This window comes from Bactrocera tryoni, chromosome 4 (assembly GCF_016617805.1).
Source record: "Bactrocera tryoni isolate S06 chromosome 4, CSIRO_BtryS06_freeze2, whole genome shotgun sequence".
In the NCBI taxonomy this organism is placed as follows: domain Eukaryota; kingdom Metazoa; phylum Arthropoda; class Insecta; order Diptera; family Tephritidae; genus Bactrocera; species Bactrocera tryoni.
This window is the reverse complement of record NC_052502.1, coordinates 74,004,199-74,141,596: the sequence shown is the minus strand read 5'-3', so window position 1 is coordinate 74,141,596 and position 137,398 is coordinate 74,004,199. Positions and strand designations below refer to the sequence as shown.

Here is a 137,398-nt window from a genome sequence, read left to right as displayed (position 1 = left end):
TGTTTTTTCAAAATTTTAATTTTAAATATTAATATTTAATTAAAAAAAAATAATTTTAATATTATTAATTAATCGTTTTTAGAAATAAATTTAAAGAAAGATTTAAGGAATTTTAATAAAAAAATTCAAAATATTGTTACTATTTTCAATTTTGAATTTTATGATAAAAAATATATTTTTTTAATTCAGATTTTAATAAACTTTTATAATTTTATTTTCAAACTTAAGGACTTAAAATTATTTTAAGTAAATACGAATTGTTTCCAAATAAAATTTACCACAAATTTGTTTAAATGGGTTGTTTGGTGCTCACAGCAATAGATCAGTCTTAAGTAAAATTTTCGAAAGATAGAATTTTGAAAATTTGTGATGTTGAAAATTTCAGCGACAACAATTTTTTTATAATTTTTTTTATTTTATTGATATAAAAATTTGAGTTTAGAAACTATTTTTTTATGTGGAAAAAAATTTTAAAATATTTTTTGCAAAAAAGTTTTTAAAATAAATTTTTACACAAATTTTTCAGAGTTCATTTATTTGAAATTTTATTTTTTGAAAGGGTTTTTGAAAACATTAGAAATAGTTCTACAGAGTATAAATAAGTTTCGAGTTTTGATATTTGAAATATTTCCAAATTTTGTATTACTATTTCCCTTGACATTAAATTTTGAATTAAATTATTATTAATTTTAACCAATTTTCGAAAAATTTTGAAATTTTGTATTTCTGTTTCCCTTCAGATTAAATTTAAAATTAAATTTAATTTTTTTTACCAATTTTCGAAAAATTAAGAAATTTTTGTACAAATTTCGAATTTTTGTGGAAATAATATTGCACATAACACTTTTGTGGATATATTTTATTTTGATATATATAATAATTATTTTTTTTGCTTTTAAATAGTGCGAATATTTTTATAACTGTGATAACTTTTCCGAAATTCAATAAAAAATAATTTTTTTACCAATTTTTCTAAAAAGTCACAATCAAATATTAAGACTAAATTAAAAATTGCGTTACATTAACAGTTAATTGTAGCAATAAAAATTAAAGCACTACTTTATCCTTAAAATATACAACAAAAGGGTATGAAAGTTCATCAAAGCACAATTGCGCACAAACACATAGAAAATGTAATTGCCACTCAGTGGAGAGATGAGAGAGTGTGAGGTGAGTATTTGCTACTATATTGTTGTACCTACTACAGTTTATTGTCACATATGTACACGCCCACTTTTCTTTACTGCCATGGCAAATAATTCGCACTTCGAATTGCGAAATTTATTGTACTTCACACATACACAAGCACATACATATATGTACATGTTCACACACAACCGCTTTTAGAGGGAGTAATGCCTTACCTTTGCTGGAGTCATATGAGTTTCTGCATTTCTCAATGAGGTGAAGGTAATATAAACTCATATGTGTGAGTGGCACCGTCGTGTGCACCCCTTGCTTGCCTGCTTACCTCCCTCCTCTCCCCGCTGTAGGGCATGCAATTGTAATTTCTCGCTGCTTACAAAGGTAATTCGCGTTAACTTATCGTGTAATGTGTAAATTTATGGCGTGAAATTTGCAGCGCACATTAACACACACACCGACACACATTTGTGAGATTGCGAGCGATACTCGTAAATTCATATGCGAGTACTTGTACTTATCCCCCGTTTGCAAATGAAAAAGTATTCGCGCAAAATTTGTCGCCTTTTGGGGCCAAACCATAATTTAACTGCTTGACTTTGGCTTCTGTCGGTTGCCTTTGCCATTGCTTGCCAGTTGCCGACTGTTTTCATGGAGTGCAGGTGCACTTGAACTGCGAGTGGCGCACGCACACACGTACATATACACATACATATGTATATATATGGCTGTAATGACAACTAGTTAATATTGTAAATTATACCAATGCGAGCATATATTTGGCTCTTTTTGGGACTTTCACATATGTATGTAGTTTTGAGCTTTTTTAATTTTTTTGACTTTGCTACGGGGGACTTAGGGTGACTCTCAAATAATTTATAAAATGTTTTATAGGCAAAGAGGTTTTATATTTTTATTTCACTAGAATTTTTTTTTTGTTGCATTAATATTTTCCAAAAAAATTTTTTGTAAAAAAAATTGTGTAAAAACAAAAAAAAATAAAATTTGTTGTAAAAAAAATTGCAAAAAGACTCTCACAGAATTTATAATTTCTTTAAAGCCGAAGAGTTTTTATTTTTTTTATTTCACTAGTAATTTTTTGGTTACAATAATATTAAAAACATTGTAAAATAGTTTTATAAACAAATTATGGTAAAATCAAATGTAAAAAATTTTTTGTTGTAAATTTTTTGAATAACTTTTCTAAAAAAATAAAAAAAATTTTCGATAAAAAATTAAAAAAAAGTTGCATAAAAAATTTCGATAAAAATAAAAAAAAAATTATTGTAAAGAATATTTCGTAAAAAAAAATTGTGAAGAAATATTGCTGGCAAAATAATTGTAACGTACAAACAAATAAATTCGAGAAAAAAATTATGTGAAAATCAATATTTTAAGCGGTACATGATTTTAACTTCTTTAAGTATAGTTTGTTTTTTTATTTTTTAACTGTTTACGATTTTAGTTTTTTTTTCAAACACAATCTTTCTTTCCATAAAGAATTTTTTTGGTTTCTGAACACTGTAAAAGTATTAAAGATCAAATTTTAAAAACACAAGCTTCTAAATATATGGCAACTCTAAAAAATAAATTTAGGTTTTTCGCCTAATGCAGGACTGCAAGCAAGTAGTTTACAGCAACAACACTTTTTTACGAAACAAATCTTTTTAATATTTTTTTATTTGCAAAACTCGAAAAAATTGTCTTAATGTTTTTTTTTAATAAAAATTAATTATAAAAAAATTGTTTTTAAACAAAAATTTAACTATTTTTCGGATTAAATATAAAAATATCCAAAATATCTAAATTTGTGGTTTCTGAACACTGTAAAAGTATTAAAGATCAAATTTTAAAAACACAAGATTCTAAATACATATGTGGCAACTCTAAAAAATAAATGTAATATTTTCGCCTTCTGCGCTACTGCAAGCAAGTATTTTATAACGAAAACACTAAAACATTTTCATAATATTTTTTTTATTCGTAAAACTAAAAAAAAATACAAAAACAATTTGAATGAAAATTATTTATAAAAAAATAGTTTTACAAAAAATATTTACCTAATCCGTATTAAATATAAATAGAAGAAAATTAATTCGCATTAAATATTATGAGATTACAAAAATGTATAAAAATATGTGGCAACTCCATTAACGTAATTTTTCATTTCCCTGATGCTGATTTTGAAAATTAATTTTGAGATTTTTATTCTGTGCACTATTTCTATATTTTGACATTTTATTTACTTAATTTTTTTTACTAAAAATTTGTATGGCAACTCGAAAATAGATATGTATTTTAAAAATATCTTCTTTATTTCTTAGTAGTTTGAGAAATGTGTCCAATATTTTTTTAGGATTAAATATTTAAATTATTACTTTTTCTATATATTATAGAAATATTTGGCAACTCTATTAATCCGTTATGATTAGGAATAATCAAAATTTTTATTATAAATATTTAAAAACTATAATAATAATAATTAAAAATAATCTTTTTTTGGTAACTATTCTAATATAATAAAAACTGTATGGCAGCTCTAATTTGAATACTAAAAGTTTTCAGAATTGTATGTAATTAAAGCTCTCATATGAATACTTGTATTTAATTTTTATTCGGCATTGTCAGTTTTTTCTCACACCCTCTGACTTCTATCAGAAAAATATGAAAAGAAATCCTTAAATATTTCGAAATTTTTTCCCAAACCTCAGACCACAAAACATACATTTTATATTTGCGTCCGAATACCTACAAAGCTGTCTTTATCGAAGCAGTGTATTGTATATATTTCCACAACTTTTCGCTTCTTCTACCTTTCCTCCGCCTTTTTTACGCTCCGCTCCGATTTCAGCCATGAATTTACGAGCAATAATGCTGCATGTTTGTTGCGAAATTTCTCAAGTGCGCTTTTCCGCTTTTATTGCCGCCAGCAGCAGCGCAATTATTTGCATAGCATACTTTTAGTTGTTCGTGCTCGTGAAAACTTACTTTAAACTGATATCATAAATGAGTTTGTTCGGAATTTGTTTCCAATTGTGATTAATGCACACAATTTATTGCTATGTGAATGAGCTGTTTAATAAGTGGTTTAATGAGTAGTTTAAAAATTGTTTTCATTGAACGGGATTGCGAAGGATTTCAAATTTAAAATTATTAGCAATACTCGATATCATTTCTTTTTTCTTCTTCTTTAATTTCCGCCACTTTTAACCAATGGTTGCCTATAGAGGTTAGTTTAGTAAGCTTAGTGTTGGTTGAACCCCTACTTTATTCAGACATTTTTCGATTTTCGCAAGTTTAAGTTCTCATCTTCAGATAACTTATGGGTTTCTGAGACAGAAAAGAGCGAATGATCACTCAGAATACCTGAAGCTCTCAAACTTATTTGAGTAATCAAACCGTCCGACTTTACTTTCCGCGAGAAAGGTGATGAGCAAGGCCGTCAAAGGTTATAGAAAGGTATTTTCTAACTCAAGTAAGCCAAGATACTAGATTCGAATATCAGTTTTCGGTGTCTTCTTTTTCTTTACTGACTTAGAATCGCTTATAGCCGAGTTAACAACAGCGCGCCAGTCTTTTCTTCTTTTCGCTGTTTGGCGCTGATTCGAGATACCAAGTGCAGCTAGGCGGTGGAGGTCTTATTCTTCCTCTACTTTGACCGGTGGGTACTGAAACGAAAGCTTTCAAAGCTGCAGTCTTCTTTTCCATCCGGACAACATTATCTAGCCATCGCAGCCGATGTCTCTTGATTCGCTGAGTTGAGAGTTGAAAAGTAAAGTCCTATCCCGACAAACAAAGACAAAACACTATATTGTCCAGGCCTCGGCGCTATTTGGTCCCGTACAGTTGTAGGATTATACTTAATTCCTATTCTTGCATCCAAGAGCCAACTGGTGCTACTTTGCACTTTTGAATAGTAAAGTCGGAAGTCCTTAACTCAAATTGACCCCATTCTTCCGAACTTCTGCTGGTTTTAAAAGCACCAGGTGGAGTGCTCAGCTGTGATGGAGTTTTTTCCTTTCATAAAATAATGTTACGGAATATATAATTTCCAAAAACTTGAATTTAGAGTCTCTCAAAACCGAAAAGCTAAAAAATTGATATGTCTAATATTGTAATCTCCACAGACCGTTGAAACTGGAATACATTGATAACCAGACAATCAGTGGAATGTAATGTCTCTATCAGAAGCTTAGTATCCTGAAATGTACGTAAAGAGAGTCTATACTTTCATTAGAGGTTTTAAAGCCTCTGTTTATTCCCACACTCGGCTAACTTTTCGCCATATTTTTCTGCAGAAAAACTGATGCTCTCCAATAATTCTTAAGAAAATCACTTATCTGCTTTGCATAGTCATAAAAACATTAAGGGCCTGGTAATTCTTATTACATGTCCTTTATTACTATAGTTTTTGACTCTAACTACTAGTGGTTTGAGAGAAAGAGGATCCTTACAACTGGCCTCTTCTCTCTTTTATCCTTTTAATACCATTGAAACAGTAACCATAACCTCTAAGTCAGCACCTCAACAGCGGCGAACTCCATCCGCCGAAAGTGTTGCCACGACGTGAAGAAGACAAAAGTAAAATTACAAAACTGAGGCTCATACTACGAACTCGCTGTGACAGCTGCACAACCCTGCAATACTTTTGCCAATTAAATGTGTGGGTTTATTATAATTAAAAGCATTGTCAGCTGTAGTTAGTAGAGGGAAACGTAATCCGACTTTAACTGCATAAGAAACTAAGAAAAGGGCGTGAAATTAAAAAGGTTAAAGAAATATAAACGCATAAGAAATGTACGCACTGACAACTTAAGTAACCAACAAGTGACAATGAAAATGTCAGCACTGCAAAATGGAGATTATCAGGGTTGTATCAGAAATTGCCGAGAGTTTAGGTGGTACGAGGGTTGCACTGGTTGTGTTTAGCATCTCAAATAATTGGCTTTAACATTTTTCTATGTAGACTTTATTACAATTTATAAAAGTAGCTATTTGACGATGCGGTCCGTCGAAGAACAGCTACGGCTAATTCTTTTACAGTTTTTAAAAAACTCTGTCAAGGTTTATTAATTCTACCTACCGAACCACGCAAACTGTTTTAAGAGTACGCGATGTGACCACCTTACGAGTCTTAGATCATCAGTTGATCATTTTGTTCCAAAAGCGATGCAAATTCGTAAGTCCTGTCCCAAAAAATTGAAGAAAGTGATAACTGTTGAGCTCATTTTAATTAAAATGGTATTTCGAATTGAAGTCAAACTCACAATGGAACGTAAGTGGACTCCAAATGCAAATATGTCTAAAAAATGTGATCAGAAGATAAGGAAGATCTCGTCCACAAAAACCATTGTTTAGTATAAGGTTTTTTTAGTATAGTAGGCGGAAGCTTCTAAAGCCGGAGTCGGAAGTTTAATCTGTTTAACCTAACCTATACCCATCACATATCTCTACCACGGGATCACTGGACTAAGTATTACTCCATGGCACAGAAGAAGACATTTAAATCCCAAAGTGCTCCATGTTCACTAAGTATTTGGGTCAGATGGAAATCCAGGTCCCCATGTTGTCTATCTATCCACTAATGTATGTTCGTAATCAGTCTGTGAGTCCACCGTCAGTTTTCTTTGAGTCCAAGTATAAGTGTGGTTCGGCTGTTCAATTTTTGTCCTCGGTAACCCATCGTACTACCAAACGAAATTGTAAAGCTTTAAGAGCTCTGGTCAGTTCGAGTCCGATATTGAGTTAGATGCCGAAGAGTATGGTTTGGAAAGGAGTGCATAAAATTATTTTGTAGTTTTCAGCCCCAATTGCTTAATTTTCCGGATCTCCCTCGTAAATTGTTACATTGAATTACTCCACATGGAAAAAGTAGTACAAATGGAAGGACAATTCTGTCTCTAAAATATCTGCTTCTCAGCACAGTTAACAATCTAACGAAATCTTCGGCTCCGTCACTAACAAGAAGAACTTTATTGCAAGACATTTTTACAAAATAAAATTTTACATTTCAAATTCCCAGTTAATTTCTTAATTCATATGCATTACGCCTTAGCTGAGACACATTCAATTAGACACACTTGTGACCGTATTAAAATGCATAACTGTAAAAATATTTAACTCAAAGGCACATATGAATAAAAGCAATGTGAGCACCACACTTTTTACGACTTATCCTATTTAAAATTCAACATTGTATCTGAATGAGATTTCCGCACCTCTTTGTCGTTATGCGTTTTGGGAAGGAAATTAATTTCCTCCACAAAGTGATGTGGAGATTGAGTATTTGGTAGCGGGAGCATAAGCTCAGCTGCCCTGTAGGAAATGTCAACACAAATGTGGTACTAAGCTTAAGGAATTAGAACGTCAATTCCTTAGGGTTCTTAAACATCGCACAAATCTTGCTGAATGCTATGGTTGTAGGAAGCTTGAAATTACGGGCTTCGGCTCTATTGAAGTACTATTCAAATGGTTTTGTTATCTCGAAGTTTGATGTGAAACAGATAAATTGATTCCGGAGCTCTCTTGTTACCTCAAATGCAAGCGTTGTAGAACTGATTATTTTAGATATTAATTATTGTCAAAACACTCTTGTCGACCAACGGCTGGACAGTCACGACAGCCGGTTCTACGCACCGGAATTTACTCGGATTTCATCCGACCAAGGGCTGTTATTTCAGCGATCTAACCCCGTTGGGATTAGTAAGTGTTAATCTGTCAACCAACGGCGGGAACAACAAGGAACTTTTGGGCTCTTTAGCGGAGACAGCGGTTGCGAATTTCTACTCAATCCAGTCGGTTGTGTAGCTTCAAACAGCAGATTTGGAACAGAACTTGTAAATTCGATTTAGTTTGAGTTAATAGGCCCGTAGAGATTGCAGATATTGTTCTGTAGTATCTTAACGATTACATTGGATAGGAATTGTAGTCTTCCTGAAGATATATCTCATAATCTTTAGAGCCTCGACATCAGCAGATACTGGATTGAACATACATTTTCAGACTAATATGATCTCCTGTCGTTCTAAGTATTTTCTTTTGCACCTCGATTCTTTTTTAAATTCCAATAGCATTCTCAGAGATTTGTAAGAACGAAAGCAGATATGCCGCCTTGCATGAATTGCTTGCGGGTTCGGTTGTCTTTCCTTCCATGCCTTTCCCTTCGGAACTTGTTAGTTTGATGAGGAATGCTGGATAGAAGTGTTGTCTTGAGGACATAAATAGGTCTGGGTTCCTTGAGCTCCTTGACTTTGACGGGTAGGCTTCTAAGAGTTTCACAGCGTTATAATGGTGACGCAGAAGATGAGCTTTATTCAACGAACAACGAATGGCACACTTCGTCGACGGGTTTTCCTTTCAGGTCACTCATGCAGACACCTACTCTTGCATAGGGGATATGCGATCACGCAAAAGACATAAACAACTTTGAATGCGAGTAAGAGCTCGACGCACCGGTACAATGTTGCGTTGAATGCGGCATTGTTGTGAAGCATAAAAGTGAATGAATGAGTGAATCGGCGCGGAGCGAAAGGCAAATAATGAAAATAAAACAATAATAAGAAAAGCGCCGACAGTATGACGTATAGAGCTGGCGGAAGGTGGAAGCTCTTATGACAGATTGCCGCAATGGCAATATATAAGAGGTGAATACGGGAGAGGAGCTCAGCAAAACTCATTACAAACCCAAAAACACCTGCGTGCGTGCGGAAACGGTGGGAAACGGAAGCTGGGGTCGGGCGAAAGCGGATGAAAAGCAACTGAAATGGCGCACAAGTGCCGGTTGACTACACACACGCTGAAAATATTATGACATGCCATTGCTATTGTTGTAGTTACATTTAAAATAGCATTTCGTCATTTCACATTTGTGACGACTGCGCGAGGTTGGTGCGAAATATGCGAGCGCGCATTAATGTCAGTGCTGAACGGCAGCGCTGGACGAGCACCGGCACGTATAAGTAGCAGTTGGGGCGCCGTTCACGGTGCCGCTGCGGGTACGTTTTATTGTACAGGTATAAATAGGAAACACTCATCATAAACACTTGCGTGCAACAGAGTCGCCATGTTGTCGTGTCGTCAACAGTCAACAGCTCCATGGCATGCGAAGCGCCAGGTAAATGAGTGTGCTGTGTGCAGTCCGTCCATTCGGATACTCATATGACTAAATGCGTGCGAGCGTAAATGTAGTAATTTGTATAAATGGCAGGCTGGCCACTTCTGGCGCTTATTTTCCCAGACACCCACACACAGACCCCAGTAAGGACCTTAATATTTGTTGTGCCGCTGCTGATTGTGCCAGCGTCACGTTTGGCCGTAAATGTCATGCAGAATTAATCTGAGAATTTCAATCAAATATAATCACAGCGGCACATGAAATAAGCTGATGCAGGGGTCTCACAATGACAATGTTGTACGAGGCAAAAGATGTATTATGTCCGAGCTTATTACAAAAGTGACCACCTGACACGAAGAAGGTAAAAGAAGCGCTAGTGAGTTGCTCTTTCTGGCTACCTTGGTTAGTTGTAATGGTCCAGCTTAATGCACTAGTTGGTGAGCTCATAGTTTTACTTTTACTCAAGAAGAAAAACCTCTATTTAGAGCAACAGGGAATGCGACGACCCTCTTATTGTCCGATTGATATATTTTTCTAGATATTTGGAACTTTAGTTCATCGGATAGCTCAAAAGCTGCTCTGAACTAAGTAGCCTATTATTCCGTTTACGAACCAAAGCTTCACCGCTGAGTAGTTAGACTTAAAAACTTATTCGGTGTCCAATTTCAAAGCAAATTATAAACATTTCTGTAAACATGCCAAAGGAAATTACTTTTTAAGACCTTCAGAGATTTATTTTGCACTGACCACTCGGAAAGAATGGAAATATTCGGACTGAAACCTTTGATATTGTTGGCAGGAACAAAACTACAAAGCCTCGATTAGATTTTGTATGCCACATACAAAAAGCTTTAAGATATGGTACTCTAGAAAACTCACTGCCACTCATACTGCTACATGCTGAAGCTTTATAATGCAGGTTTTACTGAAGATTTAGTTTTTCCGGATCTTAAGAGCCTCCGTGTCCGTTACTTAGAAAGGGAATGCCGGAACTCCAGACTTTGGATCACGCTTAATAGCAAAAAGTCGAAAGAGAAGCATGTTTCGTGCCCGTAGAAAGGTAATTTCGATACACTGGACTTCGGTTCAAGCCTAATTAAGCAGAGTCAAAAAAGAAAGCAAATTTCTGACCATTAGAACGGTCGAATTAAGGCTCGTGGATTTTTTTAAGGAGTTTTAGGGGGCATTTTTGGAAAACGCAGACCGAGAAATTAGACGAGATGAGTTTTTCAATGCTTCATTACTTGAGCTCGACATCTGGACACCTCTAAAAACGTTTAACACTGTAAAGTGAACTCGGACTTGCCAGAAATCCATTTCCTACTCCGGTGGAGATTACAAGAAATTCGGAACTATTGTCCTATGGTTCAGCTGAGTTACTGACTGCTTTATCCCTCGAGCTGGACATCTGTAACTTTCTAAATACGTTTAATACTATGGAGTTAACTCGGACTAGTCAGAAATCGATTTTTCTTCCCCCGGGGAGGCTATAAAAATTTCCGATCTCTTGTCTTATGGCTCAGCTTGGCATTCTTATCTCTTGAGCTGGACAGCTGTAACTTCCTAAATTTGTTCACTTTATGGAGTAATTTCGGACTAGCCCGAGTTCTTGTCCTATGGTTCAGTTAGCTGTGTAGTTATATATACGAAGATCTCACCAGTAGTAAAGGTTTTCTTTTTTTTAATATTGTCGGCCTTTCATGAGTTCGATGAAGTTTGGCACCGGACAGATCTGAACAGAATGAAAGTTTAAATGTAATGACTGTTCGTACTTCAAATAATTAATATTCCGTGATCTTTGCAAGATCGAGCTATTATCTTTCTGCTGTACCCCTGCTGAACCTAGTTTTGTATTTCAATTCACAATGAACCTTCGAAGCAGTTCGTCCAAAAGTAGCCTTCGCTGAATATCCTTCTAATCCTGAAGGCACGGTATAATAGGTACCCAGTCGGAAACCCCGTCACCTAACATTGTTTCCCACATATTGCAGGTTTGTCGGTAATAATTTAAATCTTTGCACATTTGCGCTATGACTGCATGATTTTCCGCACCCATTCTGACATCTTCCCTGAAATCTCTTCCACATGCCATAACGTCATCACATATGTGCTCATATAAACCATTAAACAATGCTCAGACACAGCAGGAGGACATGGAAAGGCGCACAGGACGTTGGACAAATACCGTTGACATACTGAAGAGGCAAATAAATGCCAACAGACACACACGCTCACGCTCACACTCACCTAAGAACGGTAAAGGATATTGAAGTTGCACATTGAAGTTGAAGTTGGTCGTTAGTGTTTGTAGTGCTGTGCGGCATAGTGTTGTGTAATGTTGACTTGGCTTGACGGAAGTTGGCAAAGCATACATACTATATACAAGGCTTAAGCGTACACCTGTATAACGGTACAAATCAGCGCGAAGTGCAGTGAAGTGCGCAGACACGGCAAAAGAAAGTGCTTGCACCACATGAGCTTGGCAATGAAGACACACGCATACTCTGGCTGTCGGGAATTTTATGTGTCCAACGTACGTGCTAAATGAGAAAGTCAAGAAGTGAGAAGCTATCAGCCGCTTGCAGTCAGTGGAAATCACGTTGAGACGTCACTGATGAATATACTGATGCCGTTGATGTGCCAACTGATGACGCTGATGGTGGTGGTGCTGATGATGCTGGTGGTGCTGATGATGTTGGTGGTCATGGTGTTGCTGTTAGCGTTCGCTGTAGCTGTAGTTGTTGTTGTTGCTTACGTTGCAACTGAGATTGATGTGAAATTGGATTTATGCGTAAAGCAGCACTGACAAATGCTTAACGGAACTGCCAGTTATTGTCCGAAATCGGTTACCTACCAAAGGTATTTCTGTTGATTTCGCTCTTTGTTTGTGCCTTTGAGAGGTGTCCATTGCGTGCAATTGACAATTGGCCATGTTGAGTTGTTGTCTTCATCGAGCAGATGAATGGTGCTCCACAGGGTTGCAATTGTTGTAGCACAAAACAATAAAATTTCAATACCGAAAACGATTTCCTTGCAAATAGGGATTAGTTGAAGAGGCCGTTGTGTAGCGTTGCATTGATCTAAGTAAGGATTTGCGATTTACTCGTTGTTCGTAAGTTGTGAGCCACGCATGCAACTGGGTTTCTAAGCAACCCAACAAGCTTTATTTTCATACCCTGAACAGCGGCTAAGCTTTAAGTTATATACGCGAACTAGTCCTTCAGTTTTTGAGACATCGTTTTGAAAGTTTGCATATGGCCTTTTATTACTAAGAAGCTGCACATTTATCGGATTCGCCGATATCGGACGACTATGGCATATAGCTGCCATACAAAACTGACCAATCGAACTCAAGTTCTTGTATAGAAAACTTGTTTATTTACAGCTGTGCGCCAGTGGTTCTTCCTCTTCGCTGTTTGGCGCCAATTGGAGATTCGAAGTGTGGTAAGATTATCCTCCACCTGGTCTTTCCAACCGAGTGGAGTTCTTCCTCTGCTTCCCCAGCGGGTACTGCGTCGAATACTCTCAGAGCTGGAGTGATTTCATCCATTCGGACGACATGACCTAGCCAACGTTGCCGAGGTCTCTTAATTCGCTGAACTATGTTAATGTCGTCTTCTTATATCTCGTACAGGTAATCGTTCCAACAACTACGGTATTCCCCGTTGTGAATAAGCAAAGGACCATAAATCTTCCGCGGAACCTTTCTGTCGAAAATCGTAACGTCGACTCATCAGATGTTGTTATCGCCCATGTCTCTACAGCATTCCGAGTTTTTGTAAATTTATAATGTTTTATATTGAATCACTTGATAAATATCTGAGTTTTCAATTTGTGAATTATACTTTCCTCAAACGCTTAAGAAGCACATATTTTATGTTCACTGGGAAATGAGGTATATCTGTTTTTTTTTTAGCCGAACACTTAGGAAACATTCCAAAACGTTTTTCACTTGCCGTCAGCAGGCGAAATTCTTGGCCATAAATAACATCCTCATCCTCAACCCAGAAACCCACAGCTCGGCACACCTACAACGCTTCCAGCGTCTGGGCAAAAATAAAAGACTTGTAAAACAGCAAAGTACTTGGTCGGTCTGTCGATGAAATGGACATTTCCAGCAAACCAAGTGAGATATGTGAGGCGGTTCATAAAGAGTTTGCACAGCGTCCGACTGTGTGTGTCCATTGAATGAGCTTCTGCTCCTGTACGCCAGTTTATCTGCCGTCTAAGTGAATTTAATGGCATTTAAAGTTGCATAAAGTTGCAGGTGCAACAGTGCATCAGCGTGTGAACGCAGATTTGCGCTCGTAACTTGGCAATGAGCTGTGTAGCCTAGACCTTCTGCCAGCAAGAGAGTGAGAGCGAGCGTGTAAGAATTACAGCTCACAGCAAATAAACATATCACAGCTGATGAAAAGCAGTTTTCAGTTCAAATGAAGCGTTTCAGAGTGATGATGTTCTGCAATAAAAAATACCCGCGACCGAGTGGAGAGCATGTGATTTAAAGACCTCACTTAGGACACACGAAATAATGTGCGAATTCAATTGGTTTACTGTGATATGTGGTGGGAGGACAGAGCTTTTACTGGCTTAGGTTTCTAAAATAGAGCCCTGGATTAGAAATTTACATAATAGCTGTCTCTCTCTGACTTCATAATTTTTTTCTTACCTCGAAGGGTCGAAAAACGATCGACGAAGGATGTTTCTCTAAATTTCTTATCGCTAAAATTTGTTTCGCAAGATTCAGTGTCGTTCAATCCCATTTCGTTTAGACTGGTGAGATTACGATTTTCTAGAACATATAAAAAAAGCAAATTCGTATTAATTCCACCTGCTTCTAGAGGTTCTCGAGCTCGATATACTCTTTAAAGGCGTACAGTGATGTGCAGAGAAATGTATTCCAGTTTTAGTAGGGTTTTAGGGTTAAAGAAATTGTGTACAAACACCATAATACCGGCCCTTTAGTTTAGGACTTGTCATCGGTGGTCTAATAAATAGCTAAATTTTATGAGTTGAGTCGATATTTACAATATTGTAACCTTCTCGAGCTCGATGTCTGTGTGCAATTATCCGTGACAGGTATACATTATGACTTTTATTCGTAAATTTGTATGCTCGGGGCTTTTTATCAAAGCAAGTTTGCTACTAAGAGGTCTATGAAGAAATATAAGCTAGTTAGTAGACTAGTTCTGAGTGTATCAGTCCCGGATCTGTTCTCTGTTCTGGTTCTTGGTACTCTTTTGAAGTAGTAAAAGGGCTTCGAAACAGTATCAGAAGGTGCTTGACCAGGTAAAGCTAGCACTGGTGGAGAGAATGTGGTCTTTGTTTTGTTGATCAATTGAGAATTTCTAAGTATTTGAATTCAAAATGGTACCAAGATGAGAGCGATGATTGATTGATAATGAACAAGAATTGTAAAGATGATATAACTAAGAAGTCGTTTTGAGTTGCAAAAATTAAGGCGCATTTACTACCTCGATTCTGTTGTGAACTTGTGGAACGGATCATGAACCCTCTGTGTGTATGTGTAAAGACTTGTGAGGGGTGCTTTGCGAAGGTCACTGACGAGCTTAAAATTCAAATTACTAAAAACTGTATTGCTAATGATAAAACCAGACTTTTGTCTTTTCTAGAAAAAGTTACCATTTTGACTATTGGAATATGTAGATATGTAACTCCTTCTCAGATTATTTTGAGAGTTTAGGCAGTCGCTTCCTTAAATTGTTTGGCTCAGCTGAACACATGTTCAATATTTTAAAGATTTGTCTAAAATAATATTGAGTTCGTGACAGTTGCAAAATATCAGGCATCAAAGAAAATTTTCTGTGCTCTGACACACCCTGTGCGCATACACTAAATACCCGCTACAATCACTTGCTCTTTTCTCTTCAACAAAACACCAGCAGATTCGCGCTCACACAGGTGAAGAGTATCCATTTTCACACTTGCAGTTTGTTGAGCGCAAAGTAAAGAGCAGCAGCGCGCTGTCATTCCGCTCCAACTAGCACCACTACTCAATAGTTTGGCACAGTAAACCAGCATAAAGTAGTGACATTAAGTGGCCTGACTTCACGGTAGGTTTTCAAATAATTTTCTTGCATATATGCGTATTTGTGTGTATGTGCGTATGCATAGGCCTGCAGAGCGGCTGTTGCTGATGACCTCAAAGAGCGTAAATTCCAACTGTGCGCCACTAATACACACTCAGCTGAGCATGAGAAATTCGCATGCAACAATAATATATGTATGTGTTCTTGCTTGCCACTGTCACTTGCTGTTGTTGCCACAACTCACCGACACTAATGGGCATAGCCCAACTCAGCGCTCACTTGTGTGTGCGTGTGTGTACACTTTGATTGTTTGCTGCTCACTGTTGCTTCGGCTTACATAGCCGTCGCCGAAACTCGTTGGGGAAGAGCAGTTTTTCTGCTGTCATCTATCAGTGAAGTTGTGTTGTCGTCGTCGTCGTAGTAGCCGTCGCGCGGTCCATTGTCAGTTAGTTAGTTGTTCGTTGCCTTAGCCCATGCGTTTGGGTTTGGTTTGCCGTTTTTCGGCTGTGTGTTTTTCCGTGTTACTTTTATCGGTGCGGTATTCTGTGTAAAGGAAATTTAGAAGAAAAAATAAATTTTATAAAAAATTCGCACTCGAATTGCTTGACGCGTGTTATTGTGCATTTTTAGTGTGAAATAAACGTAAGCGTGTATAAAATTAATAAAGCGGCGTGTGTGCGTAGCGGTATTCGCGAAGGAAAAACAACAAAAAATTGCAGTGCTCGCGCAACAACAGCAAAAAAGCAAAGTAAGTGCATGTGAGGGTGTCGCAAGTGTTGAATTTTATAAAGTGCATTGACGTATAGTGTGGCAACTGCTTATATACATACATACATACATGCAAAATTGCATACTCACATGTAGCATATACACATACATATATATTTATGTATACATAAGCGTGCAAATGTGGGGCTGTGACAGCTGAAGGCCTATGACAACTGCCAATACGCCAGGCTGCATACCGACATATGCGAATTGGCGTGCGAAAACAACTGCAAGCAGCGGCGTGTAATTGCATATGCTTGCACACATGCAATATACATACATATGTATGTATGTAAATATAATATATGTATGTACATATATACAGCAGCATGCGTGCATAAAAAAAGGCAAAAGTTCGTTTAACGGCGGTAAGCCTGCTCCTTTGACAGCTGTTGGCTGGTGTTGAAGCGAAAATCTGCGCTGCGCTGCTCTGTAAAATACACTAAACTCCTTAAGTTTTTAAAGACTAGCAAAAATAAATATATATATCCCCAAAATATAAATTTCAATAAATATTAACTTAAGATTTTTGTGCGAAAAATCGAATTGTGTCTTTGCGTTTGCTTTTTGCGAAACAAAACCAAAAAGCAAAAAAACGAATGTCAACGAAAAACCAACTCCCAAACTTCCTTTGACGTTTACGCCAACAAACAGCACAAAAAAAAAGAAAAAAATCACAAACAATAGCAACAGCAACAACAATAGACAAGTAATAGCAACTACTTACATATGGCCACCTGCTGGCACAGCCCAAAACATTGGCGCAGCCAGCCACCCACAAAAGAGCAAAGCAAATATAGAGAGGGAGAGAGAGAGAGCGAGTGATTTGAAGCGCCAGAGAGCGTGTGCATGTGCACAGTGCGTATATTTATGCAAAAAATAACAAAAACAAAGCGCAAGTGACTGCGGGGAAGATGGCAATTGATGCAGTTGCGTGTTAGGGTGGAGTAGTTGCAAAGAAAGTGCATTTAGAAGTAGGTTAGGGTGCGTGGCATATATTATTAATTATAAAATAGAAATAAATATGAAATAACAGATAATAAAAATATAAAAAAATATGAAAAAATATGTATACATACATACATACTTATGTATGTATAGATAATATATGTATGTATGTACATGCATAAATTTAAAAAATTAAAAATAAAGCAAAAACGTTTAATTAATTCTTTAAAAGTAACAAGAACTAGAATTTGTAACAATGAAAATTTGTTAAGAAAAAATGAATAACTTTCTTTAAATTTATCTTTACATAAATAAATCGCAAAAAACAAAAACAAAAATAAATAAATAAATAAAAAAATAATAATACATATGTAAGTAAGTAATTGAAACGGGTTTCATTTAGTTAATACTGTAATATAATAAAATCCTAACAAATTCAAAATTTTTGAAGGAGAAAAAAAATTAAGAAAATGTTTTAAAAATTAATATGCTAAAAGTCTTTGTATTACAAAAAAATCCGAGTTTGATAAAAAAAATTGTAGAAAATTTTAGAAATTTAAAATTGCGACATAAAATTCAAAAAGAAAAAAATTAAATAAAACAAAAATTAACAATAAAAAATAATATTGAATTTTATCATAAAAAATTTAAATAGATATTAAATTTAGAAAACTCTGATTACTTTTATTTAACTAAAAGCTTTTATGTTTTAATAAAAATATATTTAAAGCACCAACGCAATCTACTGTTATAAAGCTTAAAACCCATTACTATGTCTGCCAAAAGTCATTAAAAGCCTAAAACTACATAACTTTTCCAAAGAGCCTATTTTCGTTACTGCAGCTATCACACAAATATATAACGGTTAACTGAAAGCTCTCTCTAGCCACCATGCAAAGCTTTCTATAGACAGTATGATTGATCCTGAGCTCAATGTGTTTTTAACATGATTCGGCTCAACAAAAGCTTTGGTGTAATCGAAAGCTTTACAAGGCGCATTTAAATATTCAAATAGTCTTAACTAAGCTTTCGCACTAGAGCCAAAGTAAATTTTTTAGACATGTCCTCAGATCTATAATTCAAAAAATTTACCACAGGCATTATTTTCAAAATAGTGTCTTTAAAAAAAGCTTAAAAAGCGCATTTATGTGAATTATATAACGAATAAGGCAGTGTTGTGCTTTTAGATAATCTTTTAAGATCTTAATAATTTGCTATATTTTGATCAATTATTTTCTTGGAACAGTATATTCATTCTGAGGCTAAGCTTTGCTTAGTGAAAGCTTCGATATGATGACAGTTTCGGAAGCAAAAAAGCTATTTTGAGCAGCTTTCTATTGTGAAAGTGTACTAATCGAGTTTTTAGCCAAATGAAAACGCTCAAATTATTAAGGATTATGTATAGCTTATCGAAGATAGAGTAAAAATCGGTGAAAGCTTCAGATATGTATTTGGATATTTATATGTTAAAGTCTGTCGTGAAGCACAAAACTAGGCGTAAATCGCTTTCTTTGCGTATTATTTAAAAACTTTATTGTGATTCACAAAACGTTATGCATACGAATTCACATTTTACCGTTATTTGCAACGCCGTTATCAGCGCACAGAGTTCAAAGCCTCTGACTAAGTGTACAGCATGCAAGCTATCCAATCAGCTGCATATGGACCAGTACAACAACAATTTTCGATGTGTTAGTCATCTTTGTTGTTGTAACTATTTTTACGCCCAGAAGAAAGTGCATTATCTGCAATTATTATTGTTTATTTTAAATGCAAGTGAGAAACAAGTAACGAAACAATAACAACACAATCGAAAAGCAACAACAAGCAACAATTGGCGTAGTGATAAGTGAAATTCCCACGTAGCGCCAAGCGGCGGTGCATTGCACCCACTCTCGTGCGCGCTCTCTCTGTGCAAGACTCGGCATTTTGACGTTGCACGCACCAGTTCGCACGCACTCTCTGCTCGGCATCTCGCTCTCTCTATCTCTCTCGTTTTAAAAGTCACAAAGTAACTGCCACTAACAATTCGTTTTATGTTTTTCCACTTTTCCTCTATCCACCGAACTCAGCTGCTAAGCCACCTTGCACGCTCCGCGCTCTGCCCGCAAAACCGTGTTATTTGGCTGGCGTCTGCTAAACGCTGACGCTGCTGCTGTTGCATTTAAATGAGAACCACAGCGACGCCATTCAGTCTGCACGTTTTCATCGTTATCAGCCGGGATTAAGGCTTAAGGATTAAAGGTGCTTCAACTGTGACAAGGAGCATCAAACAAATGAAAGAAGCGGAGTAGCAGCAGCAACAACAGTGGAGTGCATATGTGTAGCACAGCATCACAAAGCGTCACATATTTATATTTCGTCTCAGCAAATCAGCTGTCAAGCAGCAAGAAGCCTCAATCTGCCATATTTGAGGTCACATTGGCTTCGGTCTCAAACAGCGTTACCAACCCACCTGCGTCTTTAGCGCTCAGTGTGCCCGCGAAAGCGGTACTTTTAAGTGGATAATTTACTTTGCCTCATAAGCATATGCATAAATGCATATAAATAAGCGGAAGTTGCTATAGTACGTGCTCGTGTGGTTGTGCTGTAGCCGGCGTCTGTGCATTGCTGGCAAATCTCAACGTTTCCGGTTTTGCTGCGTTGCAGTATTTATGAATACAGCCGCAAGTTGAGTCAGTGAAGGGGAGAGCTCTACCAGCGAAAATTCACAGTGAACGGTGAGTTAGACCTTTGAGTTTTCTGCATTTTCTGTGAAGTATGAAGCGCAGTCTCTGCTTAAAGTATTTGGAAGGAAAAAACTTAATAATTTTTATCAAAAAATCCGTATTTAAAAGAAAGATAAGAGTCCGCGCGTGGACCGCTAAAAATTCTCTGAGTCCGCTAGAACTATCTGATATTCGAGCTTTTACTAAGTCAAATCAAGTTAAGAAGTATGAGGGTAACACAGATATATTATATAACCGACGAGGTTCAGTAATAACTTTTGAGTAGCTTACCGCAGACTTCAAGATTTAAAACTTGATTTCTACTCGTTAAGATCTCTGACCAATCTGAACCTGCAACAATTGTGAGCGCTGATATTTTAACTCGGTCACAAAGGATTTAGGCTTTAGGCTTTAGGCAGGCTTTCAGAATTACCAGTTTTAAACTCTTACCGAGCCATTGTTGAGGTTTCTCTCTCTCTATTTACCCAAAATGGATTATAATTCTTAGACAGAAGACCTTTCTGTCCAAACCGAAATAGTCTTTAAATCCTAACCTCAGAGTCTTTAGATATCACTTTTATCTTTTTTTTTATGAAATCGGTCTAAGTCTAACTGTAGTTCCTATAAGCTAATATAATATAATAGGATCTCTAGTTCACTCTCTGTCATGTATATTGCTTGACTTTTAAGATAAGTGGTTTAGGTTGAATAAAGTAGCAAATCTATCATACTTGGCTTTAACATTACCTGTAGAGGCAGATCCCACCACAGCTGCGAATTATAAGAAGAAACTACTTTTAAGCATTCGAAAACCGATAACTCACTTACCAGAGAGATTCCGAGAAAAGTTATTGGTATAAAACCCCCTTAGTGGCACTTTGGTTTGTTTATTAGGTTAAGTTGAAAGGTCGATCCTGTACAAACCGCAAGAAGAAGCTCACATAGATAGTTTAGTACACTGGTCCTTGTGATACTTACAACTCCTTTCTATTGATAATGTAGACACTCATAAATCGACAAAGCGCTTGGAGGCTATCAAAGATTTATTAGGTCTGCTATTATCTAGAACTTGACTAAAGTAGCTCCGGAGTTCAAAGGACTGGACGAAGTGTCAAACCTCAATTTAAACTGAATTTTCATCTGGCAATCGTTCAAGGGATTGGACGAAGTCGCTCTTAAAGTTCACAAAAAAGTTGACGTCCTGTATGACGAATACTTCACCTCAATTTAAACTGAATCTCCATTTGGCAATAGTACCAATAGGTCTATATATAGCGTGATAGAATTGACAATCTTGTTGGGTAAAAATGCGGATCCGTTCCGGTTAAGTAGATCTGACTGTGCTAGATAACGATAGTGTCCTTTTTTAAGTAGCCCGTTGTAAAACTTCAACAGTCATGGTGAAGCAAAACAAAAAGTAAGCGTAAACATCTTCAGTCTATCCGAATTTTATAAGGTATATCGATTATCGATTTTTTTCGCATCGTCTACAGCCACCTTAAGGCTCATTCATATAATCTCCATTGGAAATATATTTTTGGCACACATTTGTTGTTAGCTCTTTGTTATTAGAGGACACAAAAAAAAAAACTATCTGTGAGCGTTCTCATTATTTTGCACATTTTCAGCAACATTCAGGGCATTCACTAATAAATTTCAGGCGAAGAAGAGGAAACAAAAACTGTGTCACTTGCATTACAATCTCACTGAAATGGCTCGAACAATGGCATAATAGAAACAAATGATGGCAAAATGTAGACAAGTGTGACGGTGGCGAAAGAGAAGCGAGTGCGAAAATAGAAAATGAGAAAAGCACGAAATAAAAACACTAATAAAAGCAAAATAGACGAAGGAGCAAGAAAAAAATCACGAGAATCGTTTGCTGAGTAAAAAGTCAGTACCAAATAAGTAAATACAGCCACCAGCTGCCTGTCTGCTGAGCACTGCCGGCAGCAGGCAGGCGGCGTCAGTAGTCCATTCAACGCTGTCGCCGCCATTGATTTTTCTTACGGGAATTGGCAGTGTCTATGGCAACTTCAAATGGACTTGTAGCTGCTGTTGTCACTTTATTGCTTTGCCCGTGCGGCGCGTTGTGCTCAGGTCCTCAGAGTTTGTCTAGTTGACTCCGTGTCTGTTGCAGCCTTTACCTTACCAACCATGTACCGTTGGTTGGGTTGGCACCTTGGCCTGACGGCTTTTTTGTACACTCCTTTTGCATTTACGCGTTTTGCTTTACTTTTTCACCGTTACAACTGGAATTTATGCTAATGCTGACTGGCAGCTCGTTGTTTTCTGTTGGCGTTGAGGCTTTACTTTGCCATTGACTGGTGATAGTGCGAATGTTGCCACCCTTTTTGTGTGGGCCTAACGTTGTGGTGTGTGAAATATCTGTTGGCTTTTTTTTTTAATTTTTGTTTTGTTCTTTGGCGGCTCTTTGCAGTTTTCAGCGGCAATTTAAATAATAATTTTGTTAATGTCAGAGTTGCCAACTCCACAGTTACGATCTCTTAAGGGTTTAGTGGGCGCTTGCAAGAATTAATATAATTGTGGGTTTAATCAATTGTGTTAGAAAATTTATTTAGTGAAGAAATTTAAAATTTGTTGGAAGGAAATTTTGGTGAAAACAATAATTAAATTAGAGTTACCAACTTCATAAAAAATTTTAAAGAAATATATTTTTATATTAAGTAAAGCAAATCGAGTGGAGAGAGTACAATCAAGAAAGCTTTGTTTAAAAAAAATTTTATAATATAGAGTTGCCAACTACAATTGAAAATATTAAACTTTCAATCAATGTCATTTTTTGTGATGAAATTTCAATTTCTTATCAAAAATTATTTCTATAAAATTTTAATAAAAAATTCTGATACATGGGGTTGCCAATTGTTTCAAGTGTTTTTTAATATACATATATGTAAATAAAAATTATATTTTTGATAAATATTCACTTGTTACTAAAATTATTATCTCTTTAAAATTAAAAAAAAAATCTGAGCTGGATAGGGTTGCCATATAAATAACAATTAAAATATTAAACATTTATTAAATGTAATTTTTCCTAATCAATTTCCCTTGTTTAGTAGTTTTGAAATTGCTTATCATACTTAAATTTCTTGTCAGTGTTGATTTTATAATTTTTATTAAATTTTTGGCCTAAAATTTTTTCACGCAAAATCATTCTTAAATTTTTTGAACAGAAATTTGTTGAAATGTATACATTTTCCTGCCAAACATTCTACGCCTTACTACTACTTTAAAATTGCAACAACAACTGCAATTACAATGTCTGCGCATTTTCATATCCAGCCAGAATCAACCTTGAAATCGCCCGCGGCGTCTAACAACGTTTGGCATTTCTGATATTGCTACTCGCTTTTTATTGTTGCTGCTGCAATTATTTGCATTTGGCATAACAAGACGCTGGCGCTTATCGCCACTTTTATATAAATACCCGCGTAGGGGAATTTGCCGACACTTCCGGTCGCGTCGCTTAGCCGCTTTTTGTTGCTTATTTATCGCCACACCGTTGTTGTTGTGATTTTACTTCACTTTATTTCAACCATTGCAAGACTCCTTTTGGTCTGTCTGTCCGGATTTTGCGCCGTTCTTAGAAAGTTTGCGGCGAGCGCGGCCGACGGCCTTCTTCTTTGCTGCTTTGCTTTTTCGCTTCACCACATCGAATGTCAACACCCATTTTAACTGTTTTTCATTATTGCCATTATTTGCCAAGACATCGTGCGGCGCGTTGCTCGTGCGCTCTCTCCACCTCCAGCAGACATTCAAATTCTGCTGCTTTGCCGTCTAAACTAACGGACTTTGGTAATCTCTTTAGTGCATTGGTTGGTAAATATGTATGTATGTATGTATGTAGCGTTTTTGCTTGTTTGCTCTTTGCTGCACCCACATTCCATACGTTTAGTTTGTTGGCGCTGTTATTGTTGTTGCTTTTCTTGCAGCCGTTGTTAAAATATATTGCAATTGCATGTGGCAGGCAATAAACTTGGCCGAAATGCGAAAAACCAAAATAAACACCCACTCAGCAATGCACATGCACATTCACACGCCTGCATAATGCATAAATATTTATGTTGAAATACTACAGTGGTGGCCAGAGAAATGTGGCTGTTTAACTTAACTCACTTAATAGGGTTTTAATTTTTTTTTTCTGTTTAAGCGCAAACATTTTTGCTGCACTTAGTTAATTTTTTTAACGTACCCACTTTACGTAACTTAACTTGACATAAATTAACTTAACATAATGTACCTAACATAACGTGAACTTCATGAAATTTAAATTTTGTTTCATTTAAAAGGCTGAAATTTTATTTTTAGAGCTGAATACCTTAACGTAACTTGACGTAACATAACTTAACTTAACTTAAGTTAATTTAACTTTAACTTAGCAAAATATAAATTTAGCTCTTTTGCAAATACTTAAATTTTATTTCTATAACGTGACAACTTTACCTGACATAACTTAAATTTACGTAACTTAGTTCACCGTTAATTTAATTATTGTGATCTTTGTAGAATTTAGCATCATTGAAAACACTTCGCATTACTTTTTATAACGTAACAACTTAAGTTGACTTAACTTTACTTAACTGAACTTAGTACAATTTTAATTTAACTTCATACTTAAATTTTATTTTAACAACTTAACGTAACTTAACATGCCATAACTTCAATTTACGTAACTTAGTTCAACGTAAATTATAGCGCAACAACTTAACTTGACATAACTTAACCTAACGCAAACTTGATAAAATTTACATTTTGTTTGATTGCAAATTTTATTTTTAGATTGTAACAACACCTGACATAACTTAACGTTAACTTAGTAATATTTAAATTTAGATTCATTGAAAATATTTAAATTAAATTTTCTTAACGTAACAATTTAACAAACTTAACTTAACGTATGTAAGTTAACTTAACATGACTAAGTAAATTTTAAATTGAGCTCCATTGAAAAAGCTTCATTCTTATTTTTATGTCGTAACAACTTTACTTGACATAACTTAACTTCAACTTAGAAAAATTTTAATTCAGCTGTATTGAAAATACCAAAATTTTGTTTATATAACGTAGAAAATTAATGCAGCTTAGCTTGTTTTAACTTAACGTAACTTAACTTAACTTAACGTAAACTTAGCATATTTTAAATTCACTGTATTGTGACTATTACATTGTATAATGTTACTATAACTTTTTATCAGCTTTACGTAACTTAACTTAAAGTAGTTAACATGACCTTGATATAACTAATTTCATTAAACTGAATTTAAATTTGTTTTTAACGATACTATATTTTTTAGGTAACTTAACTTACTATAACTTAACATTAACGTAACTTATCCCAATAGGTATGTATATTTTTGGGCTAACGTATGTAAACTGACTTAATTCACTACTGCTTAAAGTTGCTTTTGATTTTTCAAAGAAAAAATTTTAGTTTCAGAATTTTCAACTGTATATCCTCATTTCCTTGTCCATCACTGTAGTTGCCTGCCATTTACATACCTCCTATATATAGACCGAGGGACAGACAGCCTCATTGCAGCATAACAATTTCAAATGTTTACATGCAAAAAATTTTAAAACAAATAAACACAACTCTTTCATAGACCCCTGAAAATGTTTTGCTGCCCAGCGCCGCACTGCATTGCTCGGCTGCGGATATATTTAGTTTTTCTTGGCATACAGTTTTTGTCATGGCATAAATTTAAATTTACTCTTGACAGGATGTTGCCTCAACTATATACACACTATTCGCACACACTGTGTGCATGTGGGTACAAGTATTTATTTAAATGTAACGCTACTTTCTGTATATCTAATATAATAGTTTTGTGGACTTACAACATTGTAATACTGAACATTTCCAGTATCGTATTTTATTCCATTCGTATTTTGCATACAAATGGTGTGGCAACACAATAAATATAGACAACGTTTGCTCATGCGTTGTTGTTGTCGCCGAAGCAGTGTGCAATGGAGCTTGGAATTTATGTAAGTGGTTCCATTTGTTTAACTTTGTTAGCCAAATAAAACACGATGGAGTTTGAGAAAAATGCTGAAAATTATTTTAGTAAGTGAGTTGAGAATTTAAGGCCACTTAAAGGATTGATAGAAATGAAAACAGAGTAAGAAAAGTGAGGAACAGTAGTTCAAATATAGCTTCACTAACTCAGCTGCCGAGACATCGGGTTCATCTAGACCTGTATTTACAAAATACCGAAGCTTTCCAAAAATGTGGTGTAAATGCTCAATCGGTTCCTTATTACCCAGTTCGGGCACTGTTAAGAACCATAGGAATTTCTCTACACAACTTTAAAATCTTCAAAACGAATCTTGTTGTTGTTAACAGTATCAAGTTCTGACTTTAGGTCACGAACTGAACTGACTAACGAAATATATTCATGATATTTGCGGGCGATCGGGTTCTCTCTCCAAATATGTGGCCAAAATCTTGAAAAATACGATTATATGTACTTTTGTCGCTCTTCCAGTTCTCCCACGAAAGTCGGTTCTATATAATCTGAACTGATACAAACTAAAGCCTGTCAACCGGGTAGCATTTTACAAAAGTAAAAAAAGTCGGGTAGGATAACCGGAACCCATCATGAGGAAAGCTTACACTTTTGAACTTAAATAGTTCGAAAAACTTAAAACCGGATTAAAGTTGGACGAACCAATGAAGAATCCTACTTTTGGGGTTTCTCAAACCATAAAATTTATGAAAAAATCACAAAGAATATACTTTTTGAATATTGGTCACAAGCTTATCGATATTCAATCCTTTAACTGGATATCAATCATGAAAAAATATCCATAAAATTAGCTGTTCAGAGGTAGGTAACTTGTATGTCCATTTGTCGGACGACCAGAAGTGGTATTCGAACAGAAATACTGCCAAATGTGTAGCGAAACTCCAAGCGACAATTTTGTTAGGGACTCTGACCTTACCAACGGGTTTTGCTTTAACATATAGGGTTTTAAAAAGCTCAGCTGGAGCTCAATCATTCAAACCACGAGCTCCACATAGTAGAGTGTGTAACTACGGATAACTACGACATCAAGCGACTAAGCTTGTGTACGTCATTTCGGCTTCAGCCCCAGTACCTACTTTAAATCTTTCCCATTCTACGTAATAACAAAATATGTCACACCCTTATTTATCAGAACAGGAAATCCCTTACATTTGCATATTTTATAAAGTCGATTACCGAGCTCGTAATCAGCCATGATTGTTTGCTTAAAATAAAGTTCGGAGATCTTTTGTTACTCGCCACCACGAGTTGCCGTTATACTTATGTATGCTTCCCTTATTTGTAACCTTCTTCTGCTTCCTCTCTCCACCACCCACATATACTCCACTCTTTCCGAGCTGCTTTTCCACGTGTTCACAACATCTTTCGCCTTTAGCGTCTAAACCAAAGTTAACCAATTTACCGTTACAACCGTTATAGGCGGTCATTTAATCAATTATGCAAAAAATGATTCACAATAAAGCTGAACACCTTTAAAACGTATCAACGCCGTCACTTGATGGGGCCACACGAATACTAAGTGCCAACAATAAAAGACGTCGGTTGCCAGAGTTTGTGCTCTGAGTGCGGGAACACGCGGGCTGCTGCACTCATCATCACCTCACATATAATGTAACGGCACCGCGTCGCTCTATGCGAGACGTCAGCTTACATTTGCTACGGCAACTGTTTGTTGTTTGTGTTGTGATGTCGTAAATCGTCGCATGTCGTGTCTGTCGTATATGTGCGCCGTTATGATGTTTGTTGCTGTACTGACTTACTTTTTTCCTTTCGCTGTTTTGTGAATGAAAATTTTTCCTTGCCTAGGTCGCTTTCCTTTGAGTTGGCTGCCTTTCGCTTGCTGTTGCGGTTTTGTTGTTTTTGCTGCTGTTGTTGCAACACGTATCGGCGTCTTGCATTAATAATTAATTAAATGTACAACACAGGCGTTGCATTCACAAAGATGGAGCGTCTTTTGTTACTGCTGAGGTTCAGTTTACTGAGGGGTTCCTATGTAACTATGTGGAGCTGTGTGTGAGATGAGGGGAGTTGGTCTTGTTTTTTCTTATGCTTAGTTGTTGAACCAGTTTGGTTTGGATTGACTTTTGAATTCATGGCAGTCGGATGGTCTGGCCTAGATTTTTAAGATCCAACTATCCTTTCGTTGGACCAATTCGCTGAGGTCGACATCTAAACTGGGCTGTCTCGCATTAGATAAGTCTTGCGTCCACTCGTGTCAACACAACACTACTCGGAAGGAGCTAAAGCCAGACACCAGCACCCAATAAGGATCTTACTGTCTTATAATCCACTCTTGCTGTTAAACTGGTCATTCACTTATGTCGTTAAATCTCAAATCTATATTTTAAATATAGCTACTGAATCTGAAAGAGTCTCTTGAGATGGATTTAACTCTGAACTGACATACTTCCGAACCTAGATCTAGAAGAACTAGTCTCTTAACATTTAATGGGTTTGATTAATTGAGGGAGGCGGTAAAAAAATAAGAAGGTAGACACTACTATGAGTTGCAGATTCTCTTGAAATTAGATCGCCTAGTGAAACACGCGCTTTGAAAAATTTTGTGTATTTAAAACAAGAAAGTCCTCTCTTTAAGGAAAAGTCTACAAACTTGATAATAACTAAAATTCACTCATTCTTATCAAAACTTAATTCTAAGAAAGCTTTCAGCGTATTTGATTTATACTTATTTGCGGAACTAGAAGTGCGGCGCTGTGAGCTGAGCCTTGGTTCATATATTTTACTCTGGAGGCGGACGCCTTATTTGATTTTATGCGATTAGAGTAACCCAAGTATTACGTAGGCAACCGCGTTTTTTTAGGAGGAAAGGCTAGAGGAGATGGGTTATTTCCTTCCATGGAATTTGAGCTTAACAGTACTGGGATTTTGTAAATGATTTTTAAAAGCAACATAGAGACCTTTTGAAGTTAAGGAAAACCCAAAGTTGTTGCACTCCTTTTATGAACTGCAAAAGTGGACGCCATAATGTCAACTGCCGTTTTCCAAAACCCAGCGGCGTCAACAAGTGGAGGTTATAATGTCAACTCCTTCTTTCCAAAAATCAGCAATGTCGACAAGTGACTACTTTTCCAATCTGAAAGTTTATATCCTACAACGAAATTGTAATGAAGTGATGGAAACTAAACTGGATGTCAAGGAAAATATAAAGGGGCTTCTCGAATGTTGTCAATGAACTAAAATTGTGGGGTAGTTGCCTTGAATCCGGTGCTGTCAAAGTCTGAAACAAGTGTTCTTCTGAGGAAGCAGCGAAACTTTTATATCCAAGCGTCAAACGAGTTGTCTTAGATCTCCAGTTATCTTTGGTATATGAAAACCCGGCGTATCCGGCAACTATTGGCAGCCCTGACACCTGAGACATCGTCACTTTTGATAAAAGTCAATGCGGCAAACAACTTAGAATACCAAAGTTTGCGCAAATAACTTTTTGAAGTAGAAACAACAAATGTCGACACAAAGTAAAATAAACAAAAAGTAGAACACGCCAAAGGGAGGCGAACAAGTGTTCGTAAATGCAGTCGGGAAATAGATAAAATCATTAAAAAGTTATTTCGCTGCTGAAGTGGCGGGCGGGCGAAACAAAGCAGTGCACAGCTAGCGTGCACGAGGTCACAGAGCGGAACAGGTCAACAACAATAGCAATAACAATATTAATGCATAAGTGCATACAAACTATGAGAACCACAAAGCAATGATTGTGCAAAAACGGCAGAGCATGCGAAGTTAGAAATAACGGAAACACCACAAAGCCAAGACGCGAAGTCGTAGTTAAATCAAAGCATGCAAACTGCTACTGCCGTCGGGGTACTCGAGTGCATGCAAGGCGTTGAGGAGAGGTAAGCTCAAAGGCGCTAAACTTATTGTTATTGCTGTTGTTGTGACGGCGGCGGTCACATGTCACGTGCGGTCGATGGAAAGTGTGCAACCTCAATGACGTCAAAGTGAGGATGAGGCGGCAAACGCCAGCAAAAAGTCGCAGCAGATACTTGAGCGCAACGGCAAAGAAGCAGTGGCTGAGACAAGTAGTCGCACTCGGTGTGATGCCATAGATAGTGTGGATGTTAGTGGCAGATAAGTTGGGAGGCAGTAAGTAGCAAGCAAGATAATGGTGTAGGGTTGGAATATAGAGAAATATAGAAAAGTGTAACAGCAGTAAGTGTGCAGTAGAGAAGCTGCTCGGTTGGGGTAGAAAGCAGGAGGATGCGAGTTAGAGAAATTTAGAGAGAGGTGGCGTTGTCACCGTAGCTTTTATGGCGCAACTTGGAATATTTCGAGTAAAGATTTGTGAGGCCGATTTCTTAGCATTCCAGTAGTTATTCAGCCGTCGATACTTAAAAGTTTTGCCGTACCCTTAGCTGAACAAAACCTTTGACAGGTGATCTACTTCCTGTTCTACCAACTTGTAGTTGTAGGTGTACTATTTCTATTTTCAGGATACGCTTATGCATCGAATTTAAGCTTCCCCGCATTATATTTACATGTCTTAGCTTAGAAATTAGAGAACCGTTGTATGACAACTAAACGTGGTTTTCATCCGATCTTATGGATCACAGAATAATTAAATAACTAACTAAAAAGAAGCATTCATGTTAAGTTTCTTCTCCATAGTCTAGAAATGTGAACTGGAGGACCGACTGAGAAAACGGTTAATAGCTCTAGAAATGTGAACTGGAGGACCGACTGAGAAAACGGTTATGTGACAAGTAGGCTAGATTTTCAGCCAGCTTCACGGATTTCAGAGTCATTGAAATGCTAGAAAAAAATATTAATTTTTTAGTTCCAACTTGATAGCTTTAGAAATGTGGACTGGAGGACCGACGGCCTGCCAAAAACCATCAATAACCTTGACTAAGCAATTCCACAAGGTGTATGAAACTCTAAGGTACTAAGGCTACATTCACAGCAAGGATATACAAGTTAGAAAGAGCTTCGCTGATGTTGCCAGACTGGGAGAGTGAACTGTTGCCATGGTGGAGCTTCTGGTTCGCTCGTTTCGTTGGTTCGCTGTTGTTTGGTGGGGCACGGCGGCTTTCTTGGCTTACTGCACTCTGTTACTCGGTGTCAGCGGCGACATAACAAGTTACTGTAGCTTATTAGACGACATTTTGTTGTCACTGTGGTTGTTGTTGTTGTTGGTGCTTGTTGTAGCAGTTTTGCGATAGTTGGAGAAGTCAAGTCGTGCGCTATTTTACATACTAATAGCACGACAGCCAATTGCAAAAACAACGTAGTCAATTGCAACAACAACATTGTAGGCAATTGCAACAATAACAGCAACACTAGCAACAACAACAAGAAAACAATAGCAACAACAAAGCGAACATCTGTGTGGCATTGACGCGCTGCTGTGTGACATAGTCTGTTGTTGGCGTTGCATGTTGCATTTAGCTATTTTTCCACACTTACACATACACAGACGCATATTTACACACACATTTATATATACTCACTTGAGCTACTTGCGTCAGTTGCAGTTTTTCTAAGCTAAGTTGAGCACTCATACATATGTATGTATGCCACTATGTGTTTATTTTTTGTTGTTGTTGCTCTTAGCTATTTGTTTAGTTACACATACAGCTATGAATGGCAAACACAAAGGCGAAAAGGTGCAAAGTTCAAGCCACAAATGAACATATTATTAGCACATATTTACTGTATATACATAAATGTGTGTGTATGTATGTATGTATATGAATGCATGGGGCATGACACCTAAAAGTATAACACATAGTATTATTTTCATTATCTTTTGAATCTTTTTTGTTGCTATATTTTTGTTGTTGTTTATTGCTGTGCACGCTAATGAGCAGCATGAGTCTGTCTGTGTGTTGCTCAGTAGGGCAGTAATTAGTGTTGTCAGCGTGTGGGCGTTGATATGACAAGTGAGTGATGCTGTCATGAAGAGAGTGGCGCTTAAAGAGCCATCATGAAAGATATTTAGTGAAAATTAAAAAAAATAAATTCTAGTTAATTTTTTTAAAGATTTTTTTTTGTAATTTTTTAAATGTTTTGTACCTTCTTATTTTTTTTAATTATTCAAATTTTTTTGTTTTTTTTTTTACTTTTTGTAAATTTTAAAATTTTTTTATGTACTTTTTGGTTTCCAAGATTTTATAATAATATTTAATTTTTTAAATGTGTTTTTGTAATTTTTTAAATTTCTTAAATGTTTGTAATCTCTTAATTTTTGGTAATTTTTTTAATTATTTTGGAACTTTAAATAATTTTAAGTAGTTGAATTTTTTGCAGTATATTATTTATTAATGTTAATTTTTTAAATTTTTTTTCTTTAAACTTTTGTATTTTTTTTTAATTTTTTATTAATTAATTTTTATTTTATTTTTAATTTGCCGGACTTTTTTTCTGATATTTTCAGTTGATTGATTTTTTATGATAATTAAGTTATGAAATGTGAGTCTAAAACCGTTAAACACATTTTTTCGTTCAACTAACTCTTTATTTTGAAATTCTCCACCGGTTTATGAAATTAAGCTTATAAGTTTTAAGCCCAGTGACTCAAGTTTTATTTGAAAAATTCAAAGTCTTTTTGCTAAGGCTGTTAATAACTTTTACATTAGGAAAGTTCGGCTCCTTCTTAGACTGAAATTTCTTATCAACCAGGGGTGGGCGACTGATCTGGGTTCAGTATTATAATTGTGATGATTTCTTCTCATAATTTTTAGTATTATCCGTCAAAAATTTAACAGTTACTAGTATATTTATAATTTCTCCCACTTCTTGCATCTAAATTTATACACTCGAAAAACTCAATTTGAATGCTTTGACGAACAGCTGATAGAATTGGAAACTTTGCAGCTGTGCGTTTCTGTAGTTACTAACGGCACCTGGATATGTATGTATGTACATTCGTCCCACTAGTGGATTGTGTATATATACCTTGTTAGAACTCGTTCAGGTCTTTTGAAATGCAAATTAGTGTGCCAAAAATAGGGGAAAATATAATGGAAGCGATTTTAACATTTGTTCGTATTTCGGTAGCAAGCCTTAAATGATATTGCAGTTGTTGATCACACTTCGAAAGCATTGTTTGAAAATAAGCCGTTTACTTTGTGCTGAGGCACGTTCAGTTGTGGAAAGGGATGGAAGTAATGGTGTTGCTCATGAATAAAAAAATACTTATTTATATATTTTTGTGTGGTCAGTCAGTTCTGAATTCGAGTGGAACCGAATTTTGACAGAAAAATTGTGCGGTCGGTATATCTGATTTTGGTTCAGGAGCTCTTTTTGAATTTCTTAGACCGCAATTGACACAATAGATGCTAGATTGAATTCGAGTGAAATCGAAATAAAATGGACCGATAGCGCGTTTGGGATATCTATCGTTGGTCGAGAAGCTCTTAGTGGATTTCTTATATCTTAATTGGCATACTGATGCTAGGTTGACTGTTATTATAATAAATTTTGACGTCGAGATAATGTAGGACCATTTGTATCTAAGTGAAAATACGGAGAAAAGTAAATTGAAGTTCGAATTCGAAAGCTTATCATAAAACTCCTCAGTTATTCTCAATTCATAAAGAGCCGAGCTAAGGGAGTACATTTGACGAACTACTTAGAGCTAAAGATTCATTATTGTGACTCGGTTAATCAGTCTAGGAAGCATTTTGGCAAACAAACGGCACGGAATCTGGAACTCTTATCAAAGTCGGTGGACATTAGGGGAGGAAAAATGCAGAAGATTTTTTTTTTGGAAATATATACATATGTCTCAAGCCTAAATGCTTGCATTTTTTTTTAGACTCTTCGAGTTCAGTTGAGACTCCGAACTATTTCAAAGGCACTGATCAGTATTTTAACTATTACAAGTTGTTTTTCAGTTATGTAAACGCTTAATTGTGTCTCACGATCAGAATGTTATTATTGTTGTAGCGGCAAAAAAAACATTCCGGAAGCAATTTCGAAGAATAGTGCCTAGTTGACAGTCCTTGGCCGGACAAAATTCGGGTCCGTTCCGATTTTTTAGACCCGACTGCCAAGTTAACGGTCACGGTCAGTGTAAAAGTTTCTTGCTGTTGGCCGGAACAAGCTTTGAGTAGAGTGTCTGATGCTTTGATTTGCATTGAGTGAAAGTTGCAAAGCCGCCTAGACCCGAATACATTTCTACCCCTCTAGCAACCTAACCTACGAGTAACATTTTCTTCCCGCCGCTTGAACTACCTTTCAAATACTCTCCATATGGAAACTATATATTTCCCAATCATAACCAATAATTTTTTTTATATATCCACTAACAATAACAACACTTGAAACTCTGACGTCAGTATATCTTTTGTTTGCCACCACTTTTGTTGTAACACTTAGACGCGTGTGGCCGCTTCCCGAGTACACCCACACTTGTGTTGAGTAAAAATATTTCATTTGCGCACAAAAATAGCGCACAACAAACAACTAACAACAAGTGTCCGTATGAGTAAGTTGTGGAGAATCTGTAAATATCGATTAAACAACCGTTAATATAAACAAGACACAAAAAATAGCGGAAAGCGTCAATATGATAGAGTAAATCTATTTTTATAGCAATTTTCCAATTCTCAATAGAAATTGTCTGAGTAAATTGAAGCGTTTGCAGCAATGTGACCCTGACCTTATTCACTGACATAAAACACATGTAAATTCAGTTTTAATTGCACACATTTGAGGAATTTTAATTGGCCGCAAAAGCGGTGGTCACTTCAGGAATCATTTACGTGTACTATAAGTAATATGTGTGTATGTGTGTATTAGTGTCGAACGGGAATAACAGTAAATGAAAAATTATTGCATTGAAAATAGTTGCGTCTACTTTTATAGAAGCCTCTACGCGGGTGGTGTGATATTTCAAAGTTAAAGGTCGAGAAAAAAATTTACATAGAGGTCTTGCCTGTTTGAGTGCCGGTTTTTTCAACAACTTTGAAGCCTTTTGGGAAGTATATTTATTGAAATCGTGTTCAAAACTTTGTTCGAACCGAAACTTCTACCACCAAGCTGTAACCAGATATATGAAAACTGGAATTCCTCGCTGAGTCCAGATTTGTTCCATATTTTTAGAGAGTAGGAGCAATTTTCAATCCATTCCAATATAATATAATGCTCTTAAGTCGTTTCTGGCTTGTTGTAGTTGACGATCTCCCTTCGATTTTCGCAAGAATACGTCGGGTGCGCTGTAGCCAAATATTTGAAGACTCGAATTTCTCGTTGAGTCTAGACCTGTACCATATCTTTAGGGTGTGGGAGCAATGTGCAGCCCATTCCAAGATAATATAGTGCTTCTAAGTCATTTCTGGCTTGCTTTAGTTGACTGTCCTCCCTATGATTATCGCAAAATTACGTCATGTGGGCTTAAAATCTTTGTGAAATCTGGTTTAACTAAGTAGAGTTCTTTTAGTTAGGGTTCATTTTGGCCCCTTTGTGTTAGTCAGCGTGGTTTTCAGTTTGTTGGCTGTCTCTTTTCTACTTTTCGAGGAATTCAATGTGTACTCTAAATGGGTTATGTATGAGAGTTCTAACCGAACCTAACCTATTTAAGACATACGCAGTCTGATAAACCTCATAGCCCTTCCACTTGGGATACTTCTTCTATATTCTATATATTTTTGTCAATTTCTTGCAGTGTGAACTCTTTTAGAAGATCTGTTTCTGGCCATTTGTGTAGAACCTTCTTTTCGATTTCCAACTCTTGGTGAGTCCCAAATTTGCCAGTAAAATAGTGACTGTGTATTTCTAAGGATTGTATTGAACTCGGTCAGGAAGTTCTGGAAACTACAACACCTCGGTCTCGGGTCGGTTTCTGTAAGTGCATCGGCTACTCTAATCGTACGATGGAATAAATCATATTCGGCTGCCGCTCAAGGAGATTTAAGTGTTCAACTATCGAAGTATATGACAGTCGCGATTCCACAACTTCGCTGACTTATCGAACTTCCCTTACTATATAATTAAATTAAGACAATCAAAGAGGCATTTTACAAAAATGTCTACTTAAATGAGAATATATGTATGTAGCCTGGCAGCATTGTGACATATATTCATATGCCGTTATGCTGAAATTAATAGAGCAGTGCGTTAACTTAATGAGTCTAATTAGAATGCAGCGCATTTAAAGAGTACAAATGTACTCAAGAAAGCGAGTGGGCGGCATGAAAATAAAAGTAATCAAAAGAAAAAAGCCAGTCCAACTCAAGCTGAGACGAAGTAAGAAGTAGCATAAAAGAAAAATCCACAAACAACTATTAATTGAAACCTTTTGCTGTGTGCGGCAATGACAGCGGCTGTCAGAAATGCGGGCTGGCTGATGATGATAACGGCGGAGCTTGCATGAAAATAGGAGCCAAGCTAGAGGAGGGAGTGAGGTTTTGTATTGAAGATGACATGATTATGGATTATGTCATGAATAGCGAAATAGAGAGCGACTGACAAGCGTGAGCAACTAGATAAATAACTTGTGGGAGACGAAAGGAATAACTGAGTTGTCGATATGAAAAGTTTTATAGATGTGGTTAGGGAAACAGTGATTTTACGGGAAGACTGTGAAGTTGAGACATTTCATTAATGGTAGAGAAAAGCTTTTATAACCTAGGGTAGTGAATTCCTCATCGTTTTTTTTTTAGCTAAAAAGACCAGAGAGACTATTATAGCGAGTTTAGGGTCCGAAAGCAGCTAAAACACAATATTATGAAGACTTGAAGAACCATTTGTATCCCCAGTATGGTTATGCTCGGGAACATGGTTGTATGATTCTCTGGCAGTAGTCAAAATCATTAAGGTTGTGTCAGAATTGGTTGTTCAAAACTCATGGGTCTTTCAAAAATGGCTAAGCCTTGTAGTGACTAGGATTTATTATATTGGATTTATGTTGGCAAATAGTAGAATAAGTTCTGTGAAAAATTTAGGAAAAGTCTTGGTAGAAATGCGGCAACGATGGCATATGTAGATAGTTCCAAATATAAGCGGTCTTTACTTAAAATCCTAAGAATTGGATGACTTTTCTAAGCTTTCAACACCGCATATCAACAAAGAGATATCAAATATAAATATAGTTGATTAAATAGCTGTCTAGAAGGCAGATAAAATACAAATGGAAGTGTGCACATTTACTTTGTTGTAAATTGTAGCCCTCACTGACATACATATTTACATTTACAGAGGCCACAAGGCAGCTAGAACATATGATACGCCTCTGCTTAAGAAAATCTAAACGTCAAAGTCTCACAACATGCACACAAACATATCGTGTTATGTCCCTAAGGATTGTCAATTCCTGCGAGAGCATGCACATTCTGCTAATGTCAAGTTTAGGCGTTTACCCGCATGTCAAAAACAGCTGTTCGCTATGGCAGCTGACGAAAGAGCTTTGAAGTTGAAGTTAAATGCAGGAAGAGAGCCAAGCACAAGAGTAAATGTGTTATCAGCGAAGAGATATGCCAGTTTGGTTAGTGTGCAAGAGCAGACCTTATGCTGGTATTTCGGTATTCTAAGAGCACCAGTGCAGTAAAGAAAGAGAGTTCTAAAAGCGCTTTTTTGTATGCTGTTGGCAAAAATAAGACAAAACTGGCACTGAGCGTTTGTTGCTGAGTGTTGAATTAAAAAAAATCATATTGCAAATACAATCAGACTACTTGGTTGTGGCAGCAAAACTTTATCAAAATTATAACTTTGTATATAATTATAGAGAAGGTCGTTCACTTACATTGAGTTAGGTGCCTTTGAAACCACCCTAATGTATTAGACCTAGCAGTAGGTTGGGGTAAAAGTATATTATTGTCCATATACTACAATATCATTTAGAATGTGACTTAGAAGTTTATTGGCGACTTTGAAATTTGTGGATAATAAATCCAAAAAAATATTTGAATTAATCTTAACTAATAGTGCGATTAAAATGAAGAATCATTTTTCCAAAATCGAATGAAATTATTAGCTCTGACCATAAATGAATTATATATTTAACTAAAACTAACTTGTACAACTTTTTTCGTGACTTTAGTTGTCTAATACTCAAGGGATTTAATTACTAATTATATTAAGTAGTAGACTAAGACCATTGAATAATCATGTCCCAAAAATTCTGACTGCAAAGTGATGTCTAGTCTTCAAATAGGCCGATTTAGAGATTTTATTTCAAAACTGTTACTTTTAGCTGGCGCTTAAATAAGATTTATGTAAAGACTTTGACTGCAAACTAACGACTAAGTTTTTTTCATTGATAAAGATTAAAACTCACTAATAGTCATAGATTAAATTTGATTTGGTTTGTGACTGAGACTAATTTACAGCTTTTATGAGACTAAGTTAAAGATTTTTTTGCAAATAGTGATTTGATTAAATCTTTGATTAACCATTAACGACTAATTCAAAGATTTTCGGGAAAAGTAAGTCACCTCTATTGACTTTATATAGTAGACTAATAGTATTATGACTTTTGATTAACGATAAACGACTAATTCTAAGATTTTTGGGAAAAGTAAGTCACCTCTATTGGCTTCATATAGTAGACTTATAGTATTAAGACTTTTGATTAACGATTGGATCAGACTAATTCAAAGATTTTTGGGAAATTTAAGTCATTTATATCGTAGATGAATAGCATTATGACTTTTGATTAACGATTGGATCAGACTGATTCAAAGATTTTTGGGTAAAGTAAGTTATCTCTCTTGACATTATATAATAGATGAATAGAATTATGACTGAGACTAAATTTTTTACTTACCTGACTATGAAAACTAACTTACAATGTCGAAATCTCTAACTAATTTTGATTTTCTGACTAATTTCTACTAATTAAGTCTTTGGCAGGAACTGAGATTTAAGGACTACCTTACAGATACTAATTAAACTTCAGTTTCAGTTCTACAGTATGCACAGTATGAATCTTCGAGATACTCAAATGCATTATAATATACCTACAAGTTTCAAGTAAAAGCCAGATCAAAGCATGCCTCCGAAGCTTAATTAGTTTTTTTTTTAGGAAATCACTTCCGCTTTTAAATTTTATGACCGCCAAGCAGTAGGCATTTTAATAAATTCCCCGCAACACAGAAATAATTACCATCTGACGCCGCAAAAACCATAAATTTCTACAAAAAACTATTCAACTAATTTAAATATAATTTAGACAGCATGCATGCCGCTTACAAAACATGTTAAACAAGTTAACAATCGAACAACCAAATGGGGGTGGTTCTGACCAAACGTCGCCGACACCACTCATTCACATTTAGCTGGCAGTCGACGAACAACAGGTGTTTAAAGCATGTGAGCAGAAAAGCTCAAAACAACACAAAAAAAGAAGTAACCACTAACCACAGCAACAACAAAAGAAACAATGAAATACCAGCACTTTCGTGATAATTCGTGACTGCAGCGACTGGTCAGCAGCAAAACAGCGGCGGTGCAGCAAAAGTCAGCGTCGAAGCAACAAATAGGCATGAAATTAAATATTTATCGGGAAAGGGGTCATTGAAATGTTATTGTGTGTAGATATGTATGTGTTTTTGTAATGAGGTTTGCGTGTGTAAAATTGTTCGTTTCTGTTGCTGGCAAACTCGCATGCATTGCAATGTTCGGCGCTGCGATTTCATACGAATTACGATTTGGTAGTTAGCAAAGGGAGGCTTTTGGCGACTTAGTTCTTTTCGTAGAGTATCTTGTCTATCTTTAAGCACGAAGGTGGAAATCTTTATAGTGTTCGAGTGATTTGAGATACTGTTGCAATCTTCAAGAAATAATTTATAAAGCCGCATGGGATTTAGTTTTGAATTAATTGACTTTTTTACTTGTTTTCGTTCGTTTGCTTTTGTACTTCTCAACGGGTTTATGAAATATTTAAAAAGTTTTATGTAGGGGTACAAAACATCACTTAAGCTTTATTATAGAATTGTTATATTTATGAGCCCGATAGAATGCTTATTAGAAGATCTCAAAGCCTTCATATGATGTAACAGTAAAAGGACTGGAAGAAATCTTCTTTATTAGGTTTAATATCGATTTGTAATGCTCAGTCAGCTTCTTAATGTAAAATGCCTCTGCTTTAAACGGGTTTTAGTCTCTATGAGTAGCTTTTTTATGTCAAAAATGAAGTTGGAGCTTTGGTATTGAATAGAAGTCTCCCGATGGAATATATTAACTACTACTATAGATTTGTTGACTCTTAAGTTCCCGGAAGCAATATAATAGACACTATATTCGCATTTAAGTTAGGTTAAGTTATCTAGCAGAATAGTAAGCCACACATAGTCTTTGAAGAGTACTCATCCTTTAGGTTTCTAGCACTTGATGCGAATTTCAACAGTTTCTGTGACATCCCTAACGCTACCTCTTCCATTGTCTTAGAACGTGAGGTCCCCAAATGCTTGAAGCATAGCCATGCCAGTACTGGACAACTGCACAAGAGATGCTCCATTGTTTCACTGTTCACCCATTGCGTCGTGTGACATTTCAGGATGACAGCCGTACACCACTCTTGGTAAACTCGGTCCATAACTCGTAACCCTCGATGCCTTTATGACCTGGCTCGTAATAGAAGTGAAGCCGGTTGTTTCTGGTGACACTCTCCACAGTCGCCCTGCTTTCTAATTGATTGCAGCTTTGCTGTTTCCATAGATGTTAATTCAAGAGTTACTTGCATTAGATTCGCATTTGGTATCCCTGAATAAGCGATTGAAAACTGGTCGATATCGTCGAGTTATAGAACTTACTCAAGCAGAAAATAAGTTATGGCTAGAAGAAAATAAGATCGTTTGTAAAAAAAATTGGGCTATAATCTTCAGATTACGTTCTTTTCTCATAAACCCAACCAATTCTCAACAGGTTTATGAAAAAAATATATAAATTCATTGTAAATATGTTATATAATCTTGGAGCATAAATTTAATGTGAGTGAGTGACTGATCCAGCGGCGCACGCTTGAATGACGTTGAACCAGGTCGAAAAAGCAAAAAACCCTGACGCCTAGCATGCAAGCGCGGAGCATGGCGCAAAAACAATGCCTCGTATGACTTTCGTTATGTTGTAACGGCACATTTCGTCAGCTGGGACAGGTGGTCTACAAGCATACCTACATTTTTTGTTGTTTGGCCGAAGCGCTTTGTTATTTTGTTTTCTGATTTTTTTTTCGTGGCTTATTATTTGTGTTATTGTTTATATTAGCTGTCGGGCTGTCGGTTAGTAAGAGCGTACATAGCTGTACATATGTGGTTTTTGCTTTCTTGCCGTTGGCGTGCATTTTTCGGTAATTGAATTTGAAATTGAAGTGCGCTCGTCAGACTGCTTGACAGCGCAGAAGTGTAGGCGCGCAGGGGAAAGGCGCTGAAAATAATTTCAACTGTTGCAAAAGCAACACGAAACAAGGTATTATGACGTGCAGTTAGCGGTAGAGCAGACAAGCTGACACGTGAACAGCGTGGCGCGGACTGTGGCGGCGGAGGAGCGGCTAAATCGTAAATAGTGAGCCGTGTGGTAAATCAGATAAGTAGGTAGCCGCGTATAATTAGGTAATAGCATTGTGCTGCCTTGAGGGCGTTCTCATGGCGTTAGCGCCGCGCTGCCGTATCGATTCAACCATAATTGGCGTGTTACGAAATATAACGATTGATTGTTGTGCGGCAAGCGCTGATTTAACGCAAACAAATAATTTATTTTTCGTTGTCTAGAAAGTTCATTTAGCTAATTTGCGGCAAGTGAAGTTGATTTTTGAAACGTAAGCGCGGCAGGTCAATAATTAAAGCACAAAATTAATTGATCAAGTTAATTAGTTCATTTAATTAATAAAACTTACAAGGTCACGCATTATTAGGATGCTATAGGTGTGTCAATACAGAGCTGAAGGGTAACAGATATGAGAATAAAAATAATAAAAAGAAGAAGAACCCTTAATTACGGTCATAACAAAGTCATAATACCCTACAAAGGTGGATTTCTTATAGCATTAAAGGATATAAAAAGGTTTCTATCTTGATTTTGATGGATCAGTTTGTATGGCAGCTATATGTTATAGTGGTTCTTCTTTTTGCTACTTGACACCAATTCGAGATACCAAGTGCAACAGGTCCTTCTTCATCTGATCTCACCAACGAAGTGGAGGTCTTCTTCTGCTTTCACCGGCCGGCGGTTACTGAATCGAAAACCTCTTCCACCCGGACAACATGATCTTGCTAGCCCAGTCGCTGCCTCTTGATTCGCTGAACTTTGTCAATGTTATCGTATATCTGGCATAACTTATCGTTTCGTCGACTGCGGTACTGGCCGTTGTCAATGCACAGAGGACCAGAAATCTTCCGCAAAACTTTTCTCTCAAACACGCTTAGGGTTCTTCGAGCTCTTCCAAAAATTGGTGGTACACAGAATAGTTGGACATTTGCCTCTGACTACTTTATAAAGGAACATATTGGGATCAAGGGTTGTCCGTTAAGAATTTTGAAGCGGTCTCCAAAAAAAAATATTTTTTTTCACTTGATAATAAATGACATTTTGTAATTCTCGAATCAAAAATTTAACATATTTGATCTTTAATCAGAGCAGCATCGCTGCTTCCACCGTTATATGAGCCACATTCATATTTATTCGCCACCAATTTGCGTTAATTTTAAACCCATCGATAAATTTATGTACATTTTTCTGTACGTATGTATGTACCCCAAAATATTTACTTAATCCATTGCACAAGTCAACTTTCAGCTCTTTCTTCTCACTTTCCTATTCATTTTATCCGCGTAATTTTTCTGCACCTACAACGCGCCTTAATCACTGTCAAGCAGCGCGCCTACAAGCACAGGCAACCGAACAATCAATACGCCAGGCCTTTGTGGTTGCCAAGCGACACATACATACATACATATACACATTTGTATATACATGCGACTATGCGTAATAAAAAATGGCGTATTGACCGAGCTGCCAAGAGCGTAACACCTTCAACACAACCTTCAATCCTTCGTCGGCTGCCTCTTCAGCGCAAGCGAGTCCTTCGAGCGTTGCAACAACAATGTTTTACCTTAACCCCATTGTTTGTTGTTTGCTGAAGTATTATTACTTAACATTTGTTGTTATTGTTGCTGACGCTGTTGCATTATGCAAATTGCTGCAGCTTAAAAATGCTGGCGACACAAAATGCAGGCATCCAATAATGTAGCAACAAAAATAACAATAGCGAATGCGAGAAGAATGGCAAATCCCCAACAAATGAATGAATGAACGGCTGACTGGTTGGCTGACTAAATGTCGTGGGGGGTAGCTGATGGTTTCTCTGACCGACTGGTTCACTGGGTGTCTGACGCGCGTGTGGTGATTGCTGTTGGCCGCTTGCCGCTTTGGTTTCTTTATTTTAATGCCTGAATGAAGAGCTGCCTGTGAAGCCGCTTACAATTGTGCTGTGTCCCCGCATTTGTGTGGATTTTTGTGAATATTTTCATGCACGAGTAGGCCTCGGTACAAATGGACCGAGAATATTTTGGTCAAAATCAGCTAGGAGTTTCATTTCTTTGTTATACTTTAGCATAATTTATAATTTAACTCTCTTTATTCTTCATTCATCGCTAATCTACATCTTTCTCTATACATTCATTGCCCTATCGCTTATTACTAAGTTTTCATCAATCATGATTCATCAATCACAAATAGTTCATTAATTATTAATTTTCAGTCATCAATTACCAATTATCAGTCATCAATCATAAATCGCCAACCATGATTCATCAATCATAAATAGTTAATGAATTATTAATCTTCAATCATCAATTATCAATTATCAGTCATCAATCATAAATCGTCAATCATGATTCATCAATCATAAATAGTTCATCAATTATTAATCTTCAATCTTCAATTAGCAATTATCAGTCGTCATTCATAAATCGTCAATCATAAATAGTTCATCAATTATTAATCTTCAGTCATCAATTGCCAATTATCAGTCAACAATCATAAGTTATCAATCGTGATTCATTAATCATAAATACTTCATGAATTACTAATCTTCAATCTTCAATTAGCAATTATCAGTCATCAATCTTAAATCTTCAATCATGATTCATCAATCATAAATAGTTCATGAACTATTATTCTTAAGTCTTCAATTAGCAATTATCAGTCGTCAATCATAAATCGTCAATCATGATTCATCAATCATAAATAGTTCATCAATTATTAATCTTCAATCATGAATTGCCAATTAAAGTCATCATTCATAAACCATTCAATATCATTAATCATAAGTCATCAATCATAAATCTTTAATCGGAACATAACCATCAATCATTACCCCCATTTACCAACCATCAATCACTAATCTTCAATCATAAATTATCTATTATCAATCATCAATCTTAAATGAGCCAATCATCAATCACAAATTATCAATCATAGGTCATAATAATTAATAGATCTTTTCGGTAATCAGCTCAGTCAAAAGAAAATTTTGATATCATTGTAGACTATCTTTTAAGGCTTATATTGATAGTAAAGTTCAGAGCCCAAACTGTCTCCAATAGCTATATGAGGGCAGAATATCACGATTTCGTCATCCTCGTTGAGGGTATATCAGCCAAGGTTGTCTTTAAGTTGACACCGTTTATTGTGGACTTAGATATATTTGTTGAATCCGTATTTGAATTTAGATGTATTTATGAGGTTCAAGTTGAGGCATTTTTGGAGAGCATATGGTGTCGAATCCCTTTTGATTTATTCTGGGACAAGGTAGAACCCGTCACATCTGTAAGATGAAAGTCGAACGTGTCTAACTCGACTCTTGTAGTGAGGCTATGTCATTGCGTTGCTCCGATGTTTGTTCAACTTATGTTCTTTTGACTCAAATCTAGATTCGATTTTTTGAAACGATCTGGGTCATGCCTTTTTCAGTGAACTTTTGAAAAGTGACCACATCATTTGTGTCAGTTGTACCCCACTTGGCTTAGACATATTCATAGAACCATTGTAGCGAAAACTCTGTTGATAATGGATCATTGTTTCGACTGTTTCAGAGAGATAACGGTATAAGAATTTTATTTTAGTTCTGTGATAGACTTCGAAATTAGTTTCTTAGGAGAAACAAATCTGAACTGAGTCGAGTTAGCCCTATCCGTCTTTTCGTCTGTATATAAGCGAACTAGTCCTTCAGTTTATGAGATAGCGATCTGAAGTTTCTCATACGGCCTTTTCTCCTCAAGAAGCTGCACATTTGTCGGAACCGCGGTTATCGGACCATTGTTGCATATAGCTGCCATACAAACTGAACGATCAAAATTAAGTTTTTGCATGAAAACCTCTTTTATTTGATAAAATTTCTTTCCGAAAATTGGTTCAAATTATAGTAGAAGGCAACGCTTTAATATCCGAATAAATTGCTCAGATCGGGCTACCTACAAACTGAGCAATCAAAATCAAAATAAAGATATTTTTATACCCTTTATGCTTCAAAAAATACACCCGTGAAGGTTATTAAAGTGTCGGTGTCAGCAACACAACGTGTTTTCTTATTTCGGCTTGGATTTTCGCACTCTTAAAATTTACAGTTTCATATTCTCAGCTCTCCCACTCGTAACCATCCACACACATGAAAAGCTTTTCTCAAAGATTTTGCAAACACATAGTGAACTTTTGGCATTGCCATAAATTCTCTAAAGTATAATTTGACGCATAAGAAGAACGAAAATAAAACAAACAACAATAAAAACAACAAATAGCAAAGCATAAACAACTGCAAGTGCAAATAAAGTAAGAAATTCGAGCTGACAGCTAGCAGTAGCTGAGGAAGCTGCAGTCAGGCGGGAGGAAGTGTCTTCAAATTTCCCAAATTACTAGTGTCGTTGAGCTGGAATTTTTCGGCAATCAACTTGACATGTGTAATAAGTGTTATATGAGCGTAGGTCTATTTGCATTCATGTATGTACGTGTATGTGTGTATGTTTGTATATACATATGTACATATGCATACACTCATGCCGTTATTTATGCTTACATTTCCATCTGCGCTTAAGACATCTGCAATTTTGTAATTTACTTGAAATCTTTTTCATATATTCCTTTTGATCTCTCGTCGTTTGCGCCTAAGATGCTGCTACAAATTTCATACTCCATTGCTTTTCGGAACATTTTTGCTATGAAGAATATTTGCCAAGCTGCTTAACAATAACAACGAACAACAAGCAGCTGTTTGTGCTGCTGTGACAATAGCAACAACAACAATAACAAAAATAAACGCAGCAAAAGCACCACCTCCCAGAGCAAATGTGCATATTGTTGAGCAAATATGAGAAGTTAATGAAAGGCAAGTTGACTAAAGACACAAATAGCGGGCAGTGCTGAGCAGGCGACACACACATACTCACTTATAGGCACATATGCATGCATTTTATGTGTGTATGTGCGAGTTTTCAAAGCGCTGCTATAGTTACAGGCGTTTAAACGTATTAAAATGTGTGCTTGTGTGTGTAGATGATATGATTTCTTCAAATTTTCCCCACACTCTTTATATGGCTCTCAAATGCACCACACACACATATAAATATATACTCTCTTCACCTTCTTGATAAATTGTTAAAATAATTTAATTTATTAGTGCTGCCACGTTGCGCTAGTGTCCACTTAAGCAAATGTAATTGAGCAGCTGGCTTAAGACACACACTCGTTCACACATACATACATGGTACATGCAAAAGCATATGCACTCCTCTTATACACCAAAAAGCCCCAAAACTTACGAAAACTCTCAAACGTGCATCTTAACGACGTCCAGCTGACCATCAAGTGTCCACGTGGTTGCCACTTAAGCATATGCTTTAAGTGTACTTAATGAAAAATTCTAATTGATTTTACAACAACATATTTTCCAACTGTACAATTTTTCCAATAAACATATGTTTGGCAGTATGCTAGCAGCTAGCCAATGCCATAAGCGTTACGGCACCTCAATATGTTTATTAATGTCTCGCATAAGCACTTAAGTTTTCATCTAAGTATTCATATAAGTATGCATGTACATGCATATATAACTCTATATTCCAACTGTATTATTCGCTTGCAACACTTGCAGCATTGCCTTGCGCTTTTCGTAGTCGTTTCTTTGCCACAAAAGCTCGTCCGCCCGGAATTGCGCAATTTTCTTACTTAATGAATTATGAACTTAAGTGCATTTAAGTGAATTGCAAATCACTTTTAGCCGATTTATGTCTGCTGCATTTAATAAATATATATACTCATAGACATATACTTCAAATAGCAATAAATTTTGGGTCATGGCAAGAGGCTGAGTGTGTGTAGAGTTTGAGTAGCGTCTAAAGTTTATGAAGTGCTGAAGCTTTAAGAAGAATTCTTCAACTTAATGCGCATATTTTTTGTTTTTACCGCAGTAAGCATGTAACCGAGCAATAGCTTCCTTTCCCTTGGGTGAGTTTTTTACATGGCGGGTGCCAAACCCAGCGCACAACTCTTGGTAGGGATGGTTCGCCTTCCAACTTTAGCTCGTATTCAAACGGATGTTTTTTGGCTAGCCAGAGGATACTTGGTCTAAGACTGGAAGACGTGAGATGCTAGTTCACTCCCAAGTGAATAGCGCTCAGAGAACTTTCCTCACTTGCGTTAACTTCTACACATGACTCCATCCTCCATCATGTATCCAGAGATTCAATCAGCCGCTGTTTGAAATTCGCGTACACTTCCTTCAAGTCTGTTCATTATTGAGGATGCCTAAAGTTTATTAAGCGCTGAAGCTTTAAGAAAACTTCTTCAACTTGTTTGTAGTAAAAATATTTAGCTGGTTTTGCCAAGTCCGCAACACCATAATACACGAACTAAGAGAGTCCAAGTTCTATTTCACTAAATATTTTCAAAGCAAGTATGCTGATTGGTTCCATCCAAACAGTCAATTTTTCCGGCGTAATCATCAATCCAAAGATACAGTTCGAAATTCGAGAATACTCCTTTCAAGCCCGTTCATCTTTAAGGATAACTGTTCCTTTAATTCCTATTTCGTCTTACTACGAGGCAATAACTAGTCTATGGACTTAACGGACTTCTGAAGGGGAAATACTTAGAGTTGGACAGGTGATCAAATTGTTTTGGGAAACATGTATAGGCGGATCCAAAGCTTTCAAGCCAACTTTTTTTTGTGTCGATTCGGTATTATATATACAGATCTTGATTATCTAAGATTTCATATCTATAATCCCTATGCCTCAACTAATTTGAGGTAGCTACTGTTACAAAGTCTGAGCTTTGCCATATAACTTATTTTATGTTGGTTCGGTAATAGATTTATTAGTTCCTAGACTTTAGATTTAATGTCACAAAATCAGAATGTCGATGTCTCAGATGGCTTGGATTACCTTCTATTATGAAGCTCTTGGATGCTGCTCGTTATAACGGCTCTCAGTTGATTCAGGCTTTTTATACAAATCTATATCTTTGGTACTGTCTTATCCTCTTTTTCTTTGGTACTATTCCGTTGACGAAATTGACCTTAACTTTTATCTGCAGTTGGACCTTCTGTATCGGGTGTACAGTTTCATTTCTGTTCTACTCCCTCTTGTAGTCTCTTCCTGTGAGTTTGTAACTATTTTGAAGTAAGATATGTAGATCAGTAGTTCAAAAGTTCATAAAAGCTCTATACTAATAATGAAAAGCAAACATGCTTAAGAGCTTTGCAGGCTGTTAGTATTGGAGTACCTCAAAAGCTTCTGAAGCCGTGTAAAGCTCACAAAAATACTCACAAATACAGGTTGGTTCCTAAAAAATCTGTGAAGTTCATAAAACCAACTTATATGTAGGTTTTAAAGATCGTTTAATGTTTAAGAATATCAAAAGCTCGCGAAAACTCCCTGAAGTTCATGAAAATCACCCAAAGATACAGTTTGGTTCCTGAAAGCTCTGTAAACTCATTAAAACCACACATAGATACAGGCTTCATAGATATTTTAATACAGGCTGGTTCGTGAAAACTCTCTGAAGCTCATAAAAACCACTTCACGATGTAGGTTTCACAGATCTTTTAATGTTCAAGAACCTCAAAAGCTCACGAAAGCTCTTTGAAGCTCATTAAAGTATCCGATACAGCTTTCTTCCCGAAAGCTCTGTTATGCTCATTAAAACCATCGTAGATACAGGCTTCATAGATATTTTACTGCTTAAGAGCCTCTAGCATCTCCAAAAAGTCTAGTAAAACTTAGAAAATGCCAAAGCTCTTTAAAGCTCTTAGTACCGAGCATACAATACTTGTATCCTTATAGTTTCATACCTAATGTGACTTTAGTGCCACTTTTAAGCTTTAATTTGGTATTACCCGACACTTCGCTGCATTCATTTGCATAACATTTCGGTATATACATATGTATGCATGTATATTTGTAAATAGCGCGAGGTTAAATCAATTTAAACTTACTTCAATACGCGATTTTCTTCGTGTTGCCATTTTTAGTTTCGCACTCTTGGGTTGCTTGTCGCAAAGAGTTCGGAAGGAGAGAGAGGGGGGTACTTGGAAAGACGCGTTGCTTGCCATTTCGTATGCAAAGGCAAAGAGCATATAAATGCCATAGCGCGCGACGCTGTCACGTAAGTCACAAGCACACACACACACACTCGCTCATGCAGGCGGATATTTACATGCAAGCAGCAATGCAACATATTAATAAAATAGTAATGTGGCACGCACTTTGTGGCATGCATACACACTTTCTTGCATTTACATTTAAATTTGCACACAAACACAAACACATACATATATCATATTTAACCGTAGTTATGTGACATAAAACACTATGTAACACACTCGGCGGACCATTAAAACGCGCGCCACGACTCGCTTTGTTTAAATAATTTTCGAATATTATTAATGTTGGTGTGTTTATTGGTATTGACTATTTGCTGCGCTTGCCACACTTGTGCGGGAGTAGTGGCGTCCACCTGCAGTGCTGCGCAGCGTGCGTGGCTGCTGCAGCTTAAATTAAAATGCGCGACACATGAGCGCGCATATTTTTCAAACGCATGTGGGTGCATGCAGAAGAAGAAGCAGCAGCATAAAAAGTAGCTGAAACTTGCTCAAAGAAGTGTATGATATAGAAAGCCAGTGCTAGCAGGCAAATATGAAGTAGCAAAATGCTGTGCTACCGCAAAGCAACAAGTACATGCATGAGGAGTAAACAAGAATGCTTTTTATTCGGGATTAAAAATTTAAATCCAAACGGAGATCACGAAAGAATTTATAAATGGTTATAAAAAATTCTGAAATTCTTTTTTAAGTTTCGGGATCCCGAACATTTTCGGAACTGGATTTTAACTAGATAGAAATAAATAAAAACAATTTTGGCTGACTAAAATTTTCGGGATTTTTCGGGATTGGGTTAATGTTATGGAATGATGAATATTTCATTTTAGAATACATGAAATAAGAATTTTCGAATTTTCGTGAGTTTGGTTGAAGGTTAAAGTAAGATCTTAGCGTTTCGGGATCCAGCATATTTTCGATACTGGTTGACTGAATATGAAAAAAAACAGATTTTTTGGGGATTAAAAGAGTTTAGTTGTAGTTTTTACATTTCAGAGTACATGAAAAAAGAATTGGTAATTTTCGGGATCCCGAATATTTTCGGGACTGGTTGGCGTTGTTATTTTTTAACTAAATGAATGCATGAAAAACCATTTGGGCTGCCTAAAATATTCGGGACTTTTCGGGATTGGTAAAGCCAACGGAAATTAAAAGAATTTAGTTAAAATTATTTAATTTTATAGTAAATTCGATAGAAATTCTGAAATGACATGAGTTTAGTTGAGGTTATTTCATTACGAAATATATTAAAGTAAGAATTTTATCGTTTCGGGATACCGAAAAATTCGGAATTGGTTGGCGTTATTATTTCTTAAATAAAGAAAAGAAAGAATGAATGATAAACCATTTCGGCTGCCTAAAATTTTCGGAATTTTTTGGGATTGTCTCTACAAAATAAATTATAATAAATTAAAAATTTAATCGTTTCGGGATCCCTAAAATTTTGGTATTGGTTGGCGTTATATTTTTTTTCATTAGATGAAAAATAGAATGTGAAAGAATCACTTTGGTTTACTGAAAATTTCGGGATTTTTCGGGATTGGATATATTACGTTTAACTTTCGCAATATTAGTTAAAGAATACTTCATTTCAAAATAACTTAAATAAGAAGTTTGAAATTTCTGGTTACATGTTCTACGCAACATTTCCGCTATGGGAGCCTTTGGGCCTCAGAGCTCTTCTTTCTAGTTCAAGGTTTGTTTGGTGGAAAAGTTTCCGCACGAATTTTAATATTTTTCAAAATATGCCAACAAATGTATACATATGTATGCATACATATGTATGTATATACATATACGAACCTACACATATGTATGTATGTGTGTATAAGCCACTATTCACAATTCGCTTTTATAGTTATAGTTCTCTTGCATATCGTGCACCTGTTTCAGTCACAGTTTCACCTTTGGCTTTGCAGCAGCTAATAAAGTCTTAAATGGAATGCCTTTGACTGGCTCAGAAATATTTAATAAAAGCTTCCTCTGTTTGTGTGCGTATATGCTCCTGAAACTATTCCACGCTGAATCTTCTTCTTACCAGGCTGAATATCTGCTCATATAATAGCCAAAGTTTGGCTACAAAATCACGCAAAGGCAAATTAATGCAGTGACTTTATGCAACAGCAGCAGAAATTGTCGAAAATTAATATAAAGCTAACGGTAAATTATAAACAGAATAGTGGAAATACTATTTCGTTTATGACTCTGTGAGTGAGAAAACCAGCGGACTACAAAATAATCAAGAGAGAGAAAGAGAGTGTATGAGAGAGACAAAAGTTGACGGCAGATGTAGGTGACTACCGCCTTGGATAACTGATTCGATCCACTCCCTAACTGTTTTGAAGGACAATATATTAATATTTAATAGTCTCAGGCTCTTAGTCTAAGGCTCTTAATACAAACCATAAACACGAAAAAGTATGTAGTTCTTTTATTTTTTTTTACAGCTGACCTGGTATGTTTTAGACAGAAATAGAATACGATCTGTGTTTATTTTCTTCAGTTTTTAAATCTGTTCGTCCAAACCAACCACTGATGGTGAAAATTTCGAAGGATGTTCTCTATGGAATGTAGAATCTGAGAGGAGGCTTTGGGATCTCCAAGTTGAATCTGTTCTATTCAATTCTACTACTTTAGTTCCTTCGCGTGGGTTTGCATCTCTTTTAAAGTAAAATGGGTTGACTAATATTTCGAAAGCTTATGAAAGCTCTATATAAATATTGCAAGGCAAACTTTGTTAGGAGTTTCGTAGATCGTTACTATTTGAGTACCTCAAAAGTTTCTAAAAACTTTGTGAAGCTTATAAAAACCACGCACATATGAAGGTTGGTTGCTGAAAGCTCTGTAAAGCTTTTAAATACCAGCCATAAATACAAGTTTCGTAGATCATTTAGTGTCTGAAAACCACAAAAGCTCCTGAAAGTTCTGTGAAGCTCATAAAAACATCCATAGATACAGAGTAGTCTCTGAAAGCTCTGTAAAGCTCAGAAATCCACACATATGTAATTACAGGTTTATTTATTGTTTAGGAGCTCCGAAACTTTTGAAAGCTCTTGAGACTGAAAATTTGTTGTGATTTTCATATTTTGTGAATCGTTTGGAGCTCAATAGAGTCTAACAAGCTCGCAATATTATGAGCGTATCTTCAAACGCTTATTTTTCGTAATCTTCAACATTACCTTTAGATTGCTCGAGACGTATAACCAGACGTGAGTTAGTTATAGGCTTTTGGAACTCTTGTAATAAAAGTAGAACCATAATTTTTAGGGCTTCATATTTTGAAATCTTCTTTATATACATATGTGATCATTATAGCAACTTTACGAAAATACTTACACTTTAAGATCCCACGAACCGCATATTTAGAATTCTTGACGCGTACGTATGTCTTCCGTTCTCTGAAACAGCGTCGCCCGCATCTGCGCAGTAACAAGTCATATGTGTTGCATGCAAAATGAGCATTGTAATCGCACAAAAGTACACCACTGTTCTTCCATGCCCTCCGAAAGATTTGCATTGCAGAAGCAAGCCACTCCTTGACTCATTGCGAATTTGCGCCTATAAAAAGAATTGCACTTAATTTGCATTGCGCACTATTTTTTTCATGTTCTTACATTCGTGGACACATTGATGACGCATTTTATGTAATTTCCGTTGCCTACCTCAATGACAAGCTGAATACAGCGTCAACAGGCCTGACAATCGTATTGATTATGAAAAGGGTGTCTTCCCATTTTACATATGCGATTGTCCCGTATTTCAATAGCTGTCAGTGTTTTTTGAAATTTCCGTTAATGTGGCATGCAACGTGTACAGGAAATTATTGGCGATTGTCAATAAGATACGAGTACATTCAAAGATTCATGTCGACGTACGTTATACAGAAAGTGGGAATGTAAAATGTCAAAGTAAAAAACAGAAACTATAAAGATTTTTTATTCCATTGGATATCCCGAAAAATTAAAAATTCGGGATCCCGACATATTTCATTACTGTCGATATTATAATTTTGAGCCAACGTTTTTTCATAAAATAAAGTTTTATTAACTCTGAAGTTTTTTTTATGGTTTTTGTATTTTTCGGTGGTGGCAACTCTATCCAAAATTTTCAGAATACTTTTTGTAGTTCGAAAAAGCGTTTTTCATAAAATAAAATTTTTGTATTAATCCTGACGAATTTTATCGTTTTTAAATTTTTTAGTGTTGGCAACTCTACCCTAACATTTTCATAATACCTTTTGTAAATTAGGAAATTGTCTTTCATAAAATATTTTTTTTTGTAAATTCTTAGTTTTTGATAGTTTTTTTATTTTTGAATGATGGCAACTCTATCTTAAAATTTTAAGAATACTTTTTGTAATTCGATAAACCGTCTTTCATAAAACAAAGTTTTTTTATTAATCTCGAAAAATTTTGAGTTGGCAACTCTACTTTAAAATTTTCAGAATACTCTCTGTAAGTTGGGAAACCGTCTTTCATAAAATAAACTCCTTTGTTAATCCTCATTTTTTTTAAATTTTTTCAATTTTTTAATGATGGCAATTCTATCCTAAATTTTATCAGAATAATTTTTGTAATTTGGCAAACAGTCTGTTATTAAATAACGTTTTTGTATTAATCTTGGAATGTGTTTATGGCTTTTGAATTTTTAATGGCGGTAACTCTATCCTAAATTTTCAAATTTTTCTTGGTAATTCACTCAATGAAGTTTTTTATTAATCGTTATTGAATTTTTGAATGCTGGCAAATATGTATATCCTAAAATTTTCAGAATACGGTTTGTGAATTGGAAAATTATCTCTAATAAAAAAAGTTGTATATTAATTTTTAATTTTTTAATGGTGGAAACTCTGTTATAATTTTTTACACTGTTTTAGAGTATATTTGCTTATGACATTTACCTTGAAAAGTCTACATCGTGAATTGTATATTTTACAATTTTTCAGAATGGAGGTAACCCTACGCAAAATAAATTTTGGGTACACAACTTCATAGAGCACTTGCCGATTGCAATTTATTTTATAATTGTGATGCGGCTTTTGTGGGTTAAATTATTAATTATTTACTTTTGCTGAAGGTTGGCAACCCTATAAAAATAATTCAAATTTCAAAATTTTGTTTTTAGAAAATTTTACTTGACTTCCTTATTTGAATTACTTAAAATCTACGAAAACTTTAATAAATTTTTTAAAAAGGTGGCAACCTTATTTAATTATTTTTATGTAAAAATGTTTCAAAAAATGTTTTTTTAAAATGATTATATTTAACTTATTTGTCACCATTTTTTATACAAAAATATGTAAAAAACTTTCAAAAGTGTGGCAACTCTAAATTACATTTTTTTTATTTAAGAAAAATAGTATGTGTATTATTATTGATTTTATTTTTAGCATGTTTTAATCACATTTTTATACAACTTTCTTTTTCTCTCTCTCTCTTTACAGTTACGCTATGCTTTCCTTACGCGCGCAAAACATTTAACCAAGCGCTTACCTCTCGAATACTCAAAGGACGCACTCTGTTTTGATTATCAGCGACGCGCCCACAAATGTCTGACGAAGTGCCTTCGGGGCGCTTATCGCAAATCTTCGATTCGCTCACCAATCTACAACAACAACAAGTGCTACAAGCGCGCCGCCGCTCTGCCTCTTCATCATCGCCTTCGCCAGCGAATTCTGGCCGCGCCACGCCATCCACTGCCAGCGCTGGCCAACAGCCGTTTGCCTTTCACCATCAGCACTTCAGCAACCATGCGCATGCGTATTATATGCGCGCGCAGGATGGCAACGCGTATATGCACACCTTTCCGGCGGCGGCGGCGACGCAAGCGCACCATCACCATCACTTGCATCACATGCAATCGGCGCACTGCTATGCGCAGCAACAAAACGCACAACAGCAGCAGTTGTACTGCGGCGCGCAGCAACAGCAAATGTCATTGCCTCCCATGTATGCCTCACAGTCGTTGAACTCATCGCCTTTGCTCACGAAACGCGCCACATCCTTTAGCGGTAACATGCCCTTAACGCGTCCGCACTGTGAAAATATTGCCGCAATTCGCATCTCGGCAGCCACATCAGGCGCGAGTGGCAATGCCGTCTCGCAATCGACTCCAAATAGTCCGCGTTTGATGCCGCGACGTGTGCAGCGTCCACCGCCTATACCGGCAAAGCCAAGCGCGGCGTCGCTGCAAAGTGCTGGTGGTGGCGGTAGTGGTGCTATGGCTAAGAAGCCCGTGTCAGCCACTGGCAGCGATGCATCTGAAAAATCAGACTCGGGCACGACGCAGCCAGCTGCCGGTGCTGCAATTAATCCGGGCTTAGCCGCATTAGATACCGATGCGCCTTGGCCGCATTTCTCTACGATCACCGAGCATTTGGACGTGCATCAGGTGAACAACTACGCGCAACCAGTTCCGGAGGTAAGTTTTAAACCTAAGGAATAATTATATTTTCACTGCCTGGTATAGTTTAGCCAAGTAGACGTATATGGATTTGTAAATAAAAAAATTTTCGATGGGTGAAAAACTACACTTTAGGGTTGTTGACTTCATCACCTTCCCTAATATTGCTTTGAAAGTCAGCTATGTACTAAGGACTAAGCAAACCTTACCTCTTTCAATCTTTGGCTTTATGAGATTCCCCCTTTTTGAATGGAGACGCATCTTCAGACTATAGGTAGGTAGGAGTGCAGCCCTATCGGGCTCAATTAACACTTGATGTGCCATTTTTATGATAGACGTCTACAGAATAAAGGCTGGAGTAACGTGTTTTTCATCCATGACTTCATCAGCAACCCCCTTACTGTCTGAATACTCATCTTTAGATAATAGACAATTATATAATAAGGATTAAGAAGATCTCGCTTTTTTCCTTGATCTCAACAGCTGGAGCGGTCTCAACATTTTCTTCCGGTCTGCCAGGGAATGCAATTTATAGACTAGAGATATTCCTAGTTTTTTTACCTCGACTTTATCACCTACTTCTGGTATCTGTCTACTTTTAACTGGCGAAAGTCTTAATATTTTTCCGTCCTGTATTTAAGAGTGTTCTTTGTTTTGACAATGAAACTGCCGAACTCCACAAAAAGAGATATACTGTAAGACGCCCTTGGAAGGACTGATCGTTGTTGTTCAGGTGAATGGGTTCGAATATTTTGTGAAGATTAGGGATATAGCGGGTTTTCAAAAGCTTGAAGTACTCGACGTAAGACTGTCCTTGGCTGTAACGCCATTCCTTTTCCTTTTCTATATTTGGTACCGATAAGCTTTGGAGCTCTAGCGTTCAGCCAATATATCTTCTTTTTATATATCTTTATTTTTTTGTCTGAGAAGCTCCAGCGGCGACAAGGAAAGCCACTCCCCAGGTCTCCATTTAAAGAAATCGACTTAGTAATGACTGCTTCCAAGACAGTCTAGTCTGAGAATGTTCTCAGGTGCAATGGTACAAGTTTTCTCAACATTTGTTTATGTGACTGCACAGCTCACGAAGCAGAAAGTGTTTCGTTGCTATTCTTGTTTCTGTAGACTGAAGTTTTTGTGCGTCCTTATATGTAGATGAAAAATTGTGGAAGTTTTGAATGGTTCTTGCTGAAATCCCAGAGATCTATGTGCTTAAAAGTCGGGTCTTTGTAGTCTTTGCAGAATTCTTTTCTGAAGATTTCAACTTTATGCAATGACTTTGTGGAGGTAATACTTACATTTCGAAGCTTGACTATATTGGGCCTGACTCTAATTTAAATTTAAGATTTCTCCTTCATGTGATTTTTAAAGCTGTTTTTAGTGTATTTCATGTGTTCTTTAATTCTTCTATTCCCGCTTTTCAGATTAACTGGCAAGAACGCTGTCTGGAACTTCAACTCGAACTGCATCGCTCCAAAAATCAAGCTGGCCGCATACGTGATATGCTACGTGAAAAGGTGAGTTCGAAATTCTTATCCTCTATTTTCAAATCTCGCTCATTTGAATATTGTAAATTATGTGCCTAAAAGTAGACTAGACACATTTTTCGGCTTAACATGTCTCGGGTGAGGGCAGCTTGTATGCTGTCACGTAGAATGAAAATTAAATGCGCTTTTGGGAATAATTCAAATGTGTATATGAGCCGTGGCAAGGCTCACAGGCGACAGGACATTGAGAAATTAAGAACAAAAAAGTGTGTGTGTGGCACGAAAGATTATCCCAGTGGCGACACTCAGCCGTTGAAATTAATAGAGCGAAATGAAAAAGAATGTTTTGAGAGTTTGGAATACAGTTTGCTGTGGTTGAATTTTGGCATTCTTAGTTTGGCTTGCCTCACTTGCCGAATATTTGTGTGCCTGACTGTGAGTGAGTGCTTGTTTTTTATACTGTGCCACTCATAGGCGTTGCTTCATTTATTATTTTGGTCATTAATTTGGCATGCACGTATGTTGTGCATGTATATATGTATGTGTTTGTGTGCTGGATGGTTCATGTTCCAGCTGCCAAGGATGCTCTAGTCCTCGTCATAAGCTCATACGCACATTCAGCATCGCCTACACACTCGCGAACTCTTGTATATGCCTCTCAAAGCATATTAGCTAGCTCACTTCAGGACGTCCGAAAAAATGAAAGTTAGAAAGCGGTTGAGCCGCTGTCTCCCAAGGCTGGCGATTTATAACTTTTTTTTTTAAGTTCTTAAAATCGGTGTGTGCTATGTTGTTAAAGCTTCCAGTTCAGAAGAGTTGATGACTCCTTGATAGTTTCTATCATATAGTATTCAGATTTCCAAGTTCCTTGGTTGCTTCTATAAAAACTTATTTGTCGCCGACTGAAAAGATGGTATTTTTCAAAGAACCCAAATTTTTTGATTTGCTGAAGCTTAAGGCTACCTGACTCGATCCGGAAGTGGTCGAGGAAAATTTCGAGCTTTTGCTATTCTTTTCAGCAAAATTGTTTACAAAACATACCCAGAAAGGTTTTTTAGGTTCGTGGGTCCAGTAAAAAATCTGTTTTACTAAAAATCGGAGACTAGAGCTCCAACTAAAACTTGCAATATGGAACAGAAACAATAAGCTGAGTTGTCGAAGCTCTACGCGAACTTTGCGGATTGTGTTGCTTGATGCATATTGGTTCCGAAAGATCCTCGATCTAATCAAAGCCTTTTTTATGTGCTCCGAAGTGAGATGAAATTAGTTTTTTCGCCAATTATAATATACGCTTGGACTCGTGTCTCTTTGGCTCTTGTTTGGTCGGCAACATTTTGGTGTGGCCTTCTCTGACAAGGGCTGTGACGCTGGCTGTGCTCTAATTTTGTTCTTACACCGATTTGAATTCCACGGCTTCGAACTCTTGCTCCACCTTACTTTCTTTTTTTCTAATCAAACACTTTTTAATTGCATTTCTCAAAGCATAATTTTAGCCACAACAAGTCGTGTGACTGCATCTCACCTCACCACATCCGCAAGAACCCTTTAGTTCTCCCACATTTTTACGCACTTAGTGTCAAAAATTCGTACGTTTTGCGCATATTAATTCATTGCCAAATAATTTAACCCCAATAAAACTGTCAGCGCATCAGTGAGCGCAGCAAGCGCAACCCCCATTGTGTCCAATACTTTTTTTGCGTCACGGAGTTTACGCATTTTTCAATTGCTCAGGCATAGTTAAGCCTTTTTTAATAAGTAAATTTCATTACCAAACATGCCTCGTCAAATATTTGAAGAATGAAATAATCAATTAAGCCATCCACTCGTCATGCTTAATGAATGTTAATGAGCGAGTAAATTGTGGTTAGCTCGGATGGATTTGAGTTTTGGGACATGCTTTTTGCGTAATGTGTGTGATCATAAGTGATTTGGGAAGTTACTGAAAGTGAGTGATTAGAAAAAAGCGCTTTCCACAACTCGTGGCTTGCAATGAGATAAGTTTTGTATTCTTAAAGGGATACTGTGATCTCATAGAACATCTCAGGCCTCAGCGAGACAAGACTAGGTCGTTTTGGAATCGGAATGGTATATGAGGAAAATCCCAGCCTATTGTGATATAAGAGAAATGATATAAGAGAGTCAGTGAAGCTAGATTGTTGGCCTCTACATTTCATATTTCCTTTAAAGAAGCTATCCAAACATAACTTCTGGTATCCAATTTCCTAAATTAGGAACTTTCAGTTTATATTTACGATCTCCATCCGAAGCAAAGTACCCAAATCATTAAACTTTTCAAAGAAAACGCATCGTCTAAAAAATGTGGACAGATAACTAAACAAACAAAGCCGTTGGGAGCTCTGTCTCGAGCACTTGAAGACATATAAAGTTGTTGTAAAGACGGTAGATTCCAGTCTATTGGTATCACCATGATACTGAAGCGATTATATTAATCATTTGTTGTCCTTAATTTCATTTGAGATTAGCCGAGTTTGAGCTTATGGTTTTTTATAGATCTTATAATCAAGACAGACATCGATCTAATATTTTTTTCTGGATAACTATTATCTTGAAGTCAAACATTCATTCACATTTAGCATCGAGTGAAGTTCTGTTCTCAGGCTGGTCTCACTTTTTCATCTAAGAGTCGGCTGCTCTCTTTAGTGAAAGCAATAGAATTCCGTCTATTTCCATCAACTCCAAGCCAATGTGTTGTCTTTCAAGTATAGATGACTGCCATTACGATTGCATTAGAGTTACTGCTTCGAAGTGCAGCTTCCCTCATTGAGGTGTACATTCACTCCGAGAGAGGAACGGATATTCTGGCTTTGAACTCGCTGACTGTGCACTTAAAGCTATTCAAGTAGTGCATGATCTCATTAGCAACAGCGCCAAGTCTTCTTTCCAGTCACAGCGGAATCTCCGAAAACTGCAATGCTGATGAGGTTGCTAGGGCTCCAACTTCATCTGATTGGTAGCGGATGTTCTTTTACGCTCTAGCGTCGCAATTTTGGACCTCCCGTGAGCTCGGCATGAGAGGGTCAACAAACTCAATTTGTGGGGATGCGATAACCTTCGAGTACAGAGTGAACCGTAACAAGTCCTCCAGGTTTTGCTCTCAGCAAACTCAATCTCGTCGCATTTGTAGAGTACAGTCTCTGCACAATAGGTTCACGGGCAGTTTGGCTAATTGTTTTTTCGAACGCTTTTTTCAACAGAAAAATAGGAAGGCGAGCTGGAAAGATCATGTTAGTTTCTTTTTTGTGGACCGGCTGTTACCAGGCGGTCATGGAATTATACTATATGTAGACACTCCTTCAGCGAATCCAGCGAACCTAGCGAAGTGGCTGAGATTTATATTTACCGTCCTTATAAATTTGTGATAAACTTAAAGGTTTCCTCGGTCGTTGAGGACTTGGCGATCTAGGTTTTAGGAGTTTTTGGATATCACAAAGGAGCAACGTTCACAGCTGTCTAAGTTTGATCGATCGCTACCTTCGCGCGACGATTAAACCTACGACTTGACATAACCGATATTGAGTCTAAAATATGAAAAATTGGTTCGAAGCCACTCCTGGTTCTTATGTAACGGTATTTTACTGTAGTGGTTAGTTTTAAAAGTGGCTAAATCTATAAAGCTGAAATTCAGTACCAGCTCATCAAAAGCAAATTTTGATTTGGCAAGAATAGTTGCTGAATTAATATTACCATCAAATCCACTATCCCGTTACCCCCACTATGACAAATAAACGCTTCTAGTTTCCAATTTTCCAGCACTTAAGCATGTGTTGCCAAATTTTTATTGCCGTTAAAATTTTATTGTCAGTTTGCGATTTGCTTCGGCTTTCGTACGAACTTGGCTACCCTGTGCCTCTTACGAATTCTTCCGCTGTGGCATTTGTGCGGCATTTTATGCGCAATTTTTTCTTTAACGGTACTAAACTTGTATTTTATTACCTTACAAGAATGTTGCAATATGTTTGGCCATAATTTTGTTGCGAAATACCGTTATGCAGTTAACTGTTGGTGTGTTTTTTTGCAACAATTTTAGTTTTCAGCGGTCAGTTCGCCTAAAATGCTGCAACGAGAAAGTGGCTGAGTTCATATTTCAGTTGTTGCCGTTTTTTTTATGAAATTTATTTTGTTTTTGTAATATTGTTGGCAAGTGCATATATTTTTTGGCAAATATTTGGTGAACAAAAACTATTTGTGTGCAATATATTTTGATTAAAAAAAGATAACAAGTCAAGTGAAGGTCAACTACACGCGCGAATGTTTTTAATTTTCTTGGCTTCGCTAGCTGGTTTCATTTTCTAGCCCCAAATTTTTATTTTAGCTTTATTATTATTTATTTATCATTGCTCTCTATTTTTTTATATCACACCTTCCCTGCCAAGTACACTATCCCCTCAAATCCTGCCTTTACAGTACCAGTACCAGTTTTCCTCTCTTTGCCCTTACTCACCTTTATTTTCCTTCTCCCCCTCTTCATTTTCACCTGCTTTCCAACACTACGGATTTGTTATTAGTTGGCTGGGCATCTTGCCAATTGTCCTCTTCACATGACGTTTGACGTTTTACTGCATTTTTGCAAGCGCAAGTTTGTTGCCCAAAACAGCTTTAGTTTGCCAGCGCTTACAGTGTTGCTGTAATGCATGCGATTGTGGTTGTTGTTGCTTTCTCGTATGTATTTTCACTTTTATTATAATTGTGTTTGCATTGTTTTTGCTGTTGTGGTTGTAACATCACTATTTATTGCCACACAAATTGCTTGCAACGTGAGCATGAAATATTGGCGTGTTTTGCGGTTAAGTTGTACTGTTATTGATGCGGGCATTTTAAGGAGATTTCAGATTTTTTATGTGTTGTATTATTTGCTGTAATAATTGGCGAAATTTATGCACTTGGCTGGCATATTTATCATTGTGATTACTTTCGTGAGGATGATGAATGGTTACTTCGGCTTTTTGGACAATTGTGTATGCCTTCGGAGCTTGAAAACCTTTTTGTACTCACCGTACTTCTTATTTTAAAAATGTATTTTGATATGGTATTCCAAAATTGGAGCTCTTTGCTAGACGTATTAAAACTCTTTCTACCCGCACCTGTTCAGCTAAAGAGAATGACCATCACAGCCTTTAAACCTCATTGTACTCAGTGCAAATTACAAAAAAAATGGCAGGCAGTTAATCTAAGTCCACTTTGGTGATCTTGAGCATTTATTCCTAGATTCTGTATATCAATTAATTTATAAATCAGTTGAGAATTTCAAATATGTTGTCAATGAACGAAAAATGCGTATATGACTTAAATTTATGAACTGTTTTCCAAACACTTTCTCTTAAGTGAATTGAATTGTGATTAACACGCGTTTGTCGTGGGTCTAAAGCCAGGGTGAGCAGTTTTTAAATAGGTCTTTGGTTCTTCTACAGGTTCAGTTTATCATCTTGGATTTCTGGATCTAATTGTTTTATGGGTTTGATAGTATGGCGATTCAGGTAATGGGTTAGATTGGCGATTAGCAGGTTGGTTTTTAGAGAGAAAGTGTAGTAAAAGTAGTGATTGCAGTGGACTTCAAACGCGCTCTGTAGATCGTGAGAGGTGTTCTGAATTAGGTTTTTAGATACAGTTAAAACATGTCATTCTAAAAAGATGGGTCTAAACTGGTTCTATTTCAGTTAAGGTGAGGGTTAAGACTGATGGTCTGCAGTCTTTTGGAAGCAACAGGGTTGTAAATGGAGTGCTGTAGTGACGTACGAACACCTATCAAATCTTCCATATTTTCGGCTTATGAAATTCAGAGTTAAATGATACTCATTAATCTTTAAAATATACCATGAAACCTCCATTACCTCTTATAATCCACATTCTGCGCCTAAAACTCTACAACTACTTTAATGATACTTCGTACACCGAATTCATTGCATACTTTTAGATTGAACTATGTTAACTAGAAACTTTCCAGTTGCAAACAAATGCGCTATTTACATTCAAATTTAATTGTTTGTTGCTACTCAAAAATTCCATAAAACTTTGGCGCGCTGGCTGACTGTTATGAAAAAACCCACTTACAGTTTGCATACTTTTAAGCTGTTAACGAATTCCACTCTCAGTTTGCATACTTATAGGCCGTTAATAAATTCATTTCCATAACCAGTCTGTATGCCAGCGCAAGCGAATGAAAATAAAAATTATATTGAAAAATATAGTGTGGTAATAAATCTATGATGCGTTGCATACTTTTGGGCGCGGCTGCTATATAGTGATACATTTTTAAAAGCTACCACAATCGAGGTAAGAGTGAGGATTTTTTGAAATTTTTTTATTTTTAAAATTTCAATAAAAATAATTTATTTTGGAAAAAGTAACATGTTTTATTTGGAAAAAAGTTTTTGAAAATTTTTTAATTATAAATTTTTAATGAAAATAAATTTTTTTAATTACAAATTTTTAACGAAAATAATTTTTTTTTGGAAAAAAAATTTCAAAATTTTTATTTTTTTTTTTCTGGAAGTAAATTTTTAGAATGTGTCGTTCCGTTCGCATAGCAATTTTATCACGCATTTTTCGCGTTTCCGCTTATGCATTTCCGCTGCTGAAAAGCGAATTTATTATTTAAGGACATTTTTGTTGGCTTTCTTTTTAACTTTTGATTTATTTTTATATTTTTCTGTTATTTCTTATGCTTGCATAAAAGCTGATTGCCAAACTGTTACGGTTCGACTTGATTTGCTGCGGGTAAATCGTTAGTGTCAAAAGTAACGAATAGTTTTATCGATTGAAGATTAAAAGAAAACATATTTTTAGATTTATATTATTCAAATATTAAGAAATCGGTTTTTTTATTCAATATTTGAAACCGGTTACCGGGTAACCATTTAAGGTTGTTCTAGAAGACTAATTTCTGAAATTGAGGATATAAAAATAATAATCTAAAAATCGGTTACTTTGCTATGTGAATACTTTTTATCTGGTATAAATTAAAAAAAAACTGGTTCTGAATTTATTATTGAATAAATATTCATGTTTCAAATGAAATAATAACAACTATTTGGTAATCGTTTATATATTACCAGTTGCGGTTATTTGGTAATCGTTTCGAAATATTGTTCGTGCTTGAAAACGGCTTTCAAAAAGTTATTTTGAAGCATAAAATTTTATAAATAATGCGCCTTGTTTCTATGGAACCGATTATCAGGTACACATTTCATGTAACCATATAGTTATCAACATCACTATCTCGAAGAAATTTTAAATTTTTACTTGTGTTTTTAGTGCGTATTAATTTAACAACTAATAAAAATTAATTTTTTAAATAAAATAGGCACCATTCGGTAAAAATTGATGTATTACCACATTCGGTTAATTAATATTAGTTTTTAAGCACAAATCGTATTTTGAAAATGGCTAATAAAAAAGCGTATAAAATTATAAAAACTGTATTCAATTTTTATAAAACCGATTACCGGGTACCCATTTCATGTACTCGTATATTTTTCCACATCACTATTCCGACGAAATTTCAATTTTCCACCCGCATAAATACATATGCAAATAAATGCAGTCGCTTTCGCAAACATTCACACTATATACCAACACTCAACGCCCATGCATATGCAACAGTTGCCGGCGTATTCATATTTTCAACACACCGTACGCTTAACGGGCATATATACATAAGTAGTTACATTGTATGTAGAATATTTGCTTCGTGTTTATCATGACTTGTTCTATTTAAATAGACACAATGAATGGCGTACAAGTCATTGCGCCTCGATGTAGGCAATGCATTATATTGAGATGAGCAATAAGGTGAGGATGGTGTGGCGGGTGTAAACAAAGCGCATCTATGGGAAGTGTGTTAGTATTTGCATGGCTTTGTTGCAATGTACTCTGTTTGACTTACACACATATATTTGCCTAGATGTATGCTTCAATAGTATCAGTTTGCAGCGCACGGGCATCCTGCGAGTGACAGTTACACGGAAGGATACGCGTAAGCGATCGAATGAAGTGAAATGAAGGCAATGAGAAATCGGTGTAGGCTATGTGAAGAGGTGGCATGCAGAGGGGCTGCTCGAATAAAATGGGCGTTGAAGCACACATTTTTCCTATGAATGCAAAATCTGTAAAACATTAAAGCACACACAACCGCAGCCTTGCAACACGGATGCTGTAAATATATAGGCTTGCATAAAAATTGCCATATTTCACCTACATATGTCATTCGTGATAATAGTAGCTGCCGGCGCTGTGCTTTATCATTGCCTACATGTAGGCGTTGCACTTTATGTTAACTTCAATGCGCTACATTTCGCCTTCGAAAGTTTTTTCAACTAAAGAGTTAAAGCTTTTGAAGTACTGTGCAGGAAGTTAGTATCTCTGGTTGTGTATTGGCGGAGTTGAAGTGCATTAACCGACTTTTAGGTTAGGTGAAGTATGCATACATGACTTTTTTTAGCTTACCAAGCACTTTAAAAAGCGAATTGCTTTATGAGGCAGAAAATCTTTCGAAGAAGAGTTGTTGTGGTTAACGTAAAATATAGAAATTCAAGCCTTTTGTCAGTTTTTTTTTATATTTTTGCATACCTTTAGGCGACATTTTTCTTAGTTTTTTTCTTAATATAAATAGTTAAATGAAACAAATATTGTTTTTTAGATGCATGAAAATATTTTACAGAAATTAATTTAAATTTGGTACAGCTCAAAAAATCTCTACATACTTTCAGGAGTCCAAATGTTTAATTTCCATAAAAATGCCTTGAAATCAATTGAAATACTGTTTCTTGGACTCTTATTCAGGAATACAAATACAGTAATGAATTAAAACTAGCACAGACTAAAAAACTCTGCATACTTTTAGGATCGCATATGTATCATTTATATAAAAAAGCTTAACTACCTTAAATACAGAACTAAATTTATTTTAGTATAGAAAAATATTAATACTAATCTCCAATATTAAATATATGCATCACTGGGCAACGAGGTTTAAATTATCTGAAGCATACTTTTAGGCATCTGACTGTTCAACATCTCGAATTGCTTTGCTAAAGTGTTTTATATATGAGCGTCATTCTTAAAATCTATCATATACATGTATATTTAAAAAAATTATTGTGCATATTTATAATGTATAGTTTTAGGCGCGTTATTGCTCAGAAATTGAAATTGCTTTACTAAAAGATTTTAACTGTCACTGTTCATAAAATTACGTTTTTTGTTTAAAAAAAATCTATTTTGCATATTCATAATGACAATTTGCATATTTACAACGTATAATTTGAGGTGCATTATTGCCCAGAATTTGAAATTGCTTTACTAAAGTATCTTAGTTGTGATTGTCAATCATAATATGATATATTTTATTAAAAAAATATATAGTTTGCATTTAATGACAATCTGTAGCATACTTGCGGGTGCTAACATTTTTTTATGCATGAAATTTTTGTGCAAAAAAGCAAATATGTGTTAGATACAAAATTTTAAAATAAAAATTTACAAATTTACAAATTACTTCAGGGTTTAAGGTTTCAACACCACACAAATACATACTTTTAGGCGCAAAATAAAGTCATGATATTTGTTTTAATACATCAGGTATTTTTGCAAATATTGAGAGTTTAAAATCCTTTGCACGCTATTTTGAGATTATTTCACACAGCTTCTCCGACTTACATTTTACATACTTTCAGGCGCTTTATGTATATTAAAGTATTTCAAAACATTACGCTAGCTCCCAAACACATTTAAATAGTTTCGTTTCGCATAAACAAATGCTACATATGAAAAACGCTTTTGTTTGACTTTCTGTACACCCCCTTCATCCGCAAAACCGCAACCCCAACTCTTGCCACACATTACTTGCCCCATGGGAACTCTTTATGGCCGCACATTGCCAACCAACAACAACCACAGCAACAATTTGGCGGCGAAATTACCAACACATTCATACTTGAAGTCGCTTTAATTATTGTGGAGTGTATTTTGATGGACGCACTAAATGATCGGCAATTGCGTATACGCAGTGGCACACACATGCATATAACCAACACCAGTTGTGCATGTGTGCGAGTGTGGGGGGTTGGGCGGTGAAGGCGCAAATGTGTTTTATTATTCCCTCAGCGGCGCACAACTAATGCGTCGGACAACTGACTGACGAATGAATGCGAATTAATGAGTGAGTCGCACACCAACACATATTTCATTGAGTGTATATGTGTGTATGTAGACATATATTAACGCATATATGTTTATTTAACAGCATTAATAGTGAAAATGAGTTAATAAGTAGGCCAGCGGTAGACAAAGATATGCTTATATAATATATGCTGCCTGCTTTCGGGCGCACTAATTACGCACAAATACATTTACAGTAATGATGAATACATATGAGTAAGAAATACATATATTTTATTTATATAAGCGTAAATAATGTTATCTTAACACAACGAGCGACATCACTACATAACCGTACACACACACACACATTTATGTTTATGTAACTGTATTAGCTTGTCACTTCGCTGCTGCGTGCGCATTTAAGAAACGGCAATGAGCAAATGTTTAACATCAAAAAATAATTAACACCATACGCAATTCAAGAAAGAAGAACAAGAAAACCCAAAAAGCTTTCAGTGTATGTATGTGTGTGTACATATAAAGACTTCCGCATGAATTGTAATTACGTAAGTAAGTTGCCAACCCGCAAATATGCGGATATAAAGCAGCAGCCTTGGCAATTCGATGACAAATGTGCTTTAAGTCGGTCTTGCTGTACCCGAAAATATTAAAATTCCTGAAAGTATGCTTTAAAAATGCTTGAAGATTTTATAAATCGACGTAAGGCATTCTTAAATAGCTAATTTTTCTGAGAACTGCTTGTGTAAGCATAAATGAATGCGTATTTGCATTTTGTTGGCATAATAAACCTAAAAGTATGCAATAAATATTTACAGATGTATGTAATTGACGGTGTTTAAGCGTTCGAAAGTAATTTAACTTAAGCCTGTTTTAATTAAGCGCAATATATTTAAGTAAATATATGTAGCTCTTTAAGAACTGTTGACTTATTGAACCTGAAAGTATGCTTTATATATATGTTAAGAACTTTATTTTGACGTTCAAAAGTGACTTAATTCAGCTTAATTTAATTTAATAATAAATACTAATGCTATACTTAAATAAATATAGCATTTTGAGAACTGTTGAACCTAAAAGTATGTTTTAGATTTATGCAAATGATTTAAATAACAGTGTTCAAACGTTCGAGAATGATTTAACTTGGCTGAAATTGCTTACTTAAGTAGTAATATTCATAAAAAATTCAGTTGGAAAACTACAGGCTTATTAATTCAATTATAACGCCTGTTTGCAGGCAACAACTATTAAATTAACGTTTTAATATACAAATTTTGGTTCATTTTACTTAAATAAATACAGTTTATGTTGAATATGCATATAACTAACTTATGTGTGCATAATAAACTTTAGAAACGCCTATAAGTAGGCAACGATATTATTAATATTTAATTATGCTTGAAATTGGTAGAGTTTTAGAGTGTACTTAACTATGCCGAATTTATTTACTTAAACGTAATTAAGTACGCATTTGCGAATATTTGGTTTATAAAACCTTAAAAGTATGCTAAAATCACATATAAATTATTTCAATACTTGTTGTTTAACCTTCGAAAGTGACTTAGCTATATTAAGATTATTTATTTAACTATAAATAAGCACGTTTTGCAGAATTTGTAACTTTTTGAAGGCATATAGGCAGTTATTACGCCTGTGGGTATGCAAAAGGTTTTAATTTACGTCCGTATATTAAAATTTGTGGCTAAGTTTGCTTAAATATATCAAGTTTTTTACAAAACTAGCTCATTTCGGCGTGATAAATATTCAGAATATCTGAAAGTATGCAATGATAATATGGCTCTGTAGCAAAACTATATGGTTCTAACATCAGCAATGCTCTCAGTTGCTTTGCAGGCTTCTTACTTATTATTTCAATAAAAAGGAGGATTTCGATATGGAAATAAATAATTTTTAGTAAAAAAAATAACACTAGTGGTTATTACTGGCAAGAAAAAAGCATCTAAATGGAAAAGAACGATGCTAAAAAATTAAATATTTATTTCAAAAAATGTATACATTTTTATTTTATACGTTTTCTTACAATATTATTATTTTTCTAGTTTTACTAAAAAAAAAAACATTTTCAGAAAGGTCTTTTTTTGTTGCAAAAATTTTAAAAATTTTCTACTTTTAATGCTAAATATTTTCTTTCCTTATGAACCTTCCTGCAACCAATATAATTATCTTGCAAAATTTAATGTTTTTTCTTTTTTACAAAAAAAATTGTTTTCAAGTACCCACTCTATATGCTTCATTGCCTGTTGGCAACAGCCCACCACTCTAGCTTGTACAAAATTTCTTCAGCAGAATTAAATGCCACATTTCTCACACACAAGCTTCTACATTGCCAACGCAGACCAGCATTTTTTATAAATTTCTTTTATTTGCTGCTTTCCATTGACTAGCCGCAATTGTTGAGAAAATGTGGCAACTCACTTTCCAAATGAAAACCGCAAGCTGAAAAGTCTTGCCATTTTACAATTTAATATATAAAAATAGACAGCCGGCCGAGAGCCAGTCAATGCACTCAGACGGTGGGTGCAGACCACGGACCCACTTTTCTCAAACGAAAAATGCCAACGAAGTATTCAAGCGCCACAATAACCTCCCTCAACGAACGGAAAGTGGGAAATGTGCGCACTCTTCCTCGATTGCCTGCCTGCCAAATACATTGAGGAAGTAATTTCTGTGGAATGTCACCGCAAAATTTGTTTACTGCAAATATTTTCGTTCGCTTCATGATGTATTTGTTAAACCACTCGAAATATATTTCGACCACAAAATAACTTATTGTCATTTTGTGCTGATGAAGGAAGTTATGCTGGCTGCTTTTTGTGACTTGATTTTCTTGTGCGCCGGTGCTTTTTTGCGCTGGCATTGTTGTTTTGCATATTATCTGGGTTGGGCGCAGTATTTTTTATGCTTTATGAGATGTCCTATCTCGAAAAAGTGCCAGTCATTTGTAGTTTTAATACAGCAAATAGTTTAAGCTTTTTAGTTAGAGTGGTAAGTAAGGCGATGGTAGGTAAGCAGTGTTGCTAAAACGCAATTTATTTGAGTGAAGTTTTGTTAAAGCATACTTATGGGCGCGTTGTGAATATAGTTTGCTAAAGATAGGTCTAGTCAGGCATTTTGTAAAGAAAATACAAGAAAAATAATTAGTTAAATGTATTATAGAAAAAGCGATAAACAAAAATTAAAGCATACATTTAGGAGATTATATGACAATTTTGCACTTCAAAAATGTTTATGTTGAAAAAAAATTGTAATTATGTCTTTCAGAAAATAATTTTTAAAATATACCTCCATAAATATGTGAATACTTGCACATTTTAGCATGAAAAAAAAACTTTTTTTTAGATAACCGAAGTATATGTTTGGGCTATTTATTTCAAATTTATACAAAACCTTGTATTAACTGCTGCCACATAAGATTCTGATGACAAAAAAATGCATTTACATCTAAAACTAGAGTAGTTGTAAATTTAAAGCATACCTTTAGGCTCAGAGAATAAGAAAGATTCGTTTTTTTTAATAAAAATAAGCATTTTTACACTTGACTTAGCCAATGCAACCTGTGAGCTCTTCATTTATTAGCAAGTCTATTGAAAACAATTTTTGAAGCATACTTTTACACGCTCGAAATATAAATTATACAATTTATTAAATATTCGTTCAGCTAGAAATATAATTTTTCAATAAAAAACGGTTTTTGAAGGCTTGAGGGTCATATTTTTAAACTACTGAATGAAAATAGAGCTTTGGTAAAGCGTTTTCAAATAAAAATTATTTATGTAAAGAAATTAAATGTTTTGTATTAAATTTTTTCTTTTTAATATTGCTTAATTTTTTTAATATAGCTTCTTTTCTCAAAATTGTAATCGTTTTTAGAAAAGACTAGAAGATGTTTTCAATATAACGCCTGTGGTTGGGCTATAATTTCTAATGTAATGCGATTGCGGTTCAGTTTTGAAATTTTTTATATCATAATTGGAATGAAATTCCTGCAAAATTTTATTTTGATAGAAAGTTTGAGGGGCTTGTTTATTTAAAACCATTTTTTCATATAAAAACGCCTGTGGGTAGGCTATATTTTTTGACTTTTGAAATTTTTTATGTCGTATTTGGAATTGAAATGACTGAAGAACTTTATTTTAATAAAAAGTTAGAGGTCTTTGCTTATTTAAATTCATTCTTCGCATAAAAACGCCTGCAGGTAGGCTATAGTCTTTACATTTGTGATTAAATATAAGGATTTCTTTATTTTATGTTCTATTATTTGAATAAAAACTACTGTAGACATCTATTTTGTTAGAAAATTACCGATTTTAATTTATGAAAAAACTCTCTTTAATACAAAATCGCCTGCGGGTAGGCTACACTTTACAATTTTGCTTAAAAATGTATGCTATGAAATATTAGAGTGTTATTTTCGACCTGAGCTGCCATCGAAATTTATTTTCGACAACTGCTCATCAAAGCACCGACACCAGCCCACAATTATAAAAAGAAATCGTGCATAAAGCGTCCATTTCTTTAAAGCTACTATATATTTTACAACAATTCACATTATACTATTGCTCCTTCTCAAATACTTGTTTTGCATCTTCAGCACCATCTCTTTGACTGCTTGCCCACCCATCGTCATCAAAATTCCACGCTGACATGCCTTAAGCAAATGCCAAAATTTTTGCAACCCACACAAACGAAGAAAATTTTCACTGTGGCGTAGACAATTTTCTAGCTGCCATAAAAATATTTCGGTATACATGTGTATAACTGCAAGTGCGCGCACAAAAGTAGGCAAGGCGGAAGTGAAAGGCAATCTGCGGTTGGCACTTTCACTTGGCATACACTTGGTTATGTTTTGCATGTATGCATATATGTAAATGGTTGTAAGTGTGTAACTGTGTAAGTTTTCCATTGCACGTTATGCTGTTTGCGCCCGAATGTATGCAAACATATTTTCTGTGTCAAAATGTGCTCATAACAGTATATTGACAGCCGGTGCAAGCTTATGCCACACCCGCCACACATCTTACTTGTACTCCAACTCCTTGCTTTCTACAGCCGCTCACTACTTCTACAAGCTAACGCACTTAGCATGCTAGTTTCGTGCTTCCTTTTTCAGTACCACTCAGCCTTACTTCCTCGTTTTGCCTGTACGTGGGGTAAATAACCCTTTTCATCTTTGATAGCCTCTTTGCCTGGTTGCCACACTTCATCATTTAGTCTTTCGTTTTTTTTTTTTGTTTGAAGGTGAATCTTATAATAATGTATGAAGTATGTTTATAAAATATGTTGCCTACTTTAAGGTGCTTCAGTGTGTGGGTAGTACTGAAATTCTTGATTACAGCAGTATCCGTTGCGTGTATCTCTGCTGGATTTCTAGTTAAAATGGCTTTTCACATCCACCTCACCATACTTCATTTGACAACTTCAGTCAACTCCACTATAACATTCTTTTGGGCTAACGATGCTTGGTTTATACTATACAATTACTATTGTAGTAATGTCAAATATTCGCTTTTGTGAGGTTAGATCGTGGTCACAATAGCACAGCGGAGCGTTCATTCTTGAGACTCAGCATCGTAAGAAACCTCCTTCTTCTTACAACCGCTCCCGATCATTAACCGGATTGCCCAATACTAAATTTCTTGTCTCCATGTACTTCATATCTTGGTCTCTTTTGCACCTTCAGTCTTCTTCTGTTCTGGTAAGATATGAAAATATATATATATATGTATATAGCACGGCTTGTATTAGCGCTGTCTCTTTGTTCGGCCCAGTTTTGTACGGCTTGGGTCATAAGTCCATAGCGCTTGTCCAGCTATCTCTCTGGATTCCAATATTCATATATTTCAAAACACTTCTCTGACACATTTTCTTTTAACTACTCATTTCTCTTATCAGAAGGACCATCTTTAACCTTCTCTGCCTGGTAGCTGTTCTGGATCTTTCCCTCTCTCCACCTGCCTTGATATCTATACTGCATACTAATTAGGTGAGATCCATTCTTATATACCATATCATAAAAGCATTGACTTAAAGCCACTTCTTAAGTATTCTGGATCATAGTCTGATAAGATCTGGCAAGATCTCATTCACTATTGTCAGATTTTCTTTTGGCAACCGTATTTTTAAGTCTTTATTATAAGAATCGAGACCTTGGTTCCACGATTTTTTCTTCAGTTTTGTAACTTTGTGTGCCCTGTTCTTATTTCGGATTGTTGTGTATGTGTCTCCTATTCTTAGTTCGGATCTTTTTATATTTCACTAAATCTTAGTCTATTTATTAACCAATGGCCGCAAGCTGATCTCGTCAAAAACTTCTCCCACGTCCCTGTATAATGCTGCCGGGGAAATCATAAAGCCATTTTCTCAGCCACGAAGTCTACGTTGTCTACCATGATTCGCTTTCTTCAGCACTTTCAAAGAGCGTTACCTTCTTCAGATGATTTCTATGTTCTTTTTTATCACTCTACACATATGTTCTCCAATATGAAATGTTTGACTCTGAAGTCTTTTGGCTTTGTAAATATCCAGTAAGATCTTGATTCATCGATCAACGACGCTTCCTTATTTTATATTTCTTAGTTTAAGATGCTGTTTCCTGTATCATCTCAAAAGATCTTCTTTGCTGGACCTGGGCCTAGAAGTTCAGAACCACAGCTTTCATTTTGAGAATTCTTAAATGGAATTTATAGTCGTTCCACAAATGCTGACTTTTGGATTATTATGTCGTCAGCTCTGAATAGCTCGATGTTTATACTTGAGACAGCGCTTGATGCCTGTAAGATATTCGCGAACTGACTAATGCTAATTATTCCTTACATATTTGAAATAACAATACAAACCTCATAAACATGAGTGCATCAAAGAACTGTAAGGAATGATCGAGTCAAAAAGAGACAAAGACCTCTGAAAACAACCGCAGCCAACTTAGCTACATTTTAAGCGGATTTCATTCCTTTAATCCTGTTATGTATGGCATATGTGGAACCAAAGTTCTACGCGTGGTCAGCGTAGATATGTGTCCTTGTGCACTTAACCTATAAGTATGTAGAAGTACTCGAAGTACTCGTCTTAGTACTTGTAAGTCCATATAGTATTTGCCTTTATACATTTTCTCTCGTCTCACTTGGTGCTAATACTACAAGTAATGATAATAAGCGGATTGCATTTGCGGTGAAATTTATGAAATCTACACTTACACAAAATTCAACGCAATGTCGCATCATATGCTTGCTGTAAGGTATACATTGAAGACACTAGAAGGTATGAAAAACCAATAATCTTGGTTAGCGCTTGTTTCTCTGCTAGAATCGTTTCTAACTCAGTATTCCTTCGACCAGTCTTTAAAGATTTAATTAAAATATGTGCAGGGAGCAATATTAAAGCTAAAAATTTCTTAAACGTTGCCTACATTTGTGCGCGCACATCCTCCGAGACCTTTAAATTCACTGCCGCCTCAATTTTCTCAACGAAATTAATGGGCACCCGCTGTGTTGACACCCCTAACCTTTCTGTCCAAAAAAAAACTGAAAAAACGAAAGAAACATTAAATGAAGAAAGCAAATGAAATGAGCAATCATTTTGCTAACGTCAACGTCACAGCCTAAAAGTATGCTACAGCTGTTGTAGATTACTTCCGCTGTTAACTTGTCGCTGTGCCTTATTTGGTACACACTTACATACATAATCCGTCGTTCGTTTCGTGTCGTGTCTGCTGCTGTGTGCGAAGGACACTATAGGAATTTATTAAATTTGACGTTTGAGTTTTGATTGACGGTTGTTTGGGGATATATTCGTGCTCTATTTTCAGTTATATTTGGCTGTAACTATTAAAAGGGAAATTTTTTGCTGAGCGCGTGAGCACGACAAAGAGCAAAAAGGCGAAAGAGAGAGATTAATATATGAATATACTGGGAAATTATGGTTTTCAGTACGCAATGGCGCTTAAAAGTATGCTTAAGTTGTGGTTTTGTGCTTAAATTTTTATATTTTTATGCATATGTTTATGAAGATATTATAAAAAAGTGGCAACAAAAGAGTAAGCAAATATTGCTAAATATATATTAGCTTGAGAGCTTGGCTTCATAACGCACAAAAGTATGCTTCAAATAGACTAGGTGTCTGAAATTAGCTAGACTTATGCAAAAATTATTGAAAAAGGTTATTTAAATTTGTATTTCTATTTGTTATTGACTATATTGAAGCGCCGAAAGTTAGGCAAAACTTTCACAGCGACCAAGACTATATTTTGCAGTTTACTTTAAATTAGCTGGCAGTATGAAATTAGCTAAATTTATACATTTCGGATCAAAGATCATTTATAAAAAAAAAGAAAAAATATATATGCATATACTAGTTCTATTTACTATTTACTTCATTGAAGCGCCAAAAGGTAGACAACATTTTTATAATTCCCAAAATTATATTTGATTGGCTTATTTGTGAAATTATTAAAATTCAATCGCTGCTTTTAATACATAAAATAGTGTTATAGTGTCATTGCATAACTTAACGACCCTAAAAGTATGCAAGATTTAATGAAAAAGCTCTTACTAAAGTCTTTTCTATATTTTTCATACTAAATGGTTTCTTAATTTAGCTCTGTACAACTATTTTTCATAAAAAATAGTAATTCAGAATAACTGCATAGTTTGCGGCTGCAAATATAACATATAATAATCATCTAAAATTAAAATTTTACTTTAGTTAGGTCATTTAGCTGGATTCCATTATATTAACAAACTATATGAAATAAATTATTACCAAAATATATAAAATAAAAGAAAATTAAAATTCGCTGCATACTTTTTGGCTGCACTTAATTGCCGTCTGTAATACCCAATCTCTAATATATTACTCCTTAACCCTTTATGACCTTTGGTCTGTATTTGAACTTGAATTTTTCCATCCTTCAAGCTGCATGCAGCACATAATCTACATAACCTTTAGCTGGTCACTGCTACTTTCCTTATATCACTACTCCACGTACGCTTCACTACCGTTTCAACGCCTAAAGGCATGCAAAGAATTTTGCGGTCACAACAAAACTAGCCACAACAGCGTATTTTACAAAAGCAGTGCATAGCTACGCTCTCTCACTTTGCGCTCTCTCATTTTCACTGTCTACTTTCGTCGCTGCTTCGTAACTTCTCTGCGCAAATTTCCCCGTTTTTCTTTCGCAACATCTGTTTGAGGGTTGACGTTTTTGTCTACGAAATTCCACGCAATACAGCTCGGATTTGCTAAATCACAACCACGACTGCGTTGCTGTTGTCGCTGGTCTGACAGTTGAATTTTTGCTGTGAAAGGCGTTGCGTGTCTCAAGGCGTACTAGCGCGTTCGTGTGCACGCTCTGCGGTGGCGTAGCGTTTTTTTCGTGCGCGTTTTATTACCGATACAAAAATATCTTTGTGAAATAAGGATTATTAAAGTGTAACCAAGTGAAAAGGTAGTGAAAAAAGTGCGCAAACGAAATTATTGCCTACATTTAGGCTTGTGAAGAACACAAAATAAGAAGATTATCAACTCTATTTGTTGTTTAATATATTTTTTGTTTGGCTGCATACTTTTCAGTAGTGCTTGGCTGGTTCGTTGGTTGCGTTGTCTTTTGATATACGCTTGACAGACTTTTGTACGCAATGCCGAGCGTTTAACTGCGCCTTAATTTATGCATAGAATTTTAAAGTTAAAATAAACACACAAGCAGTGACGTTGTGGTCGTTTATGCCTTCCTGTGCTCTCGTTTCAAGTGTCTTCCGCTTTTTGCTGCTGCTTCAGCTTTTCTGTCTTCTATTTTGTTGCGCTTGAGCTAAAGCAGTAGGCATACTTTTAGGCATCTAATGGTAGTGCTGAAGTTATAAGTACTTTCTGCTAGGCATATGCTTGGCGGATTAACAAAAGCAAGCAAAGTGAGACGTTACTAAGCATTTTTGATTGCAGATGTGGCGTTGGAGGAGGGGGAGGTACTGAGTACGCCTGAAAATATGCTATGCATGTTTAATTTAATGCTAGTTTTCAGTGGGAACTGCGTGAACAGATTTATTTTAAAGACTTAAGAAGTAAAATAACTTTAGTTCTTTAGAAAAATTAGAAATTTTTATAAAATTTTTGTCGAAATTCTTTTTCCAAAAATGAAAAAATAAGTTACGACAGTATTTTTCAAATAATTTTTTCATCCTGTGTAAGAAATATTAACTGTTAACATTATTTCGTGAAAAGAAGTATTTTATATGAAATTGCCTAAAAGTATGCAACTTAAATATAATTCAAATGTAGTTTAAATTTTCACGTGTATTAAAATTTGGTAGAAATAATGAAAAATTCATAAAAAACTTAATACTTAAAATTAGAAAAAAATATTGCGCGCTCAAAAGTATGCAAATATTTTTCGCTTTCAACGATTCAGATTGCACAATAAAAAAAAATTAAGAATTCACTTAAAGAAATGTCAATTTTTAAGAATATCACAATAATGCCAGCAATTTTTTGGCATTCTTTCTGTTAAAAAGTATAAATTTTCAAAATTTTGAATTTTGAAGTGTTAAAAAATTTTTAAATGCTAATTAAAGTTGAGCAAGATAAGATATTGAAAAGCAATTTTTTTTGGATATTTTTTTTAGAATTAGGTGAAAATTATTTATTCATTGATTTTGTGGCAAAATATGTAAATTAATTAAATTTGAAAGTAGTTGTGAGAAATAACAAGAAACCTCAAAGGTTTTACATACATTTTTGTAAGAATTTCTAGTCTACAGGCCAGTATATGTAAAAATTTTAAAAAGAAGCAAATTATTTTTCTAAAATTAAAAAAAAAAATTGTTTTATAAAATTAAAATGAAAAACGTTTCCATAATATTAAAAAAAGTATATTTTTCATAAGTTACAAAAAAAAAAATATTTTTCATTAAATTAAAAAAACAAAAATTTTAAAAAATTTTAAAATTGTTTTTTTTTTTTACAATTTCAATCTTTAACAATTTAAAAAATAACTCTTACATATTTTTGAAAATATAGTCGAACGATTTCTGGTCATATTTACCGATTTTGAAAAGTTTAAATTTTTTGAAAATTGAAATAAGGTTTTTTTAAAATTATGTAAATTTTTTTAAATAATTTGTTTGTAAACATAATTTGACATTTAAAAAAAAATTTAAACTGTATTTAGTCATGTTTACCGAATTTTATAATATTTGAATTAAAATTGTTGCTGGAAGTTTTTTGAAAAATTTCAGAATTAAAAAAAAAATAGGTTTTCTCATAACAAAATTTTAAATTTTTACAAAGAGCTGTAATAAAAATAAATGATTTATTTAATTTTTTTTTAATTTACACTTGGGTTACAAAATTAAAAATAAATTAAAATTTTTAAATTTTCAATGAAATATTTTATTTTTTAAGTTTCGGAAAGCAACTTAATTTTTAAAAATGAAAAAATTAGAAAAATAAAATTTTTTCAAAAGAAATGAAAATTATAATTTTTTGAAATTAAATCAAAAATGCGATTGAAATAAAAATTTTAAATTTTCACTGAAATTTGTACAGAATTTTTATTTTAAAGATTGGAGCCATATCTATAAAACTACTTTAAATAACTCTGGCGTGACATGCAAACAAAACTTTCCCACACTCTTGTGTGTTATAATCCCAAAAGTATGCTTGCAATTATTAAGCCTGTCTGGTCGCCGTCTGCGGCAAATAAATAAATTTACTTATACAATATTTTTGTTTTCACACCAGAAACCACAATAAATTCAATTGCTGCACATAAATAACTCAATTGCAAGCAACAAAGTAGCGAAAACAACAACAACAGCAACAATAAATAGCAAACACACGCAAACTAGTCTGCATTGTTGCATACTTATAGGCGGGCAAACGTGTCAATGTCAGTGTCGCTAGTGAGGCGTAAAAGCGACGAGAAGACTTTTGTAAGCGAACAAGCGCAAGCAAGTGCAATAACAAATAAATTCGATTATAGTGGAGGACAAGCAAAACAAAAAGTGCAACAGAAAGTGGAGCAAGAGCACAAAAACTTAAAAAAAAAAACATAAAATTTCATACAAATCAGATTCAAAAGCGAAAGAGAGTGTAGAGTGTTTAAAAAGAAAGATAGAGAACGTGAAATTAATAAAAAAATATTGAATACAATTTAAAAAAAAAAATTAAGTAAATTTAGAAAAAAATTTTAAAAAATTTAAATAAATTTAGAAAAAAGTTTTAAAAAAATTTGAAAAAAAATTGAAAGAAAAATTAAAATACTAGCTTCAAAAACGAAAGCGTACTTAGGGTGTGTTAGGGAAAAAACAGAGAAAATTAAAGAAACATTTTTTTATTAAAAAATAATAGCAAAAACTGTATAAAAATATTAAAAGAAATTTTAAATAAATAAAAGATTTAAAAAATTAAAAAATTAAAAAAATATTAAAAATTTAAAAAAATTAGAAAAAATTTAGAAAAAACAGAGAAAATTAAAGGAAAAATTATTTAAAAATAATAGCATAAAAATGAATTTTAAAAATATTAAAAAAATTTTTAATTTAAAATTAAAAAAAAGATATTTGAAAAAAATTTAAATATCAGTTTCAAAAGCGAAAGCGCTCTACTCTCGCTACTCCGTCCCCGGGATAAAGAAGAGAAAATTAAAGGAAAAAAATGTTAATTAAAAAAAAATATTTAAGAAATTTTTGAAAAAATTAATTTAAAAAAATTTAAAAAAAAAATTGAAAAAGAATTAAAAAAAATGTTTGAAAAGAAATTTAAAAAAATTGACAGATTTAATAATTTAAAATTAATATTAAAAAAATATGCATCAAGCTTAAGAGCTGGTAAAAATATAATTTCTGCTTGTGCATATGTTCACACTCAAATGCCGTTAGTTTTTCTACACAGTTATGTTATAGTTTCAAGGCAGCAGCCACTTGTTTGTGGTGTACAGAATGCCCGCACCGGTTAGGCTTCACGCCGCCCACACCACTCGGCTTGCAATGCACACATACATACGTGCTTATATATTTATGTGTGTGTTTTAGTGCCACACTCGCATTGTTTGTTGTCCAACAACTGGCCCTCACTGGCCGGCGTGTAGTCTGAGTACGCTGAACCCATGTGACTCGAGTGCGGGTTGTGGTTTTGCTGACGCTGGCAAACTCGGGTCACCAACCGATCCGACGCAACCAGTTGGCTCATCCGGTGACTGTCAAATGTGACTATGCTTGTGTGTGTGTGTGCTGTTTATCCAACCATAATTCACTAGAGTTATAAAATACAGTGAGCTTTAGACAGTTCAGCTAGCGCTGTAGTTTTTATGCACACATATGCACACACTTACTCATTGTGGAAATGTCGCCGCAGTCTACTCATTATACCGTTACTGCTTGTTGGTGTACGTTAGCTGACCGCTTCAGCTCGGTCAGTTGCAATTTTTTGTGCGGTTAAAATTTCCACGTTTTCTTTGAAAGGCGCAAATGTTTTGCGAGACATAACCTCAGAAAAATAAAATATATGAAGTGAATAATAAGAAAAATAAAAAAAAATTTAACAGTATTAAAGTAAAATAATTAAATTAGTAAATGAAAAATTCATAAAAGTAACTGTTAAACAAAGGAAACCGCGTTACACACACCTGCTTAGTTAATTATCATGTTTTCATATTATTTATCCACAAAAAAAAATAATTTTCCATGTGATGTTTTTGCACTGTATTTTTTATCGCTTGCTTTGTTTTCCTCCTTGAACAAAGCCGCATAAAATTAAAATAGCGTTCGCTTCAGAACTTTTACTTGAATATCTAATTTATAGTGAAGCAATTAAAAAAATATTTAATATCTTCTTTTTTAAGGCCTAATTGTAGGCAAACAAAAATATTAATTCAAATAATGAAAGTAATCAGAAGACGGGAATTTTAATTTTACAATTTAAATTTTTGTCTGATAAATAGTGTTGCAGTAAAATTTTTTAATGATTAAATATTACTCATACATATTAAATAAAAAATATTACACTTCTGCATCTGAAAGTATGCAATTATTCCATTTAGTCACTCTAAAGTATAATATATTTCTATATATTTTGATATATTCGAGAAAATTAGTGTCACCTTTAAGCCAAGAAATATCCAAGGGAAGCTGCACGAGTCAAAGAAATATCATAGCGCCTAAAAATATGCAATAAACATCCTTTATTTGCAAAAATTTCTTAAATAAATTTTTATAAATTTTAAACCAAGTAAATATATGAATAAAATTCGCTTTAAATGGAATGAATCTCTTTGGATACAGAACAGAGCACCCCTAAAATTATGCAAAATTTTTAAATTTAATTTTTAGTTTTATACACAATAGTAAGATGAGCATAGTTTGTAGTTTTTATAATATCCGGCTCTGGAGACGTTCAATTCTTAACAGTAGCAAACGAAAAATGGCATTTCAAACAGAACTGAGAACACCTAAAAGTATGCAATATATATGTTTTTAATTTTGTTGTATGAAGCGTGGTGGTAAAAGCATGTTTTGGTATGTGCTGGACACTCTCGTTCAATTTTAACATTTCACTTCAAAATATTCGTAGTTTATCAAAAGTTTCATAATTTTAAAAACCAAAAATGTAAAATTTTATATATATTTAATACGAAATTTATGCAATCATAGTTAAAAGTTTATATCAGCCACACCAAATGGCCAAACAAAGAGCCTTTCAAACACAACAAAAGTGTGCGCCAAAAAGTATGCAATAAATTTTTATTTCGCAGGTTATTTTTCCGAAAACAAGTTTGTGCATGAAAGTAAAGCAGATAAGTTGAAAAATAATTTCAATAGTGCGAACAATGCTATACAAATTGAAATAGCAATGTCAGCCTGAAAATATGCTTCAGCTCTTTACGAAATATGAATGATGAAACTAGCATACATATGTATGTACATGTATGCTCCGATGTCACTGATTTAATAAATATGATAAACAATGCGTTAAATAAAATTGTATGTGTAAAGATGCAGCAGTAGCGCCTGCAATTATGCAATGATTTTAAAGTGAAGTTATATTTTCTCAAAAGAATCGTGTTAAGAAGTGGTTTTATAGTGCAAAAAATACAATTACCAGAAAATTTAAGTGAAAAATATAATAAAACCACCAAAAATGGATGCTAATGTAATGCTTGTTGATGCCACACCGGCGCAATTGGAGGTGCAACAGCAGCACTTACGCAAAAACAGTATGTCGCCACCAATGCCAAGTGGCTCTGGCCTACACGCCACGCTAGACATTGACACCACAACAACCAACAACCATAAGCAGCAGCTGCACAGCTTGTTGCCAACAAACACCAGCAGCGCTGCCTCCACAACCGCCAATAGTGGTCAAACGCCCAATTCGAATTGCTCTTCGGCCGGCGCTTCACCATCAAAGCTGATGCTTGGTGGCGGTGTCGGCAGCGGTGTCAATGCCGCGCTCTTTCACCACCACAACAATCAACATCTGCAGCATCAGCATCATCATCATCACCATCACAACAGCGGTCACGCGCATACATTACACACGCTGCATCAGCATCCAGCCATTGTTAATTTGAAGCAATGTGCGGCTGGTGGCGGCGGTATGACAGGCGTGTGTTGCAATTTAAGTGGCTGCAGCTTGAGCGGCAGCAGCACACCAACGCCACCGCAACAGGCGCTGCATCACACACTCTATCCGCTGCTGGTGAGCGGTGTTGGCTCGAGTGGACCCAGTTCGTTGGTCAATTCGCCGGCTATGGGCAGGCGTAAGCGTTACACGAGCACTTCATCGAATTGTTCCAGTCAATTTAATAACAATTATGCAGGACTCGACATGGAATCGCTGGAGGATATGCTGAGAAAGGTGAATATTTTTGAATTGTATGGAACTTTGCATACTTTTGCATAGGCAAATGGCTTTTTACTTAGAATTTTGGGTACAAGTAGCAGTTTCAGTGAGGAAATAAATATTCGTAGCATGTGTGTCTTGCCAAAATAAAAAAAAATAAAAATACCAAAGCACTTTGTAAGTCAAAAATATGCGTCGAACGTATTTAGATATGTACTTTAAACGTTTAAATGTTAGATTGTAGTTTTTATAAAATTTCCCTGTGGGGAAATTTATGCTAAATGAGCTTAAATTAGCTTATTATAGCATAGTTGTGCATTTCGGCTGCAGATATAAGCTTTTCTAAAATATCCTACTAGGGAAATATTTTGGGAAATTTTTAGTTTTGCTGAATTAAATGATAAAATGAAGTATTTCTGCTTCATATATAAGCTTTTACAAAATTTCTTACTAAGGTAATTTTTGGGACATTTTTCTTTTTGCTACTAAATTAATAAAATGAAGTATTTTTTGTTTTCACAAAAAGAATTTAACTGAAACGTTGTGTAAACTAGAAATTACTTGGCGTTTACAGATACATACATACATACGTACATATGTACATATATTTTCAGTTTCTTGGTCAAAATGATTTAAACAAAAATCTTCTTGGTGTTAACAATAAATTCCCTGTTTTAAGCATATTAGCTGTATTCGTACGCATACATCACTTTTTTTGCTTACTACATAGCTATACATTACTTTCTGAATAGTATTTACTTCAGAAAGTTAACTCTTTAACTTGTAAGTTACATTCCTGTGCGTCCAAACGAAAGTAATCGGCAAAAAATGCCTTAAGTTTAATAAACCAAAACTGGAATTTACAATCCGTTCAACAACAAAAAAGAAAATTGAACTGAAATATTTGTTAGAGAAAAACTCTTGGAATGCTAAAACAAACTAACCGACGATTCACTAGAACTCCCTGGTTTATGTGCGCCAAGCCAAAGCAATTTCGCTGTATTTCAACGCCACACACTCTGTCGGGGAAATCCTATCAGCCAGGCCACATGTCGGCAATCAATGCGGCCAACAAGCGAATGAAAATAAAAATATCAAACAAAATAATAAAAAAAACGAAGCTGAAGAAAGGAGTCTAGTTAGAAATCAGAACGCTGGCACAAATGGCGAGTGATGAAACCCCAAAACGCAAAAGAATTCAAAAACATAAAACACCAAACTAACGAACTAAAAAAGGGTTGCATACATCAGGGAGCCCCTTAAGGGCGAAGCGATAAGTAGTTGCTGGAGCAGTTAAAGGGGGTAAAATATGTTTCTGGCGCTAGCGGCGCATGCTATGTGCTGACTTATATACCAACCGACATTTATTTAAATTTCTAGCCCACCACACACACATACATACGCGTCCCTGAGTGTGTGTGCGCGCATATCTTTAGCACTAAGTAAGCGTCTACGCTTCAATTAGGTTCAAGTTTGTGCGATAGCGCTTAGGAAAAACTGAAAAATAGCACAAAAGAAATGTGGTTAAGAAACAAAAGCTTGGAAAAAATTCAGAAAAATGCAAAAAGTAGCAGAGCAGAAGAGTGCCTTGGACTGCTAAGTAGCTGTGCTGCCGCAAAAGGATCGCCCATAAACGCCTGCAGCCGCAGCTAACTAGGGTAATGTGTTACTGCTGTGCCCCAAACCAAAAGTTGCGCCGTCGTCAGCACAACGGTATATAATCAGCTGTGTTGTGATGTGCGTTTGTGTAAGGGAAATTTTTCTTTTCCAATTGTTTTGACTTTTCGGCGTAAATTGCACACAATTGTGGTATTATTAGCAAAGTAGTTGTTTTTCTTTTTTTTTTTTTGTAACATTGCCGGATACAAATTTGTTAAAAAAAACACAACAATAACAAAAAAGTATCGGAAAACTACACAAAATAAATTGTGTCACTTTTTGCGACATTTTCCATTTGCCTAGCGAGGAATTGTTATGAAAATTTTGTTTGGCGCACAAAAGTAGGCAATGTAAATTTGCTCCACGTTTTTTTTCAAATACTCGCACAATGCAAAAAACGCTTTGTATTATCTTTTTTTTTGCACAGCATTTACACAAATTTCTATTTCTTTGCATCGGCCACAGCCTCCAAGTCAGCCACCTCCTCCCCTGACACACAAATAGCTTCGAGGTCATTTAAAGTTTTTGACACTTTTGCGGCATTGCGTTGCGTCGCAGCAGCGTTTTTTCTCAATATCCCCAAAAACTTTTCACTTCCGCTTGCGTGTGCCGTTGTTGGTCAGCTTAAAATTTATTGTACTTTAACTAATAACTTGTGGGATTTAGCTGAGGTCCTTAAAAAAATGTTGCGCCTATATAGTTTCACAGCGTTTGGCTTTGCCGAAAATAGGCCCACACCACCTTTTTACTCATAACTTTTGATATTTTGGTTTTTGTTCCCGCTTTGTAAACACCTCCATTCACATTTTCTTGCTAGAACTTTTTTCGTGTATTTTGCAAATTTCTTCTTTTTTTTATATTTGCCGTCAAATTAAATTTGTACGCATTTATTTCAAAATTTAATAGCGACAAAAGTTTTGTGTGAAGTGTTACAACAGGCTGAAACGTGGCGAAAACTATGTGAAGTGCCCTAAAGTAGGCAAAACTGTTGTGTGCGCAGAAAACTTGACGCTGACTTCTTAAGTCATATTATAAACTTTTCCAAATAAGGGAAATTATAATTATTGAATTACAAATACGTTGTAAGGTTCTGTAAGTGAAGAAGGGACATGAAAGAGAAACAAAAAACCTTTTTTACTCAAAAGCAAGTTTTATTAGTCTTTTTTTTGTAAAAAATAATTATATACGCAAAATTTCCCTTTAGGGATATTTTTATAGAGGTAACTTTGTTAAATAAAAACTAATTTCGTTACATTCTAGTTACAATATATTTTTCCCACAATAAAATAAATTTCCCTTTTTGGGAAATTTTTGTAGAAGCTAGTTTCTCAAATAAAAATTAAATTTAAGGTAATTAAAATTGTTTTTCGTAAACAAATAAATTTCCTTTTGGGAAATTTTTATAGAATTTACTTTCTTAAATATAAAGTTATCTTTTTATATTCTTAGCAAAAAATAAGCTAATTACATAATTTCCCTTTGAAAAAAGTTTCAAAATTAGCTTAAATTTCGATTTTTTACATCAAGTGCAAATTTCTAGTATTTTTGAAGTAAAAATAACTTAATTTTAAACATGGTGAAGCAATTTGAACATAACTTTTTAGAAAATACTTGTTATGGGTTAATGTGGTTCTTGCTTTACATTAAAAGTTTGCGTAATGTAAAGCCGAGTAACATATTTGCAAAAATTTAACATAAAGTTTCCTAAAATGCATTCGCGAAAGGGATATTTTTAGGTAAAGGAAACTAAGTTTTAATCGGGCTTGAAAATTGCATAAACGAACAAATATGTTGTTTAGATTCGATCGATATATGTATGTATGTATGTAAATCATGTAATATTTTAAATTTCTCCAAAAAATTAAAAAGTAAAATAAATATTATGAGTTCTTAGCCTGCATTCTCCATACAAAATTTCCCATTAGAAAATAAAGTCTTAAATATGGTATTCTTATTTTCCGAACTGCATTCTCCAATCATTAAACGCTGCCGGAAACAGCCCAAAATCACTAAATTTGACTATCTATCAAATTCCTCAAATTTAAAAATTTCCCTCATTGGACATTTCTTAGCTGTAGAAATTATTTTCAAGGTATACTCTTTATTCCTTATATTTGTATCTTCAAAACATTTTAAAGAAAAATAAAATTTCCCAAATGGTAATTTTTTTAAAGTCCTATTTCTGCTATTTTTTCTAATTTTAATTTCTCAAGATAAATTAAGTCGGTTTTCTTAGTTTCTGAACTGCATTCTCCAATCACAGCATAAACCACTAAAATTGATTGTCCTATATAATGCCCAAAAATTAAAAATTTCCCTTATGGGAAATTTCTTTTACTTAGAAGAAATTATTTTTGGGATACACTGCCTATTCTTTTTGGTTGTTTCTTCAAAAAAATTTAAGGAAATATAGAATATCCCAAAAAGTAATTTTCGTTAGAGACTAATTTTTGATTTTTTGCAACTTTAACTTTGTTGTTCATGCAGTAGAATATTTCCTATATTTTGCACTAACCCATGTGCTACTTCCCTTACATATGTCAAGCACATTCCAACCGGTTTGCCATCTGCCAAACGCGTTTCAGAGTCGTTAAAATCCTATACGCGGCTTGCATGTCATTACCACATTAATACTCGCCACTCGTCGGGTGGAATACGTTATGCGATACACATTACTGCGCGAATGGTTACGAAATTTGCCTGAGGAGCACATCAAATACTGACGACCGCAGTTGGCGCCAGGCTGTCTGGAAAAAAAATGCACAAAGTAGTATACAGCAGTTCACGAGTTGAACGAAAACCAGGACAATAATGGTTTGCGCCTAAAACGCGGCTAATATGGGCGAAACCTCGCAGTTGTGGGCTATATTCGCAAGAGTGCGCATATTCGCATTTTATTAGCATTAATGAAGCTTCCAAAAAGCACACATAATGGCATATTTATTGCGACGACATTATGCCTTGCATACTTTTGTGCGTGCACCTCAATTTCGCTGCATTGTTTTGCGCAATGCATCTGCGGTCTTGCTGTCAGTGCCTTGTTTTTGGAACAATGCCGTGTGACAAACTTCTACCCGGTAGCGCTATTATTGCAATTTGTTGCATATTTTTGGGAGTTTAGCCATATTTGTAATGGGTTTGGTTTTTTTCTGCAGAATAACTCGTGTAAAATTTGTAGTTACAATGACTGGCAAAATATTGTCTGAGTTTTTCTAAGGCATCGTTTTAGGTGCAATATCCCTTTTGCCACAAATGAACAAAATTTTACTTAAAACCAATATGTTACCGCACATTTCAGTATACAACGCTCTTCAAAATATTTTATGTAAGCCTGAGTGACTGGCTAATGTTTATATAACTGCTAATCTTTGACCTTTTCGCTGCCGTGCCACCGTATTGCCTACTTTCAAGCGCGAAATTACCTTACCTTCACCTGAACCCTCCACAAAACCAAGCATTCGCGCTTTGCCTCTTTTCAGCTCAGTGAATATCAAATAAAAGTTTCCTTTGCCATTTGTAGGCAATTCCCAACGGGCAGCGAAAGTCGGTTGAGGAAGGGCTGAGTACGCTAAACGCCTAAAAGTAGCTTTCGTACGCTTTAAACAGCACTTCGTGGCGCCGTTAGATAACCTTGAAAACAGCTTACGCCTTACAGCAACACATACTATGCATATGACATGCGTCCCTTAAACCCCTACTCTCACCAGGTGTTGTTGTGTGCGAATAGGGCTCGTAATGTCGGGCGTTACAACAACAAATAAATATATTATTCTTCTTTTAGAAAAGTTAGCTTTCTCTTTCTGTGTCTCGCTTTTCTCATATATTTCTGTTGTGCTGCTGTTGCTGCGTATAATCATTTGAAATAAATCACCGCGGGAATGAAAAGTTCTAAATGACATGCCACATGCTGAGCGCTTTGACCCTGCTGGGGGTGCTGATGGTCCCGTAGGTAGCGGCGATGCGGGGCACCTTCTTCACTGTTCGAAATTTAAATTTGAATGCTTGACTTCCAGCACTTTCAAGTCCTTTCTTTTTCTTTATGCGATATTTATATAGGCGCTTGAAAGTATGCTTTAAATCACTGTAAACTTGAGTTAGTATTAGTTATGGGTTTAAAAATAATTTTAAAACTTCATGCACAGAGGTATTTAAATAAATTTAGTTATCAGTCTTAAAAAAAAATATCCTTAAAAAATATCCCCCAAAGGAAATTTTAATTTTTCTTAGTTGAGAGTTTTTAGACGGGACTCTCTTACAAATTTTTAATATTAAGATACTGTAAAACTATCTTCTTTTTAACCAATAGTAAGGTGCTAATTGAAAATCACGTTCTGAGTGACAATTTTTAAAATTATATCTTTTGCACTCTAATTTGATACCTATCGCTAATTATTCCTTATAAAAGTAAAATTTTCTCTGGCAAAATAAAATATCCCTTCAGAGAAATTTGCGAAAACACAGCTGAAAATGCCACAGCTATTATGTAATCATTACATAAAGTGTTTAAATTTAGTTGAAACAGCTAAGAGATTTTTATGGTTAAACTAAATGCAATGGGCTGAGTTAAAATTATATTTATAGTACGCCTTTTGCATTGTGCGTCTTCTATTTCCAATTCTATCTTATAAAAGTAAAATATCCCCTGACAAAATAAAAATTTCCCTTGAGGGAAATTTGCAAAAAAAATAGCTGAAATAGCCACAGCTATTAAGGAATCATTACATACTTCATTAATCTTTAAAAAGAGTTAAAATCAAAAATACCCTGTGCAGGGACGATTATTTAAAGCTGAAATATTTACTGAGAGAAAGTTCTTTTAGACCATTAAGCTACGATTGTAATTAATCATACGTACAATCATGCCGCAATCCAAAACATGGAACGGTTGTGCGCCTTAAAGTATACAGCAATAAATAAAGTTGTATAAATAAAACGAGTAAAAGAAAAAAATAGCCACTTTTTAACACTTACAAAACCTACTTTCTGTGAGGCAGGTAATAAATCTTGTGCGCGTGCTGTATTGTGCACACAAATGTACATACGCATGCAATCGCAATAATATAAAATAAAAAGTCTCAAAGTTAAAAAAAATAAAGCAAAACCACAAAAAAAAAAAAATAATAAAGGTGCCGAAACGTGTATATTCGCGAATTTAGCTTGGAACTGAAAAGCTCGATGTCTGCACGCCTTTCGCCACTTGCTCTTTAGCTTTCAAATTTTTCTCAGCCTAAATATATGCTGTGGGAAAATTTACATTTAGAAGCAGCGTTGCTTGCATTGGGCAGCATTGCGGTTTAGAATTCCCTCTACGATGATTTTTCAAAAGTTTTTAGTGAAATAATATTTTTGTACCATCTAGCAGGTGTTTCGTAGACGCTTAGCATGCTTTCTAGCGCAACGTGGAGAAATAAAAGCCATGTGGTGAAATTCGACTTTGCCTAGAAAGTCGCTGAAATCCACAAATTTATGCAACTGTTACTTTCTCTAGCTTCATTGTATATTTTTTCTGTATTTTTAGAGGCCACACACCTGTCTGCCAGTATTGGCGTAGACTGCTTGTCGTCAGGCCACAAATCCCTACAACTTACTAACCATGTGGTCCGTCGTGGCGGCAGCCAACGTAGTCGTTTGAAATTAAATACACTTTTTAGTAGTATTCAGCGTATTCCCCCATGTCTTTTCAATGTAAAGTACTTATTTTTATGGTGCAATAAATTTTTTGCTTTGCATACTTTCGCGCTGCACAGCTAACTTGTGTGTAAAGTGAGTGTTGATAGCAATTGAAATGGCTAGTTAGAGCAAAAAAATGTGTGAACACATACCTATAAGTATATATGATGAATAACTATTTGAGTTACGTAAGCCGTGCATACTTTTAGGCACCGAAGTTTTGGAAATATTTTAAAATTAAATATTTTTGTGCGAAATTTTATATCGATGTGTTTTTGGGTGTATTTTACAATATTCTAACCAAAAAATTTACCACAGCAGTGGCATAGCTGTGTTTAAGGTAATATAGTGCCTAATGGTATGCTGAAGAATACTAGCATAATATATATTTAACACATTCCAACATGTTTGCCTTCGAAAAATCATTTGGCACATACCTCTCTGTTTTAAACCAGGTTTATTAACTTTTGTGCCTAAAAGTATGCAGTTTTATTTCAAAATAATACAGCGCCTATGCAATTATTAAGCACAGTTATTTATTTTGTGTGAGCTAATTATTATTAGTATGCATTAAATACCGGCACATAATCGAAAAAGCGCTGCTATTATTTTTATTATTATGCGCCTGAAATTATGCACGTATAATCATAAAATAAATAACCACAACACATGGCATACATACCTGAATGCCGCGCATGTGATAAATCTCATAAAATGTATGCGGATGAATTTGCGGAAATTAACAATATGAAAATTGCATTGCCTATTTTTAGGCGCACAAATGCCAAACAGCTGCATTCATTGTGTATACGTAGTAACTAGCTCATAAATTTTATTACCGTTGCTGGTTTTACGACCGCCACGGCTGACCAACTATACCACGATTAATTTGCTGCCTAAAAGTATGCTACATAATTGCACATATGCCTGTATTTGTGTATATTTGTCAGTATTTTGTATGTACTGCAAACATATGTGTCGCTGTACGCAAACATTTACGTCAATATGTGTGTGAATATTCCACTTCGTGTGTGTGCCACGCCCCCAACCATTAAATTTTTCTATGGCGTATTCATTGAATGCCCAAAGTGCTCGTTGGTTTGACCATATAAAATGTCAATTGTCTTTTACGACAACAACAAAACTACAACAACATTCAATGTACATACTACACGCCACATCATTACAACAACAACAAAATCGAGTAGTTAGCGTTTGTATTATGGCAGTAAACATGCATGCATAGACATGTATGTATGTATGAATGGTGGTTTTGGTATTTTAGTTTGATTAGTTGTTGTTGTTGCCCAATAACGGTCATTATTTAAGTCATGCGACACTTGTCAGCCTGCCTGCCAGCTAGCTTTCCATCTTCACCCATGCCGCTTGTGTTCACTCATGTTGTGGCATACATAGTACATTTAGGCGTGGGCTGTAGTCTTTGAATTTATGCCCACTCCTCTTCATTGTCCACACATATTAATATGTAGGCTCACAATTGATTGTTTGCTCGCAAAGTTATGCTACAGCATAGTTAACTCTTACAATGCTGTGACTATACATACATACTTGGCATTCATGTGTATGTGTAAGAGACATAATGTTTGTTAAATTTGGCGAAAATAATTATCACAGTCTTTTATTAGTCCTAAAAATGACTAGTTTCATCAAGTTGTGGTGTATTTATGGGTTATTTAAGAAACAAAAACATACTTTTAGGTGCTAACATTTTATATGTGGTGTCTAGGGTGCTAAATATATTAATTAAGAACCGATTTCATCTACTTTTTGAAAGCTTTTTAATAAAATATATATAGTGCCTAAAACTGTGCTATTCGAATAGAATTACAGTAAACTTTGCGTTGTATTAACCTCAATCCATGTATTTTTGTCTAACTATATATATGTAAATATATTCGTTGGATTTTAATAAACAAGTGTACAAATTTTTTCTGCGCTCCAAAAAGTATGCAACATTTTTTGAATCTGTCATTTATTTGCTCTTAAGTGGCTTACAACAAGTGTTTTTTGTGGCCAAAGCAATTACTAAAAACATCATTACTGAATTTTTGTTTTCATAAAATTTTAAAATCCTAAAACTATGCTTTTCAAACTAAAAGATAGTAAACGTTGAATTTTAGAAACGTGCACTCCACTTCTTTTCGTATCTACATATACTTTTCGCGTTAGGAAAGAACAGAAATATTTTACTTCACTCCGAAATGTATACTACATATATCTTTTAAAATAGTTGCGCATCTGTAACTCATATCCTCTTCAGTTGTCGGATGTTTGAAAACTCCAAAAGCACCCAATAATGGCGTAAAACGTATAACGGTGTTGTTGTTGCGGCAAAAAATATTCTTGAAGTAATTTCGAAGAATGCTGCCGAATTGACTTTCCATGGTCGGATGAAAATCCCAGTTCGTTCCGATTACTTAGACTCGTCTGTCGTGGGAACGGAGTATAAAGATATTAACGGTAAACTCCCAAAAAATAGAAAGTTTTCTTAATAAGTCTTAAGTCATTATTAATCATGTTTACCATATAATATAAGATTCCAATTTTTCCCAATAGTGCCAAAAGGTATGCAATATATTTTGAAATTAAATATTTCGCTATATTTATGTTAAGCACCCATCCTTTGTTGACGTACACTTACAAAAACTTCATTAATTTGTTTTAGTTTTCTGAAAATGCAGCTAAAAGTATGCAATGTTTTTTATGCGCTTGTCAATGTATGTGTTTTAGTAAGCAAATGCTGTGGCTAACCTGTACAGATTTTCTGCATCAACATTAAATTCTATTATTATTTCCCTTTTTCTATTACATGCCTTTCGCCACAATTATGCCACATTTTGTCATGGCAAATATTGAAAAACTCTCTTTATTACTATTTGCATTCTAATGCCACCACAATTTCCGCTTAGCATGCAATTTCCGGCACTTTGAAAATGCTGTCCTGCCATCGTACCGCATGCGTGCCATTTATTTGCAAAAACTTCACTATTCGCTCAAAAGTATGCAACGAATTATTTTTTCTGCATTTATTTTATGCATACATACTTCCACATACTTTGCGTGCGCATATTTGCTAGCACTTTTCGACCTGCTTTTGTTTGCCTGCCTGTTGGCGCCCATTGTTAGGCAACACTTTACCCACACCACATCACAGCATTGTGTACAGAATTTTCAACAAAAATTTTCTAAACAAAATTCAAAATTGAATCAGAAATTCATAAATACTTTTCGGCTGCACTCAGCGACTGCCTTCATGCCTAGCTGTGTATATATTAAACTGCGTATGCTTTTGCGCCTGAATGTATGCAAATTTAATGCGATTTTAATTTGGCTGCGAGCATTACCGAAGTCCCTGCGCTTTGCCTGCACACGCCACAGCACAATCCTTCATTTATCCATTCATTCACGCTCATTCATTGTGCGCAAATGGACCAAAGATGGTGCTGATTTGTGTATGAGCGTCTAACGGTACTTTGGTTGAGTCCTTTATGAACTCGAAACATATGAATTCATTATGCAAATGCAAAGTGGCAGCAGATAATATAGCATATACATATAGTCGTATGTAAATTGCTCGGGGCAAATTTTTCACTTAAAAGGCGGAAGACGGTTCAAGTGATTTGTTGGTGGGAAAGTGTGTAGAAAGTGTGTAAAGGAAGACTGTAAAGGGTAGAAAAGGTTGAAAATGCTAAAATGATATGGTTTAGGGGGTAACTGTCAAGTTTTAACCTAAAAATATTAACTGCACAAAGATTTTGATTTTCATGAAATTCATTTCTTTCTCTTCTCTTTTGCAGGTGAGTGACGATCTTATTCTTATCAAAGTTTATATTTAAAAAAGTAGCAAAACTTCAGGTATGTACGTGTACAAAAAAGTATTTTAATATTAAAGTCAATGTGCTTCAATGCTTGACGGTCTTGGAGAACATAGGAATTACCAAGGCTGATTTGAACCCTACTAAGATGGTTTTCAGATCAAGTCGATAAAGAATATTTGTTGTGAAGTTGAGCCGGAAGATTTTCTGCAGATAAAGTCTTTAAAATTCGAAAACCCTTTTTCGGAACTTGCTTAGTATGGACGCTTAATGAGTGATCAGAGACGCTTTTGGCTGAAAGAAAATTACTTTATCCCTTTTCGAGGTCAGTTATGCCCTTTGTTTACCTTTAGTGTGGGCAACAACCCGAGTTTATTAACTTTTCGTGAGGTCAATGACTCTTTGTTTATCTTTAGTGAGGACAACAATCCGAGATAAATGAACTTTGTGGATGTGAACCACTCATTGTTTACTTTTATACGAGGTAAATAACCTGAGGACAGTAACTGACGCCAACAACCACAACCCTTTGATTGCTTCTAACGATGTCAACTTTTCGAGATCAATTACTTTGAAAAAGTCAAAAACCTTTTCTTCAAATTGACCCAGTCCAACAAGCTAATATCAATGATCTTTGGTGATCTTTTGCTTTTGTCAACTCGGCTCGATGACCCGAAGGTTTATCTTTAGTCAAGTAAACAACTTCCGATGAACTAACTTTGGTGAGGTCAACCACCCTTTCAACCATTTAGCGAAGACAAAAACCGCTTCTTTACCTTTAAATCTCAAGAAAACCTTTGTTTACCTTTAACGAGATCTACAACCCGAAACTGATGACTTTAAGCGAAGTCAACAACCTTTGTGGTATAGTTTCTAACCTTTTTTAAAAGTACCTTATTTTTGGAAATATTTTTGCTCTGACTTCCGTTGAAATTATGATTTAAAACTTTGTATTTCCTTAAGAAACTGCAGAAAAGTTTAAAGTGTACTCGCTGCAAAGTTTCCTGTTCCACCTACCAAATATACACCGTCCATACCGCATATGACATTGTTCAAATAACTTCTCATGCCTCTGCTTTTCAGCGGTACACCCACAGTCACCTTCGTGGTTGCGCCGCAAGAGCAAACAGTTTCTTTTAAATAACTTTGGCGTAAATCTAATCAACTCCTTTGCCGCTCTGTGTAATCTTCTGCCTGACTACTTTCAATACGTTCAGCGCCTTAGTACACGTATTCGATCGAGTCTCTTTGCTCGCATCCCTTTTGGCCAATATTTTTTTCTGTGGCTTTTACCAAATTAAGTAGCATTCACACACATCAGCGCCTCAGAGATTGCAATGCGTACTTCCATACTCACAGAGAAGCGCGCTTAAAAGTACATTTTACTAAGAAACCACGAAAAAGTCAACAAGCCGGCAGATATTATACTGAGCTCCTTTTGTGGTATGTTCGCTTTTTTGGCAACAAATTGTCGTGGAAGAGAAAAAAATGAAATAAAACAGTGCTCTCCTAACAAGTCTGGTGGTGAAGGCATAGTCGGACTATATGAGCTGGACCGTATAGGAATTGTGTGAGTTGAAGGAGACATTGAAGGATGTAGGACCAAAAACTAAATAGTTAACAAGCGCTCAGAGCTCATTGTTACCAAAGGAAGGGGTAGTGCTGAGATCCAAAAGGGCGGTCTACATTCTTAGGTTACCTAAAGGCATCAATGCAGACAATGCGTAGCTAATTTGGACGGAACCGATGAAACAGACTTTAAAGAGTGTCCATTCTTAAGATACACGGGCCTAAGTAGCCAGAAAGGGCAAACATTTTTAAAGACCAAGAATTGTCGACCCGATACCATTCCTCAAAACTACTTCAGGAATGCTTTCTACGACTGCAACAACCATAACTTCCAAGAGCGTGGCGTAGAACGCTATCCTACCTAAAGGAAAAGGCATACTATACAATAAAATAAGACTGACTGACTTAGCTCGAGCTGAACCGGTGGTAAGAAGAAGCTAGTGATGAAAGCCTTATTGCAAGTGAAGTATTTGTTGAGTTATACAAGGAGAGGAACGACATTTTTAATAAAGTACTCCGTACAATTTTGAAGATTAGACCAAGTCTAACCAAACTGGACCATCAATAGGCGTAAAAACGGAGAACGGATGTATAATAAAATAAGGTTGACTCAGCTTAAGCTGTACGGATTTTTCAGCAAAATCTGTTACCGGAAGCCTGAATGAAAGTGAAGTTTTTGCAGAGCTTGATAAGGAGAGGAAAGCAGTTTTTACCTAGGTAGGTCGAAGTGTTTCAAAAACTAAACAAAATCACGACAAGACCCTGGAACGCAAGTCCTAAACTAAGAATAAAACAGGAGAGTTATTGTCCACATCAGCTGGAACTTGGATACGAGTACTGAATCCCTTTGGTTTGGCCCGATTCAAGGGCTCTGAGTAGAGTTCGATGTCTATAGTGATACTTGAAACAAGAAAGATACGAAAGTAGATATTTAGTTGAAAGGAATTCCAAATCAGTTGGTTAAAATACGAGGGATTTTATAATAATCCACCAGACTTCTGCAGGCCTTTGGTCCTGCCGCTCTGAGAAAATTAAGACTGAACTTGAAATCGAAGGAGATTTGAAAAAGAGCTTGTTGACGAAGTTGGTATCAAGACCAAATGTTTAGGATCTGTATAGAAAATATCAGAGTTTACTGGGATATTTGGAGCTGAAATACAACTTTAGATTGATTTTCGAACTGAGCCGTTTGAAGTTACTTGACTTAGTTCAGTTTATTCTAAAAGCTACTGCAACCTCGAGCACTGAAAATAATGATTCGAGTACAAAGAAGAGGTCGATGGCAGACATTGGGGACAAAGAGACGCATAGAAAGCTAATTGGCGACACTTAAGACCTTAAGCTGAGTTGTGAGGCTATGAAGATTCCAGAGAAAGCCTCTGGCGAATGATAGAAGCGACTTGGTGGATTCCCTTCAATAGCTTTTCTCCCCAAATTTCCTTCTGGGGTCAGTCTAACAAATTTGTTGGCAACATTACAGCCACATGTCCTGCCGTTGGCTGCAACACACGCCTGTATGCAGTCCGCTTGCAAGCAAACGACTCTGTAGCGAATGTGGAATGAAAGAAATGCCAACGGTTGTTACATACTGTTTGTTTCTCCACATATTAAACCAGTTTCTCATTTTTGTTTTAGATTTTTTTTTGTTAATTTTTTGGCTCTATTTTTCGACTGCCAACAGTCAGTCAACCGCAATGTGAACGTGTTTTTCGAGGACGTGTGTGCACACATACACACCCAACCTAGGCACATACAAAAGCTTGTGCCGTTTGCTAGCGCTTTATATGGGTCGGTGTGTGTCGGTGCCTTCATTGCATGAAAATTGCACGAGTTTTGCGCGCTGTTTGGTGAGCAAACAGCAATTTTTGGTGGCGTTTTTCGCATTTAGACGATGGCAGTCGCTATGCTGCCGCTTTCATAGCACACTTTTAGGCAATAAGCTTGCAGTCGCTCGCGCATTGCTCACATGCGCCTAATACTAAGCCACTGTGCGCTTTTTCTTTCATTTTCTTCCGCTTTCTTCGCCCACCTTCCACGTCTTTCACACGCTGCTAGCGATTTTCACTTCATTGCCGCAGTTCATTTCGCTTCAATAGTTTGCTCTGGCGTGTGTTTACTTTGTGTTTGTGTCAACCCTCGCTCACTGCCTAATTGTATGCAATATAAAACGTGCGCCTGCATGCGTCAGTGCCGGCATTTCTTGTTTACCCAGAGACCTAAAGAGCACTAGTGCAGGTATGTGTAGTGTTCAGTTGAGACGCGGGTGTTATAAGTGGCATTGTAGATGAAAATTGTGTTTACATTTTGTTCTATTAATTGTTAAAAAGCTGTGGCTGTAGGCGGTGTATGCCGTTTGGAGTGCGGAAGTGCCTTTGAATTATTTATCAGCACGCTTTACGGCTGAGGGTTTTCTTGCTGTGAGCGACTTAGAAACAAATATATGCCGAATTTGAAGATATTTTAATTGTTGTTAATAATTTAGAAATATTTTGCATAATAAGAATTACATTTAAGTATATTAAGGTATACTCTTAGGCGCTCTACACATTTTTCTTAATAAATGTCGACATTTCTTTATACTTTTCTAAGGTAATATGCAGATTTTTAACACTCTCTAGTAATAGTACAGTATCAGGTTAAATAAATAAGATATTTGCATACTTTAGGGCATGAGGTTTCTTTTGACAACAGTTTTAATTGTTGCTATAAAATAACGTACATCTTTCGTTACGAAATTGTTATATAAGCATATTTCAGCTGTTGTTTTAAAATTTTTTAAATAGTTTGCATATAGAAATGATATTTAAATGTACTAAAGTTTACTTTTAGGCTCATTGAAATTTTTTTAATATAACAAATAGCCATATTTTTATATTTTAATCATAAAAAATATGAAACTATTAAATGTTTCTGGAACAGTGCCATTATCATGTAAGCTAATTAAATGCTTGCATACTTTTGGGCATGAGGAAAGTCTTAACAGTTGTTCAATAATTTTCAAATACTACAACTTCTATATTTACAAACTATATATACATTTTTTAGAAAAAGAAACAAGCGAAACGTTTTCTTATATGTGTGTAGTATATATTTAGGCGCAAATATACGTCTAAACTTAATTTTTGTATTATGCCTAGTATTATTTTGTATTTTTTGAATTTACTCATCGTATGTATTGTAAGGAAAACGATATTATAAATTTATTTCCAAAATTACTCTATGCGGTTAATGAAGTCTGCTTATAGGCGCTATGTATATAATTTGTTTTTATGTTAAACTTTATATCTCAAAAGCACTTTATGACGCTTTAAGACACATTTTTCTCAAACATAATTTCTATTCTGAATTATTCTTCTGCTTCTGGGTTTTTGGTATACTTTTGAGCGCAGATTAACTAAAAATTATATAATTACCGACTATTTTAGGAGAAAACAAATTTAATTTCAACTTTTTGCGGAACTCTTAAACCAAAAACATATTTCTTTTTTATTTTTTTTTCAATATTCAACACTGTTTAAGAATAAATGTATACTTTTAGGCTACAAATAGTATATCTACTAATTATGCTTCATTTCTCCAAACAAAATTGGTTCTTTACTATAACCTAACCTTTTAACTTTCAGTTCAAGTAAATTCGTTAATTGTCAGAAGTATAGTCTGCTTTTAGGCCAACATTTTAACACATATGTGCATTTGTATTCAATATTTGATTTATTGTGTTTTGCAATACATTCTTAAAAAAAAATATTTTGCTACTAAGTTGACTAAATAGTTAATTCTATTAGAGGTTTGTTTTAAAGATGTATGGTTTTAGGAGCAAGCTATTTTTAAAACTCATTTTAGTACATTCCTATGGCTTTGAAGTTAGGTTTAATTTTTAACTATGGGATAAAACTCAGTATTTTTCATTAAGTTATAAAATGTTAGCTAAAATATTAGGTGCTGCATACCTTAAGGCGCATTATAAAAAAAATTTTCAACAAAAACTCATATGTCCCTTCCCTGCTTAAGCATGCTTTGAACCGAAATCACATATCAGCTTGCCGCTATGTCTTTAAAACCTGCATTTAATTTACATTTAAAACCTTTATACCAACCTCCGCCCCACCGCATGCACTGCTTCTTCGCATAAAACCCACACAATTATTTCTTTGTACACATTTGCACATGCCCAAATTGCAAATTTGTCTGCGGCACACGAGTCGTTTGCTTATTAACCGAGTCCTTTGTGTGCTTCCGCACGCCTTTCAGCGCATGCAGTCCCTTTGCAAATTGTCACTACTCCACCCTCCCACCGCTACGTAAGCGCTTGCCTCGATTTCTTTCAGCAACTTTTTTCGCTGACATTCTCCCAATGGTCGTATAATTCTTTTCCGCAATTTTCCTTCGACACTGTTTGCTTTCGACACCGTTTTTTGGGCGCTCCTTTGTTGCCGCCACGCAGGCTAGTTGCCTGTAAAGACCGCCGAATTCAGAAGTCAGCGCTTGAAAAGCATTTTTGACTCTCCTTCACCGCAACCTTTCAACCTTCAGCCTTTGTCTGCCACCTTTTACTTTTTAAGTACATACTTTTTTAACCATGCATTATACAAAGAATGGAAGCGCGCAATGAAAATGCCAGCATTTCCGGTCGCCGTGCTTTCCTCGCTTTACATTTCCTATAATTACATGTATGTATGTAAAAGTACGTACACTTTTTTAATGCACTGTCAATATGCGTTTAATAAGTTATGAACGGTAAAGGGAATGCTTCGCGAGAGAAAGGATAAGGAAAGTAACAGTCAGGAAATGAAATAATTTTTGTGTCTCTGTAATCAACTTGGAGGCCTTAAGGAGAGGAATGATTCGTCAGTTTGTAGTTTTTCTTATCGATACTACTCGTTCGTAAGGCGAATGAGAAATACTCCTCACATCCTTATTTGGGGCTGCCTCTTTGAAGTTAAAGAGGTTGTTATTCGACCTCGAATGGACTCGTTCTTTAAGGCAATGGTTGCCAAAGTTAAAGAACCAATTAGTACGCAGTCTACTGATGAGACCAGTAGCTTTATTTAGACCCTTAATTATGTCTCTACCTAAATAACTGATTGAGCGAATTTCCTTAGGACGATAGCTCTGTTTTCGTTCAGTCAAAACGATTAGCACCCAAACTACTATTGAGACCAGTAGCTTTATTAGGTTAAATATGCTGCTACCTCATAAACTGTTTGACTCTCTATTATCTGATTGATCACTTTGTTTTCATCCAGTTAAATAGATAGTTGGAAATAAAATGCGGCTTCTACCTTGACCTGCCTATTCGAATAGAAAATATTGAACTCAAAGGAGTTTCAGACACCTTATGTATCATAAAGAACAGTTTGGGCCAAAGGCTGTACCCATGTCAAAATAGTACTTCCTGAGCCCACACTATCCAGTGCAAAATGCCACAAGTAGCCGAAAATTGAATCTCGGAAAGTTGATTACGCCTTTAAGCCTAGTGATGTTGTAACCACCTTTTGACAATCTCACCTGTCGCATGCCTTTGAGTTGTTGCTAATACCTTTTCGTATTCACTCTCTCCTTTATGAGAAGCAGCTCCTTTATACTATGGGAATCAACCGCAATGCAGGATTCCAGTCCTAGCATCCTTCAAGCAGCTACAGAGGAGGCAATCTCATCAGCATAGACTGACTAGCTGCGATGTGATCTCGTAAGCTGAGATCACTTTAAGTGCCGCTTGATGATTGCTGAGTAAAGCAATACTTTCATTGCGAGAGTTGCATTGACTTATCACATAGTTTTCTGCTTGGGAAACGCTTGGTAAGCGATCGGTAAATAAAATTTGGTACACATTTCTGCGATGCCTACACCAATGCCTTTCGCAGTTTTTATGCTTTTCGAGTCAGTGTACCTCTAAATGGTGCTTTCCTCAGTAATAGGGCCCACATGGATAAACTACGTTCCGTTTTACTACTGAAGATTTAAAATTCATTATGAAGTTTACACTTTTGGTAATGCCATACTGTTCTTTGGAATTAGAACCAGTTGTGTTTCGTCACTTTAGACCTTCATTTGTTGAGATAAGGTAATCTTCTTTCAGTTATATCCTTCTGCTGGCATTTGAAGCAGTGGTTTAGATGATGACTAAGTGTGATCGGGATGAGTTTAAGCATGACTACCAATGCTGCTGTCAGTCACGTACGCATTGAACCCCACATGCAGATGCAGGCAAGTTTCAATAGTTGAATTTCTACCGCAATATGCGAAGCTTTCGAAGCCCAAACAACTGCTGCTTTTGTGAAAATCGATCTCTCGATCATGGTGTACATCCAAGTGATAGTCTTTGACTTGAAGCCTTAGGGTTTCGTTCAGTTACTCAATGGATTCCTTATGAGGTTTGGAGTTTAAGTACTCTTAGCTCTTATTTACTGAAGAATCTTCGAAGGTCACCTCAGTGCTCAGTGCCAAGCCGTATCCAACCTTAATTCTAAATCTTTCGCCGTTAACTTCAACACTTCATATTCATAGAAACTTAGTCAGTCTGGTGATATTATTATACCTTCAGAGCATATGCATTTGTTCCTCGCAGAGACTCTTGAATTTGGGTGCTCAGAAGCTCAGTTTATAACTGAAATGTAATAATTTCTCTTTTCATTGCATTTGAAGAGAGTAACAAAACATGTCGGTGTGGAATGAAATTAGTGATGGAATCTTAACTCACGATCGATGCCATCAGAAAACTAGAGAATACCAAGAAGTTCATAGTAGCCTAGACAGGTCCACTTTTGGTCATACCAATGACTAGGTTCGGTACAGAAAAAGTCTATATATCTAGAATGCCTTAGGCTATACACGAACTCAGTAATGTGATTTTTTCTGTTCATTAGCTGTTTCCTCAAAGCTTTTTTTGGTTCAATAAAAATCTTTCATATTATATTTTCGTTAATTCAGAATGTAAAACTACAATAAGGTCTACTTCCTTTACGTAAAATGCCTAAAAGCATGCCACTTTGAGCTGTCACCACTCTAAACACTATGCAATATTTGCTTTCAGAAAAACTACTATTCGCAAATAAGGCGCATCCGCAGCATCTACGCAGAATATGCGCACCGAAAATGCGCATATTGCAACATGCGCCTAAATGTATGCAATATGCAAGTACACAAGTGTCACTGCGGCCATTGCCATGCTGGCTGCTAACACCGCGTGGTCAGCTACATTAATGATTGTAGTATTAAAAATTGCTGCGCCAGAGAGACCACAACAAACTAGCAGCTGACCACCCGGCCAATCGGTCGACCAACCAACCGACTGACCGACCAGCAGCTGCTATTCATATGTGGCTAAGTTGTGCGGTGTATGCTTTTAGGCGTCGGCATTGTATGCATAAGCGCAGGCATTTCGTTTTTGGCAAATACCCGCATTGAATTTGGCGGTGCAGTAGAGAACAGGAGAAGCGAAAGTATGGCATTTGTGGTTAAAAATATGCAATGCATATGCAATTGGTTGTCTGAATTCCTAATGTTGGCGTATGTGCACGAAAGTATGCAACATTTTGTGGTAGTCTTTGTGTGTTCCATATTGCGATTTGGTTAGATTTGCTTTTAGTTGTTGTTGAGAGTTTAATTGCTTGTGCTTCTTCTGTGTATTATTTGGGATTATTTTTTCGCCTAAAAGTGTGCAATTTTTAATAATACTCAATTTTACAAAAGGCCTGCTAAAGGCCCAGCTGCGTCATCAGACACCGATTCATTAGGAAAATTATTTAAATTTCATTTCTATAGTTCCTGTGAAAAAGCTTAGAAAGGTTTGGATTTTTGATCTTCTAACTTAGGCTGAACTTTCGACAGTTTCCACTGCCATCCTTTGAGTATAAGATTTATAAGAGACCCTAGAAAGGATTGTCTGACAGCCTTTTTTTTAGATTTCTACCAGCGAATTATCCGAATTTCCCCTTTCTAAGACTTTACTAATTTAACTTACAAAACTCCTCGATGAAGATCTGAACCTTTGTCGTCTACAAGTACGAATCAGGTTAGATCTTGACTAGAGATACCTCCTGAAGGTACCGTTCTTCAAAGTACATACCTAGAAAGCCCAGATTTGTACCCATTTAAGAAGCGATGGATGCATTTTTTCACTTCTTCTCCACATTGTTGAGTCCCGAGGTTCCCCTTTCTCAGTTTTTTTCTTTTGAGATCTAGAACCTTACTGTTTTAGCAGTTTGGATTATATTATAGCTTGATGGAAGCTACCATAAAGTAGATTATCGATGGCCAAAGCATATCACTATTTTTTATATGGAGGCACAGGTAGACATTTTCTCAAGATGCATTTGCTTTTGCACCTTAAATTATGCAAAACATTCCTTTGAGAAAAGAACATCAATTAACCTGGCAAAAATTCTCTTTAAAAACATCGGTAAACTTAAAAAAGAATTTTGCCTTTAAAAACCACCAATAAACCTTAAAAAAACTTAAACTTTCCAACTTTGTCGTCTTCAAAATAAATCACTTACGCCACAAATTGCGTTTACATAAAAATATGTCTTTTTACTAAGCTCCACCCCCTCACACCTGGCGTCATGCCGTGGCGAGCTTAAGGCACACACATTTCGGTCATTCGGTTGCCAAAGATGGCGTGAAAACTTTCCCGACTCAGCTCGTCAAGCAGCCAAGCATTCAGCTAAATCATTTTCGCCTAAAAGTATGCTATGCACAACAACATTTCAAAAACTTTTGTCAACACGTTTGAATAATTAAAATGCTCCCCTGTTGACTGTTGCAGTTGACAAGCAAACGATGACAAACCGGCAGAAAGCATAGGGCGGCGGAAGCGTAGCGGCAGAGAGAGCGTAGGTTGTGAGAGGGCGGTCCGGGTGTGGCGTTAGTCAAAAAGCGCAAATAAGGCACAACAATGTTCGGTAGTTCGTCTGTGCGCGCTGAACTCATCAGCCATTCTCAATTGCTATTATAATTTTCCGCTTTTGTGCTGTGTGTTTGTTTGAGTGCCTGTGAGTGACACCCGTGCGGCACTTTGGTGATTGTGATGGGATTTTGACTACTCGCGTGCTATTGCTCGCCTTTAACTAGCGGTACTTAGACGTCTATGACACACCTGAGCACTCATCTGTCGCTCGTGCGCTCACCTTCCTCACCATTGTCGGATTAAGCCACTTATCTGCTATAGTATACTTTTTGGGGCGCATTTGAGTTACGACTATTTCAAAAATTCATCAACTTTTGCTTGCATAATATTTCAATTGAATGTGCTGGAGGTGCTGTGTGCGCTTGTTTGAAAGTGTCGTAAAATTACAGCATACTTTTCGGCACTTTCTATGCGTTCTTATCTGCGCTGCAACTGTGCGCTGGGGAATAGGCATACATTTAGGTGCCATTTTTGGAACGCTTAAGCTGAGCGTGTTTTAAGTGAATTAGTGGAAGAGAATTTTATTGCAGCGAGCGTTCTGAGGGCAAACTTTATTTAAGCGGTGAAATTTGCTGGTTATCTAAAGGTTGTTGCCTTAAGCTCACCTCACCTCATCTACTTCCAAACAGCTTATGCAGCTGGCAGCTGGTAAGATATTCAAACTTATTGCATGAATCTAGGTCGCACAGTGTCCAGCCAGGACTCCTACACAGTGTCCAGCCAGGACTCCTACAACCACTGAAAGGTGGACTTTGTTGAGAGCGAAGAGTTCCCTGAATCTCCTACGACGTACTCTTGGCAGTAAGGATTTTGCGACTGTACAGCTGCTGGTCGACCAGCGCTTGTGGATTTAGTTCGAAGTCAAACAGTCCAGAAAACCTCAAGAAGCCAAAAGAGCTTCATCCCATTCCGCAGTTATTGAGACAATAGTGTCCCTCCTAGTAAGCTAAATTTTTTCGTGAGTGTAATTTTTTCCAGCATCTTCCACCAAACAAAAATTTCATAGAACATTGTTGGTTTAACTATGATTTCATACAGCCAAAAAAATACTTTTGAAGAAAGTCCATCTTTTTCCAATGGCTTCCCTGCAGCAGTACAGGGCAACCGATACCTTCCTTCCTCTTTCCTGTTGGGTTTCTACAAGATTTGTCTGTCTGCGAAGAGCCCTAGGTATTTAACTCTGTCAGCAGGCCGAAGACGTGTTCCTCCCTTTAACGGTAAAAGCGCCTCCGGTATTTTGCTATTTTGCTATTCTAGAGAGTAAAACCAGTTCGGTTTTGCCAGGATTTATGGAGAGCCCGTCCTCAGCATCCAAGATGCTTACAATACTAAGGTACCCCCGAGGTAGCTCGTGCACAGTCAGAAATGTTTTTTCAAGAATAAAAGCTAAATCGTCCTCAGAGACAATAACCCGACAGCTGACTTCCTCCAAGTTTTCTAAAAGATCATTGGCTACTGTGATGGAGAGAAGTGACAAGAGACCAACTAGCTGAATGCTGCCTCGATAACAAGGAAGGTGTCTACTGTAAACTCCTGGAATGCTGTGCCCTTGAAAGTCAATTTCTGAAAATTATTTATCATTTTCATTTTCTATCGCGCCTTTAACTCACAAAACTACCGGTCTACACCCAAATATGTAGCATACATTTCGACGTTTCTGTTGTCAAACTTGCCTGTGTGTCTTTAATTTTAATCCAATTAAACTTAATTAACTTATGCTGTGCACACAAGCAGTAAATAACACCAGCAAGCAAACTTTAACTCCGGCCAAACAATAACCAAAATAAAAGGCTGCGCATAAAACTATGCTACATTTTATGTATTCATCCTTTTTGTTCGGGATTAACGTGCGAAGTTTGTACGTAACGTGCGGCCACCGCAGAACGTAATCATTAGCACTTAAGGCTAAATAGTAACATGAAGCCGCTATGCCGGTACAGTAACACCAACAACAACAAAAAGCGACTGTGAGCCAAGAAAGTTTCCAAAACAAAATAACAAAAAAGTGAAATAGTAAAAGTTGCATTGTTGCCGCGAGTTTGAAGTTTACCTACAAGCGACTGCTGTTATTATTCATACGCCTACGTGGACGACAGCATACGTGCACACACACAAAGGCATATTTTAAGGCGCACAAACATTAACTCACAGCGAAAGCTGCCGTTTGGCGCAAACTGAAACAAACAAAGTCATTTGGCGGCCAACGCTTGCACACAGACCAACCTTTCGCCAGCGCTATGTCTGCTTGGCGTTGGTTGGACCTTCCTGCACCCGGCAGTCTCGTCTGATGCTGCTTGCGCAAACTTTCCTGCCTCGTTGTTGTGCAGCTTGCGTTGTGGGCCGATTATACTTTCACTCTGCGGCTGCAGATAAACACGTAAAACTGCTTTATATAAATTTCTGCAGCATATTTTCAGGCACACACGCCTTTCCCTTAGGTAGGGGTGAAAACAATTTCGAGTTGCGCCAAGTCGAGCCGTACGCATAAATCTTTGTTACGCCATAAATACGGCATCGTTGCGCGGCGACTTTGGCTTTGCCGCTTGTTGTATTAAATCACAGCCGTATTTTAGGCGCACAGCTGGTAATTTTTGCCACTTTGTCCTTGAGGCTACCGCAACACCGGGCGGCTGGTGTTGAAACCTTAGTTTTTCCTGCCGACTTTGTTATTGTGCGACTGAAATTATTAGCCCTTTGCTGGGATTTAAAACGAAGAGCCTCGGCAAGTAGACTATCTTTGAAAAGTAGTATGAATTACAGAGTAATTAAAGGTTTCACAAAGAAAGCGAGTGAAACGCAACAGCCGCTAGATTTATGGCTGCGCATGTGTGAGCTGTTGGTGGATGAAGCAAAAAGGTTCAGAACGCGCCGTGGGCTGAGTTGATTGAAGTCAGTTTATTGTGTCTCCTGACTTAGAAATCAGGTTTTTACAAAGTTGATGTCAAAACTCGCTTGGGACAGAGCTGAAGACGTCTAGCGCTGGACTTTATGAATTTTAAGGTAGCTCAGGAAACAACCAAAAAACACCTAGTTCGTTAGTTTCTGTGGACGGTTTACGGGAATAGCGGAGTGGTTGTGGGATTTCGTGTAGATTATATCATTTCGAAGTTCATATTGAGCCAACATGTTGCCTTTCTTGCTTGATCTGTCTTTGATATAATAAGATTCCCCGAATTCGTTTCCGGAGTTTCTCGTGAGAACTTTTATAATCCGATCCGATGGAACAACCGTCTTTCCAACATTATTTATGAAATTTCGACCAAGTAAATATTTTCTACCTTCACTTGGAAGTTATAAATTTCGTTAGTGGAGGTTTAAGTATAACAACTGGCAAAAACAGGGACACCTTAGTAACCCTATCGAATCCTGCAGAATGGACACCGGACTGATGAAACCATTACCTGTTTTCTTCTGGAGACAGAACTGATGGAACCTCTTTGACTTTAGCTATCCTGGACTGATGGAGCAATAACCTTTCTGACTTCAGTAATCCTACCGAATCCAATAGACTTTAGACTGGACTCTGACTTTAACTACCCTACCGAATCCTGAGAACTGTAGATTGGATTGATGGAACCATTAGATTTTTGACTTCAGCTATCATACTGAATCCTTTAGAAGAATGCCATGATCGGACCAATACCTTCTGGACTACAGCTATTCAATTGAATCGTGTGGACTGGAGACAGGACTGATGGAACCATTACCTTTTTGACTTCAAATACCCCGGACTGATGGAAGAATTAATCTTCTGACTGCGTAATCCTACCAAATTCAGTGGACTTGAGACTGGAGTGATAAAACCGTTCCATTTCTGGTTTAACTATCCTGCCGAACTCTGAGAACTGAGGATTGGACCCTTAAATTTTTGACTTCAGCTATTTTACTGATTTGAGGCTGGACAGATATGTAGAACCTTTACACTTTTGACTTCAGCTATCCTACCGTATCCTGGGTACTGCGGTGATGCAAACATTAACTTTTTGATTTGAGTTCAAACTCCAAATCCATGAAATCCTGTTGATTTGACACCTGACTGCAGGAAGGATTACCTTTCTGACTTCAACTATCGTACCGAATCCTGTGTACCGTAGACTGGAAGCAGTATCTTTTTAACAAAAAGTCAGTCTCTGACTTTCTTGGTTTTGTGCTATATTTCTCAAAGTCCGCTCCTTTTTCTATTAAATCAGGATTCAAAACAGTTACTGGCGAAGGCATGATATTCCAGTGAGCAGTGCTTTCTTCACAAGGTTCTTTTTAGTACAATAAATTCTCCTCTTTTCTTCCCGTGTGAGTCACAGCGTGTATTTAAATCACTGTAAATTCGCTTGCGAAATCAATAAATCGCCTCATCCCAAACTGCTAATTATGCCAAATAAACACCAAATACTTCGGCGTTATGTGACATTCCAAAACCGCCAAAACGCGTCCGACCCAAATTGATTGTGTGATAATTGTTCAGTGCAAATATTGGGCAAAGAATTATAGATAAATTTTAGCGGTGTGCGCCCAAAATGAATTTCCAAATGAAAATGTGGCATATTTTTAGGCGCACCGACCCACGGAACGCCTTGCTCGTTAGCGACAACGCAGACCAAATGCTACAAAAATATACGCCTCCACTAATTGGCCACCGCTGGTGCGAGCGGAGTGCGGATATTGCAGCGATTGTGTAACGGTACGTTTTCGTGCGCCTAAAATGCGACTATGCTATTATGAATTTCGTGTACGTAAACGCCCACATTTGCAACAGCAGTTTAAGTGAATGTTAATGTCGCGTGGGCAGCCACTGCATATAATTTTGTATTTGTTTTTGTCAGTGGCTGCCGGTATCCGCCCTGCCGCCATGCCAACTAGGCAAAAGCAAAGCCAACCGGGTTCGGCTAATTAATGTTATCACTTCGCATGCATCATTTGGCAATTGTTATCGATAAATTTTATTACCGCACAGCACACAACAACAACAATGCCGTAAATAAGCCAACAACAAACTAATAATAACAACAACAAAGCAATAACATTAATAGATTGTCGCTCGCCGTCCGCTCTGGCTCTCACACTTTTTCCACGCCATCTTCTGTGGCTTAGTCTGCTTTTAGGCGCGCACCACTACTGCTATGCTCGAGCATTGGATTTTACTATTATTTAATTTACGAGACAAATGTTAATAACGGTTAAACGCACAACGGCACGTTCAAGGTGGACACGACCAACGACACACACACACGCGCACAAACAGACACATGCGAGTTATATCGGAAGCGGAGTGTGGTCGTTGTATAGATAAATGATTTGTGAAATCACGTGTATATAACAGGATGTCCGTAGGCGAACAATCGTATAGTTAGCCGCAGACGATCAAGGAGCCGCTTGACATTTCGCTTGTGTAGAAATAAATCAGGCTCACCGGTATTGACAGGTGCGGATAGATAGTTCAGCGAGGCCTGATTGTGATGGGGAGGTTAAAAATTACGCAGTGAAGGTTAGACAACGTTGCATTAAATGCCTAGAAGTAGACTAGCATACATATCGATTGTTGAAGAGCTGTTTTTGTGCCGCATAAAAATTAAAGATACTGAAACGAACCGGTTACGCTCTTAATGCCTGAAGGATCTGTATGTCTATTTGAAAATGTTCTCCGGAAATTTATCCTCATCTCATTTCGGTAATCTACTCTTGTTTCGTTGAGTTTTGAGGTCCTTCTGGACTGGCAACTGGGGTGCTCTTACTTTCTCTTTGTCTTGCTGATGGTGCTTGGTGTGAGTTTCTATCTTCTCCAGTTTTATCGAGTTTCTGGAGTGATGGTGGGTGTAGGGGATCCAAATATCCTACTTATTATTTCTACGGGCATGTTACCTCGTCTTGGCTATCTTTATTTTGATGTTCTTTCTGATGGGGTTGGTCGCAGCTAACCTACTTGGCATAGGTCGTCCACTATACACCAGCTGTGACCCCGGTAGTAGATTGAGCTCATCCTTAACCTAACTTAACTCGACGTAACTTAACGTAACATAAAGAAATTTGACTTAACTTAACGTAACCTTACTTAACATAACATAACTTAAAATACCTTAACTTAACATACCTTAACTTAATATACCTTATCTTAAGGTAGTTGAACGTAACGTAACTTAACTTATCTTAAAAAAACTCAACATAGCAAAAATTGATTTGAGATTTTTAGTTTATTTTCACAACATACTTTCAACTTGGCTTCAAACTAAAGTCATTAAGACATTATTCCCTTTGCTCGTTCGGTTTTAACAAACATTAAACTTTTTCGAAGAAGAAGAAACTTCTTCAGCTTAACTCAATTTTATTTAACCTGACATAATTGAACGTAAGTTTACTTAATTTAACTTATCTTGACTTAACGCAACTTTTCTTGACTTAACGTAACTTAATCTAGCCTAACTTAACTTGGCGTAACTTAACTTAATTCACCATAACTTGAAATAAAAGTAACATTAATTAAATTCAATTTCAGTTAACTTTTTTTAACTTAACTTAACGTAACTTAACTTAATTTATTTTTATTTCAATTATCTTTTAGTGTGTGTGTAAATATTTTTTTATATAACTTACTTTACTTAACTTAGCTTAACTTAACTTAACGTGCAATAACTTAAAATAAAGTAACTTAACTTAATTTAATTTAATTTCAGTTAAGTTTACTTAGTTTAACTTAACGTAACTTAACATACATCTACTTAACTTAATTTTGTGTAATTTAGTTTCGGTTAAATTAAGTTAACTTATCTTCAGTTGTTTTACTTGTGTGTACTTTTGCTGCATAATTCTTAATTTCTTTAAATTTCTTGTTGTGACTTACCGAACATATTTTAGTTTTCACTTAAATTTACCTAACTTAACTTAAATTCATACCGCTGAACAAAGTTATAAAATATAGTACAGTTAACTTCTAGTAAGATAAATAAATTTTACATTTTTTTGTTTTGTTACTACACGTTTATGCTACTTCCGGCGCACAACTACAACAGCGCACTCGCTTAGACTAGCCGAAATTATGGCGAGTATGCAAAAGAGCATTGCTGATTCGCCCATAATCGCGTCAGCAGCTGTACCACGCTGACATTAACATTACTTAAACATAGGGGAATATGAAATGATGAGCGCAAAGCAGCAGCAGCATGCACCTACACATATGTACATGTGCGCACTCACCTATGTATATATACATATGTATGCATACATATTAGGGTATACGTTAATTTGCAGAATTCCGCTGAAGTTTAACAATTGTCGAACGTAAAAAAGCTCGTTATTTGGAATTTAAGTGATTTATACCATAAATTCTGTGTTGCTCATACGACATGGTGTACCATGTGAATACAGTACATTTGAGGCATAACTTTAACTGCGTATAACCTTTTAACGAGTGGTTTTATGAAAGAAATTATCAACACCTTTTCTGTAGATTTGGTATCAAAATATTATTTCTTTAAAATTGTAGATTCATTTGTTTCGGAGATAAAAAATTTATTGCAAAGAATCAAAAAAATCATATGTAAACTGTAAGGGAAAAGTAAAATCATATGGTTGGAACTGAAAGTAAAACGTTTGCTTACATAGGATGCTGAAAAACTGAAACTTCAGTGGATCTACTTTAAAAATAACGCTCACCCTAATGTATTTGGGGGTACACACTGAACTATGACATTGTGGCTGCTTGTTATGAAGCTGAAGCCATGTGTTGATTGCAGTTGTCAAGTGTCTAGTATGCGTGCGTGTGTGTGTGAAGGTAGTCTATAGCTGATAACAATAATGACAATGAATGCAAAAACAACAACTACTTGCAACAAAAACAATTTAGTGCAAGTGCAGCAACAGCTGCGCACCTCAAGCGCTTTGCGTGGCGCCAGCGGCGTCAGTCTGCCAGTTGATTGTTTCAGCTGACATTTTTTTGTTGTTGTTAATTCTCCATACCATTTTCATAACAACAACAAAGCATATAAACATATATATTTGCAAAAAAATGTTCGCCAATGCTTTAAGTGCTCGCAATTTACAACTATAAAAATTGTCTTTGCATATGCACAGGGGCGTGCGTTCTGTATATGGCTGCTAAGGTGCAGCAGTTGCCGAGCGTTATGTTGTTGGTGATGACATTTAACAAAACAACAACTATTACCATCTGAACTCCACTATAAAAAGCAGCAACAACACAAATCACTTCAGTTAGCTCGTTCGCCATATAAAAAGTCGGCGAGCTCATTGTCATTATTTCAAGCGCAAAGTTCAACCATTCAGCCGTCATTGTTGTTGCCAGCGCAAACATTTTGCCAAGGGCATGCTGGTAAACAGTTGCCAGACACACATATTATGCTTGTATGTGTTGTGTAGCTAAAGCTGCGTAAACGCTTGCTTGCGCGCTCCTAAGTGTATGCTTTAAATGAGCTCGTGCAAACATTTATGCTTTGCCCAAGGCGTGTTTAAAGTTTATAGAGATGTTTGTGCAGATATTTAAGTAAAATAAGGTTCATGAAGCAATGCATACAATCATGCTTTTGAGAGCTGATGGCGATTTCGGGGCGGCTTTCATTATAAAATTAAATCAAATAAATAAACTATGTTTATATATACTATATAAAAATATATATTACAGTTTTTTTAGAATATAGAAACAAATATTTTCACTCTTAATTTTTATTCACACTTTTTAGGTATGTATATAATCTGATATGGCAACCTCTTACGTAAAAAATTATTTTTTAATAGATGCTTAAATAAATAATTTTAATTACTTTCATTTTTTTATACCCTTTTCCATATTTCATAACATTCGAATGCTTAGAAAATGTGGCAACCCTTAAAATAAAAATTTTATACTTCACCACTTTCCACACCAATTTTCCAATGTTTTATTTCTGTTTATTCTAACATTTAAAAAATTTTTGCACATGAAAAATTTGTGGCAACCCTAATCGAAAAATTTTATCTGGCAACCATATATCATATTTTGTTAAAAGTGCTACAACAGTAATATATACTTATTTTATATACCAAATTTATTTAGATAATATATTTCATTACGCATACTTTTCTGTGACAAATTATCTGGCAACCCTTATTTTAAATATGCACTAAGAAAAACTTTACCCTTACAAATAACTCTTAAAAAATATTTTTTGTTCACATTTATTTAGCGTTTTACAGAAAATGTTAAGATTTGTTATTAAACCAAAAATATATGGCAACTCTTTTTTTATGTGTTTTTTAAAAACATATAAGTCCCTTTCAAATAAATATTTTTTGTTCGTATTTATTTTACGGTTTACAACAAATATTAAGATTTTTTTATTAAAACAAAAATATATGGCAACTCTTCTTTTGTGTATTTTTCAAAAGCATATATTTAACTTTCTTGACAGTTATATTCTTTAGTTTTGCAGTTGTTATTCTATTACATATTCACACTGAACGTCAAGAGTTTTAAATAAATCAAAACTATACGGCAACTCTCCTTTTAAATTTTTTTTAAACTTATGTGTAATTAATTTGCTGGGCATTAATAATTTGTGAGCTCTGTAGGTGTTATGTTATTACATATTTTCAATAAAGGTTAAAATTTTTTATGAAACCAAAAGTATATGGCAACCTTTTTTTAAGTTTTTTTCTAAAAAAAATATTTAACCTTTTTATATTATTATTATAGTTTTTGAGTTCTGCTGTTAATAATATATTATATATGAGAGTATCGTAAACTAGTCACCTTAAGCTTACTAATATTTGCATTGACTGCCCTGTAGGAAAAAATATATTAAATAATGTCAAATGATAATTGTAGATTTTTATTTTTTTTACCAATTTTTTCCACAATGTTTTTGTAAATTTACATACATAAATAATTATGTATATGAGACTAAAATCTTCTTTAAAAATAAAAATATGTGGCAACTCTATTTTGATAAAATTTTTGTTTTAAAGGCATGGAAATACAACACATAATATTTTATATTTGTGATTCAACCATAAATTTTAATTTGACGTTATTTAAAGTATATAATTTTATTGAAAAATATGGCAGCTCTATTTTCAAAAATTTAAAAAATTTCACAATACACTTTTGGTGGTTCTGAATATGCACATACTAGGCAAGTCCACAAAATATAGTCATAAGTCTTAACCAATCTAAGGACATATCCAAAAATGCAAAAGTTACATGGCAACTCTACCAAAAATTTACATTTTCAGTAATTTAGAATTTAATATTTTATAGCAAGTCTGTTCTAAAACACATAACTTGCATTTAGTAGAGCCCAAAGTTATATATTTAGGTGGCAACTCTATATAATTAAATAGTATAGCAGAGCAGCGTGAAGTTTCCGACTTGTATAAGGTTCAACTTATATCAAATTAGCTAAATATTTTTTACATTTTTTGAATTTTTTAATAATTTGTTTTTATATATTTTTTAATTTTCCTTTAAAATTTTTTGTTTTTTGTATTTTTTTTTTAATATGGCCACTCTTCTAATATTGTAAATATGTTTAGTAAACAAAAAATCTCACGTTTCTTGTTGAGGGGAGTTCGTGGGTCTACTATAATTGCTTCCATTTCCTATTGGGTAGTTTTCATCTTGCTGGACATACACATAACTTAATACCTACAAGTATGTATATATATAATAATGTGTAGGTATTAAGATCCGTAATTACACCAACAAACGCCTTCAGCTCACTTGTAGTCTTTCAAACGCCCGCATCTGCCGCAAACACAAAGTCAAATGCCTTGCACCAACACGCTTACCTCCTTACTCCCACACCTCACCGCTCAAATTCCATTGTGTTGTAGTCCGGTGTCCTTTGGTCTTCACTTCAGCAACAAATTTAGTACTATCTGTCCATTCGTAATTTATCGATAATTGTGTATTTATTGTTGTTAATTGCATTGACATATGGAAATGAATACTTATGAAAGCAATTATAGCTTGTGTATGCCTGTGCGAGTGTGTGTGTAACTGTAAATTGTTATATGTGCTTGCGTGCGTGTGTGTTTATACACATATACATATGAGCTGAACTGGCGACTTTTGTCTACAAACAGCGCGCACATGTAAACAAATTATCTGTGGCATTGGCCTTAAGCGCCTCAATGTAGGCACCGGCCATTTTCCTCAACTACATTGAGGCGAGTTTTAATGAGTGCCGGCTGGAGCAGGCGCGAGTTTACTTTTGTTGGTAATTATTGAAAAATAAGAGTTAATTTGTCAGTAAATACGTTTTTTTTTGGTAAGACACTATTTAAATCTGAATGCGGGTTTAAAGAAAATTAAAAAAATTGAAAATTGAAATTTACATGTTTTAAAATAAAGAAAAAGGTTTAAAAAAGTTAATAATTAGTTTTTTTTTGTAGTTTTCGCTAAATTTTTAAAATAAATTTTGAGATATTATTTTTGAAAAAATTTTTAAAAGCGAGAAAAATTAAAAAAAAAATTCGAAAATTTTTTTTAGAAAAGTTGGTCTAAAATACAATAATAACGTGTAAAAAATATGTGAATAAGTATTTATTTTTTTTTGTACAATTTTTAGTTTTTGTATTTTTTTAATAAACTTTTTTGGAAAAATAACAAAAAAAATATTAAAACGATTTTACAAAATTCTGAAATAATTTTTCAAATATTCAGTCTTTTTATACAATTTTTAAAAACAAATTTAAAACAAATTTTTTTAAATAAATTTGAAATAAACATTTTAAAAAAAGTTAAAGAAAATTTCAAAATATCTTATTAAACCAATTCCAAAACGATTCTCCAAAAGACTAATAATAATCTTTAAAATATTAAGTTTTTCTATACAAATTTTACTAAAGTTTTCTAAATAAATTTTGAATAAACAGTGTTGAAAAAAATTTAAAAAGTAAAAAAAAAAATTAAAAAAAAATTTAAACGATCTGTTTTATATTATGTGTAATATAATATTTTTTTTTTAAGAAATTTACATATTTTAAAATTTTTCAGAAAAAATTGTTTGATACTATTCTTGCTTACATTTTTTACAACAGGAAACATTTTTGAAGAAATTTAAAAGGAAAAAATGTTAGTTTAAAATTATAAAATATAAGGGTTTCGATGCCCAAAAGTATGCTAAAACGTAAAAGGCTTAGGCCTTCTTTAGTATATGAAAAATTTCTTAATTTGAAGAACATTTCGATTTTATTTTCTTATTATTTTCGGGAAATATGTTTTTGTATATATTACTTTATTCCAAAATGTAGGAAGGTTTTTAGTTTTTCAACTTAAAATTATTTAAAAAATTCGTTTTATTTTAAGATTTTTGAAAAATTTTAATTCAAAAATATTTGAACACTTTAAACTGGTTTTATTTCAAAAATATTTTAAAACTTCAAAAAAAAAATTTTAAAAATTTAAAATTTTGAAATATTCAAAAGTATTTGAAAATTATTGTATTTAACATATTTGTACATAAATTTTAGTATTTTAGGACAAAGTTAAGTTTTTTCATATGACGCCTAAAAGCAGGCTATATTTAATTTCTAAAACTATTCATGCTTGAGTAAAATGTAATACTTTCGTTTATTAAATATATTTTTGTGTTTAAAATTTAGGAAAATAATATTTTCAAAAATATTTGAAGATTTAATTTTTTCAATTTGAAAAATTTTTTAATTTTTATACATCTGAAAATATTTGAAAAATTATACGTTAAATATAAATATTTTAGAGTATTTCAAATCCAAAAATCTAATATTTTAAGGCATATTTCAGCTTTTGATATTGAGCCACAAAGTAGGCTATATTTTGATGTGCTTTCGGCACTCGCTAGCTATTCAAATTGGAAACAAGTAGTATTTTCGTGCTTAATATCAGAGCAAAATTAACTAATCTGCGCACTTATTTAAATTCTATAAAAAAAATACTAAAAATCTTAAATATCACCGAGTTGAAAAATTTTGCCATTTTTATTTATTTTTTATATACCCAAATGCTTAGTTGCTAAGCTCACAGCTTCAACTACTTATGTACACATATTTTGCAGTACATTCGCGTTGACATCCAACACCATTAAGCTCATTGACACGACTACACACTGCCTTGCCTCGCGACACCTTCTTCGCATACTTTGCGCCATTTCCACTTTTTCCAGTCACATTTCGCACGCTTGTCATATGTGTTTGAATTTTTATTTGACAATCACAAAGTGTGACATCGTTTTATTATCGTGTGTTGTATCGTGGACACACATGCGCCTTACACACCAATACATATATGATTGTGTATGTAAGAGTAGCATAGATACCGGCGCGGCAACTAAACACACTCATATTTGACAACATTTGTTGTAATGTGCGTTTGCTTGTGGAAAAACGTTTTAAACACGCACAAATTCACTGGCAGCCATAAGCTAAGTTTTTATGTAAATGTTCCTGTACAACAACAGCACACTTCAAAGCAGCGCTGCGCAAAAAAATATCACGCGTTCGGAAGCGCCTGTCAACGCTTATCTTTATGCGTTTCCGCTTTACTCTACAAGTCATTGACACTGCCAACACCAGCACTAACAGCAAATGTATTGCATACTTTTAGGTGGCGCGCAGGTGTCAAAAGTGCTGAAAAAAGGCAGAGATGACTCGAAAGGGAAATGTGCGCTGAAGACGCGGCGAGCAGCAGAAATAAAAGTAAAAATAAACTATGCGACGAAAAATATGCTTTCTCTTCACACCTCCCATATGGCATGCTTTTTGGCGTGTTCCATACGAACTGCGTTTAAGTTGTATATGTAAGCACATTATCTTATAAGCCCTATACGTAACGCTGGAGGGAATTCGCAAATTGCTGTAAATCGCTAGTGTGCTTTTAGGCGCTGCGGCGTTGCAAAATACAATATACAATACAGACGAATGAAATGTTGAATGCAAATAAAATACAGAGTATACATTGAAGACCTTAGTACTGCGAAGTCAAAGGAGCAATAATGCGCACAAGAGCAAATTTGGCGCAAATTAGGAATCCTTTCTAAAAAACTTTAAATGTGCATACTTTTAGGCAATGCTTACTATTAGCTTGCGCTTTTAGCACATAATTAAGGCTTTAGTTGAATGAGTCTACCTTATTAAATAAATATTTATATAAACAGACTCATAAATGTGGTATGTGTAAAGATAATCTTCATCGCAGTCTGCTTATAGGCGTCAATGAATTTTATCCGCATTCAGAGCCAATTCAGAGCCAACAATCATGCTGTTTTGCAAATTACAAATCTCTGGCAGTATGAAAAAAATAGAAAAAATTTAATTTCATATAATTCAAGGAACGCTTGCCCCTAAATGTATACTATGTTTTTTTTATTTGACATAATCAACTTGTTTCTTTCAATATTATATTTTTTCTCGGTATACCCGATGAAGAATTTATATTATTTTGTATTGTGAAATCCAAAGTGATGGTCGAAATTATTTTAGTTTATTTTTATGAATTCTTTAAATTAAAATTAGGTTTGAAATTTTATCATTATTTATTTTCATTGCCACTTTTTGCTACGTAAAACTTTCGATACTAAGCTTAACAAGAACTAACCACCTAAACAAGCTAATAACGTAGCATATGCGCCTGCAAGTATACTATCTTTTCCATTTGAATATGCATGAGACAACATTTTATAGGCAGTCTCTGAAGTGAACTACACGACATATAAATTTAGTTTGGAGGAGTTTTCGCTGCATTTACATATAAGAAAATTGTTGTAAAAAAATAAAACAAAATGTAAAAAGAAATTTTAAAGAAATTATTTTTTTTTTAGAAAATTAGAAACTCTTTTAGAAAATTTTAAAAAATTTTAGAAAAAAATAACTTTAAAATAACTGAAATTTTTTTTTTTAATTTGAAACAAATTACATTAATCAAATTTTAAAATAAATGAAATGGTTTTTAAATTAATTAATAAAAAATTTTTTTTCGGATATTTAAATTAAGCAGGTTGTTCTTAGCAATTACTAGTGATAATTATAATATTTGGCCTTAATTTGAAGAAATGGGTGTAATTAAAAAAATCAAATTTAAAAAGAAGTTTAAAAAATATTATTGAAAAAAAAATGGTTTTCAAATTAGATATGCAATATTATCCACTCAGTCAGCCTCACTTCGTCATTTTAATTAAATAAAGACTATTTTCCCACATAACGCCTAAAAGTATGCACCCTTCATATACCTCCCTCTCCCTGCTCAAGTCAAGCTTTAAAGATTACATTCACTGTCATTCAAAAAGTCAAAAATAATATTTAACGCTAACAACCTGTCAATTGGGGCAACTAGTGCGTCTGTGTGCGCCTGCAAGTAGGCTTTGTTTGCTTGTTTGTTGTGGTTAAACAGCACGTATGCATTAATTAATATGCAGCAGCAAGACACGGCTGCACATACAAACACATGCAAACAAATAAGCAATTATTAATAACATTACAATGGTAAACAAATAAACGCACGTTGAGCAAACAAAGCGCCTGAATGTATGCAACACTGTTTGTTTCTATGAATTTCCAATAGATGCGCATGCTAATCGCTATTGATTGACTTGCTGTCATTACGTAAATGCCATTTGTTAGCGTGCAAGCTAAGCTACATAACGGTAGATTTAACAAAGCTTATTTAGAGGATTTGAAATCTTTAAAAGCTTAATTGCTGTATTATTTTGATTGTTGCTGAAAGTGAATTGAATATATCAACGTGATTACCAGTAAATCGTCCATAAATGCCAGTAAATAGTGCTTTAAATTCGTATAGAAGAAATAGTAGATATGTATATTCCTCATATTTGCTGCATACTTTTAGGTAGATGATGCTTTAGAAACTCTTTCAGCAACCTTTTGCTGTATAATAAGGCCACTGTCAATTGCATTTCACTTACTTAATTTCATTGTGACAAGTGACGAAGACATATTGATTGCTGCAGTAATGCACTAAGTGCTTTTTCCAATACGCCAAAAAGTATGCAAAGGCAATAGAAGTCAACAAGTAATGCTGTAGTTAGGGGCATGCCGGCGTTGAAGTCTGAATTTATAGCGCGACCATTACTTTCATTTGCCAATTTATAAAATTCATTAAAGTTTGAATTTATGAAAAAGCAAAAAACTAAATTTTAATAAAAACAATTCGGACTTTGGCTATCTAATATTAATAGTTTCGATTAGATATACAAATATGAATACAAAAATTTCACAATGAATATTTCAAGAAAGAGATATCTAAATATTTGTAGTATACTTTCAGGCTGGTATCCGAAATAATTATATAACTTCTAATCTCAAGTTGGAAACACCCCTGTTTTACCTCCAAATTGAACAAATTATTGGCATTTATAGATTTTCATAAATTCGTTGCTTTCATATTCGATTTTTTGCTATTCATGCCAACTAAAATTTAAAAGCATATTCAAAATTTTAATAAAAAAGCAAATATTCAATCTTGTTATCCCGCAAAACTTCTTTTTCCCCTACACTTTTAGTCCAATTAATACACGCTCGTTTGCAACAATTCGCTAAAACTTTTCTTAACTCGACTTTTATAAATGAATTTGCTCTAAGATGCGCCAGCAAGTATGCAATGTGAGAGTGTAAAGCTGCAAGAATTGTAAAGTGCAATGAAGTGCAGTGTTGTAAAGTTCTGATTACTTTGTTTTATTTGAGAACGTTGTAAATCATACTGAGAAGTAAAGGGTTTGTTTATAAATTGTTGCGAAAGTAAATTTGATTAAATATTTTTGAAAGATTTATTGAATGGTTAAAATGTGGGAAAGGAGTAAAATTTATAAAGGATTAAATATGATTACATTTTGGCATTATCATTACATTTTGATTACCATAAATTTAGCTTATACTGATATAAAAACTAGTAGCATTATCCTTACCAATAACAATTCCAATACCAATACCAATATCAATACCAACGCCCATGTAAATACCAATACGAATAACAATACCAATATCAATTCCAATACTAATATTAATACCAGTACCAGTACAATTCCATACCAATACCAGTACCACTACAAAAATCAATACCAATTCCTATACTAATACCTAAAGCAATACCAATACCAATACCCATACCAATATCTATAACAAAACCAATACCAATACCAGTATCAATACCAACACCAACACTAATACCAATATCAATACTAATACCAATATCAATACAAATACGAGTACCAATACCATTACCATTACCAATACCTATACCAATACGAATACCATTCCCATTACCAATACCTATACCAATACCAATACCAATACCAATACAAATGCCAATACCAATACCATTACCATTACCAATACCTATACCAATATCAATACTAATGCCAATATCAATACAAATACGAGTACCAATACCAATACCAATATCAATACCAACGCCCATGTAAATACCAATACGAATAACAATACCAATATCAATTCCAATACTAATATTAATACCAGTACCAGTACAATACCATACCAATACCAGTACCACTACAAAAATCAATACCAATTCCTATACTAATACCTAAAGCAATACCAATACCATTCCCATTACCAATACCTATACCAATACCAATACCAATACAAATGCCAATACCAATACCATTACCATTACCAATACCTATACCAATATCAATACTAATGCCAATATCAATACAAATACGAGTACCAATACCATTACCATTCATTCATTACCATTACAGTTACTAATATAATTCCCACTAATTTTACAGTAATCACTAATTATATTACCACTGCAGTTATCTCATCATTTATCTTAAGGATTGCGAACAATATTATCATTACCATTAAAATTAGCCTTACAAGTACCAATATAATTCTTCTTACTTTTCACTAATCTTTTAAATTATTTAAGCATTCTAAACATATCCTATTCTCGGAAACCATTACAAATAACATTATCATTACAAATCACACTACAATTACCATTATGTTTAGCATTACTTAATCATCTGTCTGAATTATTACGAATAACATCATTACCATAGCAATTATAATTACCAATATAATTCCCATTACTTTACAATAATCTAAAAACATGCCATGTCCTATTCCTTTGCGCTGTTTATTGAGCCAAATATGAATTGACAATTAAAGAAATTGCTATAAAACTTTGCTCTGGACTTCTTGCTAGTTGACTTCTATATTCCCACACCTATTAGCAAAATATTACTACAACCACACTGCTCACACAGTGTCCGCGCCCGCTTTACCACTACACCCCACAACTAGTGATGAGCTCTTCAAGTTTGCTGTTCAATACTCAGCAAACAACACTCGACTTGACTAACTCGCTGGCTCATCATGCTGAAAAGAAGCAGGACATTGCATGTCCGCTACAGGAATCGAAAGTTTTAAAGTGTCTAAGCACACGCTGGGCGAAAAGTTCCAGCACACAGGGCATCGAAAACACAGCATGAACTCGAAAACTTTTCAAGATGTCCAACAAGACACCAGCACTTCGGCGCACTTCAGTGCGCAGATAATACTTCGATGTGTGCGTGAGCGCATAGATAGAGAGGGAAGAGAGGGCGCGGATTCAGTGTAGAGCATGTGAGGCAGGACGTTAGTTACACCGCAGGACACTTGCAGGAAATTTCCTGCGGATCGCATGCTTAACTAGTGGGTGGGCAAGTCAATAAACTTTTCAGAATATATGAAGGAGACTTGGGAAGTATGCGAATGTCCTGCCGCGCGAATTTTACTTCCTCGTATTTTCGATTTTATATTTCGTCCATTCTTCGCTGCCAACTTTGGTCTGCTTCTTATTGTCTTCAAGTGAAGCGGAATAAGTGAGTGTGTGAGTGGTGTGGCCGAACGCGCAAAAGTTGCGGCAAATAAGTGAAGTACGCGCTGGCTGCTGGTGGCGGCGTTTGCGGCGAGTTTTCAGTAATGAAATTGAAATCAATAACTTACTTCGATTGCCTGGTTAGCTGGCGGGGGTAAATGATGGCATTGTCATGTTTAACTTAAAGCGCTTTAAAATTTGAACTGAGCAAGTTCTTGAAGTTTGCAAGAAAAGCTTCTCGGTTTCAAGGAATGAATATCAGCTCAATTTCCATAGTAGTCTTTTAGCTCAGTACCTTAGCATATGTGTTTATAAGTGTACCGGTGTCTTGGGAGTTAAGTGGTAAAGTCAACCGAGTTCTTAGCGGAGTGATATTGTTACTCTTCGAACCAAAGAAAGAGGCTGATTCTGTTTGATATATATGATATTATATGCTCTATAACCTATTAGCACAAAGGAATCCTTTAGGAAGGTATTGATATAATGTCTCTAGTATTGAGGGATGAGGGAGACCTTTTGATTTCACTTCTTTTACAGAACTTTTCTCAAAAATTTCCAGCCCAGCCATGAAGACTCTGAAAAAGAGAATTTGTACTCATTCAGTCACGTAGTTCCGTTATCTTACTGGTTTGAAATATGAGAAGTGAAGGTTCAGAGTCATGAAGAGAGCATGTTTGTAATTATCCAACCCTTCTGAAGATTTGAGTTCTCGGATCAGAGTTATGAAACTATGGAGGTAGAAAACTCAGTACGAGCTCAGCACAAGCCACTAACGACCGTGTAATGAATATCATCGTCTCAGAACCTGAGCTAAACATGAGCTATAAAATCTCTTGAAAATGGACGTCATTACTAGATCCAACAAATAGACTTTGGCGTGGACAAAATCAGTTCAATCGCAGCACAATCTTGAGAAACTTCATGATCTCAGAGGATGAGCTAAAAATTTAGCCTCCAAGTGTCTTTTAAATAGATGTCGTTTTTAGATCCAACCTCCAGTTCCAGGTACATTTCTTGTCTGAATTGGAAAACTGATAAATCCAAGTATTTTAGGGATAGAGCTCAGTTAAAGTTCCAGTGGTAAGATTTGTGAATATCAGTGATCTAGAGGTCCGCCCGTGGTGTTATTGTTATTGTATCGGCAGAAAACATTACTAAAGTAATTTCGAGGAATGACAGTCCGTGACCGCATAAAAATACGTGTCCGTTCCGGTAACTCTGAAACGCTGCTGAAAATATGGCTATCGGTTACTTAGACCCGACTGTCGGGAACGGGTGCTTCAGTGGTCTCTAAATCTCACTAAAGGTCCAATTTTTCATATCTCGCTCAAATTTGATCTTCGAAATTGAAAGATTGACAAATGAAGATGAAGAGACCGAGCCCAGTAGAAATTTCCGTTTTTTGCCTAGTCGATCTAAAAAATAGAGTGGACTTGAAGAAGCCTATATCCCATATCCCGACCTCCTTCCCTCCTTGTCGCAGAAAATAGAAATATTTTTATTTTTCGCTTAAAGCTTCTACTCTCGCAAACACAATATATGGCTTTGAAACACCTAAAGTATACATTTTACTTACTACTGATTTTAAAGCCTACCTATAGGCGCATTCACCTAAACCCTAAACTTACCATGTCTGTTTGCTCAAGCATTCCTAACATAAATTGGCACAACAAAATCCTTCTACATTTCATTCGCTTATCTAATCTACTTGAATAGCTTGAGTTCGAACGAAAAAGGATTTGCTTACATATTAACATACTTTTTAGCGCATACAAGCAAATCTACATTTAACAATGTAAAAGCAAAAAGTAGATTCTAAACAACTTCAATATCTCCCTACCCACTCCACGCTAGTATCGATTTTAAGGTAACAGCGCCGCAGGCCAAATATATGTATGCGCCTAAAAGCATACACACACACCAACATATATTGGGCAGTGCGTTATATAAAATACAAATGGTTCTTAGAAAATTGTGTGGAATTGACAATTTCTGCAATTGTCTTTGCTTTGTTGGCAGCGCAGATTTTCGTCAGTGGGTGGGTCGCCGGCTCATACGCCTAGCTATCGACCTTATTTTAGAGCCTACGAAGTTTCTGCCAAAAATCATGGCCGTACACGGGCAACGCGCAATAAATTGGCGGGCGTGTCGATATAAACATTTTGTCAACAATCGAATAGACAGCCAAACTTGCTTGCCAATTGCCAATTTTGTTGAGAGTGCTCGTTTTCGGCAGGCCTATCGTAAACTTTCCGTCTACTTTGCAGCGCTGACATTCTTGCCCACACTGAGAGATATAAAATGTATATCTGTATATACAAATACTAAAAGTGAAATCCGTTAAGTGTTGAAGAGAAATCAAATTTATGATTGTCATTTATTGATTTTCATTTCGGCTATGCGCGAAAGTGTAGCATATTTGTAGGCGTATTGTGTGGAATATATAATTTTACGACTTCACAATATTTGATATGGCAATTTGAATGCGAAATATGAGCCGTTTGATTTGCTAGCTGAATAAAGGCAAGAATAATGAGACAATGCTGACTTTTTAGGTCACACGCCTAGAAGTAGGCTATAAAGTAATTTAAAATGCGGTGGAGAGTGGGGTTATATATAAGTATACGAAAAAATGATGAAAAAATATTGGAAACATATTTATATAGCTATATTTTTCACATTTTTGATAAAGCGCCTAAATTTCTGTTAAACTAAATTTGATTTTGAAGCAAATTATAATGTTTAGTGATATATTTATATGTATTTTATATATTTTATTTATAGTTTTTTTGAAGACAGCTAACCTTACAAAATTTGCTACAAAGCAACATCGGTGAACCTGGAAGTATGCTTTAATTTAAGGAAAAAATTAATTTATTTGTTTACTCGTAATTTAAAACTTTTACATGAATGTACACATGTATTAAGCCGTTGCTTGTTTTTAAAAAAGTTTTTGGTGCCTAAAAGTATACTTCAACCGAAGAAATATCTTTAATATAGTGTCATTTGCTTATGAGATAAAAAATTTATTTCACTCCAAAGTTTTAAGAAACAGTATCAACGTCTAAATCAGTTTTAGCCAATAATCTTATAAACTATTAAATATTTAACGCCAGAAGGTATGCTAAAAGCCAACAAAATTAGCTCTCATAACTTTTCTGGCGCAAAATAGTTTCTTTAGCTTTAATATTGCAGCAAAATAAATACATAATAGTGGTATCAAGTTTTCGGCGCCAAAAAGTATGCTACAGTTTTCTTTTATTTGCGTAAAATTAAAGATTGCTGAAGTATGGCTATAATAAAATTATCAAAAAGTTTAAACTGCTGCATAACATGCGACGACTTTTTAAGAATTTAAGCGTTCAACAAAAATAAATATACAATATAAATTTTTTTTTCACCAAAAAATAGAAATAAAATAATTTCACTTTCCCCCGAAACCGTAAAAAATCACTTTTACCGCACCGTCACGTGACTCGGCAACATAAATTACCTAGACAACACAAGCAACCTGCACCACTCAGGCAATATATTGCGACTTGCGCCCAAAAGTATGCCAGCCACATTAATTTTATATTAAAGTGCAAGCAATTACAGTTTTATTTCGCAAAGCTTGAGACGAGAAACTTTGAGGGCAATTTTTCAAAAAGAAAGTAGCCAAAAAAACACAAAAATCTGAGGTGAGGAAGCTAGCACTTGTTTGCTATATATAAACGGACGTGGCAAAGGGGTTGATTGCATGCTGCCAGCAAGCACCGTTATGCAGGCATACAAGCATATTGCGCTTAAACGAATTTATCATGTGCCAATTGCATTCGATTCATGCCCGCACTTAGTTTGTTTGCACGCTCAGCCAGTATTCTTGAGTATGCCTGTGTCGGTCTGTGTGTGTGTTTGTTTGTCTGTCTGTCTGTCGAAATGGATACAAAGCAATCAGAGGTAGCACGTGACCAATCAGTTGTTGAGCCTGTATTTTCATCTTCGATGCTCTAGCAGCAAGCAATAGTTTCAATCATATGTATATTCTTGAACCAAGCTCTGTGTCATGTCTGCGTGTGTATGTATGTATGTGTGTCAGTAGTTTCGTTAAACCGCATTGGGAATATTGAGTTACTATCTGCGCCGAGCGCCGAGCGGCAACATCATAGTTGAGTAAATACTGCAAAAGTAGTTGGTAGACACGTAAATTCAGTTTGTGTTGGTATTAAAGTGTATAAAAGTTTGCTTTTAGGCGTGCTTGCTTGAGTTTTCGGTATGCGGGTTAGTTTATAGGCGACATAGCGCAAATAATGTGTGTGTATGAGTGTTGTTAGTGAACTATTGTGTACGCTGATTGATTTCGTGGAATTTTTTGTTGAAATGTTGCCTATTTTTCGGAGCTAAAATAAGGCAATTGTGATATTTAATTTTTTTTTATATTCATTGGCATGAAATTTTCTGAATTCTAATATTGCGTTAGTTAAAGTTTCAAAAATCTAATTATTGAAAGTGTTTTTTAACAATTTATTGCATACTTTTAGGATTTTTTGTAGATGCTATATGTAAATTAGCATACACTGGACTAATATCTTCTAAATTTTAAACTTGCGTGAGCTAAAATTTCTAAAAACCAATTTTTAAAGGTTTGTCGAAAATATGTATTGCATACTTTTAAGATTTAGTATAGTTGTTAATTATAGATATTTTGTAATTAGATTGAAATCTCCTAAATTTCAAACTTGCGTAGTTAACTTTTCTAAAAATCAATTTTGAAAATGTGACTTAAAAATTTGTTGCATACTTTTAGGACATGTTCATATTTATTTCTGCAAATTTGTATTCTAAGTTTTTTAAAGTAAAAAAGTAAGAAAAACTCACATTTTAAGCAGATATTAGATTATATAGAAGCATAGAGTAAAAATAGAAATTTTTTGAACAATTATACATTTAAAATTCCTTGAGCGCCTGAAAATATGCTTTGATTTCGCTATATTTTTTGTACTTTTTAAACGTGGTTGCTTTCAAGTATTTCCAAAGTAAGAAGCTTATTATCCAACTAAGAACTATGCACTTAAAAATTCTCCGAGCGCCTAAAAATATACTTCACTATATTTCATTTCTTTTCTACAACATACTTGCTTTTTCATATATGTATAATAAACATAAACATGAAAGTACCGCTGATCTACAATTAGGCTTCACTGTGCTTATTACCAGCGCCTAAAAATATGTGAATTATCAATTTTTCTTCATAAAAGCTTAATTTTTATTATTAGAATATATCAGAAATTACTTCAAAGGAGTCAGATAATTGGAACAAAACAATAGCTACGAAATATTGATATAATCTTGTGGAATACTCCTAAATATATACTACGCCTCATATACTTAATACTCCTCAGCAGAGTAAAATATAAACCTAAATTAGAAATTTTTAAAAGAAAAGTCTAGTTAAACTTTAAGAAAATATTCAAATAGCCTTTCGTATTTTCCACCTACAACTGCCATTTTCGATTTGCCTACTTTAAGCCGTCCAAGCCGTGCAGCTTGACAACCATTGAATCGTAAAAAAATCCGGTCAAGTAAATAAAATGAAATGAGTTAAATTACGAGGTGTCGAAGCGTGCAATGAAAAAGCTTTATCACATTAATTTCAACCTTTTTCCCGCAGCCACTTTCTTTTTATCAAAGTTCCTACCACAACGCCGTAAAGCAGGCAATCTTGCAGCGGCACTGCCGTGTTGCTGCATTTATTATTTAAGCGCACACGTAGCGTGTATAAAGTGGCTAACGCCAGCAAGGCAAAGCAAAGTCAAGTTATAAAGCTTGCATATACATGGACTCGGCTAGCGGATGTCTGTGCGGTTGTGTGGCTGTGTGTATATGCGTGCTTTGTGGTTGCTTTGATTGGTTTACGCAGCCAATGAGTAGCCAAACACATATGAAATGCGTAAAGGAAATATTTTAAAATGCAAATTTGATTTACTGTTGATGTGCTGAAAGTAAAGTGAATTTTGACTTGTTCCAAATTCTTTGAAATATTTTTTTCTGCCGAAAAATGTTTGAATTTGCATATTTTAATTTTTTTTAATGAGATTCTTGCATTCCAAGAACCCAGGCAGTCAGAAGTGTTTACTTTCAGCAACTTAATCGGCGGCAGTGTCAACAGCTCCGAAAAGTATACTAAAGTTACGTGTTGCAACACTTTTTTTTTGAGTGCTAAGATTGGACTAGCTTTTTCTAGCGCCAACAAACGCTTGCTTGCATTTCAACTAACCAACAAACTATCTCTTGCCACTTTAAAAAATATACTGCGGCAATCGCTTGTGCCTGCAGCCGCTTTATAAGCCATGGACCGTATATTTTACTTGACTAACTCGCCTATTGTTAAGCGCTTGCTTCTCTCTTTTAGTCACTTGCTTTGCGCTGTATTTGTTTCCCACAGTAATTTGAAATTCATGCGGTTCGTATGTGGAATAAATTTCAGATTCCACTTTTTCTATTTATACACATGCACTTTATTTGCCACACACTGCTCGGCTATAATATCCGCTGCCGTATGTTGTCGCACGACGACGCGAGACTGACGTACGTGACGTGAGCGCGTTGGTCAGTGGCATAAATAAAGTGCCGAAAGAACAAAGCAAACGGTGGAAAAACAAGAAAAATTAAATAAACATGGAAAACGTAGCATTCATTTGGGCTGTTTGGAATTTAAAACCAAAGGAAGTGGCAGCATTTTTGGAAGAGTTTCTCTTAAGCTTAGAAAGTTAGCTGAAAAATGTGAACGATTTTTGGTGAAAGATTAAAAATTATATGTATTTTGAAAAACGTTGCATACCTTACGGCTGTGTTGGCCTTAAGATTAAAAGAAGAGGTTGCTTTTTAACAATTTTTTTGTAAATATTCGTTAGTAAATATTTTGAAAAAGAGATGCAAAAGTTAAAAAACGCTTATTTTAAAAAAAAGATGGATTTTGAGAAAACATAGCATACTTTACAGCTGTTTTGTGTTTATGAGAAAATGAAATGTTCAACTGTGGTCTATTTTTACGCAGATATTTAAGGCGTTAGCAGCAGATGTTTTTAAGATTTCATATACAGATTTAAAAAAAAACGTAGCATACCTTACGGCTGTTGTATTTTCAGACTAAAAGCAGTTGTCATCTATGCAGCTACATAGTTTTTCTTGCACTTTTAAGATACTTGGAACTGCAGAAAATTCTATATAGATTTTTTTTATTTATGAATTTTTTATTAGTTTTTAAATAATTTTTTTAAGAAAATTTTCGTTTTTAGTATATTTTAGAAATTTTAAGTGTTGATATGTGTTATTATTTTATTGCCCACACTTTTCCGATCTTTCAGGCATTCCAAACATGTTTTAAATATGCTTGTAGAAAAACTGTTGCATGTTTTTAGGCGTTATGGTTAAATTGTAAGTTAAATCAGAAAAAATTGTACAAAACATATAGGATTTATAGAAAGGAATATCTTTTTGGCATTTCAAACATCTTTTAAAAACGCTTTTTGAAAAAATCTGTTGCATACTTATAGGCGCTATGGTTAAAATAATAAGCTAAATCAGAAAAATTGGGCAGAAAGTGATAGAATTTATCAGAAAAATATATTATCAAAAAATATAATTTATGAGGAAACAAGATATACTGAGACTTTTGAGTAGCATTAACCGATACCATATATTCTTAAACCATTAAAACCTTTTGAATATCTATAAACCCCGGGTTGAGAGCAATGCTGCTCTTCTCTCCTCGAAAACTGGACAAAGCGGACTGTGTGAAGGCTTCTTTAAGCCATTTTTCATTAAAATGTTCTCTTGCCGATTTTCGATTTTGGTACTTATTGCATTAAAGGCCAAAGAGTAGTGCCTCTTCGTGAAAACCCGGTCTTGCCTTACAATACCTACAACTTTTCACTCCACCTGTACCTTTCTCAGCACATTATCAACACATAATTGTCATTGCTTTTACGCATACCTCTCGCAATAATTTCTGTTGTTGCAGAATTCCATTAGCGTGCGCCTAAAAGCTTGCAACTCAAGCTCACTCATCTTTTCTTACGCAAACAGACAGCTGATGTGTGACACAAAACGTGAAGCAAAATTGGCAACAAGAGAAGACTGAGAAAGGGGGAACTTACACATTTTCTTTGTGCGAAAGCGCGCGGCAAAACTGTGTAGCGACTTTCGTCAGCTGTTTTTGGAATGTTTTCTTTGTTTTCTTTCGATTTTTAATTTTCTTGCTTTTATCATGCGAAAATCCTCGCATAAATTTTGACAGCAACGACAATGACTTTTGACATTTTCAATTTTGCAAACGCTTAACGCAATCAAACCGGAAGCTTTTTGCTTGACAGCACGGCTGGCTGACTGGCTGAAGAGTGACGCGCAGTGGCTGTGTGAAGCTGCGAGTCTATAGGTATGCTACCTAAACGATTTTGATGGGCATGTGTGAGCTGAAAGGAAAACATATCGGTGCACAAGTGAGGAAAAGTAATGGAAAAATACACGAAGCGAGCATTTATTTAATATTCTGTTTATATATTCAAGAAGATGGTGTGCGACTTTGCTAAAATATGCCTGTATGTAGGCAGCAGTTTCTGCCTTGTACTTAAATGAAAAATATAGTCGACCTTTATGCTGATATTTGACAATTATATAGCCATGTTAATAAGTAATGAATTTAGGGAGACATTATATATGTTTCTTGGACTCTTATATATAGCTAATATATACCATTTATATTATGTATAGCTAATATATACCATTTAAATTCTTTTAAAAGTAACTTTACTAATATAACCTTTTATTTTTTCTCACTATCTTTGCAGGTAAGCAATACAATGACTGTTCTGTTCAATAATAGATTTTCCATCAAATATGTGGTAAGCAAAATTAATTAATAAATCACATTCCTTATCTACTATAAATGCTTATTGCATCCAAATGTATGCTACACCTAAAAAGAGAAACAGACACATAAATGTTATCTTAAGAGTTTCATGTACGAGTATTTACTTTTTCATGCAATTTGACAAACAAATTACTCAAATTCAGCAAAATATTTACATAAATTCTCTTTATTACTAACTAAATACACAAACACTCCTCAATGCTCCTAAATGTATACATCTACTGCACTTAAGCATAGCTGTGGCTACATCCAATTGGCTTCACTCGCCGCTTTATCTTTTATTTTCATCTAATTCAGCAATACTTGTGCATTTTGTGGTTTGATTTGTGGCTGCACTTCAGCAGGAAGTTATTTAATTTCAATTTGGCTATTTTACAGAGATATGCGCCTGCAATTATGCCATAAATCAAGCATGCAATTTAATTGTAAATAAATAACAAATTGAGTGGGAGCAAAAAATGATAGTTAGGTGAGTAATTATTAGATCAAAATGGAGCCTGGGGTATTTTCGACAGGTGTCCTTTTTATTTCAACTGAAATGAAATATAAAACAAGTAAGGAAGGGCAAAGTTCAAGTGCAACCGAACATTTTATTGCAAGAATGAATACCAGGAAAATACCTTAAAGTGTAAAACGTCAACCAGAGAATTGGAATATTAGCAATTTTATATATACCTTCTATACTATATATAACACATACACTGAGCGACATATTTATTAGAGAAACGGAAAACATTATATATAGTATAAAGGAGTTAGGATAGTATCGACCCCATAGATAAAATTATCATGACATATATTAAAAAATATTCCCAGGGTTTCATTAAGGTACCTAACATACAATCACAAATCATATGGAGCACATTCCATCCGTTTGTTCGAAAATCCTGGTAATAATTATATGGGGGCTACGTCAAATTTTCGCCTTATCTTATCTACTTTAGGCACAAAGATACATTATTGAGAGCAAAATGCGCTCCGTAATTTTCATTGAGATAACGCACATATTGGCCGAAATATGCAGGATAAAGTCACCTGGAAGTTCGAAAATCTTTGTATTAGGTATATGGGAGCTTAGGGAAATATTGACCCGACTCAAACAATTTTTCGTACATAGAGTTTCTATTGTGAGGAAAGAATTCTTGCTGAATTTCAATAGTATATCTCACACATTGACCAAAATTTTCGGTAAAAAGTCAACTATAGGTACTGGGGTAGTCCACATATTCGGTACCAAGGGGATTGAACAGTTTTGCTTGGATTTGGACAATTATTGGTCATGAGGTGGCATACTTTAAGGGACTTATTAGTGCAAATTTTTCACGTTATTTTAATTGTTTCTTGATTTGTGTCGTGGAAAGTGAAAAGTGGAAGTGGAATTTAAAATTGTGTTATGTGGGTAATTGACGTGGCTGTGAGCCGATTTCGCTCAGGTGAACAGTGCTATTATACTCTGTAGCAACATGTTGCAAGAGTTTAATAAGCACGAGAATTTATAACTTTCAATAATTTTAATCATAAATTATCACAATTTTTTATTAATTAAATTAATTTTTTTAATTAATTAATTTATATTTTTTTTTTAATTAATTAATTTATTTTTTTAATATTTTTCTTCGTTTTAAACACACTAATGGCTTACATTTGTTTTAGTTGTACAATTAAAAAAATGTGTTTAATTTTCTTAAAAAAATTTTTAATAATTATAGTTCTATTTTTTATGTTTAATAGAAAGTTTTTTTGAAGAAAAAAAATTAATTTTTGATTTTTTAGAAATTGTGCTACAAAAAATATAAAAAAAATTTTATTTTGGATTATATATGTACATATGTAGAAAAAAAATATAGTTTTTCTTACACAGTAATTTTATAAAAAAAAAATTTTTTAAATACTATTTTTTTCAAATATTTTTTAATATTAAAAAAGATTTGGTTTATAGGAAAAAATTTCAATTCTATAAGTATATACTTTCTTGCAAAGTGTGTAATTAAATTATAACAAAATGTGTTTAATTTTATTAAAATATTTTTTAATAATCATAATCGAAATTTAAATTTAATAGAAATTTTTTTTGTACAAACAAAAAAATAATTGTTTTTTTTTATAAATATTTTTTTTTCCATTTTTTTAGAAATATTTTTTTATATATACATACATATGTACATATGTATATAGAAGAAAATATATTTTTTCATACAAAGTAATTTTGCTATAAAGGTTTTATAGTAAAAAATATCTCTTTTTCAAATATTTTTTAATAAAACGATTTTTATTTTTTTGTGGTTATCAAAAATTTTATTTTTTTGGAAAAAAAAAAAATTTTATTTTTTGGAAAAAAAAAAAATTTTTTTACAAATATTTTTTTTTTATTTTTTTACAAATATTTTTTTTTTTTTTACTAATCTTTTTTTTGATTATATTATTTTATTATTTTAATGAAAATAAGTTTTTTCTTAGCCATTTTATTATAAATAGTATTTTTTTTTCAAATAATTTTAAATAGTATGAGATTAAGGTTTGTTAATTTGATTAATACAATTTTCTTTTTAATATTAATAAATTAAATTTTTTGAACATATTCTTCATACAAATATTTTTATTTCTTTTATTATAATTGCAAAGGTTAAAAAAAATATGTAAAAATATCGTTTTTTTGGAAAATTTTTTATTAGTTTTATATTTATTTTTATTTGTTTTGATTTATACAATTTTAAAATATTACAATTTTGTTAGTCAATATTTTCTTACAAAACTAAAAAAAAAAAATTTTTTTAAATATATTTAATTTTTTTCAGATATTTTGTGATAATAATAGTTTTTTTGTGGTAAATATCAAAAAAAAAAAAATTTATTAAATTCATAAATAAATTTTTAATTTTTTTTTGGTAGAAAACAAATTTTTTTTAACATATTTTTCTTACACATATTTTTTTTTAATCTTTTTTGATTATAATTGCAAAAGAAAATCATTTTTTAGCAAGTAATTTTTTTATCATAAAATACCTTTTTTCAATATTTTGTAATAGTAATATATTTTTTTTATTGCTTTGATTTATAAAAAATATTAATAAATTATTTTTTAAGTCTATATATTCACACAAAACTAAAAAAAAGTAAAAAAAAATTATTTTAGATATTTTGTGATAATAATAGTTTTAAATTTATTAAATTCATAAATAAATTTTTAATTTTTTTTTGGTAGAAAACAAATTTTTTTAACGTAATTTTCTTACAAATATTTTTTTTAATCTTTTTTGATTGTAGGTGCAAAAGAAAAATTTTTTTCCAAGTAATTTTTTTTATTATAAAATACCTTTTTTCAAATATTTTGTAATAGAAATATATTTTTTTATTGCTTCAATTTAAAAAATTTTTTTTTATAAAAATATTAATAAATTATTTTTTTTTTTTTTAATTATTTGAAAGAAAATATGGATAACGTTACCCTGTACTAAAATCAGAAAAATATTTATATATTTTTTCTTTCAATAAGTTTTTTTTCTTTACCTCCCTCTTAAAGCTCAAAAACTTACAATTTCAGTTGCTTTATAGACTTCCATAAATATTGATTACTTTTCATAAATTATTTTACTACAATTTCAGTGCTTTTATTCAATTGCACTTAGTTAAATGCACACAAATTTATTCATGTCCCATTTGGTCATTCATAAGCCACTCAACTACACCATACATTTGAGTAAATATGTATTTGTGGCACTCAACTGAACTACATTTGCTACACAAATTCATCAAGTGGAAGCCGCAAATGCTGGGACAATAGAAGTGAATATATAATAGATATGTATTTGTATAGGAATATGCATATATGTATGTATCTAAAAGCATGCACAAATACATTTATATATGTATATATAAAAGCACACATACATATTCAAAGCTTCATACATATTTACGTTGTAAAGTGCCTTACTTCAAGCCCTCAGCAGCGCACTAACACTAACGCTGCTCCAGCTTAGTAACCCACTGCTGCTTTTCTTCTACCTTCCTCCTCCTTCTCGCCTTTATTTATTTATTTGCTGAATCTATTTATGCCTGGATATTTGTTACTAAAAATTTTACTCATATTTATATTTGCAATTCATATTTCAAGCGCACGCACACCAGTTCAAACACACACATACACCGAAAACTGTTATAAACGAAATCCATACAAATTTTATTCAAGCACTGTTTGTTGTGGTTGTTGTAGCAATAGTTCTTGCTATATTTCGGTAGAGTGTTTGTTCGTTGTATTTCTGTTGTCCTTCTTCACCCATTTTTATTTATTATTTATTTTTGTATATTTTTGGTGTCCACTGTGTAAATATTTCAAACACGTTCGGCGGGTTAAGTGTGGCATCACGTAGTGCTGCTCAATTTAGGAGCAAAACAGGCTCACAGACACAACAGCGAAGGAGGGATATGTACATATATATGTCTATTCTTATATATATATATACATATATGTCTATATATATTGTAGATAAAGATATATGCGAGCATAGAGGCTCACAGCTGGCGCCTGGAGCGCAACAACTTTACATTTTTGCTGTAAAGCTAGGGAGAGTTTACTTGGGCATAATTTTTGAGCTTTTATAACCTCTTTGTTGTTGCTTTTTAATAATATTTTCATGAATTTGGGCGGTCTCCTTTATTCTCACAGCTTTAAGGAAGCTCCTAAGCCCGCCTAATTTATATTTGACTCAAAAAGCTTGATATACCGGCGGTATATTCAAAAATCTTATTTCGATAGATCCTGTGAAGACACTTCTCGGGTCTGTAATAATACAGCTTATTGCTGGAAATCACACCCCTATATCAAAATTTAGCCGTTATA

General features: G+C 34.9%; 2 protein-coding genes across 2 annotated transcripts; both read left to right on the top strand.

The window, feature by feature from the left end:
- The first annotated feature begins 15,704 nt into the window (after positions 1 to 15,704).
- Positions 15,705 to 79,277, top strand: LOC120774687 (transcription factor btd-like). The gene is made up of 5 exons (XM_040104418.1): positions 15,705 to 16,054; positions 19,095 to 19,742; positions 54,775 to 55,751; positions 57,155 to 57,247; positions 79,236 to 79,277. Exons 3-5 carry the CDS (start codon positions 54,879 to 54,881, stop codon positions 79,275 to 79,277), a joined length of 1,008 nt encoding a protein of 335 aa, XP_039960352.1. The 5' UTR covers positions 15,705 to 16,054; positions 19,095 to 19,742; positions 54,775 to 54,878.
- LOC120774686 (uncharacterized protein CG43867-like) lies at positions 76,708 to 83,266 on the top strand. Its single transcript, XM_040104417.1, has 2 exons — positions 76,708 to 76,817; positions 82,116 to 83,266. Exon 2 carries the CDS (start codon positions 82,502 to 82,504, stop codon positions 83,264 to 83,266), a length of 765 nt encoding a protein of 254 aa, XP_039960351.1. The 5' UTR covers positions 76,708 to 76,817; positions 82,116 to 82,501.
- Positions 83,267 to 137,398: the final 54,132 nt, after the last annotated feature.

Coding starts and splice junctions, on each gene's coding strand:
- LOC120774686 (XM_040104417.1), top strand. CDS start 82,502: ATGGATGCTAATGTAATGCTTGTTGATGCCACACCGGCGCAATTGGAG.
- LOC120774687 (XM_040104418.1), top strand. CDS start 54,879: ATGTCTGACGAAGTGCCTTCGGGGCGCTTATCGCAAATCTTCGATTCG. Junction 55,752..57,154: donor ACGCGCAACCAGTTCCGGAG/GTAAGTTTTAAA, acceptor CCCGCTTTTCAG/ATTAACTGGCAAGAACGCTG. Junction 57,248..79,235: donor GTGATATGCTACGTGAAAAG/GTGAGTTCGAAA, acceptor GCATACTTATAG/GCGGGCAAACGTGTCAATGT.